Source organism: Melopsittacus undulatus, chromosome 4 (genome assembly GCF_012275295.1).
Source record: "Melopsittacus undulatus isolate bMelUnd1 chromosome 4, bMelUnd1.mat.Z, whole genome shotgun sequence".
NCBI classification, from domain to species: Eukaryota; Metazoa; Chordata; class Aves; order Psittaciformes; family Psittaculidae; genus Melopsittacus; species Melopsittacus undulatus.
In genome coordinates, this window is record NC_047530.1 from 55,085,534 (window position 1) to 55,229,712 (window position 144,179).

The 144,179-nt window shown below is 38.1% G+C and overlaps 3 protein-coding genes across 5 annotated transcripts; 2 read left to right on the forward strand and 1 right to left on the reverse strand.

Moving 5' to 3' along the window:
• The first annotated feature begins 10,374 nt into the window (after positions 1–10,374).
• Positions 10,375–99,255, forward strand: PDE3B (phosphodiesterase 3B). 2 transcript variants are annotated; one of them, XM_005153263.3, is made up of 16 exons: positions 10,375–11,644; positions 73,169–73,219; positions 74,059–74,304; positions 78,192–78,331; positions 81,686–81,792; positions 83,201–83,411; positions 83,941–84,014; positions 84,532–84,635; positions 85,415–85,549; positions 87,762–87,873; positions 88,715–88,828; positions 91,974–92,173; positions 94,372–94,575; positions 95,041–95,202; positions 96,580–96,826; positions 97,122–97,951. In XM_005153263.3, exons 1-16 carry the CDS (start codon positions 10,610–10,612, stop codon positions 97,343–97,345), a joined length of 3,366 nt encoding a protein of 1,121 aa, XP_005153320.2. In that variant the 5' UTR covers positions 10,375–10,609; the 3' UTR covers positions 97,346–97,951. The 2 variants fall into 2 exon arrangements, with proteins under 2 accessions (XP_005153320.2, XP_030908621.2); XM_031052761.2 differs by lacking the exon at positions 74,059–74,304 and having other exon boundaries at positions 97,122–99,255.
• A 12,566-nt stretch (positions 99,256–111,821) lies between these two features.
• Positions 111,822–120,590, reverse strand: CYP2R1 (cytochrome P450 family 2 subfamily R member 1). Of its 2 annotated transcripts, none has more exons than XM_005153345.3 (5): positions 120,322–120,590; positions 117,421–117,562; positions 116,500–117,132; positions 114,660–114,989; positions 111,822–112,500 (listed from the first exon to the last, which is right to left on the reverse strand). In XM_005153345.3, the coding sequence occupies exons 1-5, from the start codon at positions 120,562–120,564 to the stop codon at positions 112,325–112,327; spliced, it is 1,524 nt and encodes a 507-aa protein (XP_005153402.2). In that variant the 5' UTR covers positions 120,565–120,590; the 3' UTR covers positions 111,822–112,324. The 2 variants fall into 2 exon arrangements, with proteins under 2 accessions (XP_005153402.2, XP_033917933.1); XM_034062042.1 differs by lacking the exon at positions 120,322–120,590 and adding an exon at positions 118,287–118,414.
• Positions 120,591–131,274: 10,684 nt separating this feature from the next.
• LOC101880269 (calcitonin) lies at positions 131,275–134,271 on the forward strand. The gene is made up of 4 exons (XM_005153264.2): positions 131,275–131,325; positions 132,387–132,482; positions 132,790–132,921; positions 133,729–134,271. Exons 2-4 carry the CDS (start codon positions 132,397–132,399, stop codon positions 133,925–133,927), a joined length of 417 nt encoding a protein of 138 aa, XP_005153321.1. The 5' UTR covers positions 131,275–131,325; positions 132,387–132,396; the 3' UTR covers positions 133,928–134,271.
• Positions 134,272–144,179: the final 9,908 nt, after the last annotated feature.

A 144,179-nucleotide genomic window follows, 5' to 3' on the forward strand; every position in this document is an offset into this window, starting at 1 on the left:
GTAGCAGCAGTCACAGAGAATCTAATTACAAAATAGTAAATTTTACAAATCAGCAAGTAAACAATAATAAGTGGTAATACAGGTACATATTCACTTAATTTACTAATTGTACTGTTTGTGCACTATGCTTTTTTCTCTAGCAATATACTGGCAAAATATTCACATTTAATGAACATTTTAATTCTAATAAAGAAGATATTTCAAATATAGCAATATAAGTAATCAAGTAAACAGAGTGTGCAGTTTGTTGTAGATCAGCACTTGTGAAAACTGTATCAGTGAAATTTATTATGCAATATCTATCCTTCTTGAAAAGAAAAATATTCAAACACTAAATAAATAAAAACCTCTAACTTACTTCATGGTCAGTGTTATGCTAATAGTTGTAATAAAATAAGATATATATTTAATGGAATTCGCAATTTATATAACATTTTTTCCAAATATAATTACAATTCCATCAAGGTTGAACTAAATAGATTTTCAGGTCTCAAAAAAAAACTCAAGATTTTTTTCCCCATTTTTCCATAAACTCTTACATAATTTAAAGAATCACAACAGGAATCATTTCAGAGTGGTATAAATTATCCTGCAAGTACATGATAAATAAGAAATCCATTAACAATGTAAATTTAAATGTAGTTCTTCACTGATACAGTGCTTGTTAGATTAAGAATTAGTCATTGCTACCTAATTATTACTAATTGAGCATAAGTACAAATATAGCCTAAACTGTATTTCATGAATCAGCTCTGGTAAAACCGACGGCTGCGTCCAGTTTGCTTTCTTTCAAGGTCCTTTCCTCTCAGGTTGTTGTTAATTCAAACGCAAAAACTCCAAAAAAATGAAAGAACCCTTCTAAATGTGTTGCTTTCATTCTTGCAGGCCAATTATTATTCTTTCATTGCAAGAAAGATCCAACAGGTCCACATGGCCGATTGTTTCTACACCATTACTTTGTACCCCAGTATGCTGGACACATTTTAGCTACAAGTAAGCACATAAAAACTGATCAACTGAAGTTAGTATATTTGTGTTATCTAGATTTGGAATTTGTAAAATTGCCACAGCATACCCTCATTTTTTGCTTATGTAGTCAATTCATGCATGTTAACATATACATGCCAACAACAGGGGAGAGATGGACTAGTCTTTGCTGCTTGGGCAAACCCCATGTAGATTAGCAGTATTTTCTAAAATATCCTATATATTCTTACTCATAAAGAACATCAACTAACAAAAATTAACATCTTGGAAATATTTAAATACATTTTTACATCCAACTGTTCTTCCTTCTCTTACTGTAATATCATGCTCAGGGTAATCTGCTCTAGTTTTGAACACAATGGCTGAGTTAAATGATCAAAGCACTTATCTGTTACTTGATCTGGTAAAACTGCTGTCTGCTTTACCTACATTTGTTTGCCTTTGACAACTAAATACAATCCCTCAATGTTTGTAAATAATTATGATGTATCATAATACCACACAGAGGAGACAAAAGCAGCAAACCTATCAGTTACAAAATCATTTCACATCTTTAGTTGGTGTGCAGTTTCAGATGTTGTAAGTTCAGGCTCTGAGTTGCCTTAAGCCCAAAGCACACAATGGGTACTGTGTTCAATAAACTCTGGATACTGAAAGGCAGTGGGAGGTTCAGCTGAGATGTCAAGAGCAGGCTGATAAATTACTGCAACTGTACACAGTATTGATTACAAGTGCTAAACACTTCTATTGCATTATATGAGGAAGAAAAGCAACTTTAGCTGAATGAGTAGACTTAAATAGGAAAAGTTACTTACACAAGTTGGCTGAAATTAGAACATTTTCACTGCATTTCATGAATTCCTAGACAACAAAGGTTCAGGTTACGTATGATGAAAAATTTGGTCTTAACAATTAAGAAAAATAAAATTAACATAAGAAGTGCTGGTAAAGTGCTTAGGTTTGAGAGGACAGACATACACCACATACATTTATCATTTTAAAACCAAACAATTTCTGTCTCATACTGCATTTTATTCCTGTCTGCTTTTTTTACTCAGATGAATTCCTTCTGTGGTTAGAATGACAAAAAACTTCCACATTAATGAGCTAATTAGTTTAGTTGCATAATGAAGCTATTCTTTTAAACTCATGTTGAATTTCCAGAAGAAATAGTTACTAAGTCACAATTACAGGATACACTTAGGATTCTCTGTTATCTTCACCTGTTTTGTTCTGGAGATTTGCCTTTATAGACTTCCTTATTACACCATCACGACCTTGCATGCCAAAAACCAAATTGATTTCCAAACATTTCAGAGGTCAACATAATGGTATATAATACCTTATGATAATCTTTGAATTCTTAATATTCTAGGTAATATTATTTTTTAATTCAAGAGGCAAGATATTGTACATATTTCCACATATTTTCTATCATGGCACTGTTATTCAGACCTCTGCAGCCTGATACTTCAAGCCAAAGGTTTCAGTCTGATTATGAACAAGACAACTAGTGAATACGTTAATATAATTTTCTTCTAGGTCCAGGCTTTTACAATGCTTACCATAAGAATGCATTAAGTTTGAAGAACTCTGGGATACATTAAACCCATAGGGGTTTCATACACATAACTGAATTAAATAATACAGGCAAACAGAATAGTTGAGATGGTACTCAAGCATGTGATGAAACACCACAGGCCAGACTCTGAAGAGGTCTAACCCAGCACAATTTCTTTACTGGGTTGTTTCATGCCTGCTGACAATATACTGTAATTTTAGCAATTTAACAGAATTTAAGTGAATGTTAACTAATAACAACTTCTCTTAATGACTTAGAGTCAATAAAATGGGTATCTGAAAGATATGGAAGTACAGGTTGGGGGTTGACCTGCTGGAAAGGAGTGAAGGGGAAAGGGACCTGGGGGTCCTGGTGGATAGGAGGACGACCATGAGCCAGCAATGTGCCCTTGTGGCCAAGAAGGCCAATGGCATCCTAGGGTGCATTAGAAAGGGTGTGCTTAGTAGGGCAAGAGAGGTTCTCCTGCCCCTCTACTCTGCCTTGGTGAGGTCGCATCTGGAATATTGCGTCCAGTTCTGGGCCCCTCAGTTCAAGAAGGACAGGGAATTGCTTGAAAGAGTCCAGCGCAGAGCCACAAAGATGATGAAGGGAGTGGAACACCTCCCTTATGAGGAGAGGCTGAGGGAGCTGGGTCTCTTTAGCTTGGAGGAGACTGAGGGGTGACCTCATCAGTGTTTACAAATATGTAAAGGGTGGGTGTCAGGATGATGGAGCTAGGATTTTTTCAGTGATATCCAGTGATAGGACAAGGGGCAATGGGTGTAAACTGGAGCATAGGAGGTTCCACGTTAACATCAGGAAGAACTTCTTTACTGTAAGAGTGACAGAGCACTGGAACAGGTTGCTCAGGGGGGTTGTGGAGTCTCCTACGTTGGAGATATTCAAGGCCCGCCTGGACAAGTTCCTGTGTGATGTACTCTAGGTTACCCTGCTCTTGCAGGGGGGTTGGACTGGATGATCTTTCGAGGTCCCTTCCAACCCTTGGGATTCTGGGATTCTGTGAAATGAGAGAAGCTGACTGAATGATTCAGCTCACCTTTTTGTTTTCCTTCCCTCTCAATAAATGACCTGATACAGACTGATTCTGATCTTTTTCAGGATGTATTTATGCATCTGATGCTCATGTGTTAAGTCAGACTTCTCTGAAAAACCAAACCAGCTCCCTAGTTACATCTAATCCTTAGCACTAATAATGAACAGAGTCCATAAAATGCTTCTATTTCAATTCAAAACAGAAATTTCAATTAGCAAGTTAAGGACTGAATTACAGTGAAATATTAGTATGTATTCTTAAGTTTAATGCTATTTAACTGAAGATGTAGATTTTATAATAAAACATGATTCAGCATAAACTTTTTATAGAGAAATGCCACAAATAAAGTCACCTATTTACTATTTTATTATTAATTCATTATTAATCGGTTTTGCTTATATCATAGGATGACAAATTGTACTCAAATAAACCACTAGTCTCCAAATAAGCTCATGTAAAAAAGTCAGTACCATTACACAGTTCTCTAATATCTTAGAGCCAGAATTTTGACAGCTGTTGTTGAACTTGATAGCTCACTATCTTTATTAGGAAATTAGCAGACAAATTCATGGTACCTTGGGGAAAAAAGGTGAGCCAAAGACATCCTCATTTATTTAAATGTGTAATTTCTGAATGATTTCACAATTGTTTTTTAATTATAGACTGCATAAAAATTATGTTTTTAAAAGTTATGCAATTCCATTAAAACTTTCCACAAAGCTAATATGAAGTGTTAGACTACTAACATTATTTCACAGAATATGCAGACTATATGTGGCCTGACCATTGAAATCACACAGCACACAAGCACCCTGTTTGTAAAACATTAGAAATCATTGTCTATTGGCAGTTTCACCATTAAAGTGAGAGCTAGGGTATGATGAAAATACATATCAGGTGAAGAGGTGTACATCATTACATGCATATCTGGAGATACACATGTTGGTCCATTTCAGAAGAATACAAGTTTGTTCAAATGAGAAGAGTGATAGCTTAAGTTTAAAAAAAACAATAGTCGAAGCATCTGGGTACAGTACCAAAAGTCAGCGTATTACTGCTTCTCTCAATAAATACGAACATATGAGCATTAGAAAATCTTGAGAGATCAGATAAAAATTTGTATTCTTCTAGACAGTACACAGTGTTTAACTAGGTTGATGCAATCTTTCTGCTACTTACAGATCACTCCTCAAAATTTGTTGTTGCTGGATCTACAGCTTGAATCATGGCACCAATGTTTGTCTTCACCAGAAATAAGAAATCTCATCTAACATTGGCATTTGTAGCAGCTCCATCTTTCTAATGTTTTTTAACCTGACAAGCACTATGTCCACTAGGGACATCTTATCATACAAGGAACAACTTTTTTCCACTACTCCTTTCCAGTTTTTTTGCCATGTGCCCATTTTTGACAAATTGAACTAAAAGATACAATTTGTAGTAACTTGGTCTTTGCTGTTACATGAGGAAATTAAAAATGTCATGACTTACCTTTGAAATTAGATGCTTTGCTTAATGTGGATACAACTGGATCTCTCTCCTCCCACCTTTAGACATGTCAAATACATTAAAAACACCTTATTGCAAGTATACTGACATCATGCACTATGAATACACTTGCACAAAAAGCCTCTTTTGCCTGTATTTTTAAAATTCCTTTAGTAACTGCATCTTGGTATCCTTCAGTCACTTGTATCCATTATTTCTGCTTGCCTATGGACCACCGCAGATCTCTCTAGGATTTCAGGGCTGAAGACATTTGCACATCTTGGCAGTTGATATCATAGCCTGCCAATAGGGATATATTAACCACAGATAAATATGAGAGCATCCAAGCAGCTCTAGCTGCAGCACTTATTTCTGCAGTTTAGCAAACAGAGCAGCAGCAGTGCTTGCCACAATGCAAACTTATAAGGACAGCATGTAATGCCGGTGTTTCTCAAGTGTTCATTCCAGTTTGCTTAAGACTTTTGATTTCCATAAGTGAATCACACTTATATGGGTTTTCTGGAGGCATATATTTCCTTTGTTTGTGGAGGGTTTTTTTGCTGATTGTAGCTGTAGTAATGTCACTTCTTTATTTATATAAGCATCTGACGTAAAACTGATAACAAAGTTGTGGTACACACAGACAGTTACTACCTGCACTTTCTTAATTGTTTTTATATTAACTGACAAAATAATTGCTGAAACTAATATTCAAAGGAAAAATAATTAAAAACATGGTATTTGGGCATCAGCTTTCTTAGGGATATAAATTAAAGGAGAGCAGCAAATGCAGTAACTTGTTAACACAGAGCTCCAAGGTAAAATATGTTCTCTGATCCCACCTTTGGTGGTTTTTTGGAGTGGTGGTTTTGTATTTTTTTTCCCCATATGCTTTACACTACACCAGTAATCAGGTAGTAGAATACTGTTCCCAGAACAAGGCATCAATTTACCCATTCTTCAGTCACACACAAGAATTTCTACACAAATGATCCCAGATTATGATTAGAAAGCCAAGCTATTTAAACCATGTAGCTAGTTGAAATTTCTTTTGTTTTCAGTTTCAAAGGATACTTTGTTTAAAGAAGTTGATTACGTCTAAGCCCATTATTAAAAATTAATCTCAATTGGAACAGATGCATTTTGGCCAAGATAAAGTTCAGTGCTTGAGAAAGCCTTCAACCATATCTGAGACAATTCTGTCACAGAAATACACAAAAAGGAGAACCTGAAGAGAACTGATGTGTCTCATAGCTTCCTGAAATACTACCCTGTGAAAGTTTCCAAGTTAGACACCATATAAAAAGGTCAAGGATTACAGTCAGGGCACAATGACATACAAGACTCATCAGATCTAATTATTATTACTTTGATGAATACATGGAAGGCTTGAAGAGAAACTTTGAAGAGGACTTTCTAGAACTTGATTAACCTTCCTGTGCTGATACAACGGAAAGCACAAAACGGTTTTCTGTAGTGAAGAGATGGACAACTGTGTCCAAATTAAAGAGTTGCAAAAGCTGTTCACATAGTTCAAAACTGATCAGAATTGCAGGACTAAATTAGGAAAGAATAAACAAATGTTTGCATTTGATGTGTCTGAAGAACAGGAGACAACAAAGGTACTTTGAGGTGAAAACCACAGCAATTTGGAACAGGGGTGGTCCCCGTGAATTCCAAGTTTACAGGGCACAAAATAGCCATAGCATTTAAAAAAAAAAAAGAAAATAAAAAAAAAATGAAAAAGTCCAGTGCAAATAGAAGAGAATGCTTAAAACTTGGAAATATTCAAGTGGATGTGGTAAGATCTAGACATGTTCCGGATGTGTAGGTCAAGGAGAGAAACTGGACAAAGATGCCCGGATTGCAGCCTTGAGTTAAGGAGTCATGGTTATATTCTCTATTCTTTCTAGTTTTTCTGGTTTTGAACAGAGGACAATGACAACAGTAACTCAGTATTTTTAAATAAAAATTGGGCTATAAAATTTCTAAACTTATCAAATAGCAGCTGAAACATTTGTACTTCAAGGCCACAGCATCAATAGCAACTGTTACACAGGTTCAGGTATTCTATCATATGGTACTTAAAAAAAATCATCCCAAATCATGAAACTACCCATCTTCTTTGTTAGTGAAACTATAACATGACAAAAAAAACACATCACCCTGAAATTTATTTTTTCATTCCAATTTAAGTGAAATACTTTATATTTTTCTGTATGTGCTTAAAGAATAGTATATGAAAAGGTAATGTTTTATTCTAAAAATTATTCTGTCACTCCAAGAAATTTAATTAATAGTCTTTTAAAGACAGGCGGAGAAATCTGGGGCTGTTCAGCCTGGAGAAGGCTGCACGGAGACCTCATAGCAGCCTTCCAGTATCTGAAGGGGGCCCACAGGGGTGCTGGAGAGGGACTTTTCATTAGGGACAGTAGCAATAGGACAAGGGGCAATGGTTTAAAACTTAAACAAGGGAAATTTAGGTTAGACATAAGGAAGAAGTTCTTTACTATGAGGGTGGTGAGGTACTGGAACAGGCTGCCCAGGGAAGTTGTTAATGCTCCATCCCTGGTAGTGTTCAAGGCCCGGTTAGATGGGGCTTTGGGCAATCTGGTCTATTGTGTGGTGTCTCTGCCCATGGCAGGGGTCTTAGAACTGGATGAGGTCCTTCTAACCCTAACTGTTCTATGATTCCAAACTACTCAAACCAACTTTTCTTTATACTGAAACCATTCATGATCATATTGTAAACTACTCAGGATACGGGCCTGGAATATACTAGGAAGAGTACTAATAGTCAATGAAGATAATACTAGAGAACAGCTATTTTTTAATTAATTGTGTATACACTCCCCTCAGGGTGTTTTTGCAGAGGCATACCTCTGAAATAAAAGCTAACTGAATCATGATAAATGATCTGAAAACAATATGCTGTTGAAGTATGCTGTTGAAGCTAAGTGGCTGAAGGAATCTGCATATAACTTCACAATCTGGAGTGCACAAGCAAGTGAAATTTAATGTAGATAACCATAATGTAAACACAGAAAAAAAAAATCCTGCCACCTCACCTTTAAAATTATCTAGGAGATGTAGATGTTAACAGTCAGAAATCAGATCCTGGAATCTACATAGTTAATGCTATGAAAACAAGGTTCTACATCTGTTCAACACTGAACAGGCCAACACTGAACAACGCACATTTCACCCGCTTTCTCACTTCTCTACCAAAGCAAAACAAATAAATTACAGGAATTATAAAGAAAGAGCTGGGTGATGACATAAAAACCATTATTTTGACTGCTGTTATGTCTTGAATACTGTGTGTAACTCCTGGTCTCCTCATCTCCAAAAGTATTGACTAAAACTCTCCAGCCTGGGGAGTACAAAACTGAGGAAATATAGAAAATCATGAACTGAAGAGCAAAGGTGAGTAGAGAGGCACTGTTCATTGTTTCTAGGAAAATGAACAAAGACAGATAGGAAACTTACAAAACAAACAAATCCAATAACTTCCCCCCCAAGAAAGCCCTTCAAAAAGGCCCCTCCCCCAGAAAAAAACCAACAACACAAAACCACCCCACATTTCAACAATGCATAGTCAAACCTCATTAAGCAAGGACTTCTTCCTGCAAATGCCAAAAGCCTATGGGGACTTAAAACTGTATGATTTGGCAAATTTGTGGATTAAAAATCTACTGAGAACTGTCAAAAATAAGACACTTCTGATTCAGAAAGTGCTAAAGCCACAAATGGTTCCATTTGACGTATTAAGGGCACTTTTCTAGTGTCCACCGCTACAGACATGTATACTCAAATAAGACATTTTAATGAAGACTACACTATCTAATTGTTTCTGGAATGCATTTACTTATAGCCAAGTTCAAAGGAATCAACAAAGAATATGAATACTAACAAGATACATTTGAGTCTTGGAAACATTTACATATATACTTGATTGTGGTCCAATTAATATAATTAATATATGAAAAGGACTAAATGTAAGAATATAATCCTCAGAGAAACTGCACATTTTCCCTTTTGAAATTTTTTTACATGGATTCTGTACTATCACGTTGGTACTACGTGTACCAAGTCAGGGCAGAATGCATTTTTTCAGAAGTGTGTAGGGGTATTTCTAACAGAGGACGGTGTATTGCAGTATTAAAATTCCATCAATTTGATCTGCCTTTCAGGAGGTGGAAAAAAAGAAATCTATTACTTATTTCCATCTTCTTCCGCACAGAGTAACTTTGTCTGTCACTGCATATTGTGTTTGCTGTAAGTAATCACGCTGGAAGGTTAGTGCATGTTGTCAACTTTTAGGCCCGTAGCCTTCAGCAGCAGCACTTCCTGCTGTACTACAGCTTCCCCAAAGCAACCGCTGCTCGAGTGCTATTCAAATGTAGCAAATCACGAGCAATGGCACCGAGTACATTTCAAGAAATCCTTGTTTCAAATAAGCAAGCAAAAAGCTCCATCACCAACTTGCCCCATCTGATTTGTAAATCAATTTAAGCCTTACAATATTATGTAGAAACATGGGGCAAAGGACGTTTTAAGTAATGAGGTAAAGATGCACAGTTACAGTTTTAAAAGTGCTAAGCAGTCCTTCTTCGAGAAGCTAACTAACGGGATGAATGAGAAAAGGAATGACTCAAAATCCCGTTAGCTGCCGATTTTCACTCGCAGAAGTCTAAAAAAGTCCTAAATTGTTATTTTGCTCAATTTCAAAGGGATTAGCTGTGCAAAAAAACAAACCTGTTGAGCAACGCGGTCTAACCTGCAAATTAGTTAACAAAGATTGAAAAAAAAAAACCAAGTGTAGCGAATTACTCTAATCAATACTTACTTGTCCAGTCCAAAAAACACAAAACCCAAAACAAAACAAAGAGAGAAGATACTTCCACACACCGCGTGCGCCAACCACGGTCCCGTGGCCCCTCAAAGCCGAAACCCAACTGAAGCCCAGTTACACCAGCCCGTCAGCCGTCCCCGTCTCCACAGCTCCGGCCCGGCCACCGCTCCCCTCAGCCGGAGTCTCTCTGGGGACAGAGGCGCACCCCGAGCGCGCAGCCGCCGCTCAGCCTCAGGGCCGCTCCCCCCCCCCCCCCCTCCACGCCCCCGCTACCGTTCGGCCGTTAGCGCGCAACCGCTGCCGGGCGCGTGCCGCCTCAGGGGCTTCCGCGCGCCGTGCGCAGCGGAGGGAGGGAGGGACGGACGGACGGAGGAAGGGGGGAAGCTGTTCGCCGCCTCACCCCCGCCGGGGCTCCGCCGCCGCCGGTGGGCGCTGGGAGGCGATAGCGAGTCCTCGCCGCTGGAACCGCTCGGGGAACGCGAACGAGCGGGCGAGACTTTTACCTTTTCTCTCTTTTCCCGTCTTCACCCACCATGCTGTGGACGCCGCTGGCCGCGCAGGAGGAGCGGAGCCTCAGCCCGGTGCTTTTCTCCTGAGGAGATGAGGGAGGCGCGGTCGGGCCGGAGCTAGCGCTGCTGGCGCCTCATCCCCGTCCCCAGCCACCATGAGGGAAGAGAGAGAAGTCGCCGCCGCCGCGGCCGCCTCCCACCACGGACCCAGCCGACCCCCGCAGCACTGCCAGCAGCTAGACGGCGGCGGGGCGGCTGCTCCTCCGGCCGTGCCCGGCGGCGGAGGCAGCGCTGAGGGCCTGCGGAACGGCTACGTGAAGAGCTGCGCGACCCCCCTGAGGCAGGACCCTCCGAAGAGCTTCTTTTCCCTGCTGCTGTTCCCAGCCGCCACCTTTTCCACCTCCTGCCGGGCTCTGCTCTGCCTGGGCGCCCTGACCGCCGTTGTCCTTTCACTCCTGGCCTTTCACGACCGGGACAGCGCCGGGAGCCAGCAGGACGGGAGGAGCTGGCGGAACCCCCGGCCTCTGCACGCCTTGCTGTGCCTGACCCCCTGCCTCAGCCCTCTCTTCAGCATCGCCTGTGCCTTCTTCTTCCTCACCTGCTACCTGGCCGGTGGCAGGCGCGGGGAGCACGGCGGCGGCACGACCCGCTGGTGGCTGCTGGCGCTTCCCGTGTGCTGCTACTTGGGGGACTTCGTGGCGCTGCAGTGTCTGCTGCCTGCGGAGGGGCACGAAGAGGAGCCCCAGCCCCCCGCCGAACCGCAGATGGTCCTAGGCAGGCTCCTGACAGTGCTGGGCTCGGTGGCAGCTCTCACCCTGCTGCACAGCTCCCTGACTTTGCGCCGGAGCCTTCTCGTCTTGGTCTTCTCCAGTTTGGTGTGGTTAGTGTCGCTCACCAGCCTTCACTGCGTGCCCCCCGCCTTCAGACCGCTGCTGGCCGGCTCGGTCGGGGTGGCAGGCTGCCTCCTGGCACTCTGTGGCTGGGAGCACGGCATCTTCTCGGCTCAGAGGCGAGGAGCGCACCACCAGCATCATCACCACTCACGGCTCCCTAGCGTGGAGGAAAAAGTGCCTGTGATCAGACCCAGGAGAAGATCTAGCTGCGTATCATTAGGGGAAACTTCGGCCAGCTATTATGGCAGCTGCAAAATGTTTAGGAGACCCTCGTTGCCTTGCATTTCCAGAGAGCAGGTAGGTGTCTCCGAAACTGGAGGAAAAAACTTTCTGAGGAGTGAGCGCCACTCGCTTTCCTAATTGCTGTATGTGTTTGTGCTGGATGTCTGGCTAACTGACAAGCTCCTGTTAAAGGAATGGAGGAAAGCGTTAGTTCCTTAGGGGGTTTCTCATCTTGGTTATGTAGAACCGATACAATACTTTATGTCTCTATATAGAAGCTAAGCAGTAGTAATGTGTTTGCTATAGCTCCCTCCCTTTTTGTAAGATCTTAAATATTAAAAAGTAATTCTTATTGATTGGAACAAAACCCCAAACCAAACATATTCAGTATCAGCTACCTTGTTATTTTGATTGCTTCTTTTCCAAAGCCCACCTCCTCCGCTTCTGACAGCCTTTACGAGAGAAAGAAACCACAGCTTTCTAGCTGCTCGTAGTTGGTTCTTCCCACTTTCTGTCGACAAAATGATTGTTAAGTGCTAAAGAAATACCAGATTTTGGGTGACATGATCTATCAAATGCTGGTGTTGTCTAAGTAGCAGCTGTTCTGCCTTGCAGATATCCTTGTCTGTCTCTGTCCCTCTCACTCTCTCTTCCTCGCTTCACATAAATTAACTTTAGGTTTGAGTTGATGTGATTTAAACTCATTTTTTACTGAAGAGAGAGCTGTTCAGTAGAGTCTGGAGGGATGCCCGAAACGCTCAGTTTTCTTGAATGGAACTCTGTTGGTTTCTACCTCCCGGAAAACTTTTCAATGAGTCTTGTTTCTTGTAGCGTAAACCCCGAGAGGGGGAGTAGTGGTGGGGAAGGGGGTAGGGTTTGTTTTTATTTGGGAACTTGCACGTGAACTGCAGGAACGTTGAGTTGTGTTGCCGGTGGAACTGGCCCGAGGCTGTGCAAGTGAATTATCAGCCCGTTATAGGAAGGAGAATATGGGCAGTGTATTCATTAAACGTGCGAACGAACAGTTTCTGAGAAGTGACTGTTGCTACAGAACCCCCCATCTACTACTGCTGTGGTTGAAATTGATGGCTACTAAATAAAATGTTTTAATTTTGCTTTGACATATATTCCATAATGCGCTTGATGTGATTGACTGTGAGATAGGAGTGAGAAAATACGAGGTGAATCTGAAGCGGTCGAGTAGTTTCCGAGCCTTTCTCTCCCTGCACTTGCACGGTAGAGTAATACAGCGGTAATTGTTTTTGCATAGGATGTTGAAATGCAAGTACGCTGTAATAGGCTTCAGAAACAACTCATTCAATAAGTTTAAAATTCTCAAGTGCATACTATGAAAGACACATTAAAATATTGTACTAGCAGTTAAGATATGTAGGGAATACTGTATAATAATTTACTTTCTCTGTTCCGTTTTTTTCCCTTCTGGATAGGGAGTGTTCTCTTTTTTTTTTTTTCCCTTCCACATTTGTCTGCAATATGAAACCCCCAGAAAATATAGTTTCATTACCGTTCCTAGGTGATAGAAGATATTTGTTCTCATGCAAGTTACTAAATGCTTCTGTTGGTATTTGCCTCACTTCCTAAAAGCATGCACATATTTCAAGTTAAGGCATTTATTATTCTTTAAGTAACATCATAAACGTCAACTATAACTGAAGACGTAGAATTTATTGGCGGTACTTAAATCATATGTGTTCATAATAAAATGTAACTGTTTGGTAGACTTCCAGAATCTGATATCTTTGTTATCTCTGGAAATGAACAGAAATAACAGAGATCTGAAGTTCTTTATTTTCCTCATAGTCTTATTATGCTTTACAATAAATATTTATGCTTTATTAAGCCCATTTTAAATGTGATTCATGGATCTATGTTTTGTGCAGTATTTTATTTATGATTTTAAAAGGATAACAGAGGTGAAATCTTCCAATCTCCTGTGTGACTTGGAGAGAGATCAAACGTTGCAGAGCTGATAAAACATCAGTTGTTTGGGGGCAGGGAAAGAGAAGTAAGCCCATAATGTATGACTTTGAGTAAACACTACAAGGTTTTTATATGGTTTTCTTGAAACGGAGGGAATGTACACACTTGATGCTTTTCAGAGAACATTTATTGTGTGAATTTTCTTTAAAGACTAATTGCGTATTTTGTTATTATTTATAAAAAATTACAATGATTCTTTTCCAATATTAATACTTTAAGAATGAGTTTAATGAGCATTGTTTGGAAGATCAGTGGAATACAAGGAATGTGCTGCAGGTTCATCATGACAAGAATACTTTGATGACTGAGAGCTAAGTTGCTACTGTGATACCATTAGATGTATTTTCTATGATGGTTGTGAACCTCTTGTATGTAGAGGTTTGTATGAACCTGTGCAATCAGGGGCATATAAGAACAAAAAAAGCCAGATGTATCAAATCATAGAATATCAGGTGGGTAGGGACTTCAAGGATCATCTGGTTCACCCTTTCCTGGCAAAAGCACAGTCACAGTCTAGACAAGGTGGCCTAGGACCCTGTCCAGCTCAATTTTAAGTGTCCGGTGCTGGGGAATCCCAACATTTCCCTGGGGAGGTTATTCCAATGGCTGATTTTTCTAATAGTGAAATATCTTCCTGTTGTGCAGATTTTAGTTTTTCTTTGAGGAAAATAGGGAATCCTAGTACTGACCTGAAGTTTTCAGTTACTTATTAATTTGAAATTCTGCAGACTCTTTGCCTAGTTAAATACACAAGAAAATAATGATATCAAGTTGGCTTGTATGTTCATTAATAAGTTCAAGCCAACAACTCTAAGGGGTCTGTATGCAGGTAGTGGGGGAGAAGGACACATGACAGAGGTATGTACGACCAGCAGTGTGCTCACACTGGAACTGGATGGAGCTATCACTGTTTTCTGGGGTAGAAGTGGAAAGAGGGCTGTGAGCAGGATCCTGTAAGCACAATGTAGTTTGAGGTGGGAGGACAGAGTCTTGAATAGATTGTATCTTGAATTTTTTATGTGAGCATACTTAAATGCCGTTGTCAAAATACATAACTACACAGAGAAGGAAGCAATACATCTATGATTAAGGCTAAAAAATTATGCAAATGCAACGTCTTTCCTGAGTTCTACTGTCTTAATACCTCTGCTCACAGAGATTCATATGATTTAAGCAGTAAATGGCCTTTTCATAGTCTTACCTTAGTGTTCATCTTGTCCCTAAATAGGAAATGCGTATTAGCAGTGTGACTTCAGTATTGGTTGGTAGTACAAATTTTGTGTAGGTGATTGCAAGTATTAATTGGATGCAATGTATTAGCTGTACCTACAGCTGCTGGTGTCAAAGAGATTTTCTTCATTGACAGTTGCATATTTAGCTCTGGATTTCTATTTTTTTTCCACATGAAAACCAAATCAGAATTTGGTATCTACAAGGTGCTTCTCACTATTGGAGATTTTGTAAGCACTCTGTATCAGGATTTTTTTTTCCTTGAGTAAAGAGTAGGCCGTTGTAACTAAACACACAGGGTGTGTGTTCCAAACAATCTGCAAGCAGAGCTGATACTTTTCCCAGTTACCTGACTAGGCTCAAATATATAGGAGGCTGGGATATTTCATGGATAAAGACTGCTTTCATGCTGCACACTTAATTGCAGGAAGAATTGTCTTGTGGTTAGGTTGTTGGATTGACTGTCACCTCTCCCCAGTTTCTTTCCCAAGCTCTCTTGTACCTTTGATGCATTACCTTTAGAAAGATGAGGACTCAATTTCAAGAGTATGTAATATTTATGTAACTTGAAATTAATGCAGGTCCCTATTCCCAGACAAGTTATTTCTGTGTCTCTTACCTATTTTTGAAACAAATTATACTTTGTCCTTAAGTACTTGAGGTATAAACTTTCTACTGCAGAGCCTGTCTGTTAATACGTATTTTACAGTGTCTTAAAATTGTTAAATTCGGATACAGTTGGCAGCCTAGAAACACATCAGCCTTTACTTGTTGATTGCAGCCAATAACATAAAATGTAACTCTTCTTGCTGCACGTCAAGATTTATTCCTGTTGTTAACAGACTTTGTATCTCTTGGGGTTTTATTGTTTGTCTTACAGAGAAAATCAAGGTAGAAATGTGGGTGTGTTGTGAAGGTAGTCAGTTTCAATGGGATACAACCGAGTGTGGAATATAGAAAGAGAAGGATTACACGGTGAAAGTAACGGTCTTGGAAAACTGTTTCTGCATCTGTATTTGGGTTTTATAGGATGTCTGGTTCTGTCTGACCTTGACAAAATGTTTTGCACTAAGTGAAATGTCAAATTAAACTCCTGGTAAGAGTTGCATCCTTTTTTTTTTTATATATATCTTGAAGTTATATTCCTGAGGTATTATAATGCAAAGAAAGGATTATTTGAGCACGATCTGCCCATAGATACCAATGCTCAGCATTCCAGATGGTGTCCTCTGGCAAAGTGACCAGTCAGTGTAGCAAAGGGGTTGACCGATTCTGCAGGTGTGGTTTCATAGAAAGATAATGTAAAAGGAGAAAGGAGGAAGACAGCTGCTGTGGAAATGCTGAAGAAACTTGGAGGAAGGTGAGGGTGGCATCTTAAAGGGGTGATCAGAGTGTCAGTAGGAAAGAAATGGAGGAAGTTGGGAGAGAAGGTTTTAAGAACTGTGTGATTGTCTGTGTCAACGAAAAGTAAAGGATTTATTGGATAAAGCACTAATTTTCAGCTTTGACTAGGAAGACGTTTGAAACTCATGAAAAAAAAATTTTAGAGATAAGGAAAAAAGGTGCCCAGGAATGTAGCTAGAATAGCAAAGGGAAGAGCCTCCACACTGCAGTTTGTGAACAGTGCATTCTGTAAAGTTAAATATGAAATGAAAGAGAAGTACAAGGAGTTGGGTATATTTTCTCACGTGAAAACACCTCATCTTTTGAGACAGTGTATGTCTGTGCATGTGTATGCCTGACAGTACTATTCTAATAGTTGAACTTGACCAGCTGAACTGATTCAATATTATGGCATTAGCAGCTTCAAAGATGGCAAATTCCAGCAAGTTTTATGGAAAAAGGTGACTGGGAAGTAAATGGAATATGCCCTAACACAGGGCAAATCTGCAGTGTGAGCTGAACTCTTAGAATCCACGAGAGTGTCTCTCATGTCATGAGTGAATACCAGAACCAGGGGACAGGAATTCTGTTAAAGCCCATGCCTTATTTGACAATTGATAGAAAAATTATATTAAAAAAAAAACCAACCTTTTTTTCTTTTGGCTTTGGATACCTAAAAATGAAAACTGAGCAGCCTTACCTTTGTTCAAAAAAATCTCTGAAGAAAACCAACTGTAATTCTTGGGTCAGATGTTCAGATACTAGTTGCTGAAGATGGAATAAAGTAAATCTTGTATTTTTGCGCAAAGATGAGGACTGCAGGCAGGGAAACTGGGAGATGTAGTCTGTTCTATTGTTGATGCAATATCTTGTTGAGGAAAACTGATGAGAAACTTCTGCCTGCCAAATGAGAAGGGAGGGCAGACCATGGGAAATTACAGCCATAGAATATTTTGTTGAAATCCCTTCAATTCTTTCCATTATAAAACTGTGTGGAGAGAGAGCTGAAAGAATAGTTTTAAGATGAGAATAAAGGGGACTGAAAAGATACAGTTTTCACCATGACTTTTTCATTGGGTGAAAACAATGCTTAACAAGACAGAAAGACACAACAATATAAATTGTAATGGGAAAAAAAAGTAGTGGCACTTTCCTGCAACTCAGTAGCAGGCACGATAAAGGTAAAAAGGTGAGGGCTTGGATTGGTAAGGGCAGACTGTAATATATGAGAGAATGTTAGCAAAGCATAAAAAGGATTAGTTACTTTAAGGATCTAGTGGAAATAAAAGAGTTCTAGGGGCTTACAAGCAGATAGGAACCACAGATGTTAATAAATTAGAGTTCACAGGGTAACAAGTAAATTGACAGATGGTGTTTGGAAATGCAAAGTGCCACAGAAGCAATAGGAGGGATCTGTCCTTATGGAAGACCAAGTTAAGTGAATGGCTTTAGTGATGAGTATGACAAAATAATGTGTTCTAGGAACTAGAGGTGGCATAAGAGCAAGTGACTGCTGAAATAAAATTACAGTTTTCAGAGCATTTTTGTATTTGAAAGCAGACCATGCAGCTTTGGGGAAGGGCATAATTCATACAGATATGGGCAGATGGTGACCAGAAGTATGTTTGGATGTGGTGGGCCATCCCTACTTCTTAGCTTTTACACATAGTATGTTCTTTTGAAACAAGTGCATATTTATGGGAGTGGGACAGAAAAGGGCACAGATATCATAATATTTTTATATCCTTCTGCTTATTTGTCAGTCCAATATTTATGAAAACCAATATTTATGCTGCTATGCAGAACAATCATAAGTCCCAATGCTACTTTGGGCAAGAGGTGTAGAAAAAGCTGACATATTTCCAATTAAATTGGTATTGAATGGTAATCCTGACAAGTTTTTTTTAACCAGTGCTAAGCTGCAAACCCAAGTACCTTCACTAAGTTAAAGGCATATTTGCAGCAAATGTTCCATTGTTCATTTGATAAATGAAAGTGTGTTTTATGAAATGTTAAAATGATCTTTTTCCTGTATAATGTAGTAATTTAAAACTGTTCAAGATACCACAGAAAATGTACCATGTAAAGCTGTATTTGGGTGCTTTGGATTTGGTTTTGAGAGATCTTTCCTCTTTTATGAGGAACATTCCAGACTTGGATTAGCATATAGGTATGTTGGTTTAGCTATATCCACACTGGTAAGAGCAATTGAGAAATGCAGATGGGATTTAATTTGGGGTGAGTACTTTCAGTATGCTCCAAACAAACAGTGCTGCTTCCCCACCCCAAAGGAACTGTGCCACTGTCAGGTGGTGATACAGCTAGCCTGTGTTACACCTGCCTGTTGCATCTCTTGTCAGTATGGTTTTATCAGCAAAGTTCATAATACAGAATAAACTTTTTTGAAAGTGTGTGCAGTTTAAAGTTTGATGAGGTAAGTTTTATCAGGTTTTATTGAAATAAAGGCTGAAATATGACTCTGCATAGGCACTATGGTATTAGAATGTTTCTTTTAATCTTTGTTATTGGTCATGTTACATTTTCTTTTTTTTTAAACACCTTTAACAGGATAGGAGCTAAACTAAAGGCTAAAAATACTAGGCTACCTGTTAACACTAAGAGGATTAGCATGATTTGTGTTCTAGTGTGGCCCAAAATTAAAGGCCTGTATTTACGTTTAGGGTATTTTTATTTTTCTTAGGAGTCAGTTTAACATTACAGATTCTATCATAGCATAATTTATATGGAGGTTTTGATTTTTTTTTTCCCTTCCTAAGCATTGTTGTGTGACACCCATTCGCCGCTTCAGGCGTATAATTTTGTTCCTTCTGCCTAGTAGATTCTCTTAAAGGAATTCTAAATTTCTGGGTACTCTTAAATTATTAATATAGGTCAAGAAATACACAGTATTTTTTTATGACCAGGTCTCACTGAATTTTTCTGGTACTTTCTGGCTCTCCAGAACAGTTTATCTTTTCACACAAACTACTGATGTGCCTACTGTTTTTCAGCATTTGATGACTGATAAGCACTAGTCTTAATATCCTCTGTGAGAGACTTGTTGTGACCAAGAAACCTTAGATATTCATGCTTTACAGAAGTGGATGGCCTTTGAGCTGGACTTGTAATTGTGGAAATTAATTGACATTTGTGAGCTTTCTCTGAGGTAGGAATTGATCTCTATTTGTAAAACATTAGTAGTAGTCACTAAAATTCAATGTTGCGTATAGTTTAATGATGCTAACTTTAAAGAGAAAGGAATATTTTTGTGAGAAGTCTTAAGTGATCATTGTCTTGATTAATGCCTGCAATAGCCCTCATTTCATTTGGTTTGCCACCTAGACAGTGTGATGTATAAATGCACTCACAGGATCTTTGAAACCCCTCTTGCAATTCCATAGTATAGTACACATTCTCACCCCCTTAGAATTATCCTCATTAGACAGTACAAAGTTACATTTCAGTTAATTTAAACTGCATTTTTGAGGATACAAGCGGTTTTGATGGTCTTATGAGTTGATAGTAGGGGAGGGAAAATTGTGTTGAAACCTTAAAGTGGGATTAGGAGACTGAAGAAGTTTAGGTCCTGCTGTGCCTGTGAAATGCCATCTGCTCTGGCACTGCCCTGAAGGAATTGGCTCAGACAGGAAGAAGTAAAAGCACACTCACACAGTTTTACTCTTTACTAGTTGGATCGGCAAGAAACAGGATTTATTTTGCTTGGGGAAAGATGAATGTTGATCTGGGTTATACTGTTTCCATTGAGATTGTCCGTAGACCAGTGCACTGAAACACAGATAAACCTACAGTGTATTACTGTTTATAGACTGGGTTAAATAAACACAGGCATTAATGATGACAGTGGCTTAGTTCTTCCTAACATCTTAGTCTAGGATAAAGCAGTATATTTCACACCTTAACTAGAAAACATGAACAAGCTTGTGTTGTCCACCCCGTATGTGTTCTCTTTCTGTCCTTATTTCAACTAGCTGCATTTTCAGGGCAACATAGTATATCCATTTGGGGATCACTGAAGCAGCTTACAAAGCAGTTTTCAAATGAAACTTGTAATGGGAGAATTTCAATCCATTGTGCACACACATGTTTAACTAGGCATCTTCTAGTCTCTCTTATTTATTTATTTATTTTTTAATAGTAAGAAGCTGTGTAATGTTATTCAGGAGCTCTCCAATGATTAAAGAAATATAGTACATCTATCTGAAGTTAAAATGAGTGATTACCGTAATGTAAATAGCAGCTTTGTGCTGCTATGGCAAAGCGTAGTTGAAAGTATTGTGATTACAAATATCTGTTAACTTATTTTTATGCAGTTATGGCAAGCAGTCATTAGAATCTGTATCAGGATTTCCTACTACTTTTTATTCACCACAGAATGTTTCCATGCCATTATACTATTGAAAATCTACTTTTTCCTTCTATTTGGAATTTCTAGTTGAACAAGTTGGTTAAGAAAAAAGAGTTCATGTTAATGACCAGTCTTTTTTGTAATTGCTGTAATTATTTTTCTTAACTGCCATCCTGTTTGTTACATTCCAAATGACTTTTAAAGAAGCTTGAAAATAATAGGTTTGTGAGCAATTTTCTGTGATGTCAAGATGAAGATAAGAAAACAGGAGTAGTTGAGTGGAGGCAGATGCTGGCTATTGCTTTAAAGTGTGACCTGTGTTTTCAAAACCTCGGGGACAATGGTCATCATATCAGAGACATGTGCAGAATATTCTGAAGAAGAAAAGAACACTTCAGTCTATATGTGAAGGGTTGTATTTTTTAAATGAAGAGTAAGAATAAAGACTAGTTAAAGGGCCCTAGGCCTCAAGCAGTCTTGTTTAAAACTGAGTAAAACTCTATTCTTGGCTATGAAATTTGGGTAACCCACCATTAAAGATAAAATTTCAAGACAAATTTATTTAGAAACTGATGTTATATCTGTAAATATGAAATTGACAGCTTGTTCAGTGAAGTATCTTACAACTTTAGAAAAGTTGTAAACTGTATTTTATATAACTAACTGATGCCATTTCAGAATTAACTGCAAGAGTCAATATGGCTTTAATAATGGACCTATAAAGTTACATAGTTAGCCTTGTATATTTTTTTTATAAGACTAATTGCTAGTTAGAAACTCATTGCTAAAGATTTGTAAGTCTTCTGTACTTCTCTTTAAACTTATTGTAGTAGGAAGCTCCCTAGAGTCAGAAGAACACTTAAGCTTTCAAGTGGAAAAGAACATGTGTTTTACAGTGTTTAAGGACCGAGATTATAGTCCTTACTTGTTTAAATATTCACAGGGTTTAATGTAATTTATAACTTTAGTTCTCTAGTAGCAAGTGTTAACAATCTCAGATGAATACATTCTTAAAGCTGTGTTCCTTTCACCTGAATGGTGATGGACAGGTTGGTGTGCCTTTAGAAAGCATGTCTTAATTTTTACTTATTTGGACCTTGAAAGGACAAGAAAAATAATTTCACAGGAGATTAACGTTCAATAATAAATTGCTTACTTGCTTATGTGTGGGGTTTTTATTTTTTTTAATATAATTTTTCTTTCTGTATTCTGTCCTTATCTGTTCTTATTTTTACCATAATTTTACCGCATCTTCCTATCAGTGTGTTCTTTCTCTTTCTACCTGTTACAAGATCAGTAACCTATTTTGGTCCAAAATTACAAGTATCTTTCAGCAAAGGCGTAAAAATGGTCTGGCTGAAAACAGTTAATTTTTTTTAGAAACCTGGCAACCCAATTATTGTTTAAAAAAAGTGTAGAACATTTAGTAACATGTTTTATAAAATAGAATAAATAGGTCTTTGCATTTACAGCATAAAAATGTTCTTAGAATCTCTTGCTTCAGTACCATGTAAATGTCCATTATTTAAAAATTATACACAAGCAGACTGATTCTGAAATGGTGTGTCAAACTTATACAGACTCTTTTACCTTGATACTATACAATATGGTAAAGTTCTTTGTTTTCCCATTTTGTTTTTGTAGTCCTGCAAGTTAAATGCAAGGCACTTACTCACCAGCTTCATTCTGCATAAGCACAATTGCAAATTTATTTTTAAGATCTGAATTTGTAGGCTTTTGTAGTTTGTAGCTTATTCTTTGCTGCCCAAATAGAATCTGTATGTCTTCCCTAGTTTCAAAGCTCAAAACAGCCTTCTGTTTATTTCCTGGATAGAGGGGACAAAGGTTTTCTAGGTGTTGGGGTTTGTTTTATTTTGTTTTGTTGGGTTTGTTTGGGGTTTGTTTCTGTTGGTTTTGTTTTGGTTTGTTTTCTTAGGAGACTAAAGCATTAGGCATCTTGTTTATGTTTTGCCTAACTCTTCTCTATTGTAAGTGAGTGGTGAGGGAGAAATAGGAGTAGTATTAGCTCAAGTACTGCAGTTGTAGCCAGAGTAGATGGCTGACCAATGCTAAGAGGGAATGATCCATGCCTGAAAATATAAATGCTGAACATCTTACTCCCTTTTACTTCTCCTTTCAAAATAGAGGAAAAGAATTAGAGGATTTGTGTTTGGCAAAGTACCTTCCTGGGTTGTTTGAGAGCTATAAGAAAGCTTTGCCTGATCTTTATAATACTGATGTTCAAATGTACAAAAATGTACAAATTTAAAATTTCTGATTACAGCGTGAGTTGTAATGGTCAGTAAGAGCAGAGGCAGTTTGAGCTTAATCTCAAAGAGCAAGCAAATTTAACTGGACTTCTTCAGATTTATTTTTTATTTTTTTTAGTTCTGAACTTTATTTCCAATATCTGAGTAATACTTTGGCTCAGCTTGTCTGTTAGGTTACCAGCTCTGTCCCAGGTCTGTCTTTTTTTTTCCATCGGCTGTGCTTCACTTTTGGAGACGTTCTGCAGTGGTACCCCTGCAGATTTCAGGAAGAGGGATAAGCCAAAAAAAGCCAGAGTAAAAGAGCAGTGAGTTCCCTGCATCTATTGTCATGATCATCATTTAAGAGTTGTCTAGCTTGGTGAACAGAGCTATACTTTTCTTCTTGTGTCCCAGTCAGAGTATAGGAGGAGGCAGCTGGAGTTTTTGTATATTGTGATGGTGGATTTTGTAGTTGGTGGATTGTTATAAGACAGATAACAAGTCTGAGCATTGCAAAAATACTCTTATCATCATAGAATCATAGAATAGTTAGGGTTGGAAAGGACCTTAAGATCATCTAGTTCAGACCCCCCTGCCATGGGCAGGGACACCTCACTCTAAACAATGTCACCCAAGGCTTCATCCAGCCTAGCCCTGAACACTGCCAGGGATGGAGCATTCACAGCTTCCCTGGGCAACCCATTCCAGTACCTCACCACCCTCACAGTAAAGAATTTCTTCCCTAGATCCAATCTAAACTTCCACTGTTTAAGTTTGAACCTGTTACCCCTTGTCCTATCACTACGGTCCCTAATGAAGAGTCCCTCCCCAGCATCCCTGTAGGCCCCCTTCAGATACTGGAAGGCTGCTATGAGGTCTCCACTCAGCCTTCTCTTCTCCAGGCTGAACAGCCCCAACTTTCTCAGCCTGTCTTTGTACAGGAGGTGCTCCAGTCCCCTGATCATCCTCATGGCCTCCTCTGGACTTGTTCCAACAGTTCCATGTCCTTTTTATATTGAGGACACCAGAACTACACACAATACTCCAAGTGAGGTCTCAGTATTTGGGTAGACTTCCAAGCCCTGTAGACGCTAGTCTTACGCTCAAAATGGTGTTGTTAGACATCAATCACTTAACTGAAATGTTTGTCACTTGGTGCCTTGCTCATATTTACATCTAAGTACTTTTTAGTGGTCTCTGACAGAACTTGTTTGTGGATGTTCTTCCACTTGGTTCTAATCCAGGCATCTAAAACCTCATTTTTCCAAAGGTGTCCTCAGCAACCAGTTTATGTTTCAGTTTTGAGGAACCTGTCTGAACTTTGGAACCCATAACCTAAAGCTGTCATGTGGCTCATGATTTCACTCAGGACTCCCTGATCCATTGCTGACTAGAGCTGAGATGGGAATCTCTGTAACCCACCATAACACTGCAACAATAGTCTCATTACACTGTGCTGGTTTTCTTCCTTCCCCTACAGTGATATCTGGGTTCCACAACATGCCTTATGTCATCACAGGTTTTCTGTCTATCATTGCCTCTTCATCCCTGACACTTCCTGATCTCTTTCTGGAATTTACATGACCACATACTAGATTAATTTATTTTTTTTTTCCCCGTGAGCTGGCTTTCCATTCAATTGAGGGAAATAGTCTATCAGCGAAGAAAACAGGTTTTTTTCCTGCCTTCCTACCTAGCATATGCCTACTGCAACATCAGAACAAAGAGGAATGCAGGTGTATGGGAGGAAGTGATGCAGAGGGAAACTGCTAATAGAGTAGAAAAGCCTGCTGATGGAAACATCTGCATTTATAGAAAAACATCACTGAGATGCTAACAAGTAGTTAATTGCTGACTAAGCCAGAGTATCAGTCATATCGTGTAAACATGTAGCTCTTTTTTTGGTTCTTATTTTCTGCATAAGTATAGTTGCCAGTGCCTACCTACATGCTGTTTCTTGGAGTTATAACTCAGGCCAGTCGTTTTTCTGGACCCCCGAGCCTCTTTGCCTAAACCCTCACATTTTGTGTTTTGGAATATGGATAAGTTATGATACTAGATTTGGTGAAGAAGACTTCCCAAGAAACTGGAGAATCTATGATGTATTTGAAAGAATGAGCCTTCCAGTTATTGGAAAATCAGGACTGGTTTAGATCTCTTTTAGAGCAGTTCTGACTGGCATCCTGAGTTAGTAAGCTTTTCTGAGAAGTCCCTAACATCGCCTCTTATTTGCACCTTCACGTTTTTGATATTCACTTCTCTTTAGTGGTCAGGAAGCTGCTGTGGCAGGTTGTCCTGGTTGTCATCTGTCTTTCAGAACACTTCAGGGGATTTCCCACGAAAAATTGCACTGGGTAGATCAGCCAGTGAAGGTGGCAGACTCTTTTTAGCAGTACATTTCATGTGCATTTTGTCTTGATGAAGCATTGCCCATAATTTTTAAGCAAAATAATTACCTTGCCTTTTTGCTTTGTTTGTGCCCCACAACCATTTCATAGCACAGAAAAACATTTGTGTTTTGTACCAGATAAGCACCGATGTCAGCACATAAAAGCTCTGTGCTGGAAATAGTTTGTTTCATGTTTATTCATGTTCTGAAATGACCAAATTCAAATCAATATTTAAAAATAACTCATAAAATCATTTTTTGTGCAATATATTTAGAGAAAGGGCATCATTTGCATTTTTCTTTTTAAAATAATATGTTTGATTTTTTTGTTTTATTTGCTCTAGAATCTGCCGTTTCCGTGCGAGATAGCTCACTGATGAGATCCATGCTCGCGGCATCTTTTTAGCTCAAAATCAAATCTTTGTTTTCCTTGGTGTATGCAGTAACTGGTTTGTGATACATTGTTAAAACGTGCTTTCTACTTATATATGAATGCATACTTATTTGAAGTGAATGACAAGTAGTTTGATAGATCCTCTTGATGTTTGTATCTAATTTACTTTGGCTAGAGTATAAACTCAGGAAAATTCTGGAACTATAAAGTTAAAATCAGAGCTACAGATAATTCCATGTTTTGTTTTTTTTTTTTTAAATCTGCAGGTGACTTGTTGTTTTGTTTGTTTGTTGGTTTTGGGGTTTTTTTTAAGTTTAATTTGTGGCAGAAACTTTCCGTAGCACAAATGCAAATTAAAAGATCTGTTACATATATTTTAATTTTAAAAGATATTTTCTTTCTTATGTTTTCCTTATTAAAGAGAAAATGCAGTGTAGAGAGCTACTGCAGAGGTGTGAGAAAATTAAAGTGTATACACAAAACATCACTGTAAAAGTTAATTTCTAGATAGGGCAGGTTAGCTGCAAAGATGTTAGTCAAGGGTTAAGCTCAGTATGTTTCGCTGGCTGCTGAGTGAAACAGGATGCAGTGACTACATTGTCAGACTGCTGGTGTGAGTGCAAACAGATGAGGAAATGCTGGATCAGGCACTTCAGCAACTTGGGCTGTTACCTAGGAAACTGCTTGCGTCATACTTGCCAGCAATTAGCTTACAGTTCTTTTATTTTTGATAGTGTTGCAAGCTGAACTCTACTATTACAAAGGAAAAGACTGGCTTCAGCTCAAACTGTTCAGTTGTGACTGTGGCTATGGCGCACAGGAGAATTTGCAGATTGCTACTTCAGGATAAATTGAAAAATTATTTAAAGTCTCCAGCCTACTTCCCAAAGAACATTGTAGTTGTGCTTGATTCTGAAAGACTTATAATCAAATTTTTGTGATCTGTATGAAAATGATCTTCCTTAGTTACCGTAATTAAGTACTGTGCAAGTTTCACCTGCTTGAGACCACTGTCTTTTCCAGCGATTACACTGAAGTATTCTTCCATGTTACTTATTGAAACATAGGTTTCAAAATTAATGTTACCTGAGGTTTAACCTCTAAAGCAAAAGCGATTCTCTTTCTAAATACTTATTTCTGCATTGATTAAAATTCAGAAACCTCCAGTGGTTACCTAGTCATTAATATAACCCAGTTAGTGTTGAAAGCTGTGTGTGTTTTATCTCAGAAAATCAACATGTCTTCTGCATTTCACTTAGAAACTGTAAACAAATTCACAGTAGCTGGTTTAATATTGATGCGTGTTATTATTGTGGATATTGCCTTACGGCTAGCTATGGCTAGTTAGTTTTTAGGGAAAAGCCATGCAGAGACCAACAGGTGTAACCAAAAGTGTTTGTATTTTTTTGTATTTTTTTTGTTACGTAGGCAAACACATGAATAAAGTTAGATTTTAATAAACTAGTATTATGTTACATAGTTAAAGGCTAAACTTGTTAAAATGTCAAGGTTAATACAGAATATGCTTGTGTTCCTATGATTGTGTGAAACTTAGTTAAATATTTCAAAGCATTTGAATATTAGGATTTTCAAATTAATTTGGAAGAATTCTTTTGTATAAAAGCCCTGCATTTTCGTTCTTGTCAAAAGAAAAACTTTGACAGATCATCTGTTAGAGCTGTGTTAGTATCAGAAGTCTATATGCAAAGCTCCTGGAGAAAAAAATTGAACCAACCAATCAAATCATCAAATCTTCCTACCTTCTCAGCACCCCTGAAACAACCCTCTCTAACAACAAATAAAAACCAACTCCAAACCACTCTCCATCTCCCTTCATCACTATTCCTCTCCCCGCTCCCTTCCCCCCCCCCCCCCCCCCCCCGAATGCAAGGCATAGAAAGATTGTGTATCTCTGCTTCTGCACATTTCTGATAGATAATTTAGCTGTAAGACTCTGGCAGCCTATATATTTAGGACAATTTTCACACTGTAGGGAGTGTCATCAATGGTTAGCCGGTCAGTGCGGTTGCATTCCAAATGCTGATCACTGTCTATATGGCCTGGGATCTTTGTATGACATTGTCTTCGATTTTATTAAAAAAAAAGCCCAAAACAACAAACCCATACCAAAAAAAACAAAAGAAAAATAAATTATGTGTGAGTGAAGATGGTTAAAGCACTGGGATGACATTTGAAAGGAAGAGTAAACTTATTTCCTGCTAGTTCAAAACAGCTTGACTTGAGTTAAGACTTAAACAGGGGAGGTTTAGATTGGATATAAGGAAGAAACTCTTCCACTGTTAGGGTAGTGAGGTAGTGGAATGGGTTGCCCAGGGAGGTTGTGAATGCTCCATCCCTGGCAGTGTTCAAGGCCAGGTTGTGCAAAGCCTTGGGTGATGCGGTTTAGTGTGAGGTGACCTTGCCCATGGCAGGGGGGTTGGCATCTTAAGATCCTTTCCAACCCTAACTATGCTATGATTCTATGACTTGTCCAACCTCACTAAAACATCATTGAATGTGACCACTGATTGGTATGTGCTTTATCTGGTATGTATTCATATTATTTCAGTTGCAAGGCATGAATTTTTACCATTGAAGTCAACGAGTATTGGGATTTAAATATTACCACAGCAAGCTCTGGAAATCACGTTTTTTAACTGTGAATTTTGTCCTGAATCCCTTCAATTCTGGACATTAAAATGGAGGTTATGGTGTCATTAGGTTGCTGCCGGGTTCCATGAGTTTGCATCCAGTAACTTCGCCATTTTTGTTAAGGCAATGTCTGCAAGTTATGTGCTAGAGTCACAGATTCACAGAACAGTTTGGGTTGGAAGGGATCTTAAAGCTCATCTAGTTCCAACTCTCTGCCAGGGGCAGGGACACATTCCACAAGGTAATGTTGCTCCAAGCCCTGTCCAACCTGGCCTTGAGCACTGCCAGGGATGGGGTAGCCACAGCTTCTTTGGGCAACCTGTGCCAGTCCCTCACCATCCTCACACAGATGCATTAACCATATTGAATATTTTGTTTTATCCTCATTTAGTATTTCAGCCTGTAAGCCTTGTCAGTTTTCCTTCAGTGTTGTAAATGAGAATTAAATGATCATATACTTTTTTTTTTCATAACTTCTAATATTGTCTAATGATCTGAATTTAATCTTTATTCTGGCACTTTTCAGCTATTTTCAAAGTGCTTTTATGAGCTGACAACATTCAGTTCCGTTCCTAATGTCTGTACTGATATTTCGTATCCATACATGTTTCATGCAAGACAGTAGTAACAGATTGAACTGCAGCATCGTAAGACACCACGTGGCTGTTTAATCTTTCAGGCACTGCAGTAAGGGATGCATCTTTTTTCAGCAAAGTCTTTGAAGTTTTGTATGATTTCTGGGGAAACACTTGGTTTATATCTACTGCAGTCTCCTTACTTCATAATCCACTTTTCTAATACTGTATGTTCTGTAACTTTTAGAACCAGATAGAGAGCTGCTATGAAGGAGAAAAGGGATTAAAGTCTCTTCCATCTCCTTCTAGTTTGATTTTTTAAAAACGAATCAATAAAATGTTATTTGCAACTCTTACGCTAGAAGTATTTTGTAGAAAATTCCACTGAAAACATCAAGGAAGTGACTGATAGTCCGTTGCTTCTTTATGCATGTAGCTAAAATGGGCAGCGGGCAGAGCACCTTGCATAGATAATTTTGTTCATCAGGAATATTTTCATATTTTTCTGTGCAGCACGAAGGGTTTATTTTCTTTATTTTCTCATCATATAGTTATGTACCTAAATGATCATTAAAATCACCTAAGATGGGCAGGCTTTTAAAAAAACAGTATTATTCCCATTGTCTAATTTGAATAGCATTTTTCCAAGTATTTTTATTTTAAAACTGTCTTTGCCAGTAATGTATGGTGGTTTTGGTTGGGTTTTTGTTTGTTTGTTTCCGTGTCATCATTAAGATCAATAGATGAAATGATGTAGACTTACTTCTGTTCACCAACCGCTTTCTCCTGATATTAAAATCTCTTTCCTGTGAATAGGAAATTTCTCTACAGCTCCACCCTAGGACATCACAGCTTCAGCCTGCAGTAAACCTCTTTGGGCTTCTTTGTTTGTTTTGGATTTTTGGAGGGTAAAAGCTAGGGGGAATTACCGAGAGGAATGCCTTAGCCATCCCTAAATTTTCCTGGCATGTTGCAAGTTTTCCTTTACTATTTTGTGATTTTCACTGTTTATTTGTTATCTGTGTCCAAGTAAGTAACTTGTTTCCAGTTTCTTCAGTGTCAGGCTCTCTCAGTGTTTGGTATCCACATAGAATTTGAGTCCTTAATCAACAGAACCTAAAGTTCCTTAGAATCCTGTGGAATGGAGAGCATGTTTCTCCTTTTCACTGCCTTAGATTAGTTCAGGTGGTTATTCCCTGTGTTCATACCTCCTTATATTTTTCTTCTGGGGTAGTTTTTTTTATAAACATTTCTGACTTAAAGCATTGTCCTCTGTGCACTGTAGCTGTTTAGAAGAAATGTTTTTTGCTAAGATGCATCTTGGAGGCCAAGACTTCAAAGGCTTTTGAAGTCAAGTGATACAGTGGTAGCAGTAACTTTTCTATACTTCCCTACTTTTATTCTATTTCATTTTAGAATGATGAGCTCCTGTATTTGTGTCTGATATCTTCTGTTTTTTTCCTCAATCTTTCTCATTGTTCCTTGATATTCAGGTGGTTTCCTCCCCACTGGCATTTTTTTTTGTTTTGGCTGATAATACCAGCAGCAGAGCTAACTAAAATGTGTGGTGCAACAGCAGCTTTTGTGTACTGGGAGGCAAAATTGCAGTACAAGTCCTGATTAAAATTTTGAGCTCTGAGGTCAGAGCACGATAATTTTCTGATGCTAAGAGCTGTGTCCAATTTAAAGCAATTCTTATGGAGGCACAGAAAAGGAAGGTGGTTTTGTTTTCTTTGTTTTTTTTTTTTTTTGACCTTTGGACATATCCTTTCAAATCTGAATGCTCCTATTCAAATGTTCCAATTCCCTGAATGCTTTGTGGCACTTCCACTGAAAGGAGTGGTCCTTTCCAGCACTGCCTGCTCGTTCCTGCCCTGACACCATCCCCTTTTGTGCTGACACAAGCATTCATGAAACTACACAGTGAACTAAATTGGGGAACTAATCCATGTTAAAAGTAATCAGTTCTTTTTGTAGCTCCTTGCCACGTGTCTGCATGAATGCTTTTGCTGCATGAGGGAGGGAGCAACACGGATGGGAATGAGCAGCTGAGGGAAGGCAGGACTGCTCCTTTGTTGTTGCAATGCCAAGTTGTGCTGATTTAAGAGAACTAATGGCACTGCAGTGTAAAGAATGGATGTGTTAGAATGTCCCAATAAATCAGTCAAAATCGCACCCCCTTACACCCAAAAGCATCTATATTTTGTCTATGTCTTGAGTGTACTGTATATTCTGTGTTTGTCTGCTTGAGGATAAAGGAACAGAATACGTCAGCATCGGAGAGCAGAAATATGGCAAATAGGTACTTAAAATGACAGATATTGAGCTATTCCAGTCAGATATGGTATCTTGCCTCAATATAACATTATACAAAAAGTTTTCACAAAAGACCCTGAATGGAAAGGTGCAATTTGGATATATAAGTTAGAGTTGTACAGTACATGGGGCAGAGGGTTTTTTAAAAAACAACTTACAATTGTGTGTTAACAGACAAAATCGTGCTGCATTCATATGTGAAAACAGAATCAACTGGTAGAGGACACATGTGAATCAGGTTCTTCCTAATATCTGGGTATTTGGCACTCATTTAAAACAGTGCTTTGTTTTTGTGAAAATTCTTCATTATTTTCAGAGTTAAGTAAAATGAAATAACACTTTTGTGAGTCACCTTATAAATCTTGGACTCTCATCAATCCATCATGCTTCCACCTACAGGACTAAATATGTAATACCATAGACGAGAAAAGCTATTCCCTTAGACTATACAAGTGGAAGTCCTCTCATGCTGAATTGGGAAATGCTCCTGTGCCTCTTTGATGCTTCCAGGTATTTTGATGATTTTTCTGCCCACTTCTTTGGGGGTATCTGAGATTTATGATAAAATAAGTTGCTGAAGTTAGGAAACTTCAGTCCAGCCCTTTGAAGTAACTCTTCCTGGCACTTAATTTTCGTGTTGCTGAAAATTCACATCTAACAGCAGCAAAAAGGAAAATGTGACCAAAGTAACAGTTTCTTTCTGATAGTTCAAGACCAGACTGAATTGCATGGGACAAATAGGTCCCATGACTTTGCTCCTGCCAGCTTCAGAGCTCTATCAGGTTTACAGTTTTCTATAATGTGAAATTGTGCAATCCAATCATCTCACTTATTCCTTTCATGGTAACTCATAGTATGTGGTATGTTCATTTTATAGAGGTGTTTGCTTCTATCTTCTGTACATCATCCCAGTACTCACCAGTGTAAAAGGCATTAGCCACAATGATCATTATTTGCAGAAGGGATAGGGAGTGGAGAAATGGAAGCAGGCGCACATGTCCCATTTCAGCTTTTGAATAAATGAATCTGCTGAGGAGTAACCACAAATGACATCAGGTATCTGTTTCTGTTGTGAACTTTTTGAACTTCTACCAGGTGTTGGAGGTTTATGATCAAAGAAAAGATATTGTGAAAACACCTGCAGTCCTGCTGCTTTGAATTGTCAGCTCCATCCCTTTATAAAATCTGAAATACTGGATCTTGCATCATGCAACTAATAATGCTTTTCTAATATGTGGACAGTTTCTCATCATGTATTTTATTTTATTTAAAGAATATAATGTTCAGGAAGATAAAGCAGAAATCTGCCCTTAATTAAGTTCACATTTTTTAAAACTAACAAAAAATGTGAATTATAAAGATGCTTGGCAAAGATTTAACTCAAACCCAGGAGGAGTGAGAGGGAAGTGAATGAGAAACTGGAGAGAAAACTTTAATCACATTAGGTAGAAACACAACTATAAAAGCATAAGGTTTGTAAGTAAAGCTTGATGTCATGTTGAGTTTGCTTGATAATTTTTTTTTAATCTTCCATACCACTTATTCCTAGCCAGAAGATGGCATTACAACACTATTATTGTTGTTATTTATTATTAAGTCAACATAGGGATTTAGCAGTTCTTAAGGCTTTATCTATTTGATAGTGATCGTAGAAAATAATCTGTTCTAGATGCTGCATGAAGGATGTGCAGGGTCTTCTGTCACTTGAATTCCCAGAATAAGCCCTTGTATGGCTACTTGGCAGAAATATACTGCAAAGCTAAAACAGTACAAAGACTTTTCAACTGAAAACATTATTGGGCATATGTTGTAAGAAATAGTTGAAGGGAATTATTCATTGATAGAGACAGTTTTGCAAGCACTTTTGAAGAGTGTAAGAGGGGCCCCTAGCAGTCATCCTCTATAAAGACTGAAGAAAGATACAATGACCCTACAACATCTCAAGAAAAAGGATATAGTGACTACTATTTGTGATGGCTTTAAAACCCTTATATCTAATGCTGCTAATGATAGAGCTGAGACAATCTGCAGCACACTGAAACCTGCTTGGGAAATTGTGTGAACATGGAGGGGACTATTTTGTGTTGAATTCCATTCATAATTGAACATTTGGAAAAGTAGCCCACGAGGCTAAAATATTTTGCCCAAGCTGTCAAAAATTTAATGTTCTGTGAAATTTAGCCAGTGTTTTCTGTAAACAGTCAGTGCTGACAGGGGTATAACCCAAGGCCAGGCTAAGCAATTCTAATCCAATTTCCTTGCCTTATTTTCTAAGCTGCATTATGTGGGGGCCTCCAGTCAAAACCTTATCATTCCTGTATGCTGAAGGCTTTGTTCTCAATGCAAATGTACTGTGTGCTGAAGTAATTAATTAATTAATTACATTGGTTACAGTCACGTATGGGTTGAGGAAAATGGAAGAGTACTTTTTTATCAGTTGGTCAGAAACATATGTCAAGCAGAAGCAATTTCAGAATCTCTTAGGTGTTTGACTGTATTGGTATTTAATATAGCATGATTCACAATAAGATTACAGATTTTGTTGCTGTGTTAAAATGCTAAAAAAGCTGTAATACATTTGTATTTATTGGATTTCATTCTTTCTTGGAACATTTATAAAGCTTATTACAAATTCTTACTCTGTCCAAATGCTTAAAGGTAGTACTTTTGAGTATTTTTTCAGAAAATTCCAACAGCATATCCAAAACGTTTAAAAATTTCAATATGAAAGCAAAGAATATTGAGATTATCATGAGTACTGCTTAACGAATTCATGTGGGGTTTTTTTGTTCATTCCATAACTTATTGCAAGTGAATTATGTAGCTTTATTGTTTTTATTTGATTGAAGGATTGCTGCATTCTGCTGTGCTGATTACTTAGTAATGACTGTTAGAACATTTACTTCAAAGGTAAAAATAAAAATAAGGAAAAGCAAATCCATATACCTCAAAATTATGATTTTTTATTAAAGGAAGCAAAGGAAATAGAATGCTTAACATTCATAAAATGTGGTTTTCCCACCCCCTTTTCAGATCTGTGTATTTAATGACTTACTTGTTACCAAGTGTGATATTGTAAAATGCCCTGTATTTTCATACCAAAATCTCATAACTTCAAAGCAGCTTCACAATTGTTTTATATTAGCAAAATTATTATTAATGTCAAAAATCCATCAAAAAACTTTGAAATTTAATTAGTGTTTTCATTTTTACATTTAAAACATGTTATTATACTGCCTAGTTTCATAACCTATATGAACTGTACAGTATGCTTTTGTTTAAGCTGTTGTAGTCATATTTTAGTAATCATTTATACACACTGAGAAACTGCATTTTCTAGTTTGCAAAGTAGTGGCTCAGTTTCTGTGTCCTGAGGCAACTAATTAAAACCGTTAGAGAGTGATAGTGAGAGTTAACATTGTTTAAACATACTAGTGTGAGTCAGTCTTACAATGTTTGTAATAAAAAGTTTCCACATCACTTTTTTTTTTTAAGCACCACTATGTTTGGGTTTTTTTCAGTGAAGAGTAACTCAATTGAACTGTTCCATTCTGCAAATGAATCAGCATGTTTTTTAGAAGTAGCTTTTCTGGTCGTAACCAATTCATTTTTGTGAATTCCAAGTTGAGTTCTCTTATTATCTTTCACTGTTAAAGCTTTAGTCCTGAACTTGCACTACTTCTTGCAGTCATAGTCCTTACAAGAAGCTAACATATCTTTTAGCTAAACAAATGTATCCTTAAAGTTTATGTTACAGGACAAAAAGTGTTTAAGAAATAATATCCTGTATCCTATTTTATCTTCCTGGTAGATACTAATAAAAGATACTGTCTCATGCTGTCAAATATCTGGATTTCATAAATAATTTTTGTTCTCTTACCCCAGATGTCTGTTTTTCAGGTAATTTCTGAAGTGGCTATTTTGACTTTCTTTTTGGGTGTACTTCCATAGATGAATTTATTGGCAGTATAACCCTGTATTAAATTATGACCCTGATATTTTATAAAAGTAGACAAATTTATGTATGTGCATGCACATATTTATGTGTGCACATATTAGATAGTTGAGTTGTAGTACTATTTTGTCACGTGATCATCCATCCCTAGTATCTGAATTGATTGGCTTATTTGACAGAGGTCAATCATCTCAAATAATAAATTTCCTGTAATTTTTATGACAATAAATAGCCAGCAAAGAGGAGAAATAGACCCTACTAGCACCCTGGTTAAAAAAAACAAACAAAAAACACCAAAACCAAACAAAAACCCCAAAAGAACCAACCAAACAAAAACAAAAACCAAACTGAAAACACTGAGCCACATAAGGCAGAGGGAACAAATACTCTAAATACAGGAAAATGGGGCATTTAGAGCTTGCAACTCCAAGTTGCCAGGTAATCTAGTCATAAGACTAAAGTTCCAAGGCTTTTGTCTTTTGTGCTCCTCAGAAAGGTACTTACCCCACTTACCCCTTTTTCTGAAAAAGTGTGTTTGCTGTTCTGGTATTCCTTGGTGGGGTATTTTACTTGGGAAGATGATCTCCTGTGTAGTGAAACATGTCTGTATTTCCTCTCATGTTGTAAGTTTTAATTTACTGTTCATCAGTCTTTACCAGTTACAGAAACAAGCTGTCTAGTGATGACAGCTCCAAGATAAATTAAATGGTGTCTCATTGGCTGATTTATTTATACTCCGAGCGTTTCTTGCAGTAGACTATAACTTTTTTGTTTCTAAAAGACTACTAAATGGGAATAGCAATAGCCATTCTTTGAAGGAGACACTTGAACAAATTTTGACATAGTATGAGGCATGCTTTAGCACTGTTGCTGGGATGTGAAAGCAAGCTGTTTCACTGGTTATTTTGTGTTGTACCTATTTGAAAGTAGAATAGGTCACTGTCTATTCTTGAGGAGGCCTGAACAGTAAAATGAACAGCAGATAAAAGGGTGAAGTGAGGAAGCCTGATGAAAAGGATGAATTTTCATAGAATTCCTTCTCAGAATGACCAGAAAGCCTAAGGGTTTATTATCATTGATGCCCACGCATTTTCCTGATTTTTTTCTGATGCTCCAAGTTATTTTTCTCCTCTAAGAAAAGTTTCTCATTGTATCTCTAAATTAATGTTTTGTTTGCAGATTAGATTGTGTGTTAATCACTTCCTATATTGTTTATTTGTATGTTGTCTATTTCAGCAGTGAGATGGGGTTTTGTTGGTTTTTATTTTAGTAGCTAACATTTATGAAGGAGAGGGTGAAAAAGGTAAAAAGACACTTAAAACTTGGTCATTTCCAAGACCAATTATTAGAATAACAACAAAATCAATCTCCCAGTAAGTCTGACCTCCTTATGGGATACAAAATTGGCATTGTAAGAAGTGTAATTCTAACTAGAATTCTGTGCTTAAAAATTCTGCATTTTTGGTAACAACTGGACGTTTGCTTCTGGGTCTTTGCTTCCTATCACAAGTTATATATAAGAGATTATCCAGATGGCTTTTGAATGTCTCTCTATGGGATATTTACCAGCAATGAGCCTTGGACAAGAGAGTCTCCTGCTGGTGCTGTCCATTGAAGCACAGTTGAACTCAAAAGTTCCTGAAGTGTAGCAGTTTGAACAGCTAGCTGTTCCCTTTGGCACCTTGATAGCTTCCAGACACAGCAGCGAAAAAATGATGCCTTGTTCCCCAAGAGTATTAGAAAACTGACAGCCCAGTTCGTGGCTGTCATGGTAGGAGGCGTGACAGGAAGTAAATTCAGAATCCTGGAAATGCTGAATACAAGAATATAAATCAGAAAGCAAGCCAGAGCAATTTCTGAACTATACCGGAGTCAATGAGGAAGGCTTTGCTGAGTTTAGTAGAGGCATTTTTTTCTTATGATCTATCTGCTTGACTTCCAGAGAAACTACTTAGACCTTTGACTGGTGGCAGAATGTTTCAGTTTGGGGTCAAATAGCTATTGTTGGCCCAGATTACTTCTAGACATTGTCCAGAAACAATATTCTTTAGGGGTACACTGAAATCACAGAAACAGCTGTCTTCCAGTCAGTAGCAGACAAAAAAAAAACCACATTAAGATAAATGAAACCACACATTATTTGTTTCAGATCAAATGTTCCTTTTTCCTTGTCTTGGTTTTGGAGAATTTGGGGATGAATTGTGTAAAACTGTTTGCATGTCAAGAGTTTAATATTTAGAAATGGAGGATTATCCCTGCTTACTGTTTTTTATATGGTTTTTCCATTTTGCACATGGATGGTGGCTTTCTTTTGGTGTGGTGAAGAGGGAATGTTTCTGATTTTGGTCGCTGCCACTTGATATAACTTATGCTCTAGTTAGCCTACCCAAATTTATAGTAGTTCTTACATTAGTTTAAAGGAGGAGGTAGAGGTTCATTTTTGGTTTGGTTGGTATTTTTTGAGATGTGCACAGCAAAAAACTGTGATAAATGCATACACAGTTTCTCATGTCCGAGTAACTAATTACAGTTCAGGGATTGAGAGTGACTATTGAATGTGACATTTCATATTAGAAACATGTCAAAAGAATATGGAAATAAGCACTCTGGATTTTGCAGTATTGACTTACTCACTTCTCTGCAGTGTCCTTTTTTTTTCACCATTCTAGTTTTAGCTTCTTCCTTCATGTTTCCTCAGAGCCAGCAGGAGGGATGTGAGTGCATGGGTACAGACTCTCCCTGTTACGATGTCTAACATTACAGCACATTCCTATTAGGCCCAGATCTGCTGAGAAAACTTCTTAATTTCCATAGCCTTAAGCTGGAGGATGCCTACTAGAGATGTAATACATAAATCTAGCACTTAACTTTAAATAATGGGGTTTGAACTTTTGCAAACTATGCATTTTTTTTAGTGATGTGGGTTTTTTGTTTTAATTCCTCTTTTTCAATAGATTTCCAGAAGTGTAAGATGTGGTTAGAACTTTATAATATGGCGCTATGGAACGGAAAGTATCAGGCTACTCAGAATTTGGGCTTTATTTGTAAATTACTCTTGATGAATAAATAAACCTGTGTGTACAGTTTTCACATATGTTCACTGTAAATTAAAAGTCTGCAACTGTAAAACGAAGTTTATTTGGGAAGCTGTCACTAACAGCTGTATAGTTTTATGTTGTTTATTCTTGAGGGTCTTCAGAATACTTTTTGTATGGGGTTATTTAAAATAGAGCACTTCTAAGTTCCTTAAATGGTAAACTTTCTAAACATTTGGCTATCTAGAAAATAGTGATGGGATGATTGTTTCTACTGGCCAGGTTGTTTTGTAAGATCTTTCTTTTCCCTGCTGCAGAGACAACAGGGCTTTGTCCTTGTAAACAGTTACCCAATGAAGTTGTTACTGGGTTTGATTTTTTTGTTTATAGATTAAACAGAAGTGAAAGAAGCTCAAAGCTTGCATTCCAAAACTAATGACTTTTTTTTTGGGGGGGGGGGGGGGGGGGGGGGTGAGAATGGAAATTGTACTATTTAAAACAGAGAAAGAGAAATCTATTACTCTTGGTATTTACTGCAAGATATATAAGCAAATAAACATGATTTTAAAATCCCATGAAGTTTTAGAAAAGATCTTTTACAGTTTTTCTTTCTAAATTTGTATCTCTTTTCCTGAAGCACTGGTGAGCACTGCGGACTGTCATTCTTTTTCAATTGTAAACATAGTTTCGGTACTACCACTTTTGCACCAAACGCTGTTCCTAAGCGACTGCTGACGTCAGTTGGTGCAGCACAAGAAGGTTTGTGTGTTTATCTGCTGTGGGCAGACTCTTAGAAAAGACGAAAGTATGTAACTAGATTAGGCCAAAGAGATTGCTGCTTTAAATAAGCATACATAGTGTTTGCAATGTCATACTTGACTTTTTCTGGGTTTTATTTTGATTAGCAGTTGTATCTTCTGTTGCATATGCCACAGTATCTAGCTTGCAGGAGACGATAAGGAGTGGTATATAGTCTCTTTGCTGTTGCTTTAAAGTGGTAGCATTTTTATTTCTTTCCTATAGCACAGTTAGAATGAGAATTCTGAAGGAGTATGTGTTGTAGTGTAAAGCTTTCACATACCTGGTCTCAATGTCAGAAATAGGGCTATTAGAAATAGAAGCAGGCATATAATTTCCAGATCAAGCGAAACATATTTACTTAGAGATTTTTGGCCAGAGTCTATACATTTGGAAACTCTGGAAGGATACTCTTGGAATATTTTGCTGTATACCTTTGTGTCAAACAGAGTTGGAGTGGAGCTGGTTTAATGATCTTTGTGAATTTTTATTTTGTCCTTGATCATACTTGCAGCACACCAATATTGAATAAAAATTACCTGTAGCAAAAACTGTGTACAAAAATCTCTTAGTGAAAGTAAAGGAAATAGCTGTGGGACTGCAGTCATGGTAGGCCAAAGAGTGAAGCTAAAAACCTTCAGGAAACAGTAGTGCTGAATAGCTTAATAAAGCAGGAAGAAAAATGACAAGTATAGAAACTCTTCTTCAGGTTTAAGAATAGAGGCAGCATTATTCAGAACAAAACAAAGCTGAGAATAATGCTCCAAATTAATTTAAATTAGATTCAAATTAAAGAAAGTGCCTGTGGGATGTAAGAGGAGGTTAGCAAGCATAAAAGTGAAAAGGTCAAGCTGAATGGGACTGACTTCGAATGTGGCTGTTGTGATGTTCTTACTGGTCTGGTCTTGAAGTCCAGATCAGTCTTCTTCCATTTCCTGAACTATTATATTGTGCCATCCAATCTGGCCTAAAAGACCTTTGAGGATGAAGACTGCACAGTATTTCTGGGCACTCTGCTTCACCTTGTCCCACTGCTTGGGTGTCCCCACAGTGAGATTTTTTTTTCCTTATATCTAGTCTGAATATCTCTTGTTTCAACATTTGGCTCTCATCTTCCTACTAGGCACTGCTGGGTACAGCCTGGCTTTGTTGTCCTGATGGCCTCCTGTTAGAAACTGGCAGACTGTTGATAGGTACCCCCAGAAGCCATCTCTTCTCCAGGGTGGCCAAAGCCAGCTCCCCCAGCTTATCCTCATGGGGTTTCTCCAGTCCTGTGGTCCTCTGTTGAACTTGCTCCATTTAATCAATGTCTGTCAGTCCCCAAAACCGGATATACTGTTCTAGGAGGTTTGGTCTCAGAAATGCTGAGCAGACAAGGCAGTCATTTACCTTGGTCTGATAGATTGGGCCTCTGTGAATACAGACCAGCATACCGTTGGCCACCTTTACTGACAGGGCACATGACAGGCTTGTGTTCAGCCCTTCATCCTTTTCAGAAAAGCAGCTCTCAGCTTGTATAGTTGCAGGAGCTTTTCCTTCCCAAATGCAAGGCTTTGTTATATGGCTGTTGCATTTCATAGGACTCCTGTTTGCTCATTCATCCAGCTTGTCTAGGTCCCTCTGGATGGCAGCTCTGCCTGCCCCTGCATGTACCATCTAGTTACCCCAATTTGGTATCATTTGTAAACATGTCTTGGGAACTTTCATTGTTCAGAACAACACAGTGGGTTTTAATTCAGATTAATGAAAGTTAAGTAGCTGCAGGTGATATTACTCATTTGTCCTTACTGCTGCTTCTTCTAGGTCTTTATTGTATTTTCATTCCCCTTAACCATATTTTCTTAAGAATCTTTTCTCCAGCTTTCAATAGCAGAGGTAGAGTTAGGAATTTACACTTAATTTGGTAAACTGTTCTTACACAAATGGTGAAGTAACTTGTGAGTTTCATTACTATAAAAGCATAAAAATGGCTCAGATTAAGAGTTAATTTGGTTTGCTACTCTGTCTCTAATCTCTTTTTGTTGAAGGCCAAGATTAACATCTCTTATGAGTTAATTATCTTTTCCAACCTTGACTTGAAGATAGCTTAGTAAACATTTTTTGGAGGACCAAAGGGTGGGTTAGAACCTTTTCTGTCCTATGCATCTGCCAGTTATTGCAGTGTCTCCAGAAGCAACACACCAAGGGAAAAATCAATAAAACCAGTAATCATAAGTTGTTGCTTATCATCTTCCCATCCATTGCAAGGGCTAATGTGCATTAAAGATCATGGGGGGGGGAGGGGGGGGGGAAGAAAGTAGCTGTAATCAAAGACAAAAAAAAGTATGATAACATATGATACTTTTCCCCCCACTTTCCTACATTCTCTCAGCTTCCACATGTTTTCAGCTCAGGCAACTTCCTAGTGTTGTTTAGCTATTTAGTTGTAAGTGCCTGTTCAGTCTCCCCTTCAATTTATGGGCACTTCCTCCTTTGCCCAATTTACCCTTTGACAGGGCAGGTTACTTACAACCTGCTGCTGAAGAGCTGCTTCTTCCTGTTTTGGACCTGGCTTGTCTTACCTCTTTCTGATGGTTTCCCCTGGTTTATTGAGTTTAACTTTCTACTGACGAGTTTTAGGCAGAATTTGCAACAATCATGAGTTCAGTGTAGCAACTGACAGTGACAGTAACTATGTTTAAAAATTGTTTTAAGGTGATTTTAGAGACCAGCTTGATATGTCAAAGTTCATGACTTTGTATATTCTTAGACTGAATGTATTGCAGTAATACATAGTTTTGCTGTTTTGTAGAGGTTGATAACTGTCTGCAATGAGGATTTTTTTGTTGCAGGAAGATGCCACTCAAAATTCTGCCCAATAATAGCAGATTTTCTTCTGCAAAAACCTGGAGCGAATCCACTCACTGAGAAATCATACCATGCTATTACATTAATTCCCTTTTGTAGGGGAAAGTTGTTGGCTCTGTATTGTGTGAGATCAGTTGCAATTAGTATATTTGTCTTTGCATACTTACAGAGAAATGACTGCATTTGGACGTATGGTTTGGGGTTTTCCAACTATTTGTTCTGCAGGTTCTGCAACTTTGCATGTTTTTGTAAATAAATAATTTATCCAAATATTACTCTTTCAGTGTCACTGACTTCAAAGGGCAGCCCCAGCAGATGCCAAAATATAGCTTATAGACCAGGGAAAGATCACTCTTTCCTTGTTAGGTCATGTGTTATCAGTAAAAATAAAAAATAATTTTTTTTTAAACTATAGCTCATCATTTATGACTTATGGTCCTGTAACTGCCCTCCTATTTCATATTTTAAAAGCTTTTGCTCTGGGATATGATACAAAATACTTTGAGATTCTATATTGATTTTATTTTTTTAAATGAACTCAATTTATTAGATGGTTTAAACAGTTACAATCCCCCCTTGAATTAGGGGTATAAAATATTAAAATGAAATTTTCAAGAACACTTGTAAGTTAACCATAATTACCTTAAATTGAGACAAAGCAACAGGCTTTTATTACATTTCCTAATTGCAGTACAACCTGTAGTAACTATTCTTGTCTCAGGTTTCTTAGTTACCACCCTGTATGTTCTATTAGTTTGCAAACCTGTAACTGGGCTCTGATCCAAACACTTCTCTCTCTGGAAATTGATAATAGACAAACTGAGACACGTTTCTCTCTTGACTTGCAAGAAATACCCATGCTGGTTCATTGTAACTTTTTGGTAAGTTGTTTGCTGGGTTATTTCTAGCAGTCCAATGTTACTTTTCAGAAGAATGTATTTTCAGTGCAGTGTCATAGTATATTAAGGCTGCATTATTTTATCATCTAGGATTTTTTTTCATAGGTTTTCAATCCATCTTAAACTGGCATCTACAATTTTAAAATTCTGAAATACAGTGTAGAGTCAAAAGAACTTTTCAGAACTCTTGCTCATTTACAATATTCAGTTTTAATAAGGAAATTGAATAAATTGGAAAGATGTGTGATGTCAGTATGAGATGCTGGAAATGGAATAATTTTTCACTGGGAATTGGGTTACAGTAAGGTTTTGTTGATTTTGTCACTGTTTATACAATGATTATGAAATGTAAATTTGATCAATCTTTAAGCCTCTAAATTTCTTCTTCCAACTTATCATTTCACCTCTCCTTTTATTCCACATATGGATAAGCATAAGCTAACATCTTCAGAAATATCCTGAAAGGCTAAGAGACTTCAACAGATATAGCTTTATTTTGTTATACAGCAATTAATATTGTCATGTGTTATAAAGCAGTTAATAGAAATTTGGCAGATAAGGTGCATTTCTGAAATGCCAAATCAAATCTGTTTGTACATAAGTGGTGGAGATGTTTTTTGTCTCTCTGTAGTCCAGAATAAAAACTTGTATGAAGAATAGTTCACATATGGCTAAAAAAAAAGGCTTGTAGATAAACTAGGTGTGTTGTCTGAAAAGATTAGTTTCAACTAAAATATTGTAATGCCTCATGTAGTCTTGGGAGGCAATTTGGGCACATAGAATTTATCTTGTGATTTTTCTTTTGAGTTGTTCTGTGTTGGAGGCAACCGCTTTAACGTATCCCTAGAGTGGTTTCATAGCATATTTTGTGAAATATTAGTTGTTCTTTTTCTGCTCCTGGTAATTTTGCCTCATTGCCTTCTTTCAGAAACCTACCATTCTTTTTTCGCTAAATAGTTGATTCTCTTAGGTGTTATACAGCAGTTATCCACAAACTACTCTGGATGGCTAATAGCATCCTACTTCAGCTTATGGCAGTTGCAAGGGGAATTTCATCTGTGATGTAAAAAGTTAACCACCTGTTAATATGCAAAGTTCTAACCTGAGTAGAAATGAGGCTTGAAATGCAAATTAGCACAGCAAGGAAAATAATATTGGCAACTACTCCTTTTGGTATAAAGGTAAGATGAGAATACAGGGTAACATTTATTCTATCATAGAAAACATCTGCTATTGACAGATTATGACTCTATGACCTCTTAAGGTTCCTTTCAAATGGAATTATCCTAGAAGACTATGTACCTGTTGGTGTGAAATTTTGTGTAGACATAGCTAACTAGTTCAGGTACTGCTGAGGGCATGTTTGCAGTAGCATGTAATTTTTCTCAGGGTATGAATCCTGGGAAAGGAACTGAGCAAATATTTAAGTACTGCATCAATGCTGAACTCCAGCCACTCTGGCTACTGAGCTAGTACTACCTAGGTTTTTTAGCTTGTAGTTCTCTGGGAGTTTTCGAGTATATTCCTTGCTAGTCTGTATGAATGGACTAGAGTCACTTTTGACTACTACTCATAATTCTTCTGTCATTATAGAAATAGGCCCTATGACTTTGCATGTCCCCTCTTTCTTTTCTTGCATTTAAACTTGCAGAAAAATAGAGAGCATTTGAGGTACTTTAACCAATACCTCAAACAGTCTGTTAGTTGACTGTAACCTTATCAGCATGTATTAAATCTATGTTTCAAAAGGTGGTGGTGGCAAATTAAATGTTAAAGTCTTTCAGCAAGACTTTTTCTCCCTTCAGAGATCTTGCATTTTGTGGTGTCTTAAGAATTTTAAAACTACATTCATGAAATATGTTGTTTTGTAGATTGCTTAGGGTTTGTATGAGGGTTGGGTGCTCAGATTAATTCTTCGGGTAGCATTTAATTGTATATCAAAGCAGACAGAGAAACCAGAAAAGGAAATGCAACTCTTAGCTTCTTCCAGAAAGAATATTTGGGATCTGCTTTAAAATAGTAATCAGAAAGCATCTGTAATGATGATGGCAATGTCAGTGATAATGCAGAATTCATATTGGAGCAATGGAAACTAAAAGATCCACTCAGAAAAAATACTAAAATAAAAACGAAAGTAAATAAAGTAGATCCTTGCAGGTGGCAGAGAGACTATTCAAAGACATCATACCGCAAACTTGAGACAAGTGCAATGCCATGTATCAAAACAAGATAAAACAATGAAAAGAAAGATGCCATAATTAAACAGAATGATGATAATGGCTCATAGGAAAATAAGCATTCTTGAAAAAAGTTGAGCTTGTATCTAGACCAGACAAGTTTAAATATAATAGTCCAAGGCAGATAAAAAATAATGTCAAAAGCAACTTGTAGAAAACGTAATTATTAATAATATTTGTACAAATGCACTGGAAGCTTGGAACCACCCAGAATGCCTGTAGGGACTGGTAGGTTCTCAGAACTAGAAGGAGAATCTGTATAAGATAAGGTGTCAGCAGGAAAAAAAAAGGTGCTTTTTGATGTTTGCTGTGGGAGAATCTGGGGAAAATTCTTGTGCTGGAAGTTTACAGGCAGTGTTTCAGAGGGTTTAAGTCAAATCTAACTGTTGTAAGAGACATTTGTTAAAGGAAAACCAGCAAAATCTTAGGACCAGATAATGCATGCCCAAGGTTCTTGAGAAGCTTGAGGATGAAGCAAACAAATTGCTAAATGTAATGTGAAACTTTTTACTTAAAATGAATTAGGTCCCAGCTGACTGCAAGTTGGCTGATGTCATGTCACTTAATGGAAAGTTCCCAGGAGAACTCTAAAGAGCTGTTGACCAATAATCATGAATTTTCATAGCAAGCAAATTGGTAGAAATAATAACAAAAATTAACATTACTCATCCCAGAGAAGGATAATGTTTTGTGGAAAAGTCAACACTGCTTTTGTTAGTGAGTCTTGCATCAAACAAATGACAATTTTTTGAAGGAATCAGCAAGTTTGTAGATATTAATAAAGATCCATGTGATACAGCCTGGTTGGATTTCTAAACGGCAAGATTAGAAAAGGGAAGAGAAAGTAGTAACAGGGATAACCAAAGCTATTGGAAACCGCTTTATATAAGGCACTATGAAGGCTGCTGTGTGTGTAGTTAACTCCATCCCAGCCGGACTCAATGCAGTAGGCTGTGACTGCAGCATGGAAAAGGATGGGTAAAGGGAGGATATGAATGGTAGGGAAAGCTATAAGAGGCTAAGGGTATCAGATGGTTGAGCCTGCTTGAGATCATGTGTAATTTAAGCTGTAAAAATTATTTTGATAAAACATTGCAGATGCCAGAAATTGAGGGAAGAAAACTCATTGAGAGTGATTAAATACAGGGCCACTTTGAGGAAGCACTTGAACTGCAGATCACTGGCTATTGGGAAGGTTCAAGAGAACAGATTCTTTTATTTCTCTGTAAGAATCTTCTGTTGATAAAGAGAGTTTTCTGATCTGCTCCAGTGTAGCTAGTTGTCCTGGGTTCAGCAGTAGCAGGCATTTTTCTCCTTCTTAGTAGCTGGTGCAGTGCTGTGTTTTTGACTTTCAGCCTGGGAACAGCGCTGATAACACTGATGCTTTTATTTGCTGCTCAATAATGTTTACTCTAACCAAGGGCTTTCTGAGTCTCATGCTCTGCCTGTAAGGAGGGGAAGCCAGGACGAAGCAGAAACAGGACACCTGACCCAAACTAAGCAAAGAGGTATTCCATACCACAGCACATCATGCCCACTATATAAACTGAGGGCAGTTACCTGGAATGGCTAGATCACTGCTCAGTTGGTCTGGGTATTGGTCAGCGGGTTGTGAGTGGTTGTATTCTCTTCCCCTGTTATTTCCCTAATCATTATTATTATTGGTGGTAGCAATAGTGATTTGTGTTATACCTTAGTTACTGGACTGTTCTTATGTCAACCCATGGGAATTACATTCTTTCGATTCTCCTCCCCATCCCTTATGGAGCAGGGGGAGGAGAGGGGGGAGTGAGAGAGGCTGCGTAGTTCTGATTCACAGCTGGGCTTAAACCACAACACTAGTTTATGTTCTTGTTTAAACCAGTAGAATAATGTTTGTTGTTTCTTCCATAGTTGAAGTGGGTATTCTTCATTGTAGTTGTATACAGAAAAGGAGGGAAGAAAGCACAGGTAAATTAAGTTTTACAGTCATAATATGTTTGGTGTTTTTTTGGTTTGTGAGGTGGTTTTGTTTTTGGGTTTTTTTGTTAGCTTGTTGGTTGTTTTTTAACTTACATTGATGAAAAATAAACATTGGCCAAATTCCCAATATAACCTACCATGTTTTAATATCATAAAGAATCTTTTGGTTTTTGTCTCTGATGATAACTTTCTCAAACCAAACCTGAATTCAAAAGTAAGCTACACAGCTATCCATTGCTGTAAATTTGCTACAGAGTTCCATTAATACTTTGACAAAATAATATTTTGTGCATCCAAGTTCTAGATCTAAGTTTAGTTTTGCCAAATGTTCCCCATCTCAATATTTATTCGTGTTTTTTTATCTTCATTGGTTTGTAATCTCTGTGTAAAACAAACCATGAAAGCCATTTTGGGGAAAAAAAAAGAGTTACTGGACCCTGAATGACACCACCTCCCTCTGCTGCAAGCAAGCACTTGAGAAAGGCTCTTTGTGCTTTCTAATATTAATCTCAATGAAAGATACTAACCTGACTTCTACCATTGCTTGCCCCATTGGCAGAGTTCCTCTGGTGGCATCAGTCCCTCAGTGTGATGACATGGTGGAATTGGGAAGTTTTGCTTTACTTTCTTGAGAACAATTAGGCAGTAGCACTAAAAAAGCGAAAATGGGCTGCGTCTGAAGGAACTAAAATAGATACGTCTGGAAATAAAAGTGCCTATGATTTTGTATGTTCTAAGTTTATTAAGTCCACACACAGCCTTCTCTTCTCCAGGCTGAACAGCCCCAACTTTCTCAGCCTGTCTTCATACAGGAGGTGCTCCAGTCCCCTCATCATCCTCATGGTCCTCCTCTGGACTTGTTCTAACAGTTCCATGGTCTTTTTACGTTGAGGACACCAGAACTGCACACAATACTCCAAGTGAGGTCTCACAAGAGCAGAATAGAGGGGCAGGATCACCTCCTTTGACCTTCTTTTGATGCAGTCCAGAATACGGTTGGCTTTCTGGGCTGTAAGCACACACTGCTGGCTCATGTTCATTTTCTCATTGACCAACACCCCCATGTCCTTCGCTGCAGGGCTGCTCTGATAGAGTCTTTCTTTTTCCAGCAAGCACTTATTTTTTCTCAATAAATTCTATACTTGGTAAGACTTTAAGACCTCTGCTTGGTTTTGTTTCAGTGTTGAAAGTATGATGAGAAAGGATAATTTTGAGCTTGTAAACAGCTGACTGACAAAGAATCTTTGCCTGATGTTATGTTGTTAAGCTTATAACCAGTCTATTCCAATTGTATTTCTGTCTTTAAAATATTTATCATAATGCTTTCATCTGTCTTGGAGAAGATGGAGAAGTTTATTATTATTATTTAATAACACTGGAAAATTCATTATAAAAACTAATTTGTATTCTAAGTCACAGTTTGTAAGATTTACAGTAAAGGTTTGCAAGTTTATAGTAAAGAACATGTAAGGTCACATTAAATATGTGGAATAGAAAGAAATACTGAATTGTTTCCTTACTTAAAATGGTCTAAGTTAACCTTTCATCCCATAATCACTTAGACGTGTGGGTGGGTATGGCTTGGCTAGTTTATGATACAGCAGCTCTTCTGCAATAATTGCCAATGGATTTGCTTTTATTTCCAATGCAGTAATACATTCCCAGTAGTGTGTTTTCTCTGAGGGGTGATAACTTGAAATATTTTGTTTTTTAAAAACAGTAAGAGGCTTCAGATGGAGCAGCTGAGAAGTGGCAGCTTGCACCACACTAATTGTCTAATGGATGGGTCTGAGAGGGCCTAATGGTTAAAAAGTGTTCCAATTCACTGGGGTAGATTCAGCTCTACCTGAAACAGCAGCAGTTCTCATATCTTGAGTCATACATTATCGACCTATTTCTACTAGCTGAGAAACAAGGCAATTCACATTTCCTAGGTTAAGAGGCATATATACTGACAGCTTTGTATTTATCAGATTGCTTCAAAAGACTGTAAACATTTTAGTGTTTTTATTACTTTATTTATAACTCTAAAGAATTTATTTTGCACTTTCTTTACAGTATTACAAAGAAATTAGGGCTATTGCTTGCATAACACATGTAAGAATGTTTAATGGGTTGATTTCATTGATTATAACATTGGTAGTGGGAACCTCAGCATTTCTCTGTAGTCTGAATACAGATTCAGGTAACATAATTTCTATACCCTTGATTTGAACCTATAATTTCACATGCTGACTGACAGTTTAAAGCTGATGGTAAATGTCTTTTGAGCTGTTAGTTTTGTGTGTGGTGGGGGGTTTTTTTGTTGTTGTTTTATTTTGGTTTTTTTTGTGTGTGTGTGTTTTGTTTTTTTGGTTTTTGTTTTCTTAAGGAATATTTCACCATTTTGCATATGAAGATTTAGGTTAAAATTGCTGAAGTCCAGTGAGTTTTAAGTTGGAGAATTGTCTCCACTGCTGTGGTAGACAGTTTCAGTCATTCCATGCCATCCCCATTTATCTAAATTGTGAATGAAGAACAATATCCCAGTCTTTAACTGCCTATAATGGTGTAAATGTGCTGTTCAGGATGACAGATTTTATCTGCTCAGTGTAGTATTGTGATTTCTCAGCAGTTTAACTTCTTTTCCCTTCCCACCAGCCTGTGGCAATTTGGTTCAAACGTTTGCATGTTAACAGAATAAAAAAGTCAAATTTACATCTTTTACCACCAGTAACCGTTTTCTATACAGGCTGAGTATGCAGTAATGAACTAGTTATGAGAGGGCAACTCATGAATATTAATAGTTCCATTTTACAAGTATTTTGCCAAGGTCAGTGGGAGAGAGGAAGGAGGTCAGAAGTAGCTCCTTAAGTCACAATCACATCTGGAGCTGAAACAAACTCTTTCTTTGTCTCTAGAAATTTGGCAGTGTTTTAGGGTTGCCAGAGTTTAGATGCTAAAATCTGGGACAATGGCAGATAATTAAACTGATTAGCTGTCCATGGAAAGTACAGTTTATCTGCATAAACCCCGCTTTCTCTAAATGCCCTTAGCCTTGATTTCTGCATGTTTGGAAGAAAGCCCATCCCCACAGAAATACAGGAAAAGCCATACCATATATACTTTTCATAATGCATTGAATCTGACCACTAGAACAGAACTTCTTAATTACACAGGACATCTGGCAATCCTCTGAGGTTCAGTCTGCATTTTTCCTCATCACAGAAGAAATATTAATGCAACAGCAGAAGCATTCTTTGGATACAGTGATTATTGTTCAAGATAGCATCACTGGCACTTGTTTTTTGACCTCTAAACTTGTTTCTGCTTGGCAGTGGCTTTTAGTATTGTCCAAGTGCAGACTGGTGTCTTCTAAAAGAGAAAATATTTTTGTTTTCTGTTATCAGTCAATCTGTCCACTTAAGTAGTCTCTGTTATCATAATATTATAAAATACTACTCACAAATTGCTTCTGAGGAGACGGGAAGCATGTCTGCAAGTTCCAGAAAGGATGGTGCTTATGTGATCCTTCTTGCAGTTTCTCAGTTTAATACTGGATATTAAGGAATTGCTTTGGGAACGTAAGCTTTTCAGGAAAAGAAGGCACAGGTTGTCTTAAAAGAAAAAATAAATAAAGAAATGAGCAATTCCAGAGGACAGACAGTTTGTATTATTGCCACGAAAAATATCAAGGGACACCCTGGTGGGTGCTTTCTAGAAAGTTATTTTCCAGCCAAAGGAGTTTCCTTTCTTTTAATGTGTACAATGGTTATTTTTCTTCCATAATCCAACTGGTCAAGCTGATCTAGTGCATAAATGTTTTTGCTAATTACTAATCAATCCTGTAGTTTCGCAGAGCAAATATTTTGCATTTGACAATCATTATGCGTGATCAGTCTAGAATAATGATATAGAGGAATTACTGAATATATACTCTAGAGTGAGATCATTGTCCCTTAGCTGTCAGCTGTTGAATAAATCAAGCATTGTGTCATCATGCCCCCCGAAACATTCCCACAGGTTTGAAGTACTGTTTAGATAATTGACTTACAATTTGTCAAATTCAAGGCCCTTTACGTTAGAGTCCAGTGTAAAACTGGGTGCTGTATAGATTTGGGAAACTTGAAGTACTTTTAAATAACCTAATGGCCATGGTGATATACATTTGAAATGATAAAGTTATGGTAAAAGGTTTTAAATGTGTTTACTTTTTTCTGCTGCTTCAGATGAGGAATGGCTTATAATCTGCTGTTATCTGAGCCTGGAGTGAAGGCAAAGGCAGCGTTAGTTTCCTTAAGGCACCATCTGCCCAGTGCCGTAGCTGTAGCACATTACCGATGGGTCCAGAGGGAACATTAAGCTGCGTGAGTTATTTGATTTCTGGTATCTCAGATAGTTTGTCAGAATGGTAGCTTGAAAATAGGAGGCATTCTTAGACCTTTAGAAGTTTCAAATGACAATGCTGTTTGCATTTAGTGTTCAGTAGTTGTGCACAAGTTGATGACTAGCACGGTGCTATTATTACAGTGATTTGGACCAATGCAACAAATAGTGGGAAATGAATGGTGGAAAAAGGTACTGGAATTTCTTATTAAGAAATTGATGATAGAGAAATCAGCCGGTAGACTTTTTCTGTATGTTTTTGTACCACTGTCTATTGGTTCTGTTTATTTTGTGTTTTAATAATGAATATGGCTATACGTCCCTTTTTATTTCAAAAACACAGTGCCCGGTATAAAAAAGCAAACAAGACAAAATGCAAGCTATCTTTCTTTCTCTCTTTCTCTCAGTGGTGTGACTTCACAAGTGGTGTGTCACCTTCCCCCCCCAAAAGATCCTAAGAAATCAATTTTTATCCTGGTTCTAAAGTTATTCAGTGTGTTCAGGTGTGGACATGCAAGCAAACTTACTAAAACTTTTCCACAAAACAATATAATGAATGAAAAGGAAATATTGGAACTTGCTCGAAATTTAAAATAACTGTTGAGTCTCATTTGGGGCTACAGACCTGATGTGCACTAATTTCAACTGCAGTTCGTACAATCCCAGGATAGTTGAGGTTTGACTGTACCTCTTAAGAGCATCTGTTCCAACTCCCCTGCTCAAGCAGGGCCACCCAGCGCTAGCCACCCAGCACCAGCCACACAGGACCACTTCCAGATAACAAGTGGTGGCTTGAAGTGAATATAGCATTTTGTCTGGGGAAAAGAATAATATGAAAGTTATTCTTGTGGTGTTTTTGGTTTTTTTCTTCCTATAATAGACTAAAGTTCTTATTATGTTCATTATTTCTTATGAAGATCAAGCACAACATAGGTAGAGAAGAAATGCAGAATTACTAAATATCTTAAATCTTTATTTTAAGAATAAATTTTGGCGGTTCTGCTCTAGGAAGATTGTGCAACTCAACATTCAAAAGATACAACTGAACTTGCAGATTTTCAATATATTGGCTGTTACATTGAAAAGTTACCTGATAGAGTTTATTCAACTGGTTTCTATTGAAGTGTAATAGGCTTAAAATGTGTCATTGTAGAATCAAGTTAATTTCTGATGTAATACTTTTGATCTTCCTCAGTTTGTAGCACTTTGATTTTCCTTTAAATGCCTTTTTGATACTGTTTAACTTCTTTAAACACACAAGTACTCATTGGGTGGATGTGTGTTAAAAAAAAACACAGGAGCTTTCATTATAGATAAAAAATACTGGAAAATAATTCGTAAGTCATTTTATGCACTGAAATTGTATTGTTACATGTGAATCATGTGGCTTTCTTTTCAATTTTAAAATTAAGCTTGATCCTTGCTCAAATGGATTTCATTACAAACCCCAAAATCTTATCTTCTTACAGATCAGACTAACCACATTTATATTGCATAAAAATGTATTTTCTTTTATTGTTATACAAAATCATTATTTATGGGTTTAATCCACCCATAAAATCAACAGTACTGTGAAGTGGAATGGAAAATTTCATAGCTGTGCCCTACAATGGCTGACTAAAAATGTTCATCTGTCCCTTCAAGCGCTTGAAGTATGTTCGTGTCTGACAAATAGCTTCTTGTTTGTTAAGTGGTCTAAAATGGTCACTCCTCAGCTTATGCTTCATTATTCTATTGCTGCTATTACTTTAAGTAAATGGGAGGCCTCAATACATGCATGCCTGCCCTATCACATTCACTTGCCATTCTTGGCAAGTGTTTATACTATCTGTGTAAATAATAAAGTAATTGTATGCCTATAGGAGGATTTTCTAAAATTGGTTATTAGCTGGGTAAATCTTGTGTTATAAAAGTTTGTAGTTATTATCTAAGTATCTTTAAAGGTTTTGATTGCTTTTGTGGATTGCTTAAAGGTGGCAAATGTGTTTGTAAGTATTGACAGTGCACGTTGTATCGAAAAGTATTCAAAGGCTTACAAAGCTAAATTTTGGGTGGTACAAGCAGCAGAACTCTACTATGGCTGAGGTCGAAGATAGCTGTCATCCTTATCTGAATCTGAAGGATAACTGCATGGCCTCAGCATTTGTTTGTGCTATGGGAACTGAAACAGGGTCCAGTGGCAGGAGGGAGATTGCAGCTCCTTTATTGTTCCTTAAATGTTCAGAGGGAGGTTACCCGACACTTTCTTATGTCATTCACAAGTTCGTACAATAGATTTAAACTGTTATATTTAATTTTTTATAAATCAGTAGAGCAGAAAGAGCAATTCCTGTAGAGGAAGAAATATGTTTATTCAGTAAATAATATTGCAGCTATAATATGTATTTTAGCTAAGTTTCCAAAGGCAGTGAAACTTTGATGATTCTGCCTTGCAGACAGGAAGATGTAAGAGAGCGTTTGTGCTGTCTGCATTTGCCTTAACAGCTGTCCTCGCTTTCCTTCTAGCTTGTGAACCTGGTGCATAATTTAAACAAAAATGTTAGAAATGTAGTTTTTACTGATCACCCACTTCCTCTAAGTATTGGGGTTGTAGGTATTAAGGATTTCATTGTAAGCTTCTGTGTGAGGTCTGCTAGTTGATTGAGATTACCTGCTTGAGAAAGACCTTGTAAACATTGTAAGTAAATGGCAATTTTAGTTTCAATTTAAATTTGAAATCGTTAGATTTTTTTCCCTTTTGCTTCTTTACCATACATAATTTCATTCAATTAATTTAGGGGCATTCATGTTGCATTTTGGTGTTTTGTTTTTGCTTTTTTTATACTTTCTCACTTCAATAGTGAGTCCTTTGCAAGAGATTCGCTGAAATTATGAGCAACAGAGTTCCTTTCTGTAAATCTTTTAGCTTCATTGCAGGTACCAGGTAATCAAACAGGAGTTTCCCTTCTGCCTTGTTATCCTGAGGTTTCGAAAGATGTGAAGTTCTTTATGATCCTGTTGTACTCCACCTGCTCTTTGTTTATTTTAAATGTCTTATTGAATCAAGTAGTTTGAATAGGTGTGTGACTGTTATGTACCTCTTTCAAGTTGTTTGTATTGTTGGATTTAAAATTTACCAAAATAATTTTGATCTTCTGTTTTCTAGTGTACTGCTTTATGAAGTGCAGTTATAATGATTCTTAATTTTGCTACAAGTGCAAATAAATTACCTGGCTTTATGAATATTTTTTTTATGTTGTGGGGAAAGGAGAAAGGAGAAAGTAGACAGATGGCTGATTTAGGCATCTCCTTAGTTTTTCTGTTCTTGAAACCAAAACTAACTTGTATACACTTTTCTGGGTAAGTTATGTTGGGATAGGGCTTATAGCACAGGTATAGCTGTATTCTTCATTTTGGAATATCTTCCCCAGTAGTGATGGCTGCCAAGCAGTGATACTGTAATAATACTTTGGCAAACAATATTCCTGCTATGTTATGAAAACAAACAGAAACCCACCACTAATTAAGTCCTATTTACATGTTTAATAGTGCTTCTGTTTTCCATTTTTTTTTTCTATTATGCATGTGGATTAGTGTGTGTTCTCTTCGTGAGCCTGGACATAGCGTCCTAATACATAATTTCTGCAGCTAATCTGTCAAAATACATAGTGTGGACTAATGTTTTTAGCTGTAATATAGTCTTTCCATTTTTCCTGATGCAGAGAATGCCCCCCAGAGACTGAAACATGTGCAGTCCTTCCTTTTCATATATTTGGACAATTGGTGAAAACTTGCATGAACCAGAGAGCATTGAAGAAATTAATTTGATATGTTACAACTGTCAAAACTTACTCAGATGTGCTCAGCTTGACTCTTGCTTGCTACCTGCCAAAAAAAAATCTATGGCTACTTTTCAGTTCGTGGCTGGAGAGGATTTCTTTATTACATTATTGAATTATTATTTTTTTTAAGAATATCCGAAACTCAGATGGTAACACTTGAAAGAAGACAATGGAAACAATGTTTGTTTTAATTCTCTTGCATAAGTAGGGCAAAATAATGTAACTCTATAATCATTGGCCCTTTTCTTGATTCACAGTCCCCTGTGATCTTGAATGAAAGACAGCATTGCATGAGTCTTGAGACTTAAGTAATTATGTAAGATACCTTCCTGCAATTTTAATCTTGTCATCTGGTTTCATGTTTTTAAAAAAACTTGCCAGCCTTGAGGTAAATGTAATTTCCCACTTTATCTTGTGTAAAAGCTGATAGAAAAGTCAGGTGGTGCTGCAGCATCCATATACTGTTGTTGAGTTGAAAGCAGGGAGTTCCTTCAGGCGGTCTCATACTCTCTCAGCCCTGTTCTGAGCCCCAAGATTGAAAAATGCTTGCATAATCGGGTACTGTTTTGTGACTTATTAATTGCTCTCTTGGGTATATGGTTGCATGTGAGCCAAATTGGCTAGTTTCCCAGCTTGCATCACTGGCAGCTGTTTTGCTTGAGGCAGATGGCTTGCAAGAGAAGCACCCATAAATTAGGACATTGCTACTTTTTGCATACCGTTCTGTGAGAGGAGACCTGATGAGATGACGTTTCACAGTGGGGTCTTTTTTGTACACCCTGCTAAATATTTCTGTAAGTTTCTAAATAGCACACTTTACAATCATGTCTACTTTTAGAAAGACTTTTAGGGTAGTACAGGCCCTACAATGCGGCCAGCATGAAAATGGTAAATTACATTAAGAACCATGAGTGATTTTTTTCCTACATGAAAGAAGGTTCTGAAAAAAAAAATACCAGAAAGAGAAAAGAGAATTTATACCCTTTACATAATATGAGTATAGCATTTTTAAGGGTGGTAGCTGAAAAGGAAATGGAATACTGCATGATGGGAAAATGTCAATATTCTACTAAAGAGTTTTAGACATATTTGTGGGTAACATTTTTCTTCTGGACTTTGTGCTCAGAGTTCCCATGTAGAAGTTTAATAGCCAAACTTCTAGAAAACTACTTCTAAAGAGTAGTAAGAGACTTGTGCAATATTTGTGTAGTTCAGAATTCTATTGTCATGCTTCTCCATCCATATGTTCATCCTGTAGGTGCACACATACCACTGCTCTGGAAACTGGAAAATTTCTTGCATGAGCGGGACCCATGAACAGACACACGTAAAATTAACCTTGGCTTTCTATGCATTTCCACACCATCATAAACAAAAAATTTCATCCTAGAATCATCATTTCTAAAAACTACACTTTTAAGCCAGAGCAATTTACTACTTTTGCTGTCTGGTTATTCTTTTGTTCCTGTAATGATGTATTTTGTTAAAGCAAATTACTTTTGGTCTTTTCTAGTTTGTACTTCAGAGATTCTTCTTTACCATTGACCATGCCTGCAATCCTCCAATGGGCTTTAAGAGTCACCTTTGCCATAGAGACTGCTTCTGAAATTCACGTCTCTGTTTACATCTCTGCAATAAGGCATGCATTTGAGAAATGTGATATTTGATTTGGACTCATACTTAAGCAAATAAAGGATTATTACAGGAAACATCAATAATTTCCTCCAGTGAAGTCCTAGGCTTTCAAGCTGTGGTGGCAAGGTGGGAAGGTTTCTTAATCTAAGTCAGGACATGCTATAAAGGAGAGAAAAAATAGGCTCTGAAGAAGAATTGGTCTCTAACCAAATTTAGCTTGGAGAAAATAGTTTTTCTTTCTTCCCTGAGGAAACAGTCCTCTTAAGTTGAGCTGTGTCAGAGCTTCTGATCTACAATATTGGTCCAAGCTGTCTTTGTATGTGGGCTACTGTTAAATCTCTGTGTTTCATTGTCTTCTTGCCTTACGGCTGAAGTACTGCGGAACAGCTCTGCTTACAAACTAGCCATAGAGCCAAAGTGTGTCTTTATTGTGCTCTTATTTATAAATTACTTTTTAGTTGTTAAAGCAGGTAAATTGTTTAGCTGCTGTGGCTATGACAAGTGTCTGATTTCCCCCTCCCTCACCAATTCTTGGTTTTCTTGAAATGCCACATCTGTTCGTTTTGCTACTGAGAGCAAATGCTGAAATATAACAGTGGTCTTCCTGCTCTACTGAACTTGTATAATTCCTCTTTGTATGTGCAGAAGATACCTTAGGTATGTGTGTATTCATTTCAAGAAGAGAAGGAAGTTAGAATCTCAAAATAGATATGAACTATCTCTTGCTCTAGGTGTTCAAATCAGAATTTATTATTTTTTTATTTATTTTTTTTAGTAACACTAGTTTTGGGAGGATGGATTTTCTGTGCTCCCACATAGCCCATAGAAATTAGGTGATTTAAAGCATTTCTGTTAGGCTACATATGACATAATGTGGAGAAGATATCTAAAGCATGCATTCGCATGTACTCTCTTTCAACTAAAATTGGCTTTGTGAAAAGACCCAGATATTCTTATAAAAATAGGCTTCAGAGTAAACCAGTTAGTAGTTATGGGATGGGTGCAGAAATTACTGCAATCTGCTCTGTGCTATGTAAGTAAAGAATAAAAATAGTCCCATTAGGCCTGGTATTTCATAACTTTGAGTGTACCAGTTTTATCTTCTGCTGTTGAAGCTTAACTTGGCTGCTCTTCTTCAGTGTTAAATGATACTTTCAGCAACTGGGGGCACAGTTGAAGCACAGGAAACCCAGGCAACTGCCATCACAGAGTTCCAAAGTGAGAAAACATTTTCCCTGTTTGTGTTAACCTGCTAAATTTGTCTGTCTTCCTCAAAATTATGGAGAGATTTGGGGGATTTTTCTTTTTCCTGCCATGTACTTCCTACTGACTCCTACTGACTGATCTCTGGGTCAGAATCCCTGGTAATAATATGTATGTCAGTTAGCCTGTGTCTTGCAGATATAATTGCCCTTATAGGCCAACTGACTGTCCTTGGCAGAAACAAATACAAAAAAGTTAAACAGTATGACCAGAGGGATAAAAAAAAGGCAAAGATGGTAACACAGAAGTCATTCTTTCTTGCCATATATTTCAGGGAAGCTCTGTCAATCTATTTTTGCATTTCTGAGTTCATGGCTCCCTGACTGTAATCTTTTGTTTGAAATATTTGATCTGTAAAGCATCTTTACTTTCAATCCATGGCATTTAAGTTTATATGTCAGTGATTTTCTTTCCAGTTCCACTAATGTAAATAGAACTTTTTCTATATGAAATTTGTTTATTTCTCACTGTAGTGGTTTGAGCCCAGCTGGCAATTAAGTACCATGCAGCCACTCTGTCTGAAACCCAGACACTCTCTTAAATACAGATTATTTGCTGTATTATTTGCTCCAATAATAAAATTGGACTGAAGAGACAAATATTCTCTACCTATTTACAGCTACTTTTTCAGGGGGATAAGATATTGATTATTTTGGTTATCCTTCAAAACATTCCTGCTTGAATATGAGAATTCAAGTAGTTTAACCTTACATTATTCTATTTGCAGTTGGGTAAAGAAAATGTTTAATTGACATGAAGAAATCTAGAGTGGTTCATAAGAATAAATGCCCTTCACTTGAGGGTCAACAGAATAAATACCCTTTACAAAAAGGATTTGCTCCTTTTCTCTTTCCCTGTCATATGACCATTGTTAATTAAATGCATATGTAAAATTATGTTTAAAACCTGTTCATTTGTTTTATTTGATCCATACAGTGTAATGTGCTCATATGATCATCAGCCATCACAATCACATTAAAAAATAAGCAGATATGTAGTTTGAACAAATCATGGACCTTTGTGTGACAAGCTGAGCAGTCTGGAAAGTGCATTTAAAATGTTAAGTAATACTTTGAAGGAAAACAGCAAGCTAAGAAATAGTAATTTAGAAATTCACCAGAATATTAGTCCTTCTATATTTCTCCTTTCCCCTCCCTCAAGCTCACCTAGTTTCTGTTGCACCAGTAATATTAAAACTGTTGAAGGATAAAGAATGGGAAAGAACCGAGCATGTTTTCATTTAGGACTGTAGTTGTTAATAAACATCATTTAATTAAAAATTTCAAATAAAACTTCTGAAGGTCTCTAGCAAATTTTAAGGAAAGTGCTGATCTCAAGAGTTCTTACACATCTTTCCTGAATTGTTGTTCTTTTATTTGGTTATACAATATTCAGTTTAGAGGAATGTAAATTTTGACTTTTAAAGCAGGTATAGTTATGATCGTGACAGTGTCTGTCATAGAATTGTAGGGTGGTTAGGGTTGGAAAAGACCTTAAGATCATCTGGTTCCAGTCCCCCTGCCATGCGCAGGGACACCTCACACTAGACCATATTGCCAGGGTACTGTCCAACCTGGCCATCTTCAGGTTAGACTTGCAGGTCAATCTGATTTTCAAGAAGTAGGTTCTAATGGGATGTGCTGATAAATGATTCATCAGTATGTTTAGTTAAGTATAATTGTAAGGAAGTTCTCAGCCCTACTGGATTGCAGTCTCCAGTTTGGTTCAGTTTTGTGTTTATTTTAATATTTCGGGTGGGGGTCTATTATTTGGAGATCTAAACCACTGTAAGTGCTGCTCTTTTCCCCATTTGTTGCTAGTGAACCTTGCTGATTATATTTAGTTTCGAGCCTGATACATTTTGGAAGTGTAAAGAGAAGTAAAGCTGAGATACATTAAATGAAAACGCAAAAGTTTTATAGCTTACTTTTTCAATGGATTTTCTGAGCATTATGCAGGATGGTGTTTCTTCATTTATTTTGTTGTGTTAGTTTGCCGATGCTCTAGTATGACAGAGATGACAACACTGTTAGTTCAATGATGTCTTTTAAGAAACTTTCACAATGGGATTAGTTACTTTATATATCCATTTTTTTAGAGTTTGTGTGTATATACTTCTATCTGTATAAACGTGTATAGATATATACATACATATGTATATAAAAATAAAGGAAGTCTGAAAAGGAAATGTAATAGAGGTTTTCCAAGCTCTTTGATCTGCATTGTAGTTAAGTTTTGAAGAAGGTACCTACTTAGCTGTTTGTGGAGGAGGGCTCCATGAATGAATGTCAATTACTCTGCAAAAGGTACAAATGGATTGTCATATTTAAGCTATAATATAAAGAAATCTCATAGATATTATGTATTTTTTAAAAACTGTATTTCTTTTAAAGGGAATGACTGGGTCATTTGGAATTCTCTGGAGGGACTAGAAGTCTGCTGCAGCCCTTGGAACATACTGAGTGGAGGGAAGAGGCAAGCTTCCAGGCTTTAAATGTGGAGGAACAATGAGATTTACAGAAAGGCACTGGAGAGCTGTAGTTCAACAACAGAGATGGATGAGAGGAACCACTTCATAACCAGGCCTTAGAAGGAAACTTCCTAAGGATATAAAAGGATAGTACAGTTTGCTGCAACTAGGAAATTGCTAAGATGGGCCTATTTAATTGGATCCATCATCTCCATTAATTGGAGATAATATCAAACTGGTCCACCCAGCATTTTTTATGAAGTGGGGTTTTTTTTTGTTTCCCCTCTGGGCTTCTCAGACATGTTTTGACAAATGACAATCTGGGCCATCCTAGCTAGAGGGATATGTCTGAGCCGTGCCAAATAGCCATGGATTGATCTGTGAACCTTTTTTGACATCTTTGGTTACATTTAGCTTCTTTAGAACCTGCAGCAATGACTGCAATAATTTAATTATGTGATGTGTGAGATTTATCCTTTGGTTTGTTTTAAGCCTGTTGCCAGATGATCTAATTACATGGTCCTCATTCATGTGCTTTTGAACAGTGACTAACGGTTCTGTATTTACCTTCTCCGTAACTACAGAGCATTGTTAGAATCCTGTGTTTTCCTCACATTTAAAGGGATGTCAGTCTGTGTATCTCTTCACAGTAGAAACTGCTCCATATCTTTGATTTCTCTTAGCATGTCCTTTTTTATTTCTCCTATGCTGACAGATCTACAGGCAGTACTCAGTGTGGTCGTAGCATGGATTTATGCAGTGACACTTCTGTATTATTTCATGTTCCTTCTCTAATATTTCATTTAATGTTGAGAATTGGGCTTATGTAAATAACTTCAAGGTCTGTTTCCTGGTTGCTATTGCTATAATATGAGGCCAGCTTTCTAAATAACTAATTTAAAATTTATTTTTATTCTCAGCATTTACTCATCAGCTAGTACTGAATTTCAGCAATGGAATATTGCCATTTTACTCTTTATATTAAGATCTGTTGATGCTTTTTCATGATCAAATCTTTTTCTGACTATCCTCAGGAATTTTGTGTCGTTAGTGCATGTTGACACTTCAGACTTCTATAACCTTTTCAGTTCATTTTGAGTTGGTTAAGATAGATCCCAGGTTGAGCTTTGATGAAGTGCCACTGGCCATTTTTATTTTTCTTTTTGTGAAATTTCTACTCTTTTTCTTTACTTTATATGTTTTAATACATTGGTAACCCAGAGGAGAGCCATCTCTTTCTTCCCATGTAAATACAATTTCTTCAGGGAGGGTAAGGGGGAGACTGTGTCCAAGATTTTTGTTGGGTTTTCTTTGAGTTTAAGATCTAAGTACATTGGCTGACTGGTTCGCTTCTATTGCTGTGTGCAATCTATTTCAAAAGTAAATTTGTTGGCCATAGTATCCACGTATAAAAATCCTACGGATTTTTGTCCATGTGCCATTTAAATGCTGCATCTATAAACTCATTTTGCAGGGTTTCACTCCCTCCACCTTCCCAGTGTCTGTCCATTTCCTCTGACAATTTCCTCACATTCTTCTGGATCTCTTTAGAAGCGGATGTAATAGCTGCTAAGACACAGCTTGTGATTGGTTATACCACATTATACAGATTTTACTCCTTTGAAGTTTATAATAATTAAATCTTATCTTTCATGAGTTGGATCAGGCATGATTAAATATTTGATTATTTATTTTGGCCAGTCTATCTCCTTATTTAGTTTGTACTTTACAAGGGTATTTGACTAATACATACATTTTGAATATAATAAGTTAACTGACACATTAAAATACTCAGAGGAAAAAAACTCTAATTGCTACATTTCAGTGTAAGGATTGTAATTAAATGTTTTAGAGGATATATGTTTTAATTTTCAAATTAAAACTATAATTCCTATCATGAAAAATAAACTTTTTTTTAAAGCATGAGGTGCGTAGATTTCAGTTAAACACCCTCCTCCCCAACTATATAACCATTTGCCTTTTGAAAGACTCATAATCTTTATTAAATGGAAAAGCCAATTATAATGGTCTGATTAATGTTGCAAAAGCTTTGTTTTGCTTGCCTCATTGGGACAATATTTTTCGAGTTAGATACTTGGCATCCCATAGTTTTTCTATGGTTAGTGTTAGTTTTAAATTCTAGGTATTTTCATCTTTTCTACTTAAAATAAATAAATAAAGTCAAAACATATGCAAGAGTTGATGCTAGCTGAGAGTTGAATTTGTTGATAGGAACAGAATTAGTCACAGATGAGTGTGGACTTGTTTTTGTTAGGTTCATCTCATTAATAGCTATTTTGAAAACATAGTTGAAAAGAGACTTCATAGAAAACACATTAAAGGCTATTAGTAAAAGGCTGAGAAATAAAAAAATTAGCAGTGTTCCCCAAGGAAAAGTTACTTTGCATGCATTTATAATATTTGATAGATTTATTGGGCATGCTACACTGCAACTTTTTTTGTAATCCTTGTCCCAAATGGCAAATGATATTCTCACTGGCAGGGTTGTTCACTATTGTGATGATTTTGCCAAAAATGTCTTGCAGTTTAAAAAGACATCCCAATATTCTGCTTGTATAGAAAAGGCTGGTGAGCTAGTCTTACGGTCTAAGAGTCTTATTGCTGGAAGACACTTGACACATCTTGACCTGCTTTCGTATTAGTTTCTCCATTTGAGCCATGCTATCAAACAAAAGAAAAAAGTGAAGTCTGGATATTTTTAAGATCATTTCGACTTGATTTATCACAAGGTTTGAGTTTTTCTGGGGGGGTATCACTTTTCAAAATCTTAGGGTACCCACTTATAGAAGCAGAAGTCAGTAGGTTACTTAGAATAAGGAACAAGTCAACTAGAATTTCCTACACCTGTATGCAGAAAACTTTGCAATAAAAATGTTGTACCTAACCATAACTTATACTCATGAACTGGGCAGCAAAGTGGCTTAGAGAGTAAGTCAAAACACTGGAATGAAAACAGGCTTTTGGATGGGATACTACATGCATACATTACATTTGTATGTAGTAGGTTATACAGTATGTCTTGTCTTCAACCAAAGGAGAGTCTAGTGATAGTCTGAACAGCAGAATGGAACATAACTTATGAAGAGACCAGTGAAGAAAAGAACCTGTAGTTTTGGAGATACCGATTGTGGCACAGGGATGATCTTTCTTTCCTGGAAGTGTACCATTAATCACCATATTAGCAGAGTGTGAAATTCAGCGTATATCTACATAAAGTGAGTACATTTCAGGAGGAGGTGCTATTAAATGTGTTATTGGTTTGGTTTTTTTCTAAATAACATTTCACAAGGACTTCTGGAGTTTCATGGTGCTGGGGACTCTTTTTCCATCTTATAACTGAAAACTGAGCTTGTTCATTCCTCATTATTTTTGTAGACAGCCTTTTCACAGCAAGGTTAGCAAAGGGTAACAGCTGCCACAGAGGTGTCTGACTGCATACTCTCTTCCTGGATGGATGAGTTTAACAAGTTTTGGGTTGTTTGTGGGTTTTCTTTTTCTTTTTTTCCCATTTAGAGCAGCATCACAACGTTACTATGAGGAAAATAATTTTCTCTGTTCTTTCAAATCTGCTGCTGCTTGATTTTCTTTTCCATCTATTTTTCCTCAGCTGCGTATGAAGCTGCCAACTGAAGTACTACTTAACGTGAATACATTAGAGAAAAGTAAATTGGCACTTTCTGTAGAATGCAGCAATTTGCATTCCCTTGTTCTGCTCTGTTTCTGACAGCAATCTGTGTGATGTTCTTCAGAGTTTCAATATTTTTTTCCACAAAAGATCTCATATTTCCTGGCACTTCTACCAGAAACATGTCCATTAAGTTTGCGTTTTCTTTAATACTGATTTGACTTTCACTAACAAGTGCTTTTGTAATCAAACTCATAATTCTACTCTCATCTGTTTTTAAATCATTGCTTTTAATTCTTTAGCTCGAGCAGCTGAGAATTTAGTTAGTTCAGTCCCCATGCATAACTTCCAACCACAGCACTGCAACAATATTTACTTTCCTTTATGACATAATATCTTCTTTGGCTTCTTGACCAGTTCCTTTCAGCTTACTTCCCTAACTTTGGTCCCTGTAATGTTTCTTTTCTGATCATCATCAAATTATATAAAGAAAACAAAACTGTTTTGTGTAAAGCTTGTACCTCGTCACACTTTTGTAAAAATCCTTAAGACAACAGTTAATGTGATAAAATAAAGTGTCAGTGCTTAGTCATTTTGTTCCTCTGAAGGTGCTGTGTCTCTGATCTAGCATGGGGGGTTTGAAAATACATCCTCGTGGTCTGAGAATAATAGTGTCTTGTGCCTGAAGTTAGCTTGGGAACAACTGTAGGGTTTTGCAAAAACTAATTGTTCACTGGATATATTTCATGAAAGTGTTGCTGATTGGTTGCTTCCCCACTGTAGGAATTTAGTGCTGACAGAATGGAAGGGAACTCTGTATATGACCCTTACTTAACTTGTGATATGCCTTGGTGTATGACACGGTATCTGCCAGAGGTTTACGTAGGTTCTGAAAAGACGATCAGAGAAATGCAAAGATGAAAAATCTACTGACCTTTGTAATATGCAAGGCATACATCTTAGGGCTCCTTATTGCTGAGGCTGACAAGTATTCTGAGAATTAACACAGTTTAGTTACAAATATTCTTATCTTGAGGTTGGTCTAGATGATCGATTGGTCTAATTCATTTGATGTGACCTGTTCTCACATTCATGTTGGTTTTTGGCTGACAGTTGCACAGCTTAATTTTATGCTGCTTGTTTGAGAGGTACTTGGGAGGAGAGGAGAAATGTAAGTATTTTTATGAGATTTTTATAGAGAAGGTTGTTATAAAAATCTTTGAAAAATTCAGTATCCCCTTTTTTTCAGCTCAGCGCTGAAAAAAACCCAACTTGAGGTCATATGAAATAGTTTCTCTCTGTTGAGAGGAAAAAAGATCTTGAGACTTGTTCCTATATCTCTAGTGTACGAGGTAGAAAAAACCCATTGGTTAAAAAAATTCAAGTAAACAGAGGGGAAATTGGTTCATCTCTAGTATTTTTAGTTACTGCATAAAGAAAATATCAACATACAGTAAAATCCTTCAGCATAAGATTTGTGTTTATCCTTCTATTGCAGAAAGGCAAAAGGTAAGGTTGCTCTCTCCTTCTGTTCCAATATGATACATTGACAGTGTGTCTACACAGCAGTAAAGTTTTTTACTATGTGTAACTGTAAAATAATCCAATAGGTAAATGTGAAAAGGATGTTTTGGAGCAATTTCTTGATTTTGCTTTTTGTAAAATAAACACAACTTTAAAAAATGGCTTTAGGTTTTGGATGACAGTAAAAGAAGTACAGAATGCTGGAACACCAAAGCCACTGTACTCGGTCAGAGCAATAATCCACCTAGCACTATTTCTTTTCTTTGATGGTGATTGGGACCACATGCTCCAAAGGAAAATGCTTATAATGGGCAATTAAAGCATCTGCACATAGCAGGCTTTTTTCCTCTGGCCTCCCTCCCCCACTTGCCATAAATTACTGGTTGGCCTTTAGTCTGACGCGCAAGTCTGACAAAACCTAGAAGGAACAGGAAATGACCTAAGTGTGGTTTTAGCCATTTTTTCATTACCTACATAAGAAGAAAAAAAAGAAAGACCAAAAAAAAACAACCACCATCCTACCTTCCCTTGGTAGACAAAACACCTTTTAGAAACTTTTGGAAACATTTGAAGGTCTTAAAGTAAAAATATTCAAAGGAAGATCAGATCAAACATAACAAGCAGTAAAAAACCCATAAAACTTCCTACAGCAGAAAAAGCAGAAGCTGACCTGCTTGATACTCCTGGTTACAAAAGCAGAAGTAGCACGGCTTTTTAAAAACAAACAAATGAAACAAACATGTAAAAAAGAAACAAAACCCCAACCGACCAAACAGTATTTTTCAGCTCACAGGGAGAAATATTAACTTCAAGAATAAGCCTCCTGAAGTTATAACAGTGGAACATTTTTTCTCTGCTTTTATACCTCTGCTGAGGACAAAGTTACTGAAAACAGTAACTAAATATATGAACACTCTAAAGGGATTTGTTAAAGTTTACTTAGGTGCAGCTCTTGTCAAAGATTTGTATTTCCAGGGAAGAACAGAATACTATGGATTCTGGTGGAAACATTATGGTGTCCAGACACCTGTATGTTCCAGTGGTGTTCTTATGTGTTTGTCCAAATATTGTGCAGGAACTATTTAATGTATAGAATAGTATTAACTAAAGCAATAAAGTAGGTTTCTTTCTTTTGAAGGAAGATTCTAGACTTCCTAAAAAATTGAAGATAATGCCTTTCATGAAAGAGTCCAGTAGAGTAAAAAACAGCATCTAGGGCAGGATACGTCTGTTTCCTTCACTTACACATATCTAAACCTTAGACTCATGCAAACACTTAGTTGCTGTTCAAAGATAGTGACTATCGGCAGACTTCATAACCTATTAGCCATTTGCAACCTTGGATAAATAAATTGTATAGAGTCGAAGTGATAAGCAGTAAGACTCAAAAAATACCCTATTTTTTTTCCTGACCCATTTATTTTCATGGAAGGTTTAGTGAGTGAACAATTATTGACTCTAAATGCCATAATTATCGTATTGAATGATTTTTCCAAATGCTAAATTTTGTCTTGATTACAATAATTTACTCTAGTGGCTGTTGTCTTGGCCTGCAAGGTTTCACAACAGCATGTTGTCTGTGTTATCTACGTAATGCTATCTCTACTTTGACAGTCATCTTTGGTTGCATCACCTTAGTTACTGAATACAATTTAACTACTTAATAACATACTGTTTTTCAAAATCTACCTTTTTTAGAGAGAGGGAGAAACCCCCCGAAATAAATAAAATCAGGACTTCTAGGTTCTATACTGCTGTGTTGGTTTTGTGTCATTAAATGACCTGGATTAGAAAAGCTAATTGATTGTAAACTGTAATGAAAGACTAATTTAGAAGTAAAATCAATGAATCTAGCATCAGTCGCATTTGAAAGGCATTCATGAAAAGAAAGGGACAAGTGAGGTTACCTTTTTCATATTTCACAATAAATTAGTTTGTCATCTGGTTGTAGAATTTAGCTTTTGAATGAGGTGATGTTTTACAGAGTTGATTTCTGAATCAAGTTGCTATGGTGTTGCTTTCATTGTTTAGTTAATTCTATGCTTGGTTGCTATGGAAATACTTATTTATGGAGCTAATGCCTAATGGTGTCAAACAGATGCTACTAGCAACTAGGAATCTTTTATAGTTGATCAATGAAAGACTCAGTCAGAAGTAGAAGCTCATTTTTGCACTTGTTTTTTCCCTATTAAAATTTTGGAGTATGGAATATGAATGGGTGGTGGCAAGTAGGACTAGTTTTCTTAACAAGCATTAAAGCACAGGCTGAATCTTCTGAACGATATCATCATTGGAACTAAAACTTTCCCCTTACCTAGTTCAGGCAATCAAACAGCGATACTACATTGTATATGGCCTCAGGTAGTGTGCACATTTAGCTTAAGTTATAGAGTAGATATTAATTATATTCTAGTTTTAGAATTGATTTTTAGATTTCTTAGCTCTGAAACATTTTTTGGTAGCCATCTAGTTTAAATCTCTGCATAAGTATGAATATTGTCCTTAGTACAACTTTGCATAAACACAAGTAATTCTCAGGTAGCTAAAATAATAAAATTTTGGGGTTTATAAGTTAAATTATTCTGAAAATATTAGTCCACAGTTATCTAGCCAAATATAGTTTAAGCTGAGCATTAAAGTAAAAAAAAAAAAAACCAAAAACCAAACAAGTTTCAAAGTGCATAGTGTACTTTTATAGTACTTCTAGTGGTTTATAACTTGAGAAAAGTAAACCCTATAGGCTTTTATTGCATTTAAACCTTTAGAAGTTGGAAATACTACTCAGTGTGACTTTAGCTAAATGGCGCTATGGCACTCACACAAAGAAGATTCAAAAGAACTTCATCCTCCATGGCATCAACTCACTTCTGAAAGCCACATTTTTACGGGCCCTGAAAATACTGGTTGCACCATCATAGGGAAGATAATGTTCTGTTTAGAAAAAATTGTTAAAAACCAAACAAAATTCCATGAAGCTGGTTTTCACTGACTGTCTTTTCTCATCTGGTTTTAATTTATCTAGTCTATAAAGTTCTCAGGACCATTTTTTTTCCTTTTTCTTTGTAAAAGTTATTATTGTTTGTTCTTGTTGCTGTCTGAACTATAAGGTGTATTATTCTAAGGAAGGCCTTTATTACTGTTACCTTGTGTATTTTCTAAACAAATGTTTCCGATGTTGCTGACAATTCGTGCTAGCCTCAAGCACTGGTAATTCTTGGGTCGATTAAACAATCAGGGCCTTAGCCTCTCACCCCTCCCACCCCCTCGTCCCCAGTGAATAGATGCATTACAAATAGTGTCAGAGAAGTTGATTCTAAAATCCTCAAGTTCAAATCGCATGGCAATGCCTCTGGAGTATATGGAAATACTGTTTTTGTTGATTGAGAAAGTATAAACAAAAAGTAATATCTAATGTCTTATGTCATTTTTTCTGCATATTCCCAGTAAGTCATATGTATTCAAAAGTGCCCTTAGATTTGACTAACCATCCATAGAACTGAATATAGTGTCATTCTTAAGAACAGCAACCCTCTGGAGGATTTGTTGAGCTTTAACAACTTTTAAAGCCCTTAAAAAAATGTATTTCTAGTGATGTAAATTCCTTCTGTTGATACTCATTGCCTGTTTTGAATGACATGTTTCAGTTTGAACTAAAGCTATCACTGCCTGACTGTGGCCAAATCAGAAAATGTCACTTACACTGAAAGGGTTTTCATAAGCTGGCTTGTCTTCTTTTAACTGTGTTGAAATTTATTTCATAGGCTAAAAAGATTCAACTATTGTAGTTAAACATAAACAGTTCCTGACTGTTAAACAGCAAGGCATAGTTCTGTGTTATGCATTGGGGTTTGGTTGTGGTTTCCATTAATTGTCCTTCAAAATTCTCATCATAAAAAAATCACAAAAGTGTGATCATTGCTCTTTGAATGGACTGGGAGACTCTAGGGTTAGAGTCATGCTGATTAGAGGACTTTTCCTCCAAACTGGTAATTTGGTATATGTGCTTATGGAGAGAAGGCTGTATATTTTTCACCTGTCATCCGCAGTATCAGAGTACCTCCCAGATGTGCAATTGCTGTGATGTTGGCACTGACAATGGATGCTTGAAAGTGTATGAGTTGCTAAGCAGAGGTTTAAGTTGTAGCTTGAAACTTCTGTGACTCAAGTCCCTCCTAAATCAGGTGTTTCTTGTTGGAGGAGGCGAGGAAGAACGTTATGTGCAGTGGATTACAAAATCTTAGTGTTACAGACTACAGATCTTTCTGCAACAACTTTTATGGTTGCAAAATCAAGAATTACCAAGGCTCTGCCTAAGACCTATTTTAAGCTCTGTTGGTCTATTCACATTAAAAGTAAACTGTGTCCTTTTTACTCCTGTTGCAACATTCATGCAACTGTAGGAATACTTTGTAACTTTTGTTAATGATCCACCAGAATTAATTAAGGCTTTGACTGCCAAACTCTCAACAAAAATAATGCCAAAAATGCTGCTTCTTTAGTATTCCAGATTTAACTTGTAAGGCGTGAAGTTAGGCTAATGAAACTAAGTCTCTTAAGTACTGAGAAACAAAGTATGATTTCTTTACATTTAGTTTCTGAATAGCATGGTAGAGAGTAAATTCTTCTTTAAACAGAGAAGCTTTTGTAAAGAAGCAGAATTTACCAGCTCTTAACCTTTAAAACTGTCACACACACCCCACACATCCCCCGTCCCTCAAACCATTTCAGTTCTGCGGAAGTTCTGCTATGGGATATGCTGCTAGTTTCTGTTCCTTTCTCCCGAAATTGTTTTTGGGGGGGAGGCTTTCTGGCTTTGAGTGCCATCTTGTGGTGCGTTGGCAGCAGCTAAGGGAAGGTAATAACCCCCTTCCGTTATTAACCTGTAAGGATGTGATTAGGGTAGAGAAGTACCGAGTTGTGTTTACCATGGGAAAATATTAATTGTATAGCGATCTGCATTTTTTGTCCTTTGATTGCTACTTTGTGCCTAAAGTTTTCCTCAGCTTATTTTGACTACCTCTATGTGTGGCACATGGAATGAGCTCTGAACATTTTACAGCTAATACAGACTGCGGTAGCCTGCCAGCTGTGTTAATCTACTACCCCGGTCTTCTTTCAGGGGATATGACTTCAAATTAACGGTGATGAATAGCGAATTTTAAATAAATAAATAAAATAAATAAATAAAATCTCTTGGCACCATCCAGGTAAACTTAAGTTTCGTTTATTTTACAACTATTTCAGTTTCTTTGCTGTAAAACCGGTATCAGCAGAGAAGCTTAAATATTCTGGTTTAAATGACAACAGAAAATTTTCAATCATGAATCCAACCTGTGAATTTTTTTGTTTAATTAAAATGGTATAAAATGGTGCCCTACCATTTAAAATACCAAATCATTATTTGCATTGGAAGGAGATTTTGCATGAGCTGTGCACATTATTTTACCTTGTGTATACTAGGTCGGTATGGGACACTAGATGCAGCAGTAGCACTTTCCATTAAATATTTGCTGCTTCTGCAACTTTGAGATATTTTTTTACAATAGGAGGGTTAAAGGCAAAAGGAAGTTTTGAACTTGTTTAGCTCTATAGATTGGCCTCAAAATTATAACAGTGGACTTTATGTGAGCATGTGTATGTGAACATACATGTACACAAAAGCTTAAAGAATAAATAGAGGAGATTGTATCAGTAAAAGAAGTTGCAGTTTAAAGTTTGGTAGAAAAATATTCCAGAGTTAGCAAGAATATAGGTATTTTATATATAGCGAACAGATAAAATTAGCTATCTTACCAAGTATTTAATGAAAGTTTGCAAAATTCCAAGCTGCTATTTTGTGGACCATCAGTTTCAAAGGTTGCTGATACAAGTAACAAAACTCACATGAACATCTGAGCTTCATTGCTAGTTGAGTCAAAAGTCAATGAAGCGAATTTGTGCTGTCTCAGCATCCAAGCTAGGGAGGACAGAATGAAACCAAAAGATTTTCTTATGTTTGATACAGTAAATAAATGTCAATAGGAAAGAGATACCTGAGAATGAGGAAACAAGCAAACAAAAATGCCCAGATGGACAACTAATTCTAGTTTATTATAGAAGAAAAAAACCCCTTTGTCTTTACAGTGATCATGCTAAAATCAAATGCCTCATGCAAAATGAGTATGGCCAGCTAATGGTGATCATCATCTTAATGCTTGTCACTGACTGTGTAGCAGTCATCTCATGCTTCAGGTTTTTAATAAAAAAAAGGTAAAAAATGAGGAGATGGAAGTTTTAATCACTTTAAAAAAAACCCAAAAGACTCAAATTCTTATTAATTCTTGACCTGCTTGCTGTGCACAATATGACTTTCTGACATAGCCTATCTTACTCCTAGTTTAAGCACATACTTAATGATGGATCTCTTCACTTTTCATAGCAAGTCGTAACTACTTTAAACATGATTTAATGGTATCCCTATGAAGATAGCAGAAGAGAAGAAGAGCCTATAAATTCTGCCTTTGTCTGACTACTGCTGACATGTCAGCCTGTGTTTGTTTTTCACACTTTCTGCACCTTCTGCTGGAATGAAGGTGACAGTCTGAAACACTATGTTTTGTCCATGAAGGTGCTGTTAGTCTGAAAGGAATAAAACCAAACATATTTCTTGTAAAAATAAGCAGAAAAACATACAGGACTTAAGAATATAAACTGCCAAGTGGGGTATTGGCACATTATTCATGCTCTGTTGTTACGGAAAAGAGGGAAAAAAAGGGTTATCTTTATATTTGTTTAATTTTGAGCACACATTGTGCAAATGAGTTAATTTATCAGAGCATAATAAGAACCTGTCAAGTCAGGAAGAGTGAACACTTTTGAAGCAAAACAGGCAACTGAATTTTATTGCTTTCATGTTGTTTTTATTTTTTGTCGGTATAGAACAGACATAAAGTTAGTGCTGTTGACGTACTTGAAGCTGATACTATCTTCAGATTGTGTTGCTGACGTTCCTTTGTGGGTTTAGTGGGTTTTGTGAAGTTATTGGGAACATATAGATTTGTAACCATATTTAAGTAAAACCTAACAAAACCTCCTGCAAGAAAATGCTTTTAAAATTATCAGGTTTTAACCTGGGGAGCTTTTTGCCTTTTAAAATACCAAATTATGTTAATGTAACTCTTTCTGCACTGTATTTGTAAAATTGCTGCTATTTGAATGGTTCTGGAAAGAAAAAAATTATGAAATATACTGGAGGGTTTGGGATAGATTTGCTTTTATATGTTGAAGTGAATAGAAGCAGGAAAGCACTGTCACAACCTAATTTAATGAACATGTTAAATGATTTATAAACATTTCAGAGATAATGAAATAAATAAGGCCATGTAATAATTCTGTCATTAAGAAGCCGCTGTTGTATGCAATTTCTTCAGACTCTTCTTTAGGACTTTTACTGGGGTAGCATCAACTGAGAAGATGGCCTAAGATATATGTAAAAACATGGAGAGAAAGAAGCGTTTTGCGCTGCATCACATAATCCAGATGTATTCCATTGTTGTTTTAGGGCATTACCATATCACCTATTAATCATCTTTTTTTTTATCTTCACAGATGATACTTTGGGATTGGGATTTGAAGCAATGGTACAAGCCCTATTGCCAGGTCAGTATATGACTGAGTACAGAGTTCGCTGTGAACTGTAAATCTGCTGATGTTTCGTTTACCTGAGTTGGCCTAGTACATTCCAGCTCTATGTAAGAGAGGCTTGATATTTAGCAGTTCTGACCAAGTTGTCAGGGGTCTTCTTTCTGTGGTGTATATGAGAACAGTCTCAAACCTAACTAAGGTGGGAGTGGGTTTTTTGAAATATCCGATAGCATAAAGTGAGGAAGTGATTCCCCAGCATTGTCACCAAGTGCAGGTCTGTCAGATTCTCACCTTTTTTCTTGATTGCTTGTTTCTCCCCCTTTCTTTTGTACCTTCTATCTAATAAGCTAATGCTGTTCAAATTCAGAGAATTATACCAAATTAAAACTAATCACTTTCTTAACAGAATTGTTAGGATTTGTTTCATTAGAATTACGGTTAATAAAAGTAATGAAGCTGTGGAAATTGCACCTCTGTAAGAGGCCTATGACAAGTTAGGCCACCAAAACTTCTTTTGATATGATTGAAAGAGAATATCAAGTTTAATTCTGAAGAAAATAATGAAAATGTAAGTTTAAAAAAATGGCACCAAATCTTTATCTTAAATGGAGAAAAATAAACTGAAAGCTAATATTGCTAATTCTGAAAGATTTTATTATTGTGTGGAAAAAAACCCACAAAAATGGTGTGTAAACATGTGTTTCGGTATATATTTTCTTCAAAAGAAAAGTACATTGCATTATTTTTTTAATTTATATTTTACTTTTGCGATGGATAAGATGCTTATTTAAGTCTTAGAATACTGTGAAATGTTTCGACATGTTAATAGTTTGCAACATTTCCATCTATTCTAGAATGCTGGCAGTGGAAATGGAGTTGATCTTTCAGTACTAAATGAGGCTCGGAGCATGCTAACAGACCTCCTGACTGACCCATTCCTTCCACCACAAGTGATTTCTTCCCTTCGAAGCATTAATAGCTTGATTGGTGCTTTCTCAGGCACATGCAGGCCAAAGGCTAGTCCATTCACACCATTTCCTGGTTTCTTCCCCTGCCCTGAAATAGAGGATCCTGCTGAAAAAGATCAAAAGCTGCTGAAGGTCAAATGACTTTAATTCCCATTCATGTCTGTGTTGCAATTCAAAAACAAAAAATAGAATCAAGGAAAAATAATCTGGAAAGAACTGTATGGATAGTACCTTCTTTACTGAGTACCTGTCAATTATGTTTGAGGTCAAAAGAGAGCAGCTGTGAAAACACATTGAGTGGAATGTAGATAGGTACCACAATGCAAATTTGGGGGTTGATGGATAGACAGGTAAAAGCGCTGGCCTACACTCTGATGCATGATTCCTCAAAATAAACACAGGATTAAAAAAAGCTAAAAACAAAAATAAAGTGAAGATGTTATATTCTCATGATACGGCACAAACAGAGCTCTCATTTCCTCCACATTCTTGATCAAGCAATTCCTGTCAGTGTGGCTTTTTCATTGGCCTTTTTTTCCAAATCAACTTACTTTTGTGAGCATCAAACTAGCCATCAGACAGATGCAAATCAGCTGTGTAAAAGGAGAAGTAACTCTTCTTTCTGTGTAGCACATCTCGTTATGGGACTGCTGTGTAAATATACTGTCACTTCTCCATGAGTAAAAGGAAGAATGTAGTTACTATATGACATCTTAAAGAATGTCGTGGAAAAACATTCAACAATAGGAACTTAGCTGCAGTGTACCAGCACTAGAATTACTTGCTAGAGTAACCCAGTATCAGCAGTTTTGAAACTGTTTGGAGGGTGGTCTGGGAGGTTCCTGCCCTGTAGTTGTTCCTGTTTCCAGACAGGGAGCAGCTTGTCCCAAACTGGTTTGCTGTTTTGGAGCCAGGTAACTGCTTTGAGCCAGATTCATCCTGTGAAATACCTGTTGTGAACCATTGTCACAACAAAGGCTTTTAGGGAAAAGCTCTGTGTCTACAGATCATTCTGTGGGAGATCCTTTTGGATTTTTGCAGCATGAAATTACTTGGGATTTCACATGGATATCTGCAGAGATCAGTTAGGTAGGGATCATAATCATTCAACATATGTTTTTCTTTACTGCTAAGGATTGGTATACCAACTTGAAAAATATCATTTATGTGAATGTGAAAATCTAACGAAATATTTAAATTAATTATATCCAGCTAGTCAGAATGGTTTAACATGAAAAGTATTCATTGCTGAAGACTGGTTATAAAGATTATGTGAGATTGAAAGTTACATTTTTTTTCACAGCTATTCTCTTTTTCTCCTTCTTGAAAGGAACTCTTTCTTTAAGATTGGGGGGTTGTTTATTTTTATATTAGTCTACCAGATGGATAAAATCATGCTTGTCACTGTCATTCATTGAGTGTTTGACTTTGATGTAGGTTTAGGGGTAAACTCCAGATTATGATACACCATGGAAAGTATTATTCAAAATGGAGCTTCTCAGACTGTATTGAAAGTTTCTCATTCTCTCTTTCCCTGACTTGGAATTGAAAAAGTCTCCATATTTCAAAGAAGTTGTTTCTTTGCTATGGATTATATGTACACTGTCGTTTCTCTTCAGTTATGGTTTAGGTGGGTTTTTTTTTCACTTCTGATGATAAAGTGGAAACAAAGAGCAAACAAAAGAAAGAAACAGAAGCAATAACTGGTAGTCTGATAGTAACTCTTTGCTTCAAATTTCTTGGTAAGTGTAAACTTCCCTGTTGGTGCTATTTCATAGAATAGTTAGGGTTGGAAAGGACCTTAAGATCATCTAGTTCCAACCCCCCTGCCATGGACAGGGACACCTCACACTAAACCATATCACCCAAGGCTTCGTCCAACCTGGCCTATTTCACTGATCTGTCTATTTAAATTCCTAAAAAGAAAAAGGGAATCTTGATTGCATGAAAAACTATCTCAGAACTGCTCTGCAACAGAAGACTTCACTTCCATCGTGACAGAGCTGTCCCCAGATTTTCTAGTGTATGGCAGTATACTCACCAAATTGGTGGATTTCTGGTGTTATCAACAGACGTGATGTTAACAGTTTTCATCTTTCAGGCAAATAAAAGTTGTCTAGGCAAGCACTTGAGTATCCACACCCCTTGTCTCCTGGCCTTGCTATTGCTGGTAACTGAAATTCTTTCCATAATAACTTTGATTTCTGGCACAGTCTAGATTTTGTTTCCAGAGCAATTTTTCCTCTTTGTATAGTGATTACCAGTGACTTTGCTAGCATATAGCAATCTGGAGTTCCTTAGTCCTTTGCTACCCATGTTTTGTTTATTCTCTGCTCTATCTAGTAGGGGAGTTTTATATCCTCTCTGTTCCCTCATTCTTGGAGTAGCCAGGAAGAAGAAAAAATAAGTACAGGTATTGGGGCTTTCTTTCCATACTGTGTTAATGAGTGCACTTATTTCAGGGACTGAATATTTCTCCTCCAGTGTTGAGGATTTTCAGCTGTGGTAGAGAGCATGCAGGTGAGATTGATATGGTCTGCTGACAGAGAAGTTCATTCTAGCCTTAGAACACCAGCACTATATGATAGCAGACAGAATACGCTCATCTACTTCTCTTTCTGGTAGGGCTGGTTAAGGCCACTGCATGTTTCTGTGGGTGGTACGGTGGTCTTATTCTTCCTGTCCATTTCCACCTTACTGGATGTGACTACAGCTTTGCAGCAAAGCAGAGGTACATCCCATATCAAGGACCCAAAGCAATCTCATTTTTCAGGCTATGAGACTGTACTCTTGTGTCAACACTTCCATTTATTTTTTTATTTATAAATATGTGAGAGCTTTGTGAGTTAAGTGTGATTTTGGACCACTAGAAGAAGCTTAAAATTACAAAGTCATTTCTTGCCGGACTTTTGAAGTTGTAGTATCCAAGGGTCACTTGTCCGTACACGCAACCCTGTAGATCTTATCCAAAACTGCAAACATTGCTCTGGATTTTTGCTTTAATTTCTTTTTTCTTTTGCCTGGCATCCTTTTTACTCACATCTATGCCATGCAGAAGAATCTTCTCCCCTGCACACCCCCCCTCCCTCCGCTGAGTGCCAAATCTAGGAATGTGTCAGCAAGTGGATTGTGGATTGAATGCAGTTAGAGATGCTTTTTGCCTTTTTTTTATTATAGATTTGTTTAAAATACAACATCTGTGCAAGGAATGAAGATATGCCAGAGCTGACTTTGCAGTTTCAGTTCAGTGATCCTATCCTTTCTGTTAGTTAGGTTCTACCAGTTGTTATTTAAACATGGATATACTTTTCTGAAGGTATTTCAGTAAGGCAGAGCTAGTAAGTCCTGAGTTATTTCCATACAGGACTGTTTGAGTCCACTGTCCTGCTTTGCAGAGGGCTTTGTGTTCAAGTACAATGATGACTCTCAGTGCCTGGGCTGCAGTGTGCCTAAACTAACACAGTGTCCAGGCTGGAAGTTGTGAGGTGCCTGGGAAGGTTTGTGTGTGGTACGGGGCTGATATGGAAGCAGAGAGGGAGCTTTGATGGGCTAGAACTGATCCTGTGCATTGTGCATCGCCCTTTCCACAAGCTCCACAATATTGACACTGTCAATATTTAGTATCTCAGTTACCAAAATCTCAGGCTATCTTGAGAGCTGACTATATAGCCATGTGATTGGGATATGTAAAAAAGTAATCCATAATCCTATTGCAACTGTCTCTAGAAGATCTCTGTTTTTAAAGAGTAATTGTTGGACCACATGGAATTTGGATTAAAAGTATCTTTACATATTTTAATTTGGGGAAAGAAAAAAACAGATATGAAAAATAATTATTCCTAGTAAGCAAAATACTTTGCATCTATTTTATTTTCTTGAGCAATGAGTAAGTGTAAGATACCATACTTATTGTTTTACTATAAAAAAATCTCAATAAATAGTTTTCACAAACCATAAATAAAGTGTTAATGTCTGCTTTTAATTACCTAGATTTTAATAATTGTTAAATTATTCAACAGGGATTCAGTAGCAGATATAGCCTGCCAGCACCACAGCTGAGACGAACTTCGGGAGTTTCTGGTGTTCCACCTACGGAGTCAACATCTAGATGGGAACGGAGTAGCAGCAAGAGATCTCATCAGGAATATAACACATTAAGGTAAGCAGTTAACCATATTTTAAGGGCAATAATAAATGCAGCCTTTCTGAAATGTTCATGTCTGCAATGTTGAAACATGGTAGCAAAAGTGTTTAGTGTAAAATCTTCTGAATCAAGTCTCCAAATTCTGCCAGAATAAACTGGAAAAATGTTTCAAGTTAATACTTTGTAACTCTGATCTCAAGTAGAAATCAGGTTATTCTGAGGTTGAATGGCATACCTATCAGTTTTAGTAGGAAATGAAAAAAAAGGTCAACATACACGTTTGCAAAACAAACTTGTTTAACTTCTAAACCTTTAGGAACTTCTTTCTTTTTCTTTTTACTTAGAATTTTATCTCTTTCCAACTTCCACATGGCACAAAATGTCTTTCCTTTATAATGTATTTTAAATTTAAAAAATATTTTCTTTTTAGTTTCTTTTTAATTAAAAAAATGACATAATGACATAACTTTCATTTAGTAGCCACTGTTGTGTGTATTGCAACATTTATTATTCCTATGGTCATCAATCAATCAGTAAGGTAGATTAAGAAAATCATCTCTTCTCTACTTGTTAGTCAGTATGGTGCAAATAGTTTTTCTTTCCAGAATTAAGATTACCTTTTAAATTAGGATTAAAATAATAGTACATTTTTTCTTTTTTGTTTAATGTAGCTTATGAGTGAAATTTTACATATTTAGTTTTATTTAAATGTGTAAATGTGTATGGCTTTGCTTAATATCAACTAAGAAAAGTCCAACAGATGTTTGAAATGATGTTGCAGCTTAAATACATTAAAATGTATGTGGGTTTGCTGCCTTTTTTATTTGTTTTTAATACAGTTGGTATTTCTTAAGATTTTAATGGTTTTACATAGGTCATAAGGGCGTTCTTTAAAAGAAAACATGTATTATGCTGATAACTGATAATTACTAGCAGTGGATGAAAGTTTATAAACACACATCCAAGAATTTATTATATCAGTATTTTGTTTAATTTTGAAGTGAACCGTTCAAATGTTTTGGCCCTTTGCAATAGCCCTTTCCTCTTGGTAAAATATGCTGTTCAAGTTTAACAGCAAAACTTAATTTTGTGTGTAAAATATAACTGAAGATATAGTAACAGTAGTTGTAGTAGTTTAAAGATTGTATTTTCATGCTGATTTGGTTAACAGTGCTTGAAAGAATCTCCCCAGTTATAGCCATGAGAAATAATCAGAGGCCAGAGAAATTGCTTTAATTGCTTTAAACAGACTGTTGGATATCAGTTTGAGGCTCAGCACTGCTGGTGCAGATGCAGTGCATGTTTGCAGAGTTTCCTTGCAGCTTCTACTAACCAAAGAACCTACTCAGGCTCACCTAATGAAAGTAGTAATGCAGAAAACAACCTTGCTCATACTCCATCACTTTTAAATTATCTGTTGACCCTGATGATCAGTACTTCTAGTTATCCACATTCCCTTTCCCTGCTCCTGTCACCTCCATACAGCCCTAGAATATGTGTTTGCCTTTTTTGTGATTTGTGTCCTGCCCTTTAGAATGCTTGCCAGCACTTGTACTTCCCCCATCTTCTTGCATCTCCCAGTGACTGTGAGGGTGGTGAGGTACTGGAATGGGTTGCCCAGGGAGGTTGTGAATGCTCCATCCCTGGCAGTGTTCAAGACCAGGTTGGATAGAGCCTTGGGTGATATGGTTTAGTGTGAGGTGTCCCTGCCCATGGCAGGGGGGTTGGAACTAGATGATCTTAAGGTCCTTTCCAACCCCAACTATTCTATGATTCTATGATCATTCTTACCAGGTTCCCTTTAACTTCTAACACGTAATCAACTCAAAAATCCACCATGGATGTTTACCTTACAGGTAAGGTGAAATGAAATAGCCAAACTGTCATAGCTCTTCCTGCTGCCAAAGAAGGCAGCCCTGCATTCCTAGAGCGCTCAGTGCCATTCACTCTGGCTCTTGAGTCAGCCCCTTAATTTGTGAGAAAAATAACAGCAATAAAAAGACAGTTTTTCCTGACTTGGGAAGCTGATTCAGTCCAGTGAAGGATTTAATGGGTGTTACAAGAGAAGCAAGAAGCAGCAGGCTAATAGTAAAAAGGGAGAGTAAAACAGCAAACTGTTCACTAATAGGAAAGCTTATAAAAAGCCAAAATATTTTTTACTTTTAATGACTGATTTCAACTGAATTCTACTGAGAAAGATAAGATATTAAATAATGGAACAAAAAATTATTATTCCTACAAAACGTCATATTCGTGATTTTTATTTTTTTTTCTATCTATCCAGTGTTCAAAAGACTCTTGAGAGCTGCTGTTTTATTTGCATGCAAATTCTTGATTTGGTTTCTTATTCAAACACTAGTTCAAGATCAACTAACCTTGCTTAATATATAGTCTTCCTACACTAAATACTGTTGCAGCATTTTTATAGGTGTTAAAAGAGTACATGCAAGCTGTGATAGCTGAACAGTGTACAAAGAGCAAAAAGTTCAATCTCTCCCAGTTGTCAACTCAAACACTTTTTAAAGTTGACTAACACATCAGAATCGTCAGTCTTCAGAAGAGTAAATCTGTGTTTATTACTTAACTAATTTCTGTATATTAGTATATTTAAACAAATAATGGGAGATCAAGTATTTCTGTATTTGATTTTTGTTTGAAATCTGATCAAACAAGGTTAAATCTGTTTTGGTAAATACTGTTTTCCCACACTGAAATGAAAGAATTAGTTTTACATAAAATATTTTTAGTTTAGAATACATGCATACAGTTATTTTTAATTGCATATTACATATTTTTTTACTAAAGGAAATATGTAATTGGAATTTTGGAGTGCAATTTCATGGCTAGAACAGCAGATGGCATAATTTAACAGTTGAGTTTAACGATTTAGCGACTGAAGTACTGTATGTCTTTGTCAAAACCAACTTTAGTTTTAAGATTATAATAAATAAAATTATTAAATATGAAAAGCTGATTCGAAAAGCCAAGCCATGGCTGTGTAAGATTGCCGTAGTATTTCCAGAGTAATCAATCTTAAATGTTCTCAAATCTGTTAAAAAATAACTTGCTTTGTTATCATGTTCAAGGAAATCATGTTAGAAAGTAAAACTTACAGCATGTTGTCCAAATATACTGTGCCATTCTAGGACTGTATACAGTTTTCTCTTAATTTTAGTCAGTACCAAACAGTTTTTATTCCCTAATTGACATATATTCTTTAGCTGATCTTCAATTTTACTTCTTTCGTACTCTTTTTCTTGAATGGTAGTGGGCCTGTAACAGAGCAGTCTGGCTATTCTATAAACACCTTATTTAGTAAAAATTGAAAACAAGGTAGGAAAGAAAAAACACATTCTGTTTTACTTACAGCCAAGGATCTCATTCAAATGGATCTTTTGGTGCAAATATGCTGACAATACCAAAACAAAGATCATCTTCCATGACACTGGCTCATCACATAGGTCCCAGACGATCAGGTAAGACACTCCTAAAGACCTGATAACCATCTGAGGTGAATGTTAAAACTGGAAGGATTTGGCATACAATCCATTCTGACACTGTCAGTGTTACTAAGCAAGAAAATACTGTAGCAGTAGTGCTAAAATAATGTGTATATCAGTATTTCAGAAATTATAACTGGTCTGTTTGCCCACATTAAGTGAAAACTTGATACGTCTTTTGCCATCTCTGCCTATCCATTTTACCATGATTAAAAATAAACCTGTCTAATAATTTTGTTTTATAAAAGTTTAAATAAGCAGGTTGGATTGAGTGAGGAGAATGCACTTCTATTTTTTTTTTTGTTGTTGTTTAAAAAACCCAAACTTGACCAGTTTTTGATGGTTTGGTTGTTTCCCTTTCAGTCTTCTAAACACCAGTAAGTGTACTAACTCAGGCCAAATCTGCATGTAAACACACTGTTGCATATTCTTAATGGTTCTGTCTTCATAAAAGCTGAGCTGCTTTCTGCTTTTTTCCACTTAATCTTGTGGACCTGTTGAATTTGTACATGTAAGAAGGATGAAATTAAGTAACTAACATTAGAGTATTAATCTGATTACGTTCTGGAAGGGAATTTACAAATTTCTTCTCAACTTTCCAGTCTTTCTTTGTGGTAGTGAAGTGACATTTGCTTTCTAAAACCTCTGTCTGTATACCTAGCAATGAGAACTTTGAAAAATCCTGCCTTTCACTGCAAGAAAATGCAATTATATACTACTATCAGGCTGTGTGAGTCAAGTCACTGTAGCCTATGATGCTATTGGAAGTGTATTATCTATGCATTCCTTATTTAATAGCAATACTCTTCTTCCTCATGGGCACTTTATTCTTTTTGATGAAAATGTGTTTGCTTTTGTTATTTATCTGTAATTACCCTTTTTGGGGTTTTTACTTTGTTTTTAAAAAGTTCTCAAGCATATGTTTTCTCTATTGCAAAACAATGTGGTAAAAGAGTTTTATCTAGGTCAGTTATAAATCCAGAGCTGATTTTGATGATTTTTGATCTTTTTGTTTGGTTAGTTGTTTGTTTTTTTTAATTTAAGAAAGCAGTCCTGAATCAGAAAGGAATATGAAAAGATTTAGCTGACTGATTAATTTTGCCAAATCTAAACCCAAAATCAAACCTTTGAAAGCCAGATGTTAGAATAGATTACAGTTTGTCCATTCAGATGTGTAGTCTAGGCTGCTACATAGTTGTAAATCTCAAAACTTGGAATAGATCTAAGTACTTAATATATGTTCGACAGTGTGAACTAGAGACTGTGTCTTGACAGCTTGCGCATTCTTTACAACATACAAGGTTTTTGTTGTTTAATTTCAGTCTTTCTAAGCAGCAATGTTTTTATTGTAATCTGAACCCCCATGCAATGTTTGTTTTGGAAGGTGCATCTCCTGGCCTGAGTCCTGTGGGTTCACCTAGTCATGGATCTGTCTCCAGCGGGGCTTTCAGCTGCTGGTCGCCTGTAGAGTTTCCTGATACTGCCGATTTTCTTACAAAACCAAGCATTAACATACATAAATCTCCAGGATACACATTTAGTTCTCCAGATTTTCAGCAGCAAGTTAAAACATCTGTAGGTTATATGTGTAGCAGGTACTGTAAACTGTTATGTTTTTAGTAACTTATGTGTCTTGAAAATAATACAATTAAAATGAAAAATAGAACAAGACTTATACAGCTACCAGTATACTAGAAGTCATAATAATCTGTAACTGTATTGTCCAGAGGAAACTAAAGAGTGCTGTATGTATGCCACTGATTTCAAATAGCTCATCCTCAAACGCAGCAGTTATTATAGAGTAAAAATATTTTACAAACTCTTAGAAAAGGAGGACTTCCTACCTGGGAATTGTATCCTGTATTTCTGAATGCTTTCTAAGTAATTAGCTCTACTTTATTAACTCAGTGTGATGAGTCCATGAGGGGTGTTGCTTGACTAGTTTCTAAGTTACAGGCTTAATCTGTATGTGCCCAGTTTAGGAAAAAATACTAAGGGGATTTTATGGAGGAACCTTCAAAAGCATGTCTTTTTAAGAAATTTGCAGGTATTCTTCAGTACAACAGATTTGTAGCAAAAGAAAAATTACTCAATGTTGTAAATATTTTTCATGTATTCTGTAAGCTGTGGACGTCAGATATTCAAGCCTGTCCCAATGCCAGAACTGGAATTTGCAGAGTATAAAGACAGGATATCAGGTGAGTTTTCAAAATGAACACATATTTGCTATCACTTTGCCTTTTTTCTTAAAAAGCCAATGAAATTAAAATTTTTATAGTTCTACACTTTTTTTTTTCCTATACCCTAAGTAACTTATATGCATATATTCTATTTTAGTTTGTGATTTAGGGTGATTAAGATAATCTAAAATATTGCCTGCTTCATAGTAAGGATTTTATAGTAGGCTTCTAGTCATAACGTTATGGTTCTGTACTCCATATGTCAGACAAGTTCTCTGCCATCTCAGCTAACCTAATCACTGAACAAATTTTTGCAAGTAAAAAATTATGCCTCTAGCTTCTCTCAATCTTCAAATAGGCTTTGGCTAATAAATTTTGTCTTTTACAACTGTTTGTTTTGGAAATCTGAAGTATTTTAAAAAGCTGTTGCTGATATTTCTATGAATAATCTATATGATCAGCTCAAGAATTATTAGACAGTAGTAATTTACAAATAAATTATTGATGTAGTATTTATGTATGTATTTTCTTTAAGGTGAAATTGGAAGTGCTAGTGATTCAAAAGAATCTTTCCACCATACAGAGAAGAAAAAAGTTGAAACGAAGGAAATGATCGATCAAACACAAAATAATCTGCTTGTAAGCATGTAATTGCAAAAAAAACTTGCAATAACTTTTATCAACACAGTGTTCCTTTATCACTTCTAACATGCTGTAAAGAAGTCATTGCATTGCTAAGAATTGTAATTTCTGAGGGGAAATGGTGCATCGTTTGAATTCACATTTTCATTTGACAAGCTATGTTCCAGCTTGCGTAAATTCTGTTTGCAAATGACAAGAACAGTGGTGATTGTATTAATTTTTTTGTTGATCAGAATTAATTTGTGGAGATGTAGTGTTGATACAATGCTCAAACACTGACTGCCTAGTATTTTCTCTTGGAAGTTTATGAAAGATGGGGCAGTTTCAGTGAGGCTTATAAATTAACATTCACACAGGGCAGTACATTGGAAGTGCAGGGAGACAAATGGGTTAAGCTTTACTAACATTCTAGGTTTATACATGTGCTTTTAAAAGCTTGTTTAATTAATGAGCTGCTAAACCTCAGTAAATGTTTTGTAAGCCTATGCATATTTTTTCCTTTGGTTTATTAACTCATTTTGTTTAAAAAGGAGTAAGAATGAAAATATAGCACTGTCTCAAGAAGTGCTGGAATCTGTTGCCTCAAAATATGAAAAGTCAAGCCCTAACTGTGCTATTTGTACTATTGATTTATTATGTTCTCATAGCCATAGTTACAACACTATTCAATAAGTTCAATAATGATTTACCATTTTCATGGCTTTTTTGCCAATAAAACTGAAAGATTAGTTTTCATTGATATTTTAGGGATGATAAAGTAGCTTACTTTCACACAGGTGGATCAGAGTCCTGTATTAGAACTAATGTTATTAGACCATGATTCACTAATGGAGAAGATGAGCAATTGGAATTTCCAAATTTTTGACCTTGTACAAGAACTGGGAGACCAGTCTGGAAGGATCCTTAGCCAGGTTGGTTGTCTTTTCTTATATGTGGGAGGGTGTGTAAAGCTTGTCAGGCTATCCTATTTTATTTAAACTTTGAAAAAAATTTGTAGTCAACATATATATGAATGTTAACTTAAAAAGTGCAGATGTCATTTCTCATGTACTCCATCTCATTGTAAACCATAGGAAATGATTGATCTCTAGACAGCTTGCTCTACATTTTCTGGATTTTATTCTCAATGTAAAAATAGGTTAGATTCACACTTACTAGGTTTTGTAATAATATGCCATTTCTTATGAAAAAGATGTCTCCTGCTTTCAGAATTACTAATGTATTTGTCAACCATTTCTTTTTTCTTTATTTCAGTAAAATATTTCTCCCAGTGCTACACCTGTGGGGGAAGAGAAGTGAACCTTTAGGCAGTCTTTTGCCTCTTGATCATACTAACAATGGGAATTTTTTTCCATGCTGTTTTCTGCATGTAGTAACCCTTTTTATCTCTTCCTGGCTTACTATTAGCTCTTTTTGTGCAGTTTCATGTTGTGCTGAAGCAAATCTATTGGCGGGTGCAAAAGTATAATCCTGTGTGCTCTTCCCCAGCCTCTCCCATTCATCAATGTCATCTGTAAGCTTCTGTCTCTTTGTAGTGGATTTAGCAGTCGGAGCTATAGTGTGGCCTGGATTTGCTTCTGATCTGACCCCAAAATATTTTTATTGCCAGTATCTTAGTTTCCTTCTCTGGAGTAGAATACGTATTACTCTTATTCAAGGGTAGTGTTGGGAACAATTGACGGGAGGGAATTAAGCAGGTTAGAAGCACTTGAGTCCGGTTGGAGGCATAGGCCTGCACCTATACTGAAGAAAGATAAAAATAATGGAGACAATATTATCATTAGACAATACTTTGTCATTAGACACTGTTTTTTTATTTCATACTATACAGTATTCTGGGCGTTGTTTTAAATCTTCAGTTAACCTTGTTCACTCAAATGCTTTCAGGTCTTTTGTCATGTCAGTGACAACTGCTTATGTGCAGACTAGAATGCAACACTCCAATTCTGAGTGGTGTTTTCATTGTAGTATACTATTACTCTGTGATACACATTAGCTTGCATTTAATTTGCATGCAATATAGGACATAGTTCAAACCTATAAGTACTTCAGTGTGTAGGTTTCTACTTAATTCTACCAGTATTTCTATATCTGTTCTTCCTGATATTGTATATATACGTACTACTTGTCCTCTTCCTCCTGCCCCAGTCCTTTTGTCTATTGTGCTTTGTAAGCATCTGGTACATATCTTAGTTAAGAGGCAATTAAAACCTGTATTTTACTATCATCAGTTGTAAGGTTCTCAGATTTGGTACGTGTAAGGGGAATGGTTGGGACAGGTGGAAGGAGGGATGTCCCCTCATTTGCTTTCCGGTTCCTTTGGGCACCCTTCACACTTCAGAACTTAGTCTTTCTCTCAAGTGTCTGGGAAAGAATGGACAAAAATCAGTAGCAGTGACTTGTTTCGAAAAGGTTTTTTAATATATGTAGTCCTGGGGGGGGGATTAGGTCTTTCTAGTCACTAAATTCTACTTCCAAAGCATGTATGCATATTTGCAGAGTATATACATGTGTGGGTGTTCTGAGTACCTTTCTGAAATACCTTTTCATTTACCAGGTACCTTTGTTAAAAATAGCCAAGATAAGTCATAATGAATAAAAGAAATAAGGTTTCTTTGCCAGAGTCTCAAAAACATATAAAATGGTTTTGATTTGGTTTTGGTTTGGTTTGGTATTTTTTTGGAGGAGGGAGGTGTGGGGGGTAGGGAGTGATGTTTGTTTTGGTTTTGTTGTTTAGGTCATTTTTTTTTTTTGCCTCTGCTACTATATTTAGTAATTTGAGTTTTTTAATAAGTAAGAGTATAGGTTTTGCTTTTATGGGGTTACTAATGCAATAAAATTATGAGTATTATGCAAATTAGGAGAATCTTATTAAAACAATCAATTGTGCTTAGAATTTATCAGTAAAGTAAAACTTATTCTGTATTTGCGAGGGTGATAAAAAAATCATTAAACATATCTCTTTATTAATAATGGCTTCAAATAATCTTTAATGGAATGTCAGTAATTTCCAACTCTTATAAGCAAGTGGAATTTTAAATACAGGAACATTTTGAAACTTGAAAAATTAGACTCTGCTTAGGTATAGTTTTCAAACTCAAATTCACTTTAATATATATTTAGGTAACTTACACCTTATTTCAAGACACTGGTTTGTTTGAAATTTTCAAAATCCCAACTCAAGAATTCATGAATTACTTCCGTGCACTAGAAAACGGCTACCGAGATATTCCCTGTAAGTACTATCCAATGACATTATTTTTTCCTTCATATTTATGTCTCCTTTCGTGTGTGTATTATTTTGATGTTTGATACAGAGGTAGACAATATATGAACTTCATATATTTTTAATTAATTTTTCAGAATTTAGAACTGATTAGTGAATTGCAACAAAAAAATTGGTGGACTTAATATCTGAATTTGTTACTATATGGGTTGAATTTGAATGGGTAGTTGAATCAAACATACTGTACTCAGTGGGTGAATTGCTCATTTAATGGAAATTTGGTTTAGGCCCATAATAGAATAATAGAGAATAATAGAATAGGGAATAATAGAAAATAGAGAATTTTGACCATAATTATTTATCTTGCTATTTAGGGTAGACAAATTTATTGGGAAATAAAACAAAAAAGCACCCTCCACCTTCCCTTACCCCTCTAGCTCCCATGTTACAGATGTTCATACCACGTGCTTGTAAGTATTAGGTTAGAAGCAATGCTAGTGGCTCACCATCACTGATTTAAAAAGCTACTTCATCCCTTCCTGACTCTCAGGAAGAATGTGAAGTATGCTTAGAGGATGTTTGATGGTTGTCTAGCTTGTTTCTTAAACATTTGCTGATACAGCCCCCAGTAACAAATTCAATTTTTCCTTTATATTTAATCAAAATCTCCCTTATTTGGTACTTTACAGATTTTTGTTGATTTGTTTTGTTTTCTGGTTTGGGTTTTGTTTTCTTGTTTGTTTTTCTGAGTTTGGTTTTATTTTGAATTTCTTTTTCTTTTTTTTTCCCTTTTTGATCCTCTTGATTATATTTCAGATAACATTTCTGATTATATTTTGATAATTTTCAGATCACAATCGCATACATGCAACAGATGTTCTTCATGCAGTATGGTATCTGACAACACGGCCTATTCCTGGATTCCAGCAAATTCCTAATGAGCATATAATGGAAAGTGATATGGGTATGTATTCACATAGGTAGGGGTATGTTTTTCTATAAGAATATTTTAATGAAACTATAATAGGTAAAACAAATTACTCTGGAAGAAAATATCTAATTATTCTCATAACTCTAAATTTTCATTACCTTGTATTTTAATATAAGGAAATAATATCACAGTGTTAGTATAGAATCATAGAATAGTTAGGATTGGAAAGGACCTTAAGATCCTCTAGTTCCAACCCCCTTGCCATGGGCAGGGACACCTCACACTTAACCATATCGCCCAAGGCTTCATCCAACCTGGCCTTGAACACTGCCAGGGATGGAGCATTCACTACATCCCTGGGCAACCCATTCCAGTGCCTCACCACCCTCACAGTAAAGAACTTCTTCCTTATATCCAATCTAAACTTCCCCTGTTTAAGCTTTAACCTGTTACCCCTTGTGCTATCACTACAGTCCCTAATGAATAGTCCCTCACCAGCATCTCTATAGGCCCCTTTCAGATACTGGAAGGCTGCTATGAGGTCTCCACGCAGCCTTCTCTTCTCCAGGCTGAACAGCCCCAACTTTCTCAGCCTGTCTTTGTACAGGAGGTGCTCCAGTCCCTGATCATCCTTGTGGCCTCCTCTGGACATGTTCTAACAGCACCATGTCCTTTTTATGTTGAGGACACCAGAACTGCACACAATGCTCCAAGTGAGGTCTCACGGGAGCAGAGTATGCACCATTCAGAAATACTATGCAGTAGATTTTTAGAAAAATTATTAGATGAGTAATGTTGAGTTTATTAGACAAGAATACAGGCTCACTTAATACATTTTCTGTGCTGAATGAAACTCCTGTATAATTCTACAGTCAGCATATTTTTGGTATTTGAAATACATTAGACTAGTATGTCTTAATTAGAAAATTAAATAGACCAAAATAAAAATACCAAAGTCAAAGTATGTAACTTAAGTTCTGCTTAATGGTTTAATGTAAAAATGAGTATTTCAGAATCCAAATTAGATATCACATGCAGACTTTTAAATGATTACCCTAACAATAACATTCCTTAAAGAGAAATAAAGACTTAAACTTTTGTATGAGATTAGTTTGAATGAAGCTTACTTTTCTGTTGTCTGTGATTTCATGGAATTAATTTTTAAGCTTAGGTTTGTAGTTTTTACTGGAATGTATACTGTAAGTAAAGTAGAATGATTCTAAATATACACTTTTATATTAAAATCTATGTATTTAATAAAAATAATACGGAGAAATCAAGAATTTTCTAAGAACTCTGTTTTGTATGTGCAGTAAAAAAAGACAAGATGGGTCTGTAATTTTAAGAAGTAATTTGTGAACTGTATAGAACATCGTACACTATGTTATATTTTCCTTACTAATTAGCCCCCTCTGCTGTCACTTTTCTCTTTTTTTCTCTGTTTGTCAATACCCACTGATTGCACCCTATTGTATTGTCTTCCTTTGAGTGTTATAAAAGAGTTGGGACTAGAGACTTGACTAGAGGAAAGAAAAATTATGAAAATAATTCTGTTTTTTCTCTACAAAAAAAAGTTAAATTAAAATAATAAATACATATTCTTATTGTTTTAGAACTCTTCCAGTGTCAGTGTTACGATTATTTTTAATCCCCGCTTATTCTATTAAGGCAAAAGGGACTCCTTTTGTTATGCAGTGACTAAATAAACACTATTGTTTTTTCTTCCCTTTTTTTTAAGTAGTGATTTTGTCTGGAAGAAGAGGAGAATAAAACTATGGATCTCCTTATCATGCACATATTTCTAACAGAAGGAGTTTAGTTCCTTTTGCAGTAGTTTCCACTGTTCCCCGAGATTTTCTTATAGATCTGCATTTCAAAAAATGGGCAAATTATAGAAATACTACAGGAGATGCTGATAGATCCTTTATTGGCCTTACTGAGACTGGAGAAAGAATGTAGAATACTCTTTTAGTGCTGTCATTTTTAAGAAGGCAATGAAATTCCAGTTCTACATAACAGCAGGAGGTGTTTAGCATTATGACAGTAAGGGGAAAGTAAAGAAGTGATAGACCTTAACAGTAATGTGGACCCATTTGTATCCATGTGGATTTTCCAATATCTGTAATTTAGATTCTGAGATGTACATTTTTACTAGATTTTCTCTTCTTCATTCCCTCCCATGGCACAAATACCTACAAGTGCATATTCATAATTAAAAACTTTATTATAGTTGCTTTCTAATCTAAATGACAATTCTACTGCAGTCAAGAAGCACAGACTTGATGGCAGTATCCCTTGTTCCACTAGTTTACCTTCTGTGCTTGCTCAAACATTCCTCTGAACCAGCCTTGTGCAGCATGGAGTGAACTGAGGTCCCTTCCAACCCCTGGGATTCTGGGATTCTGTAGCTGCAAAGAGAGTGATTTTATCTGGTTCATGTATAAGGCACCACAGCATTTCAAGGACCAAAGCAAATTTTTCTTCCTTCCTATCCTCTTCTGATGAGGGCAGGAAGCTTGGATTTGTGCAATACAATAGTGTCAGAATTGTAAAGTTTATCTCTTTTACCAAAGTTGCATGGCAAGAGTGAGCTCTGACTGTGATGTATTAAAAATACTTCTTTTTCCTGATTATGACTGTTCAAAGCTCTTCTGAAAGTCTCCTTTATTTGTTTGAATGATAGTTATCCCTCAGCATTGTAATACAAATTCTTGTCCGAAAAATTGATCCCAAGGTGTATCTTTATGCAGTGCTACGTAAAGAATTAGTTTCAGAACAGCAACATTCCACTTCCCAGTTTTGGGACACTTTTTACAGGCTCCACAACATCCTGTAGGATTTTGCCCTCCTTGTCTGATGTCATGAAAGAGCTGAAGCTTTTTATGTATTTGTAAGGCTGCCCTCCCTCCTCTTTTGTACAGCCTGTGTGGCTATGATGAATTTATGGTTTACTGGCATTTCAACTTCTTCAGAATTGGTAGTTTATCTATAAAAAAGTGTGACTTATATTTTTTAGGTACAAGTTTTTCTTTGCCAATTATTCACCTCCACGGTTACAAGAATAACTGTATTATGTTCAGGATAGTCATCTATCTGAGTCATTTAAAATGTTATAAAAATATGAATGAAATAATGTTCAAAAAAAAACCCTTTATTTTTGTATTTTAAATTTTCTTAGATGAAGCCAGTGGTATTTCTCCTGTTCAAGTCAGCTACATTTCTTCAAAAAGTTGTTTTATTGCTGATGATAGTTATGGCTGTCTGGCATCGAATATTCCTGCTTTGGAATTGATGGCTTTATATGTAGCAGCTGCCATGCATGATTATGATCATCCTGGTCGTACAAATGCTTTTCTAGTAGCTACAAATGCACCTCAGGTAAGAAATTCTTTAACCAGAAAATTACTTGTCTGTATCTGAAATCAGAATAATGACAATTTCTCCTCTATATCCCTTCTGTAGCCTGTTCAGGATGTCATGGTTTGAGCATGTTTTGAGGGTGTTTTTGTTCAAGGTTTTTTTCCAGCCAGGTGGAGGAGGGGCGTCCAGGAGGAAGGAGAGACAGGGCACCTGACCCAGGCTAGTCAATGAGGTATTCCATACCATAGCACGTGATGCCCAGGATGCATACTGGGAAGAGAAGGCTGGAGGGGTAGAGCTCTGGGAGAAAAATGGAGGAGGGAGCACATGGTGCTCAGCCGGGCAGGGTGGAGTGAGTTATGGGTCGGTGGCTGGTGGGGTGTTGTATTCTTTTCACATGCTGTTTGCTGTATCATTATTATTTGTAGTAGTAAATGGCAGTAGGGGTTTTGTGTTATGCCTTAGCAATTAAACCGTTCTTATCTCAATCCGTGGGGGCTGCATTCTTTGGATTTTCCTTCCTAACTCTCCGGGAGTTGGGGGACTTGGTTTAAACTACGACAAGGATCATTTGACCCATTTCAGAAATGGGGAAAGTAATTTGTACTTAACTTGTATAATACTTCTATTTTTATTTATTTTTTTTATTTGGCCTGATAAATTCCATATTGGTTGTGTATATGTGTAAAAATAATTTTAAATTTGCAAAATTGAAAATAATATTAAACAATGAAGGTTAGAGTAAAAGTTTATTTCATAGAGAGCTGGCTCTAGGACTGTCTAAGCAGCTAATTTGTTAATACCTTACATCTTGGGAGTCCTCTGAAATCATAGTGGTGTCTGCCATTACTGTAAGAATGTAAATAAGCATTACGTTTAAGGGAGGGTGAGTGAAATAAGAAGAAATAAGCAAGGCATCCTTGCTTTTATCTCCCTTATTTGACTTTGTTGTTAGAACAGAGAGTAGAAAAATGGGAGAACCTGTGCTCTTCAGGGTCTAAAAGGCTAAGACGAGAGATAAAGCAGGATAAAGCTAAACAAAATAACAGATTACAAAAACAAAAGGTGGGGCAGGGAAGAACTGGAAGGAAGGAAAAGCACTGCAGAAAAGATGCCTAAACTGCATGGTGAGATATTCTTATCTAAAGAGTGGAATAATATCTGGGGAAGAATATTTATAATGGCTGTTTGGATCTCTTAATAAATTAGAGATGGAAAACTTAATAACAACACAATAGTAAACCAGAAACCAACACAGCTTGCCAGGAGATGGACACTTTAAAAGTAAACTTTTCATTCAGTTTTCAACAATTCCTCACTGCAAAAAAAAAGCCATTTAGGATGTAAGCAGCTATATATTTCAGTTGAAAACAGACACAAAGAAGAATAAAACCAAACACAGAGATTCATCTCTGATTTTCAGAAATACATTAATTTTGTTAATGATGTCTTCCCTTCCTCAAAACATAAAGATTTTGCCATTTTCCAAGTAACTTTTTCAGGTCCTATGTAATCTATATTAAATGAATTATTTTCTAGGATGTTTTGTATAAACGCGGGAGTTGTAAGTAAAACCTACTGTTTAAATATTTTAGTTAACTCGCAGTTAAAATGTATTCATCAGCATTAAACGTAGCGCATTGAAAACTAGTGATTCTTCACACCATTTCATATTAATCACAGTTCTTACATGCTTTGGAGTTCATATGTTTTGGTTTGGGTTTGGTTTTGCTTGTTTTTTTTTGTTTTTTTTTTTTAACAATACTGGAATTAAGAAGAATTAAAAGCAGATCTCAGGTTTAGGTTTGATTTGATCTTAGATCTCAGGTTTAGGTTTGATTTGAGGTTTTTTATAAATGTCAGGGTGTGTGCTCCCCTAATCCTGTCAAGAGTGCAAGGTTTACATTTTAAGTGGTTTGTTTATGTGTGTTTGCAGTATGAATGTAGACATCACTAGGATAACATTAAGGACTTCTCAGGAAAGAGAAAAAACTTCACTAATTGTATAGTTTCATTATTCTTTTTTATTCTCATCTGCCATTTTTCTTTCACTTTAATTCTCAAAACTAGAGAGCAAAACATCATTGCCAATGCTTGTTTTCTTTTTATTAAAGACTCATTTCTGCCTAGCCCTTAAGCTTCAGCATATTTATTATAATGTTAAATCTTTAGTCTGCCATTTATGACTCTTTTGGGTTTGTCTTTTTTTCTCATAGGCTGTTCTCTACAATGACAGATCAGTCTTAGAAAATCACCATGCTGCTTCTGCCTGGAATCTTTTCTTATCACGACCAGAATACAACTTTTTATCAAACCTTGATCATGTAGAATTCAAGCGCTTTCGTTTCTTAGTGATCGAAGCAATCCTTGCCACAGACCTCAAGAAGCATTTTGATTTCCTTGCAGAATTTAATGCCAAGGTTTGTTACATTTTAGTGTCTGTACTGAGCTGGTCACAGTACACTGGTTAGTTTTGCTAATCAGTAGTTATTAATACTAATGACTTGCATTTAAAGTTTTATATTATTTAAATTTAAGTTACCAAAAAAATGCATGTAAAGTATTTCCTTTGTACAAACCAGTTGTAGTTCATTTGTAGATTGCCTAATAAGCCTAGAAGATGTGACATAGGAACCCCCAGAAGACACTGATCATACCTTTCACTTCTGTCTTCTGAGAGATAGTAAATTAGTTTGGGCTTTTATGCCTTTTTTTTATGAGGGCTTTTTTTGGTGTGTTTTTTTTTCTTTTTTTTTTGGTGATTCTACTTGTGTTAGTTTTTATTTTGGTTTTTTTACTGTATAAAACAAAAAAATTATATAGAAAAATTAATGCAAGTGTCTGTCATTTTAACTTAGTTTTAAAAATGTATTTTCTCAATCCAGGTCAATGATATCAACAGTCATGGTATAGAATGGAGCAATGAAAATGATCGCCTACTAGCCTGTCAAATATGCATCAAACTGGCAGATATTAATGGCCCAGCAAAAGACAGAGAGCTGCATCTGAAATGGACAGAAGGCATTGTTAATGAATTTTATGAACAGGTGGGTATGGAAAGTGCCATTTACTCTTTTTTTAAATGACGGTTCTTTGCATTACCTAATATAGAACTAAACCAAACATTATTCCTTGTCTTAAATCTGAAGGTAAGTTATTTCTGTCTTCTCTTTCTGAATACTGAAAACTTTTTCTTATAGGTAGTGTATGAATATGACCTTTTGCTTGCTATCAGTTGTGTTAGAAGCTTGCAAACAAACTCTGTGCCAGTGTTGTCCATTTTTCAGGTATCAGTTGTGGGGTTTTTTTTGGGGTTTTTTTGGGTTTTTGTAGGTTGATGTAGATAAACCAAAATAACTTCTACATTGGGAAGTTAAGCTAACTGGTATGTTTCCAGGTGAAACAATATGTATAGTATCCACAGGACTGGAAATGTATATTTGGCTAACGCAGTGCAAGGATAGAAAATATTTCAAAACTTGAAAAATGAAATATTAAAAATACACATTAGTAACTAATAGTATTAAAGTGTAAACAAGAACTTTACAGTGGAACTTTAGTAAATAATTCTATCAAGATTAACTGGGAAAAAGTCTGAGAATTCGTTACCTATTTTTGCTTTTACGACTTCTATAAGTCCACTAAATATATTTTGTTTTCCCTCTGTCATTTTTCCACTGTCAATTTTCTGAGAAGTTAGCTATTCATGAGGCAAAAAGCAGGGACTGAAAAATACTTTTTTCAAACCAGGAAGATAAAAGTGCACAACAAAATCACTTGGGAGATTTAAGCAGTAGCAATAATAATCAGAAGTGTTTAAGCTTACTGTAAGACTGTAGTTTTCTAAGGTGTTCCTTTAAGAAAAACCTTTTTGTAAAACTGTCAGGTCCACAGAAGTGCTGAGGTAAAGGATTGTAACTCAGAGTTGTGTATGAGCAACTGTTCAATAGTTTCTTCTCCAATTTATAAAATGGGAAAAACCTCTAAACCAAAACATTTATTCTAGATGTTATAGTTCATTTCATGCTTCTATGACTTTTGGAGGAAGCCATTTCCTACAATGCCTTACTCTAGCTGATTGCTTTCTTGTTTTCTCTGTTCATTAGCTCAGCAATTGAAAATCTCTGCCTAGCTTGAAGCTGTCATATAAAGGCAGAGGACAGCTCCAGTAGAAATAGGTCTCCATATATGCAGAAGAATATCTCACAGCAAAGCCGAAGGGAGAGTTACGGGCTATGCAAGTTTGAGCCATAGTGTGTCTTCATTTTAAACTGGCCTACTTACAGTTTCATTCATTATTGCATCTAGTAAAAAGATACAATCCATGCGATGGTTACTTGGTTCCTTAAAAGTAATCCATCAAGTAAACATTTAAAGCTAATTTTATGAGAAGTTCTGATCATTTTTTTTCGCTTCTTTTTCAGGGTGATGAAGAAGCAAGTCTTGGATTACCTATAAGCCCCTTCATGGATCGTTCTTCTCCACAGCTTGCAAAACTGCAAGAATCTTTCATCACTCACATAGTTGGCCCCCTTTGTACTTCCTATGATGCAGCTGGATTGCTTCCAGGCCAATGGGTTGATGAAGAGGACGATGCAGAAAGTACTGAAGATGATGATGGAGCACAGTTGGAGAGTGATGATGAAGAAATGGAACATGATCTTATTTTCAGTAAGTTTCTGTACTTCAGTTGGTGCCTATGGTTGTCATTTAACAGATTCAAACATAGCAAAGATGCTTGAAATTGTACAGTACAAATATTGTAATTTTTAATAAGTTTTTAAATAAAATTTTGTTAATACCAGGAGACATGAAATTTGAAAAAAAACTCATTGTTATCCTTTGCCCTGTCACTATTTAAATATTCCGAATAAGCATCCATGTGTTAAAATGTGCCATTGGTTTTTTATGTGTAAAATACAATTACTTTGAATCTCAAACAATCAAATTGCTTATAATTTTACAGAAGCTCAAAGAAAAAAAGGTAGACGAGTGTTTTGCCAGCTAACACACCATCTCAGTGAAAATCACAAAATATGGAAGAAAATGATTGAAGAGGAAGAAAAAAATAAAGCTGAAGGAGCTAAACTGCTGAGTGAGATCTCACCTTTACCTCAAGCAGATGAAATTCAGGTTATTGAGGAAGCTGATGAGGATGATGAGCGACAACTAGAAGACAAGATGTGCTAAGAAATCTTCAGTGGTGTCCAGTATGATGATAGTCTATTTTTTTTCCACTGTGCTGACTTTAGCCTGACACATTTCACATAACATTTGAAAGGCCTTAATACTGTGAGAGGATTCTTTCTACTCTAGTGGAATCCCACTCCTATGCACTTTCGCCACACAGAATATGAAACTTTATTCAAAGATTGAGTATTGTATACCCTGATGCAAAGTTCTTTATGCCTTAGTTGGTATAAAATATCCTGATAAAATGCTGCCTTGCTGAGTATGGAACTCATTTTTCTTGAGGTACCTGCAATTTTTAAAAGCGTTCAGTGACTTCTGTTACCAAAGTGGCAAGAACTTTTTGCTAACAAGGAAATGTAGGATGAATCCTAATATTGTCTTGAGTTGTTTATTTCATGTTGTTTTTGAACATGAATGAGAAAAAGTCTGTGCCTGTAAGAAAACTATGTTATCATTGCAGTGCAAGCCTGTTGTGGGGTGTCTACTTAGTGCAGTAGTGTGCTTAATGTAGTCACCTCAGCACCTGTTCAATGACTGTGACATAAACGCTGAGTTCTGATACTTGTGGTTTAAAAAAGAAAAAAGATAATCCAGGTGCATCTATTTCTGATGCTTTTTATTATTGTGCATAACCTGATGTTTTATTTTTGCAGAAAATATTAAGGTTTGCAGTGGGTGTTCATGATAATTCATTGAATACAAGGCCATTATCATCTGTTGCCTTGCTGTTTTATGGTAGAACATTAAAAACCTTTTCTGCTACTTAAATTATTAAGGAATTTTATTCTTTAAGTCTAATGCTATATTTCCTGCCCTTACTCAGGTTCCTGTCTAAAAACAAGTCAACCACATCGTAGATTTTACCTTGCACCAACTTCCGGTATTAAATTTTAAGGAAATAAGATCGTATTTCATTTATTCTTTGTATGTAAAACTTTAGGAGAATTAAAGTTTAAAAAAGAAAAAAAAAGATAAACTACTGTTTCAAAATGGCTAGTGTATTTTAATGTGCCCTGCATTATATTGCCTTCAAGTTTGATGTACATCCTGAAACAGACAAATGGAAACAGATGGTGAAAACTTCGTGTAAAGCCTAATAACAACATAAACATCCCTGTCTTATATTAAATTTTAGATTGTTGAGTTTTTAAATAAAACTTTGACATTCCACACATGTATTTTTAGGAACCCTACCATTGTAGTCTAAATAATAATAAGAAAAAAGGCATAAATTTGGCTACAAGTATGCAAGCAAGTTACAACTTAAACTAGTTTTAAAAGTGCACCTTTTAGTACTAAACATTTATATGTTGTGCAGTCGAATTGAATAGAAACAAATGCAATTCCTAAACTTTAGCATATTTGTGTTTACATTTGCATCAGTTGACTTGAAAAAAGGTAACATTCCTAAGAAAGCCTTGTGTAAATTGTATTGCACTATGTTACACAAACAAATTTTTATTCTGCTCTTTGATTGGCCAGTTTAAGTAAGTGAAAGGAATTCTTTCTTTTTATTATTATTTTCTACTAATAAGCTTTTTGTTCATCCATTTAGAAAGACCACTGAGACGTGCTTTTGCTATTTTATATATTCAGTGCCAAATTCCCCTTTGCTGCCATTATTACTATCACTGCATTTTTTTGTACCATAAGCAGTGTTAAAAAACAGGTATTTCTGTCATTAATAAAATGTTGCACTACTGAAGCTGGCACTTACTGATCATTCACTTGTATTTTACTTATCTTACTCATATATTTTCCTAACAGATAATTTGAAGTCTACAGAAATGATGCTTGTTTCAGTATGCTATTTTGTCAGCGTTTTGTATGTAGATTTTGTGTTTGTATATAAAAAATTCACTTTATAACTGTTCAGTTTAATTTTGCTTTAACTGAAAAAAGATGCAAATGAGCTCATCTGAAGTTACTGCTATATTATTCTACATAAAAGTTTTCCATTTAGTTTCCTTATAAAACTGAATATTTAAAACTAATACAAAGAAAAAATAAGAAGGTAAAAATAACATTTTATCTATTACTAAAGCATTGGCAGCATTTATATCTGGTGGCAACTTTGCCAGCAACTTTTTTATCTCAGGGTTTCCTTAAACTCTAATACTGAAGCAATTTTAAAATTCAGAAAAAAGTAGCAAACCTCAGTGTTTATTTAATAAAAGGTAGTGCTGGTACATATTTCCAGTTAGATATTTTCAAGTTACAATAGCTTCTTTCAAAGATACATTGAATTATTAATGTATTCAGAATCCACCTTAAAATATTTGTTATTTCTGTATACAGAATATGCAACTAATTGGTACTCTGAGAGCAAGAGGAAAAGAATGTACAAATGTTATCAAAGATTGGTTCAGAGCATGTTTGCAGAAGTGGATGTAACTGTACCTAAAGGTGTCTTAATTGTTCAGAAATGATAATGGAAGGTTGTTTGAATGTTAGTTGAGCTGTTGTCAACAATAATACATCTCCATATAAGGCATATCGCTTATTCTGGTAGCAACCCAATGAGATATTACAACCAATCTACATCTGTGATCACACTTCAATTCCCAGCTACCAAGGGATGCTAAGGAGCACAGAAAAGTACACAAAAGAATACATCTAAAATACTTTCTAAGGCAATACTCACTTTTTTTTTTGTGAAGTAGGACAAATTAGCTTTCACTGAAATTTATGCTGCTACAGTAGATATACCTTTTATGGATAACATTCTCAGGTTTAAGTAAAGTCTTCAGCCCCTTTCCTATCAAAAATCTCTCATCTTCTCATTGCCTTTTACAACCTATGTTGGATTACTTGATTCTATTCATAGAGTGGATACAGAACTTCACTACAAAGTTTTCCGTGAGGACTTAATTCCTTCCATGCCTCTGGATATCTGGATGTTACAGTGGTGTTGACCTAGTCAGAACTAACTACATGGATCCTTTTCCCATGAATTCTTTTTCCATGACAAACTTGGTTGGTAAGTCTAAGATTCAGAAGGAAGGGACTGGTGTAACGGTGCTTATGGTAAGTCCAAACTAACCAAGTTTTGCAAGACCTGATTTGCTCTGTGTATAGAACAATTTCTGCTCTTGGATTCAAATTTAGCCACAGCCAGTGGCAGGTAAATCAACAAAAGGAGTTACCATAATTCAAGAAGTCACTTTTAACACTGGTGCTTCCTCCTTGGCAGGCATAGTTGAGGCTGGGCTTCTGGTTCCTCTAAAAGTATACACAGAATTTGAGGTAATCCAGTATGTGGTACTAACATTCACAGTGCAGTACTTTCCCTTTTGTCCAAAAAACATTTGAGAAGGTGTGAGAGGTGCAGAAGTGGAAGTGATTTTTAAAAATATAATAACATGTTTTCATACACTGACTGGTGAGTGTGAGATCAGGAACCCATCTGAGAGACATGCTTTGGAGTAAAAGGATGGAGTTGGTTTAGTGATAAGAATTAGAAAGGAGATGTTAAGTATGGCATACACTCACATATGGTTCTTCTTCAGAAGAGAGCCACTGTTTATTGTTTCCAGCCAGTTCATTGTCTTTGATAGAATGTGGAAACAGGACAACTTTGGTAAGAATATTTGTATTATTAAAAATTAAAATAGAAATGAAAATTAAATTATACTACTAATAACACAATTAAATTTTCTTAAACTTGTAATGCAAGTTTAAGAACATTTATTTTTCTGTTACCAATAAAGATTAGATGAGGGAAAATAAATATATAACATTGGTAAAATGAGGTACAAAAATTATGATCCAATGAGTGTTGTTTCTTTTTTTTGTCTTCAGCTTTCTTCAGAATTGTATTTCTGGACAACATGCTGCTTCATATCTGTGTTAAGGCAAATGAGGTTATGAATATCTTCTGAAGGAAGCCTTGAACTTGCTATAGGAATCATACTGCAGATTCTCAGAGATGAAGCTGGCAAAAGAACATCTGTAAGCTAGTCCCTATCTGATTTTATTTAATAAGGCCACAAGTAATTAGTACTTTTGTCCTCTGCTAAATGAGAAAGAATAAAGTTTTATACTTCAGAGGAAAGAGAAAATTATGCTTATGGAATGAGCTGCTATAGAATAAACATTCCGATGCACTTGAGTTTCTAGTTGGCAGTGACCCTCCTGGCATAGTATACATCCCCGACATCCGATTGAATCTAGCTAATAGATACAGAACTTTTCTTAGTGGTTTTGCTGGACATTCATTAATCACATTTCTCTTATACATTTCTGGCTTAGACTGGAAAGAATACTTCTGGTTACCTGCAATACTCAAAATAAAAAAAAAAAGAGTAACTAGCAATTGCTTTTATAGTTAGTAATATCATTAAGCTACAGAAAGTTATTCCAGTAAAGAAGAAACTGTTTTCCTTTATTACTGAGATTGGAACATCTGTCCAGAAATGGCTGACTTTAAATGCTATTGTTGTGATACAGAGTACTGAATAATAGATGCTTAATGCATTTAAGGGATTGACACTTACTTGGTTCTATCCGGTACTACAGATACTCTTTGAAAAGGGCACAACACAGTCAGAAACACTTGACTGAAAGGATTCTTTTGGAATCTGTACCCTGTGAATCATCTTTTGGTTTCTGTGCTTCAGAAGACCAGAGGTGATAGCATCTGCTGTGTATGATACCCTACTGCGCAGGTTGTATTATCTGACAGAATGTTACCATCAATGAAATCAAACTTAAGAGAGTAAAAATACTGAGGAGAAACCTTCTGCCTTCTGGTTTATCTGAGAGGTTTCAGAAAAATAGAAACATGTTAACATTAAACCAGTAGAACCTTTAAATAAGGGGGAGAGATTGTGGTGTTTCAAATTATTCCTACCATTAACCTTGTGATTTGTCCATGTTCTAAATATCTTGCCAAAAAAAACAGGTGATGAGTCACTTCTGACTCATCTCTCTAGATCAGCAGAACCCTTTGCACCTACTGTCAGATCAAAGTATTTTCTTTTTTCTTGCATATAAAATAAAGACTAACGCTTAGCTTAAAATGTAAGTTTTATACAAAAAATCCAAATTATAAGCTTGACATTACTTATTGCATATGCAGAGCAGACTGCAGACTTTGTCACCTATGCCAATTGGATGTGAAAACTTGCTCATGTATGTGGCCATTCAAATGGACTTAGTATACTCTTTTTTATCATGATGTTTATCCTACTAGAATTTATTAATCTTTAAGGTATTGCCAATTTATCTAACTCCTATATTAACTAAGCTTTCCCTCAAAGAAGTGAATGAAAAAGCCATCCTATTTATCTTCGAGAATGGGTTTGTGATAATTTTGTTCTATTCATGAGAAATAAGGCATTATAAAAATAATGTTTCTAATTTCTGATGTCACACTCCAAGAAAAGTATCTGTCCACTAGACAGATTGTAGGATTCCAGTACAGGATAGTGAGACTGACCAGAACTATGGAAGACATAGCCTAAAGAGAGGGAGAAAGGTTAAATTAATTCCAGAGATTTTTCCAAGTCCAGAGCAAATGAAACTTGAGTGAGATATTCTGATGTTTTAAATAATAAGGCTGCTTCAAAGAGCAAATTAATCAGAATAATGCTTTCAGTGTTCATAGTGTTTAGGACAAGAAGTAACAGCTTTAGATTGCAAGAAGTAAGATTCAGGCCCAACATGGCAAATTGTCTAAGGGTTGAGATGGCTGTGACTCACTGAAATATACTGCCTTGGAGTATTAAAGAAGTCTTTAAAATGCAGTCTGAAAAAGATGTATTACTGGATTAGATGAGTGAACTACGTAACTTCCTGAGATCCTTTCCGGACCCATTTTTTAAATACGAGGACTACAGATCTGATACAGACTGCTTTAAATGCCAATAAGAAAATGTGCATGATGATAGAAAATAGTAAAATAACATTAGAACAACAGTAACTGGATGTGCTAACTTAATCTCAAATTCAGCAAATATTAAAACCTTTTAGTTTACTGAATAGTTAACTGGTACTGCATCTCCCACCAGAAATAATCTTTTTATTTGTTGAGGGAGAGAACGAGGATCCTTTGGAAAAAACAGACATGGTTTGAAGCTCAGCCAGAGTTCAGATCCTGATTAGTTGTCATCTTATGAATAAATGGAAATGGAGTTGCCAAAATGTTTTTAAAAAAATATATGATTGTGTGAAGTTACTTTTCTAAAGCTTATTATAAGTATTTATCAAACTATATGGTCGTCTCTAGATCTTCAGAAGGTGTATACTTAAGATGTATTGGATTAAGATGTGTTGGATGCTTTTGAAGATGATGTAATTCACATACTCACAAAGAGGATTAGTTTAAGCAGGAAAAGATTTTTAGATAAATTTAGCCCTTAGCACTGAGTTTTACTGCAATCAGCTCTGGATTATTCTTGCAGTCACTTTTCAAATACATGATTGTGACACTGATTATGACAGGAAGAACTTGAATATTCTAGACTGTCTACAATTTGTGATGAGGTAAACTCAATGTTGCATTTCCCTCTATACTGTGACAATTTAGACTGTACATTTTTTGAGAGAAAAACAGTGTATCCTTATACAATGTAAAATACAATGGAACAAGATCTGAAGATGCCTTGAATAGTCTTTAAAAAGAAGCCTTTATGCTTCCAAAAGGAGCAGTTAACTTCCTAACCTGTATAGGCACAAGGGTCATAAGTACATATATTTTCTTCTGGAAAAAATAGGTTTATAAAATTCTGCTGTGGTGCATGTTCACCAGCATTATTATCCTGACTAAGCTTATTGTGCAAGATGAAAAGAATCAAAAGGGCATTTGGACACCTTAAATAGGGATGTGTGTGGAGAAATGAAACTGAATTACCTGAGAATAACTGAGCCATAGTGATTCTATTACCTAACTTTCATTCCTTCCTGGTATGAAACCCTACCTGGATTACCTGTATTAGTCAAGGACCTGAACAACAGTTGAGCCATCCTTTATTCACAGAATGACAGAATCCCAAGGGTTGGAAGGGACCTCGAAAGATCATCCAGTCCAACCCCCCTGCAAGAGCAGGGTAACCTAGAGTACATCACACAGGAACTTGTCCAGGTGGGCCTTGAATATCTCCAACGTAGGAGACTCCACAACCCCCCTGGGCAACCTGTTCCAGTGCTCTGTCACTCTTACAGTAAAGTTCTTCGTGATGTTAACGTGGAACCTCCTATGCTCCAGTTTACACCCATTGCCCCTTGTCCTACCACTGGATATCACTGAAAAAAGCCTAGCTCCATCATCCTTTACATATTTGTACACACTGATGAGGTCACCCCTCAGTCTCCTCCAAGCTAAAGAGACCCAGCTCCCTCAGCCTCTCCTCATAAGGGAGGTGTTCCACTCCCTTCATCATCTTTGTGGCTCTGCACTGGACTCTTTCAAGCAATTCCCTGTCCTTCTTGAACTGAGGGGCCCAGAACTGGATGCAATATTCCAGATACAGCCTCACCAAGGCAGAGTAGAGGGGCAGGAGAACCTCTCTTGCCCTACTAAGCACACCCTTTCTAATGCACCCTAGGATGCCATTGGCCTTCTTGGCCACAAGGGCACATTGCTGGCTCATGGTCGTCCTCCTATCCACCAGGACCCCCAAGTCCCTTTCCCCTTCACTCCTTTCCAGCAGGTCAACCCCCAGCCTGTACTGGTACATGGGGTTGTTCTTCCCCAGATGCAAGACTCTACACTTGCCGTTGTTGAATTTCATGAAGTTTCTCCCTGCCCAACTCTCCAGCCTGTCCAGGTCTCGCTGAATGGCAACACAGCCTTCCCTCATTTTACTGAGGGTATAAGAGTGGCCATAGGACATACAGTGTGGACACTGTTGTCTAAAGCCTAATGGTGGGAATAATGTGGTTAAGCATCCTAACAAATTAGCTACAATGGAAAAAAATCCCCCCCCCCCCCTTTTTTTTTTAATATGTAACTTTTTTATGCTTCTGGTAAGTCATAGTTTATGCAAATTAAAGTATTTCTTTTAAAAATTTTAGTACAAGCATAGAAAAGGAAGTCATCACTTAAAACCAGCAAGAGAAGAATAGTAGGTTTATTCTGTTTTCTGGTATATTACTATAGGCTGGTATACATCACATATAAATTTCTAGGCAAGCAGCCATCTGCTATGGTAACAGTAAACTATTGGATTAGATTGCATATTCCTAATGTGCTTCATTATTTTAATGGATTTAATCTATTTGGAATGTTACATATTCAGAAGAATGTAACAAACATTAACGTCTCCTGAAGTCTGGCAGTAGTCCGAAGAAATTACCACTTTGAGTGTGGGTTCTGCCGAATTCTCATAATATTGACATCTAGATAGCTGACAGCCTTCAAAAATAACTAAAAGGATAATCTAGAAATGGAAGGAGCTGCTGTTTCTCATATTGTATTGTATGAAAGGACAGAATAAGGAATAGCATTTCCAGAACAGAGGTTTAATTTGATTTTGATTACACAAAGCATTTGAATTATGAGGACAACTTAAAAAGAACAACCACCACCTCGGACATCTAGCTGCTATGAAAATGTATGTCTGTAGGTTCACAGACCAATACTGGGAGTTTATCTTTCAGACATTTGAATAGTTATATTGAATAGTAATTTGCTGTGGTATCTTCTGTTTTCATTATTCCATCAAATAGATAAATTCTGATTTGCATCTTTACTGTAATGACTCCCCCGTTTATCCTTAATTTTTATATTTTCCCATTCAATGCATTGTTGCAAATTTTACTTAATCTCATTTTCACTCTGTTTGCAACATGATTTAGCTATCTTACTGTGTTCTCTCAGAGCTTGCTGCTTTTCAGGTGAATGTGCCATCTTAAGGACAATATAGAATCATAGAATAGAATCATAGAAGAGTTAGGGTTGGAAAAGACCTTAAGATCATCTAGTTACAACCAGCCTGGCCTTCAACATTGCCAGGGATGGAGCATTCACAGGTTCCCTGGGCAATCCATTCCAGTGCCTCATCTCCCTTACAGTAAAGAACTTCTTCCTTATAGCCAATCTAAACTTTAACCTGTTACCCCTTGTCCTATCAGTACAGTCCCTAATGAATAGCCCCTCTCCAGCATCCCTGTAGGCCCCCTTCAGATACTGGAAGGCTGCTATGAGGTCTCCACGCAGCCTTCTCTTCTCCAGGCTGAACAGCCCCAACTTTCTCAGCCTGTCTTCATATGGGAGGTGCTCCAGTCCCCTGATCATCCTCGTGGCCTCCTCTGGACTTGTTCCAACAGTTCCATGTCCTTTTTATGTTGAGGACACCAGAACTGCACACAATACTCCAAGTGAGGTCTCACGAGAGCAGAGTAGAGGGGCAGGATCACCTCCTTTGACCTGCTGGTCATGCTCCTTTTGATGCAGCCCAGGTTGGCTTTCTGGGCTGTGAGTGCCCACTGCTGGCTCATGTTCATTTTCTCATCAACCAGCACCCCCAAGTCCTTCTCTGCAGAGCTGCACTGAATAAACTGAATAGTCTTGAATGTGTCACTGGCCAGTATGTTCTATAGTACACTTCTGTGGTGTCTATTCTGGAGACACGTTTAAGCCTCCAACTTATCAAAAAACTGTCTAACAGTGCCAGTGTGTCACAAAGTCTGAAATAAATCATTCTGAAGTGGGAGGGTATTAGCTTGGATATAGTGCTGCCCTGATACGATCACATACCATATGGTCAGCTCATAAATCAGCAGAAGTACTTCTTTGCAGCAATTCTGAATTTTTAGAATAAACAAAATCTTTGCATTTTTAACAGCTTTATAGGAACACTATTTTTTTTTTGAAGCAGTTACAAACAGCAGAGCAGGACACAGTATCCAAGGAATGCTTGTGCCAGCACACGTATCGCTTCTGTAATCTGTTAATGGTTGGACTCAGTTTTAAACGTCTTTCCAATCTAAATCCTGTGATGTTTTGACTTCAGAGTTAAAGCTCGTGTTTAACTAACAATCCACCAAGAATCCCAAGCTTTTTCAGAATTACAGCTTTTCAATATAAATTTCCTTAATCCTATACCTGTTTTCTGTGTCACTGGCTCACAGACATCTGCATCTATATTTGGACATGCCCAAAAAGGCTACAGTCCAAATGAAGGACCTTCTTTCTATTGATATTGGATCTGGCCCATGAGGTCAAAAAACATACTCTGTCAAATGAACAGGTTATAGTGTGAGTGTATGACATGAATAAAGATGAACTGAGTTCTTTTCAGAATTACCATTTTATATCTTCTGCAGCATTACTAAAAAAATAGAGTGATCTTGTATTAGAAAATTACATGCACAATGGTGATGCTTAAGGAGGGATCACCAAAACAAATGCAGGAAAATTCAGGACTTCACTCAATCTCTGGTTGAGTCTAGTTATGGACAAGGGACAATTGGAGACAGATGCTGAATACATCTGAATAGAGACTGCTAAATGCCTGCAGCATAAAATCAGTGCACATCAGAATACCCTGTGCAGTACTGTAATACTAGTCATCAACACTGCCTACACTGCGGATGCAGAATTATTCTCCCACTTGGAGTACACTGAAGTTTCCTTTGCAAGAAAATCAGGTGTAGAGGAAAGGGAGACATGCACATCTGTTCAGCAGTTTTAGATTCAGCGAATATTCATGTCAGTAGAAGAAGAAAGGAGAACGAGTCCACAGGTATGCAGAGTGGTTTTTAAGAGTAGGTCGGGTTAATAAGCAGAGAAATTTATTAGTGCTTGTACAATAGATGGCTATTATACAGTATATATTTCTGTATAAATATATACTTCTATATAAATAGAAACTGCTTGTATAATAGATGGCTATTATACAAGCAGGTACCAAACAGGCTTCTCTTCCTTTGCAGTCTAATTAGTGCAGTTCTACAAAAGCCTGTACATCTCTAAAGCTAACCCAAATATCTCACCATGGACACTACTAGGAGCTGATCTGATATCCTACCTAGACCATTTTCTTCAACAGTCCTTGTTGAACATGATCTGCAAAGAAATTAGCACACCTTAAACATCTTTCTGCAAAGTTGCCTGGTCTGTCCTTAGCATGTTGAGTAACTGGAACTTTGGACCAGCTGGTAACACCTTATTTTGATTGACATGCCTGTTCTCTCAATATTTATCAGAAACTACACAAGAAGATATTTCTGTCCATGTAGTGACAGCTATCCTCATAAAACACCTCAAAATATCTTAGCTGTTGTCCAGCCACCCACAGGCTAAAGATGTCATTGCCATACATCTCCAAGGCTGTTTAAGGTCAGCTACTGCCACATCATGGTCCCACATAACCTACATTATTCTGGGTCTACAGAAAGCATATTTGCATGGCTCTCCTTATAGATTTCTAGGGCTTTTAGGCACTGCACTTTCCTTTACCCATAACACAGTGACATATCCCCATAGCAGAAGGAACTACTGGTTCTGCCCAATGAAAAGTCCATTTCCCTTGCAGGTTCAGTTCATGTTTCCTGCAGTGATGCTCAAACCACAGACCAGGGAGATCACATCTTCCAGACATATTTTAGCTCTTAAATCGTTACAGATCTTAAACATAAGTTTTGCTGCTTTCCAACCCTGATTCTGTACAGCTTTAAAAATTACCACAGTTCTATGATATACTTGATTTAAGGGTGAAAGAAACAGGCTCTTTGTGAACTCCAGTCTGAAAGAGCACTTTGGCTGCTACAGATGCAGTGATTTCTGGTACTTAGTCTGAAAAAATCTGCCAGTTCAATCCAGAAATGTCATTAAAAGAACTGTAATTATTTTTCCAGATAAACTACTCATGCTTCAGAATGATTTGTGAATAACTGCAAAAATTAGAACCCATTGTCTTTTTGCTTTCAATCCACTCTTTTTGTCCCTATTTATAATGTTTTTCTTTATTTGGCTTTCTCTCTTTCCCAGATATGACCAGTTCTCTGGACAGTTATTAGTTCCCAGTTAAACATTACGAATTTGAGAGTGTGTGCATAACATTAGAATGCATGGTGTATTATAAACACCAGCTGGAATATTCTCCTAATTCCAACCCTCCTGCCATGGGCAGGGACACCTCACACTAAACCATGTCACTCAAGGCTTTGTCCAACCTGGCCTTGAACACTGCCAGGGATGGAGCATTCACAACCTCCCTGGGCAACCCATTCCAGTACCTCACCACCCCAACAGTAAAGAATTTGTTCCTTATATCCAATCTAAACCTCTGTTGTTTGAGTTTCAACCCGTTACCCCTTGTCCTATCACTACAGTCCCTAATGAAGAGTCCCTCTCCAGCATCCCTGTAGGCCCCCTTCAGATACTGGAAGGCTGCTATGAGGTCTCCACGCAGCCTTCTCTTCTCCAGGCTGAACAGCCCCAACTTTCTCAGCCTGTCTTCATACAGGAGGTGCTCCAGTCCCCTTCAATATTGTTCCAATAGGAACAATATTACCTCAATACACTACTTAACATCTTTTTTTCATCCTTAAATCTACAACCAGAAAAATATATACTGGTTAATACATCAACCTTCAATCCCTGAACAATGTTAAATAGCAGCCAGCTATGCTAGATATCTCAGCTGTAGAAAACTCACCAGGAAATTCTGATTATCTGGCTGGCTACTGATTGATGTTCATCACTAATCAATCTTGAAACAATAGAGAATTTCCAGAGAACTAGAAAAAACTGCTATGTCAGTATTTCAAATTATTAAACAGAATCATTAGAATAATTCTAAGTCAGAGGCAAAACAATGAAAAAGTTGGTAATGAAACATGTAAATATAACTAATACTGATATCAATTTCTAGAAAAGACAGTTTGTCAAATGTATTTACTTAAATGATGCCATAAATTGACAGGTAATTGTAAAAGTTTGGATTGATATTCTGAAGCTTTTATAAGGTGCTTTGATTTATAAACTAGAATGACATATAATCGTTATTGTTCTCATTAAATGGATTAAAGACTAGCCAAGAGTTAAGATCTCAGAAAACATCAGCAAAAGGGAATTATCACTGGTCAGCTGCATTTTGAGAGTAGCCCCTGCAAGAACTGGTTCTTGATTTGGTTTATTTTTTTTGGTTATTTCTTTAAAAATAACTATCCTCCCACTTATATCAGGATTATTTGAATCATGCTTTAACCAAAAGCTGTCCTAGAGTTCCTGCAACCCAGAAGGCAAGCCTGGCTTCTAACAAAACTCTAGCTGGTTCATCTAAGAGTACAGGGTAGGATACAGGAAAAAACACCGTGAGTCCAGAGCTGTAATAATGAACCCTCCTGTTGGGTATCCTTCACACTGAAGGCACTTAAATTTGGTAGATTCCCCAATTTTTACTTAAGCATTTCACATGTAGCCCTCATTTACTTATGCACATATTCAGAAAAGCCTCAATCTTGACTCCAAAGAGTTTGTTTATTTGCAGCTTTCATGGTGTGCCCAATGCACAGCAATTAGGCTTAACTCCTTCCTCTGCTTTTCAAACCTTGAATCTTTACAGAAAGTCAGTTATTCAGCAAGAGGAGTAGCCTGACAACCCTCTTCAGAGCACCAGGAACATGTGTTTGAGATGTTCTCTGTGGGACAGGTGGATCTGACTACCTTCAGACAAAGTAATTTAATCTGGACCTGCTCCATTTTAAGCCACTACACTATTACCTAAGTGGATTAGTACTAGCTCTGATCAGTCTCCTTTGCTGTTTCAAAAGAAAGGAGGCATAAAAAAGCTCAGCATAAGCTGAAAACATCAGGTCAGCAGAAAAACATTAATTCCTGCCTTTAACATTTCCTGCAGCTCCAAGTTGCAGCATAAGCTGTATAAAGAGCAAGGTCTAATATTCAGCCCTGCCTTAAAGAGCAGCTTGCTCAGTGTATGGTTTATTCTGAACCCTATTCTGAGGCCCCACTTCTCCCCACATAGTGGGAAGTATACTTAGAGTATCAGATTCTCCTGCATCAATCTTTACCAATAAAGCAATAGCTGTCAAGAATAAAAAATGAAGGCTAAAAACTTGTGTTTGAAATCCATTGAAAATCTGTTTCTCCCCATGCTATTCCAGTCCCCCTGCCAAAAGGTCTCTTCTCTGGTCAGACTCAGGAGCAGCTTATTTTCTTTACTCATAGCACAGGGGCATGTGACTAATACAGACACTCTTTTCCAGACTACTTAGGCAGAGATTAATCATTACATAATGCTTTGTGTTGGGAGGCAATGGAGGACAAACTCTGGTAATGCAATAAACTGGCAACTGTTTAATAAACTGCTGTGACTGTCAGGAGTATGGCAATAACTGAACACTCAGTATATGCTGCTAAATAAGAAGCAAGCCATAAAAGATCTCAAAAGTGAATTCACAGAGTCATCTGATTCTCTAGAAAAATTATGACCAACTGGGAAAACAGAGCAAAGAGAAGGAAGGACTAAAATCCTTCAATAAACAATTTATTAAAGCTGGGAAAGACAGTTTATTCTGAGTTACAGAAATTTAAATAGATACCTTTGAAAACTTTTTAGCTATGTAAATTTAATGGAGGATTATAAAGAACATCTTAGCTGGAATAATGTAAATGAGATTTTCATGGATGAATCTGAGTATGAACATTTTGAGCCATATTCTCCATTCTTACAAAAATATCCTCTCAAAGTAAAATGACTTGCTAGATAATTGAATATTTAAAAGCTGAGTAAGAAGTTAGGAAATTAAAGAAGACTTCTGGAGTGAAAACGTGAACTTTAAACACAGGATGTGTTTCATCGTTTTGGTTCAGGGTGGGGTTTTTTGTGAACAAAACAAGTAAGAAGAAACTATTAGCTTACTTATGCACAAACAATCAGAGTTTATCTGCAAATCCTTTAAATCTTTGTTCTTCTGGCATGAAGACACTTAGAAATAGAAGGCAAAGTAGATCCTCAGCTGCAACCTGGAACACTGTGTTTCACTTGACAATCTAGATCCTTCTCTTCACCGTCTTTCGGCACAGATGAGGTATGGCTGTGGTTGTAATGTCATGCCTAATCTTGGTTTGAGATCTGGAATCATGCCATGAGGAAAACACAGGTGAAATCGTTGTAGTAATGAAGTGAAAAACAAAAACATTTCCATTCGAGCTAGTTGTTCTCCAAGGCAATGTCTTCTTCCTGGATTGAGAAAACAGTTTTGGAAACACTTAAAATGGGTTTAACTACATTTTCACTATTATTATGAATAAGAATGGTTATTTTTTCTGTTCTAAGAGGAGCTGTATGAACTTTGCAGTATTCTGTAAGAGAGGAATGGTGATAATCTACAGCAAGAAACCAATTTGTTCCTCTCACTATGCAAATCACATCAAATTTGTTTAGACAAGCTATCAGCTACTTGATCTTGTCTTGAAGTAGCAATATAGACAGATGTTTTAAAAAATGATACTGTGAATTTCAGCCTTTGTCCCCTATTATTTTGTTAATGACGTCTATTGTCACTTGTTATTACCTGGTAATAATTACAACTTGGGAAGCAGAAAGATATTGAACAGATCTGGATAATGCCTTTAAATATTAGTTCCCATTCTATGTATAACTAGTTGTTGGGAATAAATGTGGAAGACACAGATAATGGGTAACAACATCTGGAACTGGTAAGGTCGAGCTGGCAAATAGAAACAGAAGGCACAATAAATCAATCATAGAATCACAGAATAGTTAGAGTTAGAAAGGACCTTAAGATCATTAAGTTCCAACCCCCCTGCCATGGGCAGGGACACCTCACACTAAACCATGTCACCCAAGGCTCTGTCCAACCTGGCGTTGGTTCAACATCGCCAGGGATGGAGCATTCACAACCTCCCTGGACAACCCATTCCAGTACCTCATCACCCTAACAGTAAAGAATTTCTTTCTTAGATCAAATCGAAACTTCCCCTGTTTTAAGTTTTAACCCATTACCCCTTGTCCTATCACTACAGTCCCTAATGAATAGCCCCTCTCCAGCATCCCTGTAGGCCCCCTTCAGATACTGGAAGGCTGCTATGAGGTCTCCACGCAGCCTTCTCTTCTCCAGGCTGAACAGCCCCAACTTTCTCAGCCTGTCTTCATATGGGAGGTGCTCCAGTCCCCTGATCATCCTCGTGGCCTCCTCTGGACTTGTTCCAACAGTTCCATGTCCTTTTTATGTTGAGGACACCAGAACTGCACACAATACTCCAAGTGAGGTCTCACGAGAGCAGAGTAGAGGGGCAGGATCACCTCCTTTGACCTGCTGGTCATGCTCCTTTTGATGCAGCCCAGGATACAGTTGGCTTTCTGGGCTGTAAGCACACACTGAAGCTGGCTCATGTTTATTTTTTCATCAACCAACACCCCCAAGTCCTTCTCTGCAGGCTATGTCTTTCTATGGTCTGCAGAGGTAGCTCTGGCAGTTAGCTTATACAGACGTCAAGGTTTAACCCTAGCCGGCAACTAAGTGCCACACCAACCATCCCTGAGTAGTGATCCTGACCAACTCCTCCAAGTTTATATACTGAGTATGATGTTCTATGCTATGGAATTTTGGTTAGCTGTTCTGGCTGTGCTCCCTCCCAGCTTCTTTTGCACCTCCTCACTAGCAGACTATGAGAGACTGAAAACTCATCCACTTAAGAATAAGCACTACTCAGCCACAACTAAAACATCAGTGTATTATCAACATCATTTTCATTCTAAATTCAAACCACAGCACTGTACCAGCTACTAGGAAGAAAACTAACTCCAACCCAGCCAAAGCCAGGACAACAAAACTAATTTTTTAGGTTGGTAATCATATGTGAGACAAATTATTCACTCTTATAGGCATCAAAAGGCAAATCCATAATGATTCAGGACTGTCAAGAGTATTTCCTTAGAGCAGAATGAAATGCTGCATGCTGACCCGCAAGCTAGTTCTGAATCAGGTCTGCAGTTTCTGGTGTTGATATAAATGCTGAAATTGGAAAGCTGGTTGTTTAAATCACCTGTATGTAATGACTTTAGCAGCATATTACTGTTAATCATGAAATGAGTAACACTTATGTGCTGCAAAGATATAAAATGTCTGGACTCCTAGAAGACACTGTGTTGTCTTTTTTATTAGTTTATATATAATAACGAGCTCATCTATATAAAAGATATTATGTTAAAATGTATTATGCCCAGAGTACATTATATTGAGTATCTTTAAAATAGCTGTTTCATCAGAACTATGGATACTTTATATCATTCTGTCCATTCCTGATTTATTGCCATGCCTTCTATGTTATACATCTCTAGGTTTCTGAAAAGCAACAGTGGAAGGAATCACTTACCTAGTGAAAAAGGAACAAATGCATCCTTCTTGACAAACTGCCCATTGCTATCCAAAAATCTCTCAGGAAAAAACACTTCTGGATTGCTCCAGTATTTTTCATCAAAATGAACGGAGTAAAGGTTTGCAATGACTGTAGTGCCCTCAGGAATAGAGTAGCCACGCACAACAGTATCTTTGGAAGTTGCGTGAAAAATACCTAGTGGAACTATATTACAGAATCTTAGGACTTCATGTAGAACAGCCTCAGTGTATGGCATTTTGCTTTTCTCTTCTAAGGCAGGCATTTTGCTTGGGCCGATGACTAATTCGATTTCTTTTTGAACTTGCCCTGTTAGGAACAGGAATAAAAGTTGATGCTTATTGTGTAATGTTCTTTATTTTTTTAAGCTATAAAATATATACTTTATAAAGGATGCAGAAACATGAAATATATAAAATATAGTAGACTATAAGTTTTAAATTCAGACTTTATATTCCTTATCCTGCTAGAAGGAATTATTACTAGCATATATATATACAAATAAGCTTCATTTCAGAAGTAATTTTCTCAGTAAAATAATGTTTTAACATACTTTTCTTTCCTTGTGTATCTTTTTTATTTCTGGAGCTCTTAAAACTAAAGAAACAAGCAAAAGACTGTAAAGATAGTTCTACTTCCTTAGCCAGATATCTAAACCAGCTCAGTGAATATGGGACTTGAATAATGGTAATAGCAGCAATGAAAAAGCTTTGTCATCAACATCTTTATGTAGACTGAATGATTTTCACTGCTTATAGCACATCATGTCTTGACATATATTATCATCATAATTTTGTGGGTTTTTTTAAATATAGCTGTATTTATCTTAAATGTACATACAAAATTTCATCTCTGATTTTAAGATAATAATTGCTTTCAGTCTACCATAAGAAAATATAATCTTTCATACATGAAGATATCTGGTTCCTATGTAGAACTTCAGACGTTTAAGAACCCTACAGCTACAGGTAATGTTATCCCCATTCTGAAATGCTGATAATGGTCAAATTGATGTTAGAGCAGTATTTTTTTTCAAACTATAAATAGTAACTTTCCATGTTATCTAAGGCTGTTCGTTCTCCAAATACTGAAAGTCACCAGTTGAACTAAGTCCTGCTAAGTTTTGATAGGAAAAGCAAAGTGGAGGCAGTGAAACAAGAAACGTGACCATTCACTTCTAAAATCCAAATATCTACACAAAATGTCTGGGCTGACATTCAAACATCTATTGCTGTTTTACCTCTGAATGAGTGCAACATCTTTCTATTTTTATTTTAAAATGCTATTTATTTTTATTCTTCCAAAACTATAAACACACACGTCTGTAATACATAAATGTATTGTGAATTGAGGCACTTAAGGATAAGAAGAAATGGCACCCAAATTGTTAACCACAACCTGATTTACATTTCTGCTGGTATTTTTACATCCTTATTTTATTAATTTCATATTTAATTGCATTTGCTTATTATTTACTAACTACACAGATTAGTATATCTACCAACCAATATTATGCATCACTACACTACACTTAAATATATCAGAAATACTTAATTGAAAATATTAAAGCTTCATAAAAATATATTCACAAAATAATATGCAAAAATTTTATCACTATATATAACTTTTTATGTCCTCTTCATCTGCATGTAAAATAGGCTTTTCACCTCTATTCATAGTATGTTTGGTAAATAGAGTAACATATATAACCCTTTCTTTCTTTTTGGTTACAACTACGGATCACTGCACCATTTTGAAAAAGCATTTTAAATTTGCATTAGGAAAGTGTATCAGTTCCTCAAAATGCCAAAGTTCTTACCTTGAATGTTTGGATAAAGAGCCATAAATAACACTGCCCATCTTAAAACATTCGTTGTGGTTTCTGTCCCAGCTATGATGAGTTCTCCAACAGAGAAAATTAAGTTTTCTCTTGAGTATGTAGATTCTGGATCCTTTTCATTGCACTCCATCTCATCTAAATATGCATCTACAAAATGTCGAGGTGAACGAGGCTTCCTATTTTCAGAGACACGTTCAATAAGGTCATGAAGAAAGTCATAGACTTCAGCTGCATTTTTAAACAGCTGCTGGTGTTTCCCAAATGGCAAGATACCAATCCAAGGAAAAGCATTATATAAAAATACAGAAGCACTAGCAGCTAATTCAATATTTTCACTAAAAATCTCAATCATGTGCTGAAATTCGGTATCTTCATATGTAAAACGTTCTCCAAAAATAATCAAATTAGTAATGTTTGAAACAGCATTTGTTATCAAGTGCTTTAGATCAAATGGTCTGCCTTTGTACGTATCAATGGCATCAAGAAAAAACATAGCCTCTTCTGAAATTTTGTGTTCAAAGGACCTTTGACCATATCCAAAACTTCGAAAGGTATTAACAGCTAATTTGCGATGTTCTGTCCATCCTCTGCCATATTTACTGTTCAGTAAGCCTGAAAAAATATGTTGACACAGTGTGTTATGCAACGCTTTATTTTTTCCCCCATAAGGTAATAAAACTATTTAACAAGACAAAAAAAGAAGACAAAAAATTACACACATCTTGCTATGGATAGTCCAAGACTGACAGTACTTTCCAAACTATAACTTTAAAGAAGCACCAAGTATTTTACAAAAGGAGATAAAGAAGAGAGAAAACAGTAAAGCAAATGTTTCACGTGATCGCAAGCCCATCTATTGGACAAAACCTACATTTTGATATAAAAGATATTAGTTCTTACCTCCCATGTTTGTCAGCTTCTTAAACAAGGGCAGAGATGGTCTGTCTGCAAAAATTTCACTTTGATGGACAAGGCATTCTTTTACTGCATCGTATCCATTCAGTACAATAGCAGATATGCCTCCAAGATCGAGACTGAAGATCTTGAAAAAAATAATACAATGCTATTGCAACCAAATCTCAAGAACAAGTAATGAAAACAACTAAAAACAAGCAATGAAAATGTGAAGCAACACTACACATGAATGCAAAACAGGCTCAAGTAAATTCCAGGTAATTAGAGGTGATGCAACTGTGGTATTACACAGTTTGTTGTGAGCTAATTTACTCTGTCAAAAGATAAAGGAAATCAGCCCACACTACATTCTGCACTTTGCTGTGCCCCTAAAGTGACCAGCTCTCCAAAGTGAAGACTGGGGATGCTTTCATATGGTCATTAAAAACATGTGAATTTGGCACAACAGCGAGCATTTTCTAGAAAAAAATGTACTGTGTCCTACGATGAGCATAGGTAAGTATGTATTAGTATCAGTACATAAGTATATAACATTATTAGATATAAGGCATAGTTTTAGGTGTGAACTAGAAACAGAGTGCATATATTGTATACTTTGCTTATTTGCCACGAGTATTTCCACAGGAGGGAGGAAATCTTTACTACTGTATCAGCTCCTCCTCCCTGCCTGAGTAAAGGTAAATTCCAACAACTTAATTTGGTTAAGGGCACTATGACTGAAGCTGTAAGTTCGTACCATGAAGACTTCCAACATGTCACTTAGTAATGGCAGACACAGAAGTGGTTTCAGCTGTGAAAACAACCAAGCTGCACCCAGTCCTTGCTACCTCTGAAACTGGACACCAGCTTACTTTGCACAGGCTCCCAAAGAACCATCAGATGATAGAAGTGAGAGCCATGATGACAGCCAACAAATGACAGCATAGCCCAGCTAGTCCCATCTCCCGTTTCCAGAAGTGGTTAGCACTAGGTGCTTTGGAGAAAGACGCAATACATCCTGCAGAAGGCACATACAGGATAAACAAAATGAAAATCTTAACCTAAGTTTCAAAAATTAAAACTGAGGCTAAACTCCAGACTGAAATCCTGTGCCCTTCTCAATACTTCTCTTAGAGTTATAAATCTGTGCTTTTACCTACACCAGTCTCTAGTTTTTATTTCATCTCAGCTGTTGACCTCCACAATATGAAATAAAGTTAGCCTAGTTAAACACTGTGACAACTGGGCTGTCACTGAAAGGTTTGCCAAGCCCTGGACCAGCACAGCCTGCCTAAGGAAGTGGTTGAGTCACCATCCCTGGAGGTATTTAAAAGACCTCACATAGATGTGGTATTTAGGGACAAGGTTTAGTGATGGACTCGGCAGTGTTTGGTTAATGGTTGGACTTGATGAAAAGACTAGGGGTCTTTTCCAACCTAAATGATTCTATGACTATTATGTTTTAGCAAACTGTATATTCACTGTTATAATGGCTCTTCTTTTTTACAGGACAAGAAGACAGTCCCAGTACATTTCTGCAAACTATTTGTATACTTTGATCATAGCTTATTTATCTTTCTTCCTATGTCATACAAAATGAAGAAAAATAATCCTTTCTGTGTATTTTTTCAGAGCCCCTCAAATCCTGATATGCCACCTTCGAGTTCTCTCAAATTCTGCAGGATCCTTTCTGACAGCAGGTGACTAGAACTACATACAGCATTCCAGGCAAGTAGAAAGCTTAGTTTATTTGTTGACACATTTTCCTGCTGGTTTCCATTCTATTTGTCCCTAGTATTCTGATTGAAACACATTCACTTTTTTCTATTGCCAAAATAAATGAAACAAAAAGGAATCCTATTCTTTTGTTTCTGCTATTTAGCAAGCTTTTAATTCAGGCACTTTTCTTGGCTTCTCATTCATGCCAAGACTGTGACTTATTCTATTTCTGCTGGAGCTTTCCTAAATTATCTGGACAAAAGACTTAAGTTCTCAAAACAGTTTTATTTGCCTGTGAGAGGTGTTAAACACCTCTAGCAATTTGAAGGACATGATTTCCTTAACAAACCATTGCCTGCTGGCCACAAAGCCGAGTCCTTCACACACCTCCAGAGACAATCCTGCTAAGTAAAACAACACAGGTGTTATAAACAGTCTGAAGATGTACAGGCATGCCGAGTGGCTGGCCAGGCTGCGTGCACTGTGTCTGTGTGTGTTCTATGTACACACACAAATGCTAGCACCTCCCTGCCTTTCCCTGTCCTGGGTTTAACTCTTACGAAGCTTATAAGAACAGATTGGTCGCTTGAAACCGGTCGATGAATCACTTACATAAGAAAGAAGAATTCTGTTCTCATGTAGTTATTGATTGCAAGTACGTATTCCAAACACTCCACTGAGGGCACCTGCGAGGTGCAACGTGTTTGCAGTGAAAATGTTGCCTTATCCAAGTGCCTGCTATTTGGTTGTTGGACTTCTATTAATTTTAAGCCCTCTTGGCATGCCCAAGGCTCGTGGATATGAAAGCGAGGTCATTCTATTGGCAGCAGGACGCGAGTGTAAGCACTGTACCAGAACACATCAACTCCAGAGCCGGGCTCCTGGACAGCTCCACTCCGCCCAACCCGCCCTAACGGGGGAGCTCGGACCGGTGACAACCCTTCTCTGCCGCTCTCTCCCGTTTCCCACAGGCAGGGCTGACCGCAGCACAAGTTCTGCCAGACCCCGGTGCTCCGGACACCGGGTACGGGCCTCATGGTCCGCCACAAACGGGTGAGCTCCGCCCGCGGCACCGCTGCCACCCCCCGGGGGCGGCGCAACCCCGGTGGGCCGGCCCCGTCCCCGCCCGCCCTGCTCCCGTTCCACCGGGCCCCGACGAGGCGGCAGACGCCGCCGGAGCGGCGGTACCTGCCCGTGGATGTGGCTCTGCCGCCGCATGTAGACGTGCGGCTGCTCCGCGCCCAGGGCGTGGATGTTGCCGATGAGGGGCAGCCCCGCGGGGCCGGGAGGGAAGCCTGGAGGCCGCCGCTGCTTCAGCAGCTGCCGCACCACGGCCGCCAGCAGCACCGCGGCCAGCACCACCGACACGAGCAGGAGGAGGGCTCCGCTGCCCCCCTCCGCCGCAACCGGACCCCCCTTCGCCGGCCACATGGACCCAACCGCAGCCGCACCGCTTCCTGCAGCCACCGCCTCATTGGGCGGTGGCGGCGCTCCTCCACGCTCATTGGTCCGCAGAGGCCCCGCCCCTCGCGTCAGGTGGGGGCGGGGCTAGTGGAGCCTACCCTGGGGGCCCGGCAGCGGATCGTCTCTGTCCTGCGGTGCCCCTGGTTGGATACGGAGGTGGATGGGATGGAACGGGACGGGACGGGACGGGACGGGACGGGCTGGGCTGGGCTGGGCTGGCTGGCTGGCTGGCTTCTGGGGCCTGCCGAGTACGGAAAACAGGTCTCGGCATCCACCTTTGCTCTTTTTTGGTGGAGTCGTGTTAAAAGTTTCTCTTTTCGGGTCTGTGAAGTGCTGCAGAAGCACTGCTGACCGTGTGCCGCGTGCCTTGACAAGTGAGGATAACCAGCAGTTACTCGCTCCTTATTCAGTCTCTGTGGAAGCAAGTCCACGGTTATGGGATGTCTTCTTCAGAACCTCTTGGGGCCTGTATGGCCTTGAGTCAAGGCATCCCACTCTCTGTTTCCCACTCTGTCCTCTCCAATGACAGCACAGGAAATCTGTGTGTCTGACTGGTTACTGCTAGAAGGTGGGTGTGTGACAGCTTCACACATCGTGCCCGTAATTCCCAGTATTGCACAGCCTGTCCTCGGGCCCTATGAGCCAGCTAACAGCAATGCCCCAGTGCTGCAGCAGGCAGGCTGGGGGAAATGGGCCCAGCCTCCCTTCACAGGAGGAAATGTTGCCAATTCAGGTAATCAAGCAGCAAGGAAATCACATACACAACATGTAAGGGTGATTGTTACTCAGTGGGATGATGCCTTGCGAAAGAGCTTGAGCTGCTAATGAGACCAAGGAAGCAATGCACTATGCAGTGTGACATCCTGCTGGAATTTTTCATAGAAAACTCAGGTTTTGCTGGTTTTGCTGTTAAAGTACTGCTGTTTTACAGGCAATTTTATGTAACAGAAGCACTTCTGCCCTGTTAAAATTTCTATGCTATGAGTTTCCAACTTGAGGTTTCTTTTGTTGAATTCAGTATCTCTACATAGATTAATATGAATGCTAATAAGATCTAAAATGATAAAGAATTTATGCTGATGAAGCTCACTAATAACCTGACTGATGAAAATGCACTACATACTTGTGAACCTAGTCACTGAATCCGTAATTCCCAGTATCTTCCTGTGATAGGACATTCTGCTTCAAATGTGGTGGTACTGACCTGTGAGCACATGGCACAAGAGCTGAGGAGGACCCCAAGGTGCTGCTCAGAAGGCAGGTGGTCGAGAACACAAACACAGTGAAGGCTGTTGCTTTGGGAGTACAAAGAGGAGGTAAGAGTTGTGGGTGCAACAGGAGAACAAGGAGGGGAGCTGGGAAGTGGCAAAGTACAGCTTTTTGGCTGGAAATCTGGCTTCAGGGCCCTTGATCTGGCTCTCTGGGCACTTGCTGAATAAATCGAGTGTGAGTGCATGAAGTGTAAAGACAGAACAGGATTCAAAGAGTGTACTCACTCATGTTTGCATATGTTGGGCAGATTGAGAAGGAAAGATAAAAGTCACATGTATGTTACAGAGCAATACACCAGTAGCTTCTAATGAAGGCATGTGACAATGCTGACCCAGTTTTCTCAGCCACAGTTGCTAATGCCTTTGTGTTGTCATGCACTGACATGGAGTTGTTTGGACCAGGGTTTGTGCTGGTTTCTGTAAGCCAATATAGAGACAGACTTTAACTTTCAGGTAAATCTTCATGCAACAAATAGTTTTATTTGCCTCAGCATCTTTCTTTGTCCCAGCTGCCAAATGCCTGTAAAGCATGTGTCAGTGCCAGCCTCCTTTACCAAATCTTACTCAGTTTGTCAGAGTACAAAGAAGCAGCTTGAGCACTGCTGGATGTTTGTTTCATTCTTCTCCCAGGTTATTTCTTCGTCCTTTCTTCTGGTATGATACTGCGAGGTGTCTTAACTGAATTATTTGGGCCATACTTGCAAGAAATGTGAATATTTCAATGTCAGAGCCTTAAGATTTCTCACCAGTGAGCAAGAGATTTAGGACCTCAGCTTGGCTTGAACCAGAGGAATAATGAGAAATGGCCAAGGATAGAAACAAGACACACAATGTGCTTAAGCAGTTGTGCTGAAGCAGGCAAACTCAGATAGATTTAAACCTGATTACTTACACACATTTAAACCAAGAGAGGTGTTTCCAAACACTTTAGATCAGTGTATTCAGGTGAATAGAGGTACACAGATTGGCTGGTCAGAAAAAACACTTCAAAACAGTGTGAGAAAGACTAACAGCCTACAGACAATTTTACTGAATTTACTTGTGAGATGAAATTGCTCTTGACTATAGTTGAGTAGAAACATTAATGTGCCAGATTATTGGTGCATTTAAGGTTAAAGTATGGTGTACATGCATACTGATAGTAGTGCAGTCTCAGTTAGAAGTATGTAAAACTTCCTGTAGATAAGCTCCTGCCTTTGGAAAAAAGAGGTTGGCACTTTTATCCTCTCATCCTTCCCTCAAAGATACTTGCAGTTTCCAAAGTGTCTGAGGAAACATAAGAAGAGGTGCTATGGCTTTGATGGTTTTACTGCTTATCTTCAATGTTCTGTCATTTAAATGTGTAATACTTAATTAATAATACTTAATAATTAATACTTAAAACACTCCAGGTTTTAAATGACCATGATTTCCACTGCATCTTTGCAAGAAAAGAAAGGTGATTGACAGTTTTGGCAGTAAGTGTTTTCAAGAGGAAAAACGGGGGAAAAAATATCATAGGAAAGACCCAAGAGGAAAAAAGATACAGAAGAAAAGTCCAAATGTTTGGCCAAAAAAGGAAGAAATAGGTTTGTATGGGGGAAAAAGCAGACAAGATTTAGCAATTATCTTCAAGCAGGGGAGAGAACAGTCAATACTAACCTTACCATAGTGTTTGAGCTTTAGTGATGGAGAAGGGATGGTGGTGGTATCCATTGTAACAGAGGAAGAGAAACAGAAGAGCATGACTGCAGAACAGTAAAATCCATTTTGGTCAAGATAAATGGAAAAGGTGGTGAATCAGCCAAGCTTAAAGATCCAGAAACATCTAAAGGATGCATGATTAAATGGAGGAAAAAAAGGACCAGCATGGATAAATATGACAAAGTTGTCAAAAGTAAGCGATAAATAAACCCTTGTGGACAGATTAAATCACTTATGAATGCAGGTTTAGGGATGCAAGACTTCAATGGCTATTCAAGGGCAGGATTCCTTGCCAGTTTCTGACTGATCCTTTTGTGTGTGCTTCTTCCCATCACAAGTGTGGGGGCAGCTTGTACCGAATTGCTCCTTTGGGAAGGTTTTACTCATCTTAATCATGGATGGTCAAATAGCAAACTTGTAGGATGTGTAAAGATTTTTTATTTCAATTAGAAAAATTATGTCTGAGTAAAAAAAAAGAAGCCATTAAAGCAGGTATCTTTATTAAATGCTTAAACATTCTAGTCATCAAGATTTACAATGACTTTGCATTGTAAATTCTATAAGGAGAAGTTGCAGACAATCAGGTAACAGGAAATTACTATGTTCCTGCCTTCTCAAGAAAAGCAGAAAGCAATTATTTGGTGGGGAGTGACTACACATTTATGTACATAGCTTTGACTTCTGAAGAAATGAACTGGGAAATGTGGCTGTTCTTTTAGTAATGGTGTTAAGATCCTGATGGTGCTTCTCTGGCATTGGAGAAAAATTAACTAGCTCCCACATTCCATTAAATATCTCAGACTTGTGTTGACCTATGGTTTGAATCAGGCTTTGGTTTTCTTACTCTTTAGCACTGACATTGTTGCTGCATTTGTAGAAAACAAGGTGAACTTTGATCAGGCTGAAGTGCTTTCCACTCCTGTAACAATGTCTCTTGTCCAGTGAAGTAATGTCATACAGGAAAACAATTTCTTTATGGCCAGAAATGTAAAGATTTTGCTCCTTTTCTTTGAGGGTAGGGCAGGGAATAGAAAGAGATCTGTATAGTTGTATCCAAAGTAAGCATGCTTCTCAGTGAGGAAACCAATTTTATAAGCCTACTGACATGTTTAGAATAATATGTAGATGTTACCTATTGTACTTACGTTATCTCTTTTTAACACACCTTTATCATCATAGCAAATAATCTATTTTTATGTTACAATGATCTCCTTAGCTAAGCCTAAGATAATGTTGGTGCTTTATAGATTTCCTGAAACAGAAAAACCACATCTAATGTTTTGCTTTATGAGTTTTGTGATCAGTTGCTGAAAAAAGCTCTTTTCCTCGATCACAGTCCTACTGTGCCTGAACATTTTCTGTTTGTCAGGAAGATGCAGGAAGCTATGACACTGGCTTAAAGATTGTAGCTTCAAGAGTTTGGGCATATTTTATTTGCTGGCTCTTTCGGAGTATATTTGGGTCAATTTTATGCATAAATTTAGAAATCTATCTTTTTAATTGTTAGTCTCATATGACTATTGGTTCCCAGAAACTGCTGTAAGTAGATTAGCGAATATTATGTCATACTACCCTTTGCCTTCATGTACTCTTTACCAGCACTGAAAGGGGAGAGATCTGGTTTTGGTCCTGGATTTAGCAGAAGGTACAAGCTAAACTGTTGCCCCTGCACAAGTTCCTTTCTCAGCCAGCTGGGAAACAATTGCACCTGGTCCTCCTCACACAGAGGGCAGCAGGGATGTACTGATGTATTGCTGTAATACCTAACAATGCCAGGACAGCTGAATGGTCCTGGAAGGGACTGGGAAGAGCAATGTTACACTGTGGCTTATGCAGACCTCAGTACTACCAAGAGAAAGAATGAAATGGTGACATGAGATCTTTCACCCTTCTTACATCCTGTAAAGAACAACCACGGGATTACCCTAAGGACTTAAGATGTAATTTCTCACCCTGTTTTTGCTGACATGCTCTGATGATGTATAAGATAGTAGCACAGCAGTTGTGCAAGCAATCAAGTTTTATAACAATGCTATTGCTTAACAAGGTTAGTTTTCTGTTCTGAGATTGTTTGCCAGATAAGGAGTTTGTTCAGCTTTTGTCTCACCTTCCGAATGCATAAAACTAAAGTGGAAATAGATGCCAGTTTTCAAATACTTTCAAAGTGAGAGGTTTCTCCATAGTTCATCCCCTTTGGGCTACCCTGGCAACACCACAAGTCTCACCCTGGCTGTATCTGGTGAGCTGTGAGTTCCTCTGGAGGGATCCCCCATGGCAGCCTGTTGGAGGTGCAGCCTGAGAGGGAACCAGGTCAGGCTGGAGCATGGCTGTTTTGGCAGTTGTCAGAGGGTGTAAGAGTGTTGCCAGGTAGCATGAGATAGGGCTTGGTCCTCTGTGAACCTGTTTGGAGACTGAGCTGTGGTAATGTGAGACAGAAGACAACTAAGTCACAGCCAGCTTCCTGCCTCTGTGGGTCTGCCCCTTCGGCCTTGCCAAGCAAACCTCAGTGCAGGACAGTGTGGCACAGTTTTAAGAGATTATTCTGCACTGGATTTTGAGTATATACAGGGAAACTGCTGCAAAACCTACTGAACAAAATATCTTAGTGGAAATGTTTCAATGAGAAAATGATCTTCTGTTGAAAATGTCCCCCATACATCAGTCTGGAAGCTTTTCAAAGGCATTTTGGAAGAAAATTTGCTTCCAGACTGATTCATGGATTTCTCAGTAATTAGTTCAGCAGCAGTTCCACTTTCTCAGAAGTACTCACTGGAGCAGCCTAAACCCAGATTTAATGTCCATTAAAAAGGAAATGCTTCAGTGTTGGAATCTACATCATCATTTCTGCTCTCAGGAAAATACTGCATTTTTATATATATAAAAAAAAAGAGGCTTTAATTTTTGGGCCAAATTCAAACTGAACTACAAGAGAGACAGGTAAAATACTATTTGTGTTGATAAGCTTGATGTGAGCTTGTTGTAAATCTGAAAATGGCCTGTTGGATGTTACAGAAGCTGAATTAAGGAAAGGATTAGACCAATTAAGGGTGCAAATTTTGCAAAAGCAAATGCTAACACAAATTTGGGTGATCAGTAATGTGTTATGTTGTGTTTCAGAGTTTAAGCCAGTCTCTACCTATTAAAATTACAGAATCACAGAAATTGGAGGTCAAAGATATGAAGAAAACATATTTAGTTATGTTCATTGCCCGGAGCTGATCAGATATGCCTGTCACTCCTGACAGATGTTACACTACTATGCCATAAAACCCTCCAGTGCAAGATACCCTGTAACCACAATGCAACCTATTCTCACATGTAATTAACCTCAATTGTAGAAAGCTCTTTCTAATCTGTTGTATCTCCTTTGTTGCCTTTTCTGCCCATATATTTTTGTTATTTTGAATCTAGTACCATAGTGTAAATTATTAGTGCTTCATGGTAAGTATTTATATTTTATTATCCCATTTCTTCATAGTCTTTCTGTCTATTCATTGTTTCCCCAGTCTTTGAGCTTGCTCTCTAAATCACGTTATGGGATCTCTGATAACTCTTACTAGCATTTCTCTGGAGCTTCTCCAACTCACCAAAGTCTTTTTGAGGTATGGCATGCTGTCCTGAACAAAAGACACTTGCAGGTCTAGATCTTACTGGCACCAAGTAGAGTATAAGGATTACTTCTTGGGCCCTAAGCGTGATACTCCTGTTTAACATACAGCTCACTTTTATAGCAGCACCATGTTGTTAACTCTGCCTTAGTTTATATAATTTCCTGCAGAACAGATTACAATGAAATAATCTGTTGGAAGGATGCTTTCACAGGAGCTCAACAGTGCTCACTTTGCCCCAGATAGCCTGTAGAGGCTTCTTAGGTGGCAGTGTTTTCTGGCTGTTTGAGGAAACAAGATCCTGAATTAGACCAGAAACACCTATAAGTAACTTCCCAGCTTCTCCTCATAAAGTAAAACCATGTGATTTTCACAGCTGCCTTTATCATGAATTGTCCTTATCTGAAACAGGTGCAATACGTACTGTGAAGAACAGGCTTAGAGAGAGCAGAGAACTGAATCATGCTTACCTCCCTCTTGAAGAACTTACTGTGTCAGTGGATGTAGCATTGTCACTGTCTACCCTTTCCTTTCTGTAGGGTCCCCTCTTGTCAGACATAAACCATTCTTGGGAACAGAAATTTTGCCCATGCAGCTCAGTCTTGTCTATCTTTAAGAATTACATTTCATTATTGAACAAAAATCTTAATATAACATATAGGTGCAACATTTTTGTTGTTGTTTGACAGCATGTCAGCTGGAAACAGTTAAGAAACTCATTGCAGAGTCTATGGCTCAATGGAATGGCAATATTTATAGTAGAAAAAATGGCTGCACTTTAAAATGTACTGGTTAAATAGTATCTAACAGTAGAATACCGTAAGAAGTTGTATCTAGTGTAGAGAAAGAAAGTAACCTTAAAATACAACAGCTTTTTCTTATTGTGTACAAATTAAATTTATTTGAAGAGGAAATTCCTTTTACTTGGAGCTGCAGGTTGCATTAGATCATCTGATTTCATAAATAAATATATAAATACATCAGTAATTCTGTAGCTCTTTTTATCTGCTTTGAACCTATACCCACTGATTATTTTACCTGATACATTGAGCAGAACAAGCTCCTTGGAGCAGATTGTTTTTGTAAGCGTCCTGCTTTCTTAGTGCAGTGCTCCAAAATACCCCTCTGTGCTAGTTTTACCATGGATACTTAACCTCTAGTTTTGGCTTTATCTATCAACAGGGGACCATTATCCTGTGACACTGATCTGTGTCTTTTCTACAGCTTCAAAAATAGCCAAACTGGTCAAATGTCTTTCTTCTCTATCTTACGTAGAAAGGAAGAGAGGTTTGCAGAGAGAAAATATATCTGGTGACACCAGATGACGTATAGTTGAGGGGAACAAACAGGACAAGCCTTCCAGCTAGGAGTCCCTCCACGAGCTCTGGCAAGAAGCAGCCGAAGTGCTTGCCAACATCCAAGTGCTATTTCATCTATACATGCACAGAAGTGGCATTCGTACCTGTTGCTTTAAATTTACGGGTTTTTTTTTGTCTGTGAAAAGTGGAAATACTGGCTTCTGAAACCCTGTAATGGCTGCAGGCTCCAGCCCGAGGCTGAGTCGCACTGTCAGGATAAGGTCTAGAACTGCCTGTCATCAACCACAAGATGAAATTTCACTTTGTCCTCCCTGAAGCACCGAAACATGCTATTACACCAGACTCGTCTGCATTGTTTAAGGTTAAATCAGGAATACTTTATGTGGACAAGAGTAATTAAATCCCCTAAGGGAATGTGAATGATTAACCGTTAACATAGGATAAGGAGAAGGGACTGCGATGTTAGAGAGAAATACCTGATGGGAAGCCTGCCCATTCAAGTTCCTACACTTTATTTCTATGGGTGTAGCTGTACAAGTCACGTGAAAACAGCAACAGCGATGCTGAGCCGGTTCTTTAGATGCCACCTGATGTTTGCAAGTGCAACCTCAGAAAAACAAGCTTGAAAACCAGAGCAGGGATCGTGGAAACGGAGGACATTTAAAATCAAATACTTAAACTGCTTCTTTCGGGGTTCCCGTGGTGCGTGTACGTGCGATGGAGCTGCTCTTCACAACGAATGTTCAAGTTGCCAGTGAGGGGGGAGGAGGAAGCCTTCCAGGGAGGGCAGCTGAGCGGCGACCCCCCGGCGAGTCAGGGCAGCGGGCGAGAGGAGCCCCGGGGCGAGCCCGTACCGCAGCGGGCACTGCACTTACAGCCTCCGAATGGTGCTGGGTGCACGGAGAGAGCTGACGCCCGTCACATCCCCACCCTGGGCACTCAACCGCCTTCCCCCCCCGCCCATTGCTGCGGCTGCGGGAAAGCGGGGCCGGGCGGAGAGCACGAACGCCCCCAACCCCGGAGGGCTGTAACTCGTGAAAGGTACGCAGATGTGGTAGGAAAACACAAACGGCTGCTCGTCACCTGGACAGACAAACAGACAAACTCCCAGACACCAACCCCAAGAGCCCAAACGGTTTTGCAATCGTCTTTCTGCAAACCGAGCGTGGAGAAGCGGCGCCCCCGGCCTGGGGTGGGGCTGGGAGACGGGTGCTGCATCCCTAGAGGCGCACAGCCAAGGAAGGAAGCAGATACCCCCATGGGATGATCAGCGACCCGCGGTGTCGTTTTCACTATGTTCGTGCTCCTCTGTAAACTTCAGAGCAGCACCAGTCCCGCGGGTCCCCCCGCGGATGTTCACTTCCCGGTGAAAGCACAGCTCTGCCTTCGGGACCGACCCGTGACCTCGGTGTCTGCAAAGCAAAAACGAATAAACGCCGAGAGCTCCCCGTGAGAGCCCCATTCACTTAAAGTGGCGAAACGAGCAATGTAACTGCGCTCGATACCTGTCCCACGGTGCGGCGCGATCCGACCGCGCAATGTGCGCGGGGCTCCGTTTGCTGCGGCATCCCCGCCGAGGCCGGCGACACTGCCCGCAGCGGAGTGGCTCGGGCGGCACTCACCGGGCGGTGCCACAGCCGCCGGGGACTTGGAAATCCAACGGATGCGGAGGGGAGCGAGGGACGGGCGGAGCAGCGCAGGCTCTGGCCGGGGGACACGCACCGGCGGCTCATAGAGATGCCACCGTCCTCGCCAAACGCCCTACGGGGAGCAGGGAAGGCACCCCGGCTCCGCGGGCCGCTGGGAGGGCTTTCCGCGTTCAGACGCTGCAGAGCAGCCCCCATGCCCGCTCCCTCCCGCTACCCCCGGCCGCCTCCGTGACAGCTGTGTTCTCCCACCCGTATCGCGTCGCATGTCCCCACTGCTGCCCCCCCGCCGGTACCTGCCGCGCCTGGGCAAACAGGCCTCCGGGGCAAACATCCTGAGCGGCAGGTGCAGCGCCGCTGCGCCGTGACAGAGAGCCCTCCGCGGGTGATGCATGGGCGCCGGGCAGCTGCCCGGTAATCCCCGCTGCGCAGGGGGGAGGCGACCCTCCCATCCCCCGTGCCCCTTCCGGGAGCGGAGAGGCGCTGCACCTGCCCTTGGAGTTGTGATGGTGCTAGAGCCCCGGGGTACGCCAAGGACCGGTCCCTCAGTGCCAGGGTTCCCTGCTCCGGGCGGAGAGCCGGAGTGCCGGCCGCAAGCCTGCCGGGGAAGCGGGGAGCCCGGGATGCGCTCCTCGGAGCTGCCCCGCCCGCCCCGGTCGGCCGAGGGCCCTTCCTGTGCGGTGCCCCCGTCCGCGGCACATCCTGCCCGGACCCGGTCCCCGAGGGATCCCCGCCCGCCCAAGCGCAGCTGCTGTCGGGGCGGATGGATGTGACCGTGTTCCCCGCTGAGGTCGGGGCTGGGCGGGCGGCCTATGGGGGAACCCCGGGGAGGGAGGGAGCGCACCCGCTCTGCAATGCGGCCCCTCTGCTGCAGAGGTCACCACGCGTGAGCAGTCCCGGGGGGAGCGGGGCCGGACCGCGGCCCTGCGTCGTGAATGGGCCTCAGGTCCCCTCCGCAGTGCTCCCCCCGACGGGGGGTTTTTTGTGAATGGGACCTTCACGGAGCGGGGCATGACGTCACTACCGAACCGGGCTTCGGCCTCTGGCGGCCGAGGTGGTGATTGGCTGGCAGCCCCGAGCGGGCGCCCACGCAAGCGGCCGCGGCGGCAGGTATAAAGCGGAGCGGGCGGGCGCAGAGTGGTACCGAGGACCAGCGGCACCAGCAGCCTGCTCCTCCGCCGCACTCCGCACCGCTCCGCCGGTAAGCACCGCGCCGCTTCCCTGCCTGCGGCAGGTCCTGGAGGTCCCGGTCTGTTCCCCCCCCGGGATGCGGAGCTTTGCCCGCGGCCGTGATGCCTTCTTCATTCGTGTGTTTGTGCACGCGTGTACAAGGAGCGTGGGGGAAAGTTGATCCTCGGTCTGTGCTCCTCCTTCCAGGGTGCTCGTCCGGGCGGGCGGGCGGCTCCCCGTACACAGCTAACTCCGGTGCCCGACCGGGTGCTCCTTGCCGGGGACGCGTGGGAAAGCGGGGTGTCCTTTGGGAGGGGCCTCGTGCCGGGGAGCCCTGTCGAGGGTTGGAACCTGGTGTGATGGGTACTTAACGATCTGTGTTAGATCAGAGTCCAAGACATTGATTCTGTGAGATAAAGAGGTGTATCTCGAAGCAGATAATTCTTTTTTACAGGGTTTGCTCTTGTGACTAGTTTTCAACCTATTCTGGTTTTGGCTTCAGAGTAGAAATAGCTATTGAAATTAAACTATGTAATTCTCATAGTGTAATCCGAACTGGGATATTACTGTACTGGCTGCCAGGAAGCGAGCAGTTCGGGTAAAGTGCTGGCAGTGGCACTTCATTCTTAAATATATTAAACACTGACAATTTATTTTGTGTCGTGACCGGTGTCTCATCACTATACCTGCTCATGTCAGACACACCGACTATGACACTGTATGCAAGAGTTAATCAGAGAAATGTGTTTTCCATCACTTTGAGGGAAAGTCTGCAGCAAGTTGAATGCAGATGGCTGTACAGAACTGCAGGTCTGGAAAGCTGCGTTTATATCCCCTGTTATAGTGCTAAGTTATCTTAATCTTTTGAGAACCAAAAGTTTTGGTTTTGACCAAACCAAACCCTGAATGATTATTTTTGACTGGTAATAGCACTATTCAAAATAAATGGAAGGTAATATTTAATAATAATTAAAAAAAAGGCTGTTAATATTTGTGTTACTTGTGGCTAGGAAGTCATGACCTCTTTGGTGGAACTTGCAGGACTGAGAGGGCTGGAAAACAGCCATTTCTTGATGTACCTCTTTCTTGTAGAGAGGAAATCATGGTTGTGCTGAAGATTTCATCTTTCCTTGCTGTTTATGCCTTGGTGGTGTGCCAGATGGATAGCTTCCAGGCAGCCCCAGTCAGGTAAGAAGCTAGTCCTGTTGCTGTATCTGAATGGTATGAAAATACTTAATGTGTTTTAGAGACCTAAGAGGGGTATAGACTTCAGTGAAAGAGAGAGCTGGCTTCTTTGATGACATTTTTGGCACTTTGGCTTTTTATCACATATATAAAACATCCGATGCTGTGCATGAGGATGCTTTCCATATTCACAGCCCTGGAAGACACTGTCAATGACATGCAGTACTGCATAACAAACCCCTTTCTCCTGTGTGTGGCTCTCTGCAGCAGTCCAGGTTTTATTCACCCTGTTTTGTTTGCCTCTGCTTAGACCTGGCTTGGAGTCTATAACAGATCGAGTGACACTCAGTGATTACGAAGCTCGGAGGTTATTAAATGCACTGGTGAAAGAGTTCATACAAATGACAGCAGAAGAGCTGGAGCAAGCCTCTGAAGGGAACAGGTAAGGACGGCAGTCCTGAGGCAGGAGAAGGGCAGTGGAGAATGTTATATGGTTTGTATTTAGCAAGAGCCATCTGAGCAGATGCTCTGCAGGTCACGGGTTTTTTTCCTTTTCTGGAGGTTGTGGCTAACAGTGGTCACCTAAGTGGTAAAGGATGATACTGCAGAGACATGGTAACGTTGGTATCAGAACAGCTACCACCCAGTTAACCTGTGTCTGTCTGTCTTTTACAACTGATAGTGGAGGGCGACTTGAGCTTGAATGAGGGGGTTATGTTAAAATATGACAGCAAAAGGTACGTCTTCCTAATGGGAGTGCTAGGGGCCATTCAGTCACTCTTGGATTCTCTGTCATGAAAGTGCATGCTGTCATAAGGCCCGGTAAGTCCCTGGCAGGGGGGACGTGTTCTTCCCAATGCACGCAGCACAACTCTCCTCTGTAGACCAAAGGCATGCAAGAGCATTTGCATTATCCTAACAGGATTTGTATTGCAAAGCATGATGGTGATGTATGAGAGGCTGAACCGCATGCTGAATACATGGGAAGTAAAACTGACCTCTGACTGTGAGCATCCAAAAGGCTAATGAACTTGCTTTTCAACAGAGTTGAACTCATTGAAAGACAGTGTTTTTCTTCTGACTGCATTTGTATGAACTTTCCTTGCATGGAATGTGATGTAGAGGGTTTATTTTTTGTTTTTATTTTAAGTTTACTAACCGTATGTATGTATTTCTCTAGGGAGGAAATGCATGAATGTGCATGTTTGAGGTTTCTCTTCCTTTGGGCATGTTTTTTTTTCCCCTGCAGCCTGGATAGACCCATTTCCAAACGCTGTGCCAGTCTGAGTACTTGTGTGCTGGGCAAACTGTCTCAAGAACTGCACAAATTGCAAACTTATCCTCGCACTGACGTTGGGGCTGGAACTCCTGGCAAGAAACGAAATGTGCTGAGTGACGTGGAACACGAACGCTATGCAAAATATGGGGAACCCCTGGGAGACAACTAGACATGCTTATTTCTCCCCTTCTCCCCTTTTTTAACCTGATGCATGTGGATCTAACTTTGATTGCTAACTTTGCTATGTTCTTTTGATTCTGTTTTTGACAGAGAATGTTTGAGATGGACCTAATGTTAGGAAGACAGGGAACGTAACATGCATACCAATCTAAGGGGAAAAAGTAATAAAAATGAACAGCACTTCCTTGACATTTCAAATGATTTTCTTAGACCCTGATTAAAAGAAAATAATCTAAACAAGGCTTTTCATTTCTGGCTGCTAAATGTACAAGTAGGCTCTTCTTTTGTGCTTGCCCATGCATTTGTTCAATAAACCTATTTTTCTATAAGGATTAGATCTGCTTGGTTTAATAACTTGTTTTAGAATGCGAGATGTGTAGGTAAGGCTAGAACAAACATACAAGTTCTTGTTTAAGTGCTCAAGAGAGGCAATGCTAGTAATTCTGGGCAGTCTGGAAGGACTTTGAAATTATGCACATACATTTGAAGGTTCTAATGTAATCAGACATGTGTAATACTGTTAGTAAGGATCATGAGAAGTAAAGGAATCGGGAAAGGCTCTTACAGATTTGTTCAAGCAAACTAGAAATGTAAACCTGTTTTAAAAGTGGGTACTGAACGCTTCCAGGTAAGAATTTTGTGTTATTTCCCTTTTTCCTTCTTACTTTACTATAGGTCTTTACACTAGTATAATTCAAATTTGGGTATCTTTATAGTATTTGTATAACTATCAATTTAGGTGAATCATAAGTTAAGAGCCAAAATCACATTTATTTACAGCTCTTCTGTTGCATCACTGCATTTATCTTTTAATCAGAGGCCTGTTCCAAAAACTGGCATTGATGTTACAAAGAGTATTTGTTGTTAACTGTCATTAACAAACTGTCATTTAATGCTTATCTGAAAAGAGACTAGTTGCTTTAGTAGAAAATTATTCAAGCATAGTGAAATGCTGTAGTAAAAAGGTCTAACTCCAGGAAAGAGGGGTTCCCAGATTCCCTGGGAACATGGGAAAAAGTATATTTAGGTGTGGCTCAGCTCTGGAATGAACTGGTCAGTTCTGTACAGCACTACCATAGTCACACAGTTCCTGTGCTAGGGTTTCATGTGTTTTCTAGCTACTCTGTAGTATAGGTGTTGAAGTGAGACATTAAAGATCAGTGGCTGCTACAGTCCTTCAGCAGCACTACAAGCAAAGCACAGACCTGAGCTTTTGGAGGGAATGGGGATTGGTTAAATGGTTCAAACCTGGACCTCCTCTGCACCTCTCTGTTGGTCATGATGGAGGCAGGCAATGGCTCAGGTGTTGTTAAAAATCTGGCTTGGCTTACTCTTCAGCCCAGTTGCCTAAGAAACAAAGGACTCAGCCACCTTTTGTAAACAGAGCCCGACACTTAGAAAAGCATAAAGGTGCATCTTTTAGAGTTTGTAAGGTGCTCAAACAAAAGGTACAAGTGCCTGCTGCACAGCAAGCCTGCTTTTCCATCTGCAGAAGAATCTTTCATAGGCATAGCATCCCTTACTGATGTTTCATTGTTGTGTCGGGTAGATACTTGGGGAACTAACTTTTTATTTCCTTTTGAAAAGTAGTGTAACAGCACAGAAGAGGGCATGCAACACAGCAACCTGTGTGACCCACCGCCTGGCAGACTTCCTGAGCAGGTCAGGAGGAGTGGGCAAGAACAACTTTGTACCAACCAACGTGGGATCCAAGGCCTTTGGCAGGCGAAGAAGAAGCGTTCAAATATAGGAAGCTGAATGTTAATGTGAATACGGTAAGTACATTGCAATAAATGGAATCTGCAGTGCAGGCAACCTGTGGTATTGTGGGAATTTTAGTTTTCCTGGAAGGATAACAGACCTATGGTGATAATCTCTGAGAAAGCTGGGCAAGTAACAGCATAGAAAAGATGGTGCAAATATAACAGTAGTGTATTTAGACTGTGAAGAGCTTCTGTAGACATTCTGCTTAGATAATTAGCTGCACAGTGCATTAACTAAAGGCAGCAGTTTGATTAGAACTATTTGTTTTATTTTACTGTAACATTTCACTCTCTACTTACCAGTAACTCTGGTTTTCTTTCTTTCAGATTGCCCTGAAAACTGAAAATTCAACTTTAATTTCTAATGAAAGTGACTCCTCTCCATAAATCCAGAAAGAGAAAAATAAGATTAATTTTGCATCCTAATATTGAAAATGTTTAATTTATTACAAATGAAAACACTCCCGTTATGTATAGTACAAGAGAATCTAGTTATTAAAGTTAAATTATTGTATATTCTTTTTATATGCAACTCTATTTCAAATAAAATGTGACGGCATCTATTATTTATTTATCTTCCAGCTTATGTGATCCATGCTACTTATCCTGGCACTACTGCCACAACTCGGGGATTATACTAAAACTGCTGCCTGGCAAGGCATATGTGTGTTATACAGTGTGCTGTGCCTTGATGTAAAACACTGAAATAACCTGATTGTACAGTATGTTTGAAAAAAAGCAAAAAAAAGAAAAGAACAACACTTCAATATTGTATCATTTGTGAATTTACGCAAAATTAAAAAAAGTATTTTAGATACACTTGCATTGAGAAACTGATTTTTCATTCGAACACGCTCATGGAAACTCTTGGCACTAAACCAGTATCATGGCAGATTAGGTGGCCCATTGATCTGCTACAGTCTTTTTAGCTATAAATACTAGCATTTGAGTCAGAAGTTCAGAACAGGTAAATTAGCTGCCTTTTGTATGTATATTCATAACCCTGTAGCTCAAAACCCCCCAAAAGATACCACTTAGTAAGACTTTTGCTAGAAAAACAAGAAGTCACAGTTACATTTAATAAAGCCATAGAGACAAATGTCATCATGTGGGGTTTGAGACTAGATGTCTTTATACAGAATGCAGTTCAGATGAAACTTAGATTTTTGCCTAAGGTCAAAAATATGAATTAAAAAGGAAGAGAAAAAGGAGGTACAGAAATGTGAGTTTCTTTTAAGCAGTTCTGAGGCAGTGTCTATTTAGGGATCAGGGATAATTAATTAGAGTGAGTGGAGAAGAGGGTAGCTGGCAGCAATCCATGGACTTCTAAGTGGTGTTACCAACTTCCTCCTTAAAGCTGCTGCTGTTTCAGTTTAGTAGCTGAGTCAGATATTTGTTTGGATGTGTTTTGTGCTCCACAGCTGGACTCAAAAATCTGTTTCAGATGAAGATCACCTCACTGTGCAAAGTAGATTTTAAGGCTCTCGATATCTCTGTCTGTCTCTGCTGCAGGTGTAATAGCAAAAAGAGAAGCATGCTCAACCAGATGTAGACATAGCCAGTAAGGCCATCCAGTGGTGATGCTTCTATATCGTTCACAGCTATGGTTTTACTCCCTGGGGAACATTTCAGCCCTGGTAAGTCAGTGCACAAAGCAGACTTTGTAGAAGTCTGTAGAACCTGTTCAGAAGGAAAAGTTCCAGTGCCTTTATGGGCAAAGGAGAGATGTTCAGACCTGGCTTGTAAGTCTGAGATTGCACAGAGACAGTCTAGTGCTTTTTGCCCTTTTCCTCTGAAGTATCTGGGATTGGTTGCAAGTGAGTGTCCTATACTCTCATGGTGAACCACTGCATCTGCATAATCTGCTTGGGTTAGACTCAACTGCCAATTTTGGAGCTTGGATACACTTTTTGCCAGGTTTCAGGAATTTCCCCCCATGTTCCTTTGCACGTATGTCATATGCTGAGGTCACTTGGCTATCTCAGTAACAACTTTCCCTGTCATTGTGAAGTGTCTGGCCACAGGTGGCTGGTTGTCTCTTTTGTACCCTACTACAGCACCCAACTGCTTAATATTCCTCAGGATAAAATGCCTAAGCACAGTTATTGGGACGAATACTTGCAATTTAAGGTTCATATTCAATAAGAAGCTAGAAAATGTTCATGGACCTTTCCTGTCTTTAAAGACTAAATGCTCAGGCAAGTTATTAACACCTGAGGTCTCTTCATGTAATTGTATGATGGCCATAGCATCAATTTTTTGTTGTCCTGGTTTTTGCCCTGGTTCGATTCTCCTTTAGGAGGGGTGGGGGAAGAAAGGGGGGAGCAAGCAAGCAGCTGTGTGGCTCTGAGTTACTGGCTCAGTAACCACAACACTTCTGAAAGCTATTAATCCTTTTCAGTTTAACAAAGTCATGCATTTTTTTCTGTCATCCAAAGGGGTTTCTTTAGACTAATGATCTACACTAGATCACAAACCTAAGATTTAAATGAGATTCTACATACCTTGGTGCTGGTTTGTACATTGTCCTTGGAGGAAGGCTGGATGAAACTTTTGATACATGGTTTTTATTTTGTTTGAGGTTTTTTGTGTGTTTTCTTTTTGTGTGTGTGTGTTTTTTTGTGGTTTTTTTTTCCTTTTTTGCCCCCTCAGAAAGAAATAATTACTTTCACATCCTGAGATCCAGCTGTATCTTCCATGTCTTTTCTCATTAAGGTCTCCAGCAGTATATCAATGCCATACACTCACCAAATAAATATACCTGTAAAGGACAGAGGGCCATAGCACTATGAAAGCAAGGTCAAAGAGGAAAAAAGGTGAGGACCTGTACATCCTTTTCCATGATGTGAAGAGACAGCAACCCTTCATCACAAAACTGTGTTGCTCAGAGCCTTAGGAGAAGCAGATTATTACTGAAACAAGACAAAGGTAGAGGTGCAAACACTAATATTGTCTTTTTTATTTTCTATTTTTTAATTGTATGGCAGTGAAGATAATAAAAGGAATTGTAGAGCCACTGGAAACTTGTCAATTGCTTTGGCTGACTGTGAACAAGTGGAAGAAATTGCTTCAATTTTTTAAAAGTGCTGATCTTAATAATTATAACCCAAACTTGTCAGCTTTTAAATAAACCCCAGACTTCTACCCCAGGAGTAAATATATTTTGGAATTACCTTTTAATAAGGGGAAATATGGTTTCTGGTGTACTTACCTTTCCACTATAATTATATTGCCATTCTAAGCATGCTGAAAGCTGGGAGAAAACACATTGTTGGTGCAGTATGTGTGAGGGGCATCAAACCCAAGCTAATATTCAGTTAGCCAAAACAATACAGCTCAGTCATGTACAAGTGTTTATCTTCTTGTTTACCAGGCAGCAGCATCATGACCATAGTTTCAATGGTTTTAGATATTCGTCAGTGTGTACAAGTAAAAAAGCACCATCTTGTGGCCAGTAAATAAGCACAGTGAGGACATACAGGCATCCCACCCGGGTGAGATATTTACCCATCTGCTTCTGGGATGCCCAGTGGGTGCAGCCTTCATCTGGGCATGGGGTGGGTGAGCAGGGATGGCCACTTGGGCTGACACCATGAGGCAAACTCATCCTCTTGCCTGCAGGAGCGGGCTGTGGGGATGGGGAGATGCAGGAGGGTGTCATGGGCTCCCCAGGGTGTCACGGGCCCCAGAGACACTGTACAGAGCCATGGCACCACATGGGTTATTCGGCCGGCTGGTGCGGTACCAGGTGATGGGTATAGACATGCTAAGCTAATACCAACATATGTCCCCATGGATCTTTGCAGCTGCCAAAACAGAGATGCGGGAGCTGTTCGTCTGTACGCTTTTTGATGATGGGGCACCAATTGAGTTTTTGGGTCAGGATCATCCACAAGACATCACTGCATGTATTGAAAGAGCATCATTTTGAAATAAACCAAGTGGACTTTCACTGTGGCTCTCTCCAGATAGTTAGATCCTTTTCATCTCTCTCCTTGTGTTAGTAGGATTTAGTTCATTTTCCTGAAAGCTCCCATTATCTGCAGTGTGAGAAAGGAGCAGTGTTAATGCTATTGCTCCTGACACTGAACACTGCCAAAAGCAACTTATCGCAGGCAGTAGTAAATTTTGGTATTGGTTATCTAATCCAGCATTGTCATGTCTAATTAGCAGATTGAACGTCTCTGCAAGGTGACGAGTTTAAAACATGGCAGACTTTGGGTCTGCGTGTTTTTCTAGACTAATTATCTCAGAACAGGTAAATACTTGTTAGAGATGAACTGGGCATTCCAAGCTTGATTTTGTTCCTATTGAGTGCTGGCAACTTTGTTCCATGCTTGTCATGCTCACTGCTTCTGACAATCAGGCGTAAGCTGCCCTGGCTGCTGGGTCTGCATAGTGTATGTGTTTGCTGCCTCTGTAGTGTTCTAAAAAGCACCAAATTCTTGCTCTGTTCTGCACAGAATTGTTGTTTTTTTTTTTTTTATTTTGGGTTTTTTTTCCCCTTCTTTTCCTCTTCTCCAGAAAATAAATAATTCCCATTTCTAAATGGTGCCAAATGTCACAAAACTTCTTCTGTCCTAGGAGATTTCAAAACTATCCAGTAACAGTTGTAGTAACTTTTTCTCTTCTTTCTGTTTTTGGCTTTATGACAATTCTTGTTTGCACCAATTGCTCTTGGCTGCGGTTGAGGTAAGATCCCAGCTAACTTACTGGTGTCACCTCCACAGAAGTGGATGTTGCCTTTAATATTCTGAATGTGTACCTCTGGGCAGGCTTCCCCTTCCCCCAGTGTATGAGAAAATACAGATCATGCTTAGCACTTCCTTACACTGATATTGGCTGTTCACACAGGATGATTACACTTTTCCTGGTTTGGCTTCTCTATTTACTTTTGTTGTGTCACATTTCTTCTTCTTTTCAATGCCTTTTCCTGTTAGCATCTTGTCACATTAGCACGTGAGGTAATTTGGCAGTGCAATAATCTACTCAGTGTCCATGAACCACAGCATATGTGAAAGAAACCCATTTGATTTTCCAATTACTCTTTGAGAGTGTACTAGCCAGACTTCTCCATACACAAGTTGTGGTTGTAGGCGTCAGTTGTTTATGGTGGAGACACAGGTACAATGATCTTGAGCAACCCCTACCAAGGTTGTCTTAAGTAACTTCTCCCAAGGTTACCCGCAAACCTAAGCACTTGAGATGCCAGTAGCTGTGCTATAGGAAGGAAATTGCTTTGGGATGAAGCAAAGGAGAGGAAGCAATGAGGGCTTTAAACACTAAACAATTTGTGTAATTATGAAGTGCAGATGCAGTAGCAGCGTTGTTTGTGAGCTGCCTGCAAACACCCCAGACATTGCCCTGAGAGGCCAGAGGTTAAAGTAGGGCACAGGAAAGTGCTCACAGTAGAACACAGGAAGGTGTTTCCTTGTGGCCCCCAGGAGAGAGGTGTATAAAGGCTGCTTCCTACTGCTTGGCCTGTCCATCTCCTGCAGTGCCTGTCATAGCTCAGGACAAGTGTAGCTCCATGCTATATAGCTGCCTCTCACCAGTTCCTGCCTTCTTATAGCATCTGCGGCCCAGAGCACTGGGCATGCTGCAAGGTGACTTCTTTTCTCTCAGGGCTGATAGAGACAGCTCAGAGTACCCAGCTCTCCCTATCCTGGTAGGTCCCACTGGCCTGTATCTGTTGCACAATCAGCTGTATTCCTGTATAGCTTTGCTGCAAGTCATAAACCATGGTTGTAAGGGACACCTGCTATTTAGAAAACTGGATATTTTGTTTGCTTTTTGTTCTCCCTCTCAGACCATTTATACTTCGTATGGCAAGGTTTTGGTAGCAAGGGTGGTACTGGTGTGGCTTCTGTGAGAAGCTGTTAAAAGCTTCCCCTATGTCTGATAAAGTTAATACCGGCCAGCTCCAAGATGGACCCACTGCAGGCCAAGGCTGACCCTGTCAGCAACAGTGGCAGCACCTATGGGATAATGCAGTTCATAAGGGGGAAAGGTGCCTGCACAGGAGCAATTGCAGCTGGAGAGAGGAGTGAGAACGTGTGAGAGCAACAGCCCTGCAGACACCAAGGTCAGTGCAGAGGGAAGGGAGGAGGTGCTCCAGGTGCTGCAGACCATGGTGAGGTAGGCTGTGCCCTGCAGCACATGGAGGTCCATGGTGGAGCAGATACCCACCTGCAGCCCATGGAGGACACCATGCCAGAGCAGGGAGATGCCCAAAGGAAGCTGTGATCCTGTGGAAAGCCCAGAGGATAGAGCAGGCTCCTGTCAGGATCTGTGGTCCTCTGGAAAGAGGAGCCCACTCTGGAGCATGTTTGCTGGTGGGACTTGTGACCCCATGGGGGACCACGCTGGAGAAGTTTATGAAGAACTGTAGTCTGCTGAAGGATGCACACTGGAGAAGTTCATGGAGGACTGTCTCCATGGCAAGGACCCCACACTGGAACAGGAAAAGAGTGTGAGGAGGAAGGAGCAGCAGAGACAATGGGTGATGAACTAACTGCAATCCTCATTCCCTGTTCCCTGCACTGCTGGATGGAGAAGGTAGAGAAAATAGGAGATAAAATTGATCCCAGTAGTAAGGGCAGGGTGAGGGGAAGGAGTTGTTAAGATTTAGTTTTACTTCTCATTATCCTACCCTCATTGGATTAATAATAAATTAATTTCCCCAAGTCAAGTCTTTTTTGCCTGTGCTGGTAATTGGTGACTGATCTCTCCCTGTCCTTATCTCTACCCACGAGGCTTTTGTTATATATTCTCTCACCTGGCCAGTTGACAGGGAGTGAGAGTGGCTTTGATGGGCACCTGACATCCAGCCAGGGTCAACCCACCACAATGAACTTCATTCTTTGGCTATATGGAGTCTTTATAGCTTCTTCATAGCTTTGCAAACACTTTGAAAGTCCAAATCAATTATATCAGTCACATTAATTTTCCCATTATTCTGCTGACATGCCTGAAAGGCTGTTCTCTGTCTCTTGTTATGGAGGGAGCCAATTATTCTAATCAGCATATGTTCCTGAAGTAGTTACATAGGTAGTTTATAATTTCATTTTTAGCTCATGATATAAGCATGTTTTTATATGGAATGACATGATAGTTGTTATTACTAGTGGGTAGGCATGGCCTGTTACTGCAAATGAACCCCAAGCAAGTGTGAGGGGGAAGGATGACACCACCAGTGCAGTGGCTTTCACGTGCACAGGCAGATATTACTTAGGGAAGAGGCTCAGTATCTTAGGCATTGCTTTTAGCATGTCAGCTCTCCTAGAAGAAGACTGTGCTGCCAGTGATGTTTTTGAATGTGTGTGCATTTTTTAATCAAAGTTTTTACTTTTAGTTAACACAGTCCTTTCCTCCTGGGGGGGGTGGGGAAATTCTGCTTCATCATTCCATAGTTAAAGATACTGTCTAAGAGTTAAATTAGTTATGAAAATGAATATTGATTTGTGTTCTTAATGTAATAGAAGCAGAGAATTAAATGGAAAAAGGAAATAGATCTGACCTTCAAATGCTGGAATTGCGGAGTTTAAACAAAAACTGCCTTAGTTTTCATTTAAAAGATTTTCAGATAAGCAGATCAGAGACCAAGCAATTTGAAACACTTTATGTGTATTGACAGTAAGGTGAAAGATTTTTTCATAAACTTTATGCATTGGTTACTTCTAGTTCAGGCCTGTTCCTGGTAAGGTTACACACTTCAATATGCAAGAGGGTGTTTTCATTATGTGAAGCTGCCTTTTGCTTCTCTTTCCTCACTAAGGTTCTCAGAAGAGACAATATGTCTGATTTGTACCTTTTTCCACTATACAGTGGCAGAGCTGTGTGTTACCTTCCTCCTTGAGTGTCAGAGCACAAGTTTTATAATCGTGTATTTTAAAACCAAAGGCACTTATTATTTAACTAACTGAAAAGTCTTTGTGACTGAAATTCTTGATAGGATTAGCATCCTTATTCAGTTAGTCCAGTGATTCTCTGGAAGATGGTGGAATACCACATTATCACAACAGCATCTGCAGCTGCAGCTCTGGTAAGTGAAAACCTTAGCACAGTGTCCCATCTCTTGGTAGCACATGTTCCAGACTGTTTCACTCGTAGAAAGAACAGCACAGGTACTCTGAGGTTCCCTGAGACCTTTCTCTCACTGTAATCACCACTACTTCCTCTCACTAGAAGTTTTATTGCTTCTTTGGCTATTCCTTGCAACATTTGCAGAAGCTATGCTTTGCAGACTGTCACCGGTGCCACTCTAATGATATGACAGCAGGATTTGAGGTAAACCTCCTTCTTTTACAAATGTTAGTGATTTGGCAGGTTAAATACACTTCTAGTTCAGGAGCTCTTGATGCTATGTCAAGATGAAAGTTAACTTTGGTTGTCTGTCACAGCCTGCTGCCTTTAAGCTGATCCATCAGTCCTCCTAAACTGCTCAAGACAACCTCCTGCAGGAGGCAGGCTGCAGGA

Coding starts and splice junctions, on each gene's coding strand:
- PDE3B (XM_005153263.3), top strand. CDS start 10,610: ATGAGGGAAGAGAGAGAAGTCGCCGCCGCCGCGGCCGCCTCCCACCAC. Junction 11,645..73,168: donor CTTGCATTTCCAGAGAGCAG/GTAGGTGTCTCC, acceptor TTATCTTCACAG/ATGATACTTTGGGATTGGGA. Junction 92,174..94,371: donor TAGCTACAAATGCACCTCAG/GTAAGAAATTCT, acceptor TTTTTCTCATAG/GCTGTTCTCTACAATGACAG.
- CYP2R1 (XM_005153345.3), bottom strand. CDS start 120,564: ATGTGGCCGGCGAAGGGGGGTCCGGTTGCGGCGGAGGGGGGCAGCGGA. Junction 117,563..120,321: donor AGAGCCACATCCACGGGCAG/GTACCGCCGCTC, acceptor ATTTTTTTCAAG/ATCTTCAGTCTCGATCTTGG. Junction 112,501..114,659: donor ATTTGTTCCTTTTTCACTAG/GTAAGTGATTCC, acceptor TTCTCAATCCAG/GAAGAAGACATTGCCTTGGA.
- LOC101880269 (XM_005153264.2), top strand. CDS start 132,397: ATGGTTGTGCTGAAGATTTCATCTTTCCTTGCTGTTTATGCCTTGGTG. Junction 132,483..132,789: donor TTCCAGGCAGCCCCAGTCAG/GTAAGAAGCTAG, acceptor GCCTCTGCTTAG/ACCTGGCTTGGAGTCTATAA. Junction 132,922..133,728: donor CAAGCCTCTGAAGGGAACAG/GTAAGGACGGCA, acceptor TTTCCCCTGCAG/CCTGGATAGACCCATTTCCA.